Below are 144179 nucleotides of genomic sequence, written 5' to 3' on the forward strand. Positions count from 1 at the left end.
TCCTGAGTGGTGAGGACAAACGGCCAAATTGTATCTTGCTAAAAACCCCTCCTACACCCAAGGCCTGGCAGGAAGATAAAGCCATGATGGGGTGCCTCGCGCCCACACGTCACAGCCACAGCACTGAACACAGCATGGGAAGCAGCTGGGCAAGCTCTAGATCTGCTCATTCTGCTTTCCTGCACATGACTGACCAGCTGATAGCAGGCAATACACGGGTTAGCTGTGCTCTGGTATGAAAGGATGAGATGAGCTGGGCCAGTGAGACGGCCTGTCTCAGAAATTTGATATGAATATAAGCAAAGAAACGGCCGGTTAGTTGCAGATACGTAGTGTGTACATAGAAGATTAGGAAGGCCAAACTGGCCGTATGTAAGCTTCAGTTACAAACTATAAATAAGCAGAGGAAGACGCTAGCTGGTACCCAGAGAGAAGCCAAGAGGAGGCTTTATAAGGCTAGGGATCAAGGACGGCCTCTTGGACAAGGGAAACAAAAGCACAAATAAACAAATGGGACTACATCAAACTAAAAAGCTTTTGCACAGCAAAGGAAACTATTAACAAAACAAAAAGGCAGCCTATAAATGGGAGAGGATATTTGTAAACCATATATATGATAAGGGGTTAATATCCCAAATATATAAATAACTCATACAAGTCAACATCAAACAAAAATGACCCAATTACAAAATGGGCAGAGGACCTGAATAGAGTTGACATTTTCCAAAGGCATATAGATGGCCAACGTACACATGAAAAGATGCTCAACATCACTAATCATCAGGGAAATGCAAATCAAAACCACAATGAGATATCACCTCAACGCCTGTCAGAATGGCTATTATAAAGACCACAAATAAGTTTTGGCAAGGATGTGGAGAAAAGGGAACCTGTCATGCACTATTGGTGGGAATGTAAATTGGTGTAGCAGTCACTATGTAAAAGAGTATGAAGTTTCCTCAAAAAAATTAAAAATAGAACTACCATCCAAACCAGCAATTCCACTTCTGGTATTTTTCCAAAGAAAAGGAAAACACTAATCTGAAAACATATACGCATCCCTATGTTCACTGCAGCATTATTCACAATAGCCACAATATGGAAACAATTGAAATGTCCATCCATAGACGGACAGATAAAGAAGATGTGGTGTATACACATACACACACACACACACACATGAATATTACTCAGCCATAAAAAAGAATGAAATCTTGCCATTTGCAACAATATAGATTATATTAAGTGAAATAATTCAGACAAAGACAAATGCTGTATAATTTCACTTATATGTGGAATCTAAAAAACAAACAAAACAGAAACAGACTACAGAGAACAAACAGGTGGTTGCCAGAAAGGAGGGGGAGGGGGGATAGTGGGAAAAAAAAGGTAACTATGTGAGGTGATGAATGCTGATTAGCTTAACTGTAGTGATGATTTCAAAATGTATATTTATATGAAACCATCACATTGTACACCTTAAATATATACAACTTTTGTCAATTACACCTCAATAAAGCTGCAAAAAGAGTTTAAAAATTAAATATTAAAAGGACAGTCTCTTGGGAGAGACGACATGCGTGGTGGTTTCTGCAGGCGAGGGGTTACCTAGATGGATGGGAAGTGGGGGTATGGTGCAGCATTGACCGGAAGGGAGATTACGTGTGAAGGCACAAAAGGGATGTGTGTCTAAGAACCACTGGCTTCGTGAGTGAGTAGAGAGCAAGGGAGGGGAAGAAGTTGCGTGTGAGGGGGACAGCAGGGCCAGATGGTGGAGGGAACTGTGTGCTACGGTGGCAAGTCTGGCCCCTGCAGGGAACGTTGAATACGCTCCGGGAAGGCCTCACCGTGTCGCCCTCCCAAACCCACGGCTCCACCATCTCCCAGGACTAGGCCACCTCTAGACCCAACGCCAGATCACACTCTACCCACAAACCACTGACCCCTTTCATCTCACATCTATGCTGCAACCTCTTAGACACAAGGCTCCAGGCCTTCAATATTCTGGTCTAACTACCTTGCCCAGCTGGAGCTCACAGCTGACCATCTGAACTACATCTCACCAACACCCTAAACTCTCTTGCACTGCTGTCCTCACACCTGTCCAGAAAACCCACAATCCTCCATCAACCCCCCAGTCAGGCTTCTCTCCTGTGGCGGGCTTCTAGCTGGGCCCCAGATCTATTCTCCTCTTCTTCCACAACACTAGAGTTTTAGTTGGTGACATGGCTGCCCAGCTAGACCCATTTCCCAGACTTCTTTGCAGCTGGGTGCCTAAGTTCCCACCAATGGAATGTGAGCAGAAGTGATGTGTACAACTTCCCTCTCTCTTACCTAAGAGGAAATTATTTGCTTTCCACTTCTGCTCCTACCCCCTTTCAGGAGCTGGAACACTGATGTGTAGAGCCCAGCTCTGGCCATGCAGCCACAGTCTGTGGATGGTGGAACAAGATGGAAGGGCCCGAGGACCCTGAGCGGTCCTGAAGAAAGAGGCACTCCACCCTCCTCCCTTTGCACTGTAACATGAGAGAGAAATAAACATTTATCATATTTAACCCACTCCTTGTTACAGCAGATTCTACTACTGTCAAATGTGTGGAGAAAAATGCCGTAACCCATCAGGGCAGTCCCGTCTCCAGGCCTCAGCTGAGGTCTACCTGCACTTGATCCTGACCAGCTCCTTGCAAACTTCCCCTAGTCAAAGCTTCCAACTCTCATGTTTATCAGGCCCCCATCCAACCTCTCACTCTCAACAGTCCTGTCTTATGGCACAACAAAGGTGGAGACCACCAAGCAGGGTCTCCCACCATGTTCTACACACCACTGCGGTCCTCTCCCCTTATCTTGATGGTTGGTGTCCTTTTCTCTGTACTCTGATTAGACTCTCTGGATTAAATTCACAGCTCTACTACATACTACCTGGGCAACCCACCTCAGCTTTCCTTTCCTCAACTGCAAAATGGAGGTGACAATACTACTCAACAGGATTGTGAGGACTAAGTGAGGTAATGCATGAAAAGCAACTAGCACAATGCCTGACACATAGTCAGCAATGGGCACCGGCCACTAACATCACTGAAACAAATGTGACCACATCAGTACCTGATGGAGGCCTTCCACTGAATCTCCGTCACCTACAGAACATAGTCTAAACCTCTCAGTATGTTAGGCCCTTCGTGACACATCTGCCGTTTACCCCTGGCATGTTCTCTCTTGCTACTCTGCCTTGAACACTATGTTCTAATACCAAACTGCCCACAGATCTAAAAAACAAAACGAAAACCCATTCACTGATTAGACAGATAGATATTAAAGTGCCCACTTTTGGAGCATTAGTGACTACTCCAATAAATTAATTCCCCTTCCTGGAAGAAACCACCCACCTCCCTAAAAATCATCATAAGAAAAAGCCTATTTTTCATCCTGTGTCTGGGAAGTGATACGGAATTCAGTTTCCTAAAGCAAAAGTTAGGTTACCCTTCTTTCAGCTTTAAAATGCGATGCTATGCCAAGATGGTTATGGGGAAAAAAGCAATCTTTATATCTACTTTTAAATCTTATTGTTTAATGCATGTGAAATGTTGTATCCCATGGAAAGGGAAGGAGGTTCCTTTCAGAGGGACATTTGACACATGAGCCAGATGGTGAGGCTGGCAACAGGATGGTGAAGAGTAGGAAGACGGCCAAGGTGGCCAGCAAGGACAGTGGAGATGGGGGCAGGCCCTCAGGGCAGAGCCAGTCCCAGATTTTCACAAAGCGCATAGCACCTGGCTGCAGTCTCCTGTCTCTTCCTCTTCCTGCCTTCCCAGAACAGGCAAGAAGGACCCTAGGGAGTACTTTCCACGAGACAAGAGTCTGCTTAGCTGACCAAGAATGCCTGTCAGGTCAAATAAAGCTGCCCTCCTTTCAGTCAGGTCACGTGTGTGTCTTTCTAAGGGGAAAAAAAGAGCAAAGGCCAGAGGGACACTGCCTAGAGATCCCAATACAAAACTTAAACACAGGTTTATCAGGACATTGCACTTCCTGACGAAGAGATTACGGTCAAGTCAAACCCATTCTGGCCTGAGCGAGTCAGAGTTAGAGGAACTTCACTCAGAATATGAACTCTAGTACTTTTCTGGGGCCAGGGCCTATGACCAATTCCTCCTCAAGTCTACCAGAGTGTCCAGAATGTCCTGTTCTCTGAGTTATGGAGACAACATCTAAGGTGTTCTTTAGATATATAGTAAGTAATGCTATCACCAAATAGTTCCAATTCAAAATTAACAAACCTTATATGAATACAAATAGTCTTTAAAAAGGCATATAAAATATAGTCCAATAGATTCATGTGATATTTCATTAAATGAATAAACAAATGTTTAAGATCTTTTAATAAGAATTTTTATGGAGACAGATAGCTAATCTCTAGCTTACTTCCAAAGGCCCTAGGTAGTCAGACCATGAAGCTAGAGGAAAGGCACCTGGTGGGAGATACCGCAGGCTAAACACTGAGGAGAACAAAAATATCCCTGCAAGGCCAAATCTATAAAGTGGTGGCAGAATTATGGACTCGTGGAAAATAGTAGGGCTGAGGCCAAAGTAACAGCGATCAGGATGGAATAGTAGAGTTTTCTGGACATAGAGGCTAAAATGTTACCTAGTAATCCCTACCAGGATTTCTCCTCAAATAATGGCAGTACTTACCAACCTGAAAACTACCTGACTGGGCACTCTACATTGGCAAAGACTTCATAACCACTGCACTTCCTCTCATACTGACAATACTCTGAAGCAGTGATATACTGCTAAAGGAGGCCAGATACCAGTCCCTTACCCCATTTCTGCACAGGGGCAGACATTGCTAGTTGCCCACCAACAGCCATCCCTATTTTCCTACCAATGGAAGCCAAATTTTGTTCAAGGTAAGAATGTGCTCAACTAGGTTCCTCAAATGTGCACAAACTGATGAATGAATAGTATATATCCATTACAAAGGAAAATTTGGCAATAAAAGGGAATGAAACCCTGATACATGCTACAATATGAATGAACCTCAAAAATGTTACACTAAGTGAAAGCAGCTAGACATAAAAAGTCACATATTGTATGACACCATTTACATGAAAGGTCTAGGATAGGCAAATCTAGAGAGACAGAAAATGGATGTGTGGCTGCCGAGGGCAGGGGTGGGGATGGAATTAGGAGTGACTGCTAATGGGCATGGGGTTGCTTTCTTTTTGTGTTGGTAAAAATGAATTCAATCGTGGTGATGACTGCACAACTCTACGAATATACTGAAAATCAGAGCTGTACACTTTAAATGGGTGACACGTGAATCAAATCTCAATAAAGCTGTCGAAAAAAATCCAACAAAACCAATTTCCCAAGATGCTGGACTGCTTGGGGTACCCATGTGCTACAGTTCTGTCCAGTAAGGTGTTGGTGGAAGTATACGATGGGAAAGTTGTCTCCTCAAAAAAGACTCAAGTAACTCGTGTCTTTTGCCTTTCATCTTTTTCTCATCTTCTTGCCTACTAAAAGTTTAGGCCCTGGGGGTCCCCTTAGAACAAAAACATGTTAAAGATGACAGGGCAGCAAAAATGGAGGTAGCAGGTAATGGATGATATCCTGGGATCACAGCACGAGCCCTGGTTTGTCTCTCTCTGGAATTGTTATGCGAGAGAAATGAGAGAGAAACCTGTATTTCATTAAGTGATTATAGTGGTATTTCTATCGCTTGCAGCCAAAGGCTATCCCTAATGATGCACGCCTATCTAACATCAGCCTGGGCTGATTCTTGGAGCCAAGAAGGAAAAGGAAAAAAAAAGTAGACTCAGAAAGACACAAAAAGTTGATTCCAAATGTAACATTCAGACACTATGGAGTCAGCGTCAATTTTTTTGTTTAAAGGGTAAATAGTTTTTATTTTCAAACTATACATGTTTTTCCCAATTTTTGTATACCCCCAAGGGAGTGCATACCCCTCTCTAAAAACAAGTCGCTAAAAAATGCTTTAGTTTTAAAATACTGATGAACCAAATACGAGCAAATGCATATTATTATTATTATTATTGGAGGGCCTGGTTCTTTATTTCAAAAAGACATTTATCAATGTTCAGTATCAAAACAGTTACACTATTGGTTTTTCTTTCTCCCAGTCGGCCCCCAAACAGACGACACCAAAGGAGAGTACATTTTAAGCCAATTTTGCTGAAGGATGCACACCTAACTGACCTCACCGAAACCTCACCAAAAAGGGGGGCTCGGGTAGGGAAAGAAACTTTAAAAGACCAGCACACTGCCAGCCCAGACTGTAGAGCGCTCTCATAGCCAGATGGGGTGACCAGTGTGCCCCCCAACCCCAAAGAAGCAAAGTTTCAAAATAATATAAAATTTAAAAACACTTTTGTACATAAGCTATTCAAGATTTCTCCAGCACTGACACAACGTACAATGAGATGGCACTTCAGACCCAGCAGCAGCTTCAGACCCAGAAAAGGGTGATGAGTTTCATATGGCTAAATCAGTGGTAAAACATAATTTTCTTTCCTTTCTTTCAAAGAGGTGGGAGAGCAAATAAGTGGTCACCACAAAATAAGGGACACATGATCCATTCTGTGGGTGGTGGGGAAAGGGGTAGAGCTGGGACAAGGATTTCGTCTCAGAGGTCTCACCATCTTAATTTCGTTTGGTCACTTCTGATGGAAAAAAAAAAAAGTTGCCCCAAAATACTGTAAAGCTGAAAATCTGAACAGTGAGTTTTTTTGTTTTTGTTTTGCTTTGGCTAACTCCTTCTGGAATCATCTTTCTGGTTTGGCGGGGACTTTTTGCAGAGCAATGAGGCTTCCCAAAATGGAGTCCTTCTCTGGGCTGTTTGGCTCTCAGGAAGGCAGGCCCATACCTTTTTCCCTCCTCTATGGAGAGGGCGATATGCATTAAGCTGAAAAGTTACCTTCCAAAAGTGAGAAAGGGATTAGACTGCTGCTTCAGAACTATGGAAGTATCTGGAACGTTTTACAAATGGCTGCTACATCAACAACAAAAAAAGTAATTACAAAATGCATACATCACAGCATGCTTTTGAAGACACTTAGCATTGTGCTCTGTTCCCTTAAACGTTGTTCCCAAAGGTGCTCAGCCTCTAGCCCAAATGGAATCTCTGGGGAGAGGCAGAGACAGTTTGGCGAAAAGAACACAGGGGTGCGGGTGGGAGACGTGGCAAAAGGAGAAAGCAGCCTTCCAGTTAAAGCTCAGCCCTCAGCTTAAAGGTCAGCTTCAGGCAGGCTGGCCTCAGCGGTCGGGGTCAGAGGGAGGGGCAGTGCAGGGCGGGACTGGGGTGCTCTGCATCTCAACCAGGTCAAGCAGAGTCTGGTCCAGCATCCTTTGTGTACAGAGGTGCTCCTCTTTGGTGCATATCAGTTCATCTTCCAAATCACCGTCTTTTCCAGCTTGGCTACCGATCTCTCAGCAAACTCAGCACGGGTCTCTGCCTCCTTGAGTTTATCAGTAAGAATCTTTCTCTCTTTCTCATATGTCTTCTTCTTGAGAGTACTTTTCTTCAGCAGCACTCAGACACTTCAGCTTCTGGTCCATCAGTCTGACCTGCTCATCCGTCTCTCGGCAACTGGACTCTGCCAGCTCAGCTCGCTCCTCTGGGCCTTCCAAGTCTCCCTCAATAATCACCAACCTAAGAGCCACCTCTTCATACTCTTCTGCAATGTGCTTAGCTTCTTTGAGTTGGATTTCCTGGAGCTCCATTTTTTCTTCCTCTTTTAAGCCTCGGTTTTCAGTAACCTTCATGTCTCTCTCGCTGTCACAAGCAGCTTTCTCGGCTTCCTCCAGCATTTTCAGGGCAGCGGCGAGGCGCTCTTGAGCGCAGTCCAGCTCTTCAACCAGCTGGACCCTATGGTTCAAGGAGGCCGCCTCAGCCTGTTCCCGGGTCGCCTTTCTCCTCCACTTCTGCAGGGGGCGCTCGGCCCTCTCCCCCGCGTCCCTGGCCTGCTGCTGCAGAAGCGGGGTCTTGCTCTTCACCGCCTCGGTGGTGGTGATCCCGGCCATGGTGCCGCCCGGGCCCTGCTCGCCTTCGGGCTCCTGCCTCCTCTGCCCGGAGCTGCGGTCGCTTCTCCGCCAATGGCATATTATTATTTGCTCAAAGAGGAATTCTTTAAACTATAATCGATTCCCCATTTTTTTTAAAAATACGTTTCTAACATCTGTTCTTTGAAGGGTTAGAAGACATCTCCCATTAAACCCTTTAGGCCTGGTCAGCCTTAATCCTTAAAGAACAGCACTCTGAGAGAGAAAAAGGCCCAGAGTTTCAGTTTACTTATATATAAAATGTATGTTCTCAGTACATTTACGCATGATGTTCATGTGTCCCAGAGGATTAAGTTCAATGTTATTCTGAACTATTAAGGGCAAAAATGAACGTAGAAACAAAAATTATTAACAAGCAACTGTTTATGTTTTTCTTTTCTAGCCCCATAAATTATATCACCACCTTTTTATCGTATGGGTGGGGGTGCAGGGCATGGGAGAGTAACACCTGGAAAAGAATCTTCCACTCAAGTCCATGAATTACTTCATTTGAGATGATTATTTCATGTACAACTCCAAATAAAGTTGACCTTATAGAAGTATGAAACAGAATTTGCAATCAGGCTAATTGTTTCTGCGACCAAAGAAAAGGAAGGGAAAATGAAGTATCAATGAAAAGGTGGCTGGGGGTGGGGCTGGGGGTTGCTTAAGCCAGCAATGGGGTGGGATATGGTCTTCCCTACCATTCTGTCTCCTTTTATTTCATGCTTTATTGGTTTATATTACATAAAACTTAAACCCTTTAAATTTGAATATAAATATCACATTATAATAGAACACAGTACTTTAAATGAGATGTTTTACAGAGTTACCATTTTTTTAAAAGCCTAACTGCTCTCATGTGCAAATTTAGGTGTTTTTACTTACCAATTCACTAAATATTCAACCCTAAAATGTGTCAAGCACTAAGTAGGCAGTGGAGATTCAACCTGAGTGAAACACAAGTTCCTATCCTCAAGAAATATAAACAGCCAAGTGGTAAAAATAAGCCCCCATCTTAGCTTTGTCAGAATGTAAACCCAGGGAACAAGGCTGAAAAGCAACTATGGCAGAGCCTGGAGGAGCGGGGTGAGGTGTCAGGGGAGTCTCTTGGGCACTGGGCAGTCTGGAGTAGAGTGTGGCACAGGCATAGGAAAGGACACATGAAAGAGCACCACGCTCAGGCAGGAAAGTGGTAAGCTGGTGAAGCAGGAGGGGACACAGCAGAGATGAGTGGAGGCTGTGTACACCTAGGTGCTCTGAACTCCACTCTGCAGGCTCTGGGAAGGGGCTGAACAGTTCTGAGCAGGGACAGCTCAGTTTTAGGAAGCATTACTCTGGCGGAGGCTGGTTGGGTGGGATACAGACCAAGGCCAGTCCAGCAGTTTCAGGGCAAGAGGCCAAAAGATGATGATGGTAAGCAAGACCATGGCAGGTCTCAGGTCCTAAGGAAGCAACCTCAACAAAGGCAGGTTTTCATATAATGGAAACATTTAAAGTTCTGTGCACCACCTCCCTTCATCCTTGCATTTTCCCCCAATAAAAACATAACCTTTACCACAACGAGAGGCTGGTGGCTAGAGTGGAGAGGCTTTCATGCTTGCAGATCAAATGACAAGAACGAAGAGTATTCCACACCCAAAGGGATTTTTCTCCCTCTGCTTGCTCATTCCCATCACCAGTGAAACATTTCCTGGAAAACAAACATGTCCCGTGCCTGCCCCCGCAAACCCCCACCCCAATAGTTCTTTGATCTCCTCTAGTTCTGTTCCATTTCCCTTCACAGCAAAACTTTCAAGTAGGGTCTCCACTGTCCCACCTAGTATTTACACTTCCACTTGCTCCAATCCCTACTGCTTCTGTCAATAATTGCATAATGCCAAATCCCATACAGGCTTCTTCTTCCACTTTGAAATACTTTCTTTCCTTTTTTCCTGTTTTTTTGTTGTTGCTTTTTCCAACTGTAGTGGTTTCTTCTCTTTTTCTGTTATTTATTCTTCCTTCACTAGATCATTAAAAGTTGGAGTTACCGGGACCCTGTCCCAAGACCTCCTCTCCATCTACCCTGGCTCCCGAAGCAAGTTCATCCAATATCATGGCTTTAAATATGGTCTGTATTTTACACTCCTACATTTATATGTTCAATGAGACCTCCTCCCTGAGCTGCAGGTTCTCATCTATCTACTCAAAATCTCCACTTAGATGACCAACTGGCATCTCGAACATGGCTTACAACAAATTACTAATTCCCCCTGCTAAAGCAAAATCCTGTTCCTCTTAGTTTTTTTTTTTTCCATCTCAGTATATAGTTTGGCCATACAGCCAGACTATATGTTCAAGCTCCAAACCAACTAGTTATTCCTGATCACTCTCTTTCCTTCTCCACCCCACCCTCCAACATCCAATAGATCCAGGTCCAATCTGCCCCTCCCAATCTCCTGCACTACTCTAATTAGTCCAAAACCACTATCTTTTCTCTCCTAAACTATGCAACAATTTCTTATAGTCTCATTGCCTCCACCCTTGCCTCCCTACAGTCTAATCTTCACAAAAATGTTGGCAAAATCTGTAAACTGCAAATCAGATCACGTCACTCCCTTATTTAAAAACTCCTTGACAGCCGCATAGCACAAGGAGATCAGCTCGGTGCTTTGTGTCCACCTAGAGGGGTGGGATAGGGAGGGTGGGAGGGAGACGCAAGAGGGAGGAGATATGGGGATATACGTATATGTATAACTGATTCTAACACACCATTGTAACTAAGGAACTAACCATTGTAACTAAGAAACTAACACACCATTGTAAAGCAATTATACTCCAATAAAGATGTTAAAAAATAAAATTAAATAAAAAAAATTGTTTAAACTCCTTGAATGAAATCCCACTGTACTTAGAATATAAATGTGTCCCATGGCTTACAACCACCCCCAACCCTGCTCCAATGTCTGTTCCTACATCTCCCAGACCTCTTCCCTAACTACATTCTAGCCACATTGGCCTCTGTTCTCTTCTTCCAGTGGCAGCAGCTGGAGGATGAACAGGAAGGGCTGACACTGGAGGCCAGCTCATTCCTGCTTTAATGCTTCTGCAATTATGTCCCTTCTGCCTGGATCTTCTCATAGGTGGCTTTTTGTTACTCAGATCTCAGCTCAAATGCCACCTGCTCAGAGAAGCCTGACTAAAGACATGTAAAGTTATTCTCTGATACCACTCTGTATTTTTTTTTTATAGCACTTACCAAAATCTTACTTATGTGCATTATCTGCTTCTTTTAACCAGAATGTGAGACCTAGAAAGGGAGGAACATCATGTCTTGTTCCCTGCATACCTTGAAGGCCAGATATACAGTTGGCGCTCAATAAATACATAATGAATGAATAAACCAATCCTCCTTATTTCTATAAATAAAATTTTCTTACAATGGGGGTGTTACGAGAAAGGAGAGAATATAATAGAGCTCTTGGTCACTAGGGCCAGCTTATACCACATCAGTGCTTTGCTAATTTGCTTCTTTACTATAAAAATTGCATTTTCTACAAAATCTATTCAGTAATATTCACAAACCACTGGAAAAAGCCCAGCCATGAAAATCTCGTAACTGCTCTTTTCACTGAAGTCAGTGACTCCAAGTAGTTCTGCAAGAAAAATCTATTTAAAGTCTTAAACCACCTTTAAAACAAATATACATACAAAAAATAAAACAGCTTACAAACAGAGATATGGTTAAAGGCACCACACATCCAAGCAAACTGAGAGCACCTCTTACTACATGGTAATTTGGGACAGAAGTCAATGACAGCACTTTTTTCTTTGAACCGATCTTGTGCACAGAACTGTGATATATAAAAAATGCACTAACCTGAACACATTAAAAAAATGCACTGAATGTTGGAAGGGATGCTAGAGCGGAACCACTCACTTCATGTGCATAATAATACATAATAAACGCTATAAATAAATATTTGTTGACTGAATGCCTTCTAAGATTGCAGGTTGTCAACCAAAACTTCTGTAACTTACAAAGTTCAAAGAGCTTTGAAAAAGCTGGCCCCTTAGGGGGCTGAGTAGTTCATAAAACCAAAGAACCAGTGTTAATAAATGGCATACAGAAAGATCATGCTCTTGGCCTGCTTATGACAGAGCACGTATCATGTGAGCTATTTTCCCAGATGTGCTGCTGATTCATAAAGCTCCTTTAAGAACAGCAAAAGCCTCCAACTGCTACGCATTCTCTCCTATGTACCTGTGAGAATGGGAGCAGAGGCAGGCACATGCACGCCTAGCTATTTAAGAGGTCCATTCAACTCTGCCTTAGGCCAACTCTAGCCAAGTATAAATATATACATACCCTGAATTTAACGGCTCTGGAGAAAAGTTTCAGTGCTGTAATACTTCCTTGTAATAATAATCTCAACTTTTTATTAGAACCTGGAGGCTGAGCAGAGTCAGCTGCACTTGTGTTAGGGCTTGGGAGTCTGAGTGAGACACCCATGAAATGAAACAGGGCTATCTAGCTGTCGTGTGTTCAAAGACTTACCAGACACAACCAATCATTCATTATGAACAATATTTTCAATACTGTCATAATATAAAACAAATCCTTTAATTTCTCAGGTGTTTTTAAAAAACCATTTTATACTTAAGCCAGCCTTGAAGATAGGTACAAAATCTACCTGTTTACATTTTTTTTACTCAAAACATCTCAAGCACCCATTCTGTGCATGGCACTATTCTAGGTGCAATAAGAGGAATTCCTAACCTTAGAAACAAGATTTCACTTTCTGGAATTGTGTTATCTCCTTTTCCAGAGAGTAAAAATAAATAAGATCGCCACTGTTCACTACTGACCTGCCCCAAACCCACTTCTGGCTCACAGAAATGCTAGGTTCTGCCAAAATTAAGATGTTTCAATGAACTCAGCTCCTACTTCCCCAAAAATAAGAAAGGAGAACTCCTTTTCATTAAAAAAATAAAGAACAATTCTCCATGGAAGGGCAGTTTCTGTTTCTAATAAGTATTTTTCTCTTTTTTTCCCCTCTAGCTTCTCTTTCAGTGTTCCTCCTCCAATATTGCCTTTTCCTGTACAAGGCAAACCAACATCTTTTTCTGTTTTTCTTTTCCTAAGAAAAAGTACTGCATCTTGAAGACAAACCATTCCCAAGACTAGTGATAAATATTAAAACAAACAAACAAAAAACTTTAAAGGTGAATCACCTACATTACCTTGATGAAGTAAAAAAAAATAAAAAGCAGTTGCACTAAGGTAGCTATTCCAAATACCTGTGTTTAAACAATTTTAAAAACTGTTTATTTATTTTGTAAGAATGTACCCCTAGTCCAAAGTTAACTATGTTTAAAAAAATTTTTGGCCAAAAAATTTACAAAAACATTTTCAGTTCAACCTAATGACAGTGATATCTAGAAAATATTTGACATCATTAAGTCTGCCTTAGATAGTTCCGATTCTAAAGCATTCCTAAGGCACGGTGCTCTGGAAGACAAATGTGCTTCTGCGGCGCTGCGTGGCGTATGCAGCATCCGTGACCGGCTGCAAGTGAGCCCTGGCAGGCTCCTTCCTCCTGACGCTGAAGGACTGTGAGAGGAGTCAGACGTAGGCCCCCAGGGCTGCATGGAACTCTGTGAGACACTGGACCAGCTGCTGGAACTTGGGTCTCTCCTCCGGATCTAAGGCCCAGCAACAAGCCATCACAGCAAATCTGCAGAGTGACAAGACCAGAAAATTTGGCTAGTGATGATATGGTACTCCTAACCTTTTGGTCAATATGATACCAGTTATGTTGTCTATCTAAATGTGGGCGTGGAGAGGACGATATATTAAAAAAATCAATCAATATTACTATCTGTTGGCAGATATTATCTGGATGAATAATCCAGATAAATCTGGCAGAATTATCTGGATGATATCTGTGGATTTCAATTCTGAAACATGTCAAAATATATCAGCAAATAGAGATTGTATATAACTACCTAAAACATAGTCAAAATAATAACCTGTGTTAACTTGTACAGTTGACTCTTAAGCAACACAGGGGTGAGGGGCACCGACTCTCTGCATAAAAATCTGCGCATAACTTATAGTTTAGCCCTCCGTATCCCCAGTTCCCCCTCATCCGCATATTCAACCAACCATGGACCATGTAGTACTGTAGTATTTATCACTGAAAAAAATCCACACGTAAGTGGACCCACATAGTTCAAACCCACATTGTTCAAGGGTCAACTGTATTTGAGTTCTGAAAGAAAGAACTTGGAAGAAGAGGAACCTTTAACTAAACTGTAAGAATCCTTGATCTACAGTAAAATCTGTGCAAAAGCTGCCACCTTGCCACAGTATAAAAACCTTCAGGGGGGCTTCCCTGGTGGCGCAGTGGTTGAGAGTCCACCTGCCGATGCAGAGGACACGGGTTTGTGCCCCAGTCCGGGAAGATCCCACATGCCGCGGAGCAGCTGGGCCCGTGAGCCATGGCCGCTGAGCCTGTGCGTCCGGAGCCTGTGCTCCGCAACTGGAGAGGCCCCAACAGTGAGAGGCCCGCATACCGCAAAAAAAAAAAAAAAAAAACCTTCAGGGCATACTGGAACTGAGACTCAATCACCCCTGAACAGCCTCCTGCCCACTCCGATCCCATTATATGGAAAGACTAGCTATGTGATAAAAGCAGGAAACAGGAACTATCCCACTCACCAGACCAGAACATCTTCCTTATACGTATATCAGTTCACACCAGCTGGCAAGGCACAACAGCAATGAGAAAGGCTCTTTATAACTAAGGATGTCCTTAAGGCTGTGTAGGTCCTCACTCTACATAGGAAAACTGACAGTGTTCAGTGTTTTCTCACTATGTACGTAAGTCTCTTGGATTAGATTAATCACTACAAATATGAGATGCAAAAAGTCCTAATGTCAAATGCCTTAAAAAGAATGAATGAGTCTGGCTGACTTTGTAGTTTCTCTACAGGAGTATAATTCAAGTCCAAAGAGGCATTATTCTCAAAAGGGAAGTCTCTGTACAAGTATGGACACCTGTTCTTTTTCTTTTATCCAAACGTCGTAAATGGAGTGAAATCCATGTCTTCGAGCTCAGAAAAAACTTACAGTTCATCAGGACAGTTGATCGGCTGGGCTATTCGGTAACCGTCTTTCAGGTACGCGGCCATCTCAAACGGGTCGATGTCCACATAGGGTGTTTGGCCCAGAGTCATGAGCTCCCACAGCGTCACTCCAAAGGCCCACTGAGAAGAAGAACGGCAACACCATGAGGGGATATTTAAAACAGCTGTCAGAGTGCTGCTGCCCGTGGCCAGGTAGGGACCAAAAATAGCAGATTGATCAACTTTTTTTGTGTGTGTGGCATGTAGGATCTTAGGCGTGGCATGTGGGATCTTAGTTCCCTGACCAGGGATCGAACCCGCACCCCCTGCATTGGAAGCGTGGAGTCCTAACCACTGGACCACCAGGGAAGTCCCAGCAGATCTATTAACTCTTAATGAAAGCAAAATGTTATTTATAAAAAGACGTCTACCATACCCAGTTAGATTCTCTTGTTGGACAGAAAGGAACATTTTAATGAATGCATCCTTTAATGTGAATATCATTATTGTATATTCTAAGGTAATTAGAGCCATTGGAAAGAATTATTTTTACTGTTGATTACAAGCCCCACCACCCAAAACCGTTAATTATGTCTAAAATTTTCCTAATATGTAAATGTGTTAAATACCATAGCTAGTCTGCAACAGCTGGAAAGTGGAAAATGCAAATCATGTAAAATATAATGTCATGGATTTTTACTATATTCAGATAATTTAAATTAACAGATGAAAGTATACTGAAAGAATATCTTCCAACCTTGCTTGGGTAAAATATGAGATTTATTTAAAATCAACATGTAAACTATTGGTAGGAGCAGAAATCATAAGCAGTGGCAACAGTGCTCAGTCATGGTCCAGCCAGGGCTCCTCTGTTTGCCTGTGGCTTCTGGACAGTGTGTGGATGGCAGGAATATGTCTCCACAAAGCTGCTGCCATGAGGCAGGACAGGACTCAGACTGGGGGCTCCCACTGATCTGCTGCCATGCGTGGGCCTTGAGGTCAGGAGAGCTGAAGGTGGATGAGGAAGATACCTGTGTACCATGCTATCATGTTTATGAATACCTTCAAGTTCTAGACATTTTGTTTTCATTTTTCTTTCTTTTTCTCTTTTAACTTTCACAACGAACCTATGAGAATCACTGGTAGCCCAATTTTACAGATGAGGAAACAGAGAAATAACCTGCCCCCAAAAACACTTTTTATAAGTGAAGGGGGGGGGAAAGGAAAGGGAAAAAGAGGAAAAAAACACAAGAACAGGTCTGTTTATAAAATCTAAGCACAGTGCATCAAATTTTAAGTTATTTTGTTCAATAATAATGAAATACTATTCTAAACTATACAGATTTTTTAAAGCCTTATATTTGTGAACAATAGTTTTATTTCTTATTATAATTTAGGCAAATAAGGAAACAGTGGAATGATATCTTAGAATATTTTTTAAAACTGTCAATGGAGAATTCTATACTAAGCCAAAATGTACTTGAAAAATGAAGACAAAATACAGTTTTTCAAACAAAAGCTGAGAGAATATGTCACTGGCAGACCTACACTTCAAGACACGTTAGAGCAGTTCTTCATGTGGAAAGAAAAAACACCAATGGGAATTTGGATCTATACAAAAAATGAAGAGTGCTAAAAATATATGAACAACAACTAGGTATTTTTTCCTCATTTAAAAATTTCCTTAATAGATTGTTTAAAGCAAAATCCCATGCACTGTGGGGTTTATAATATAAATGGAAGTAAAATGTATGCCCATAATAGCATAAAGGATGGAAGGGGATGAGTGGAAATACTGTATTGTAAGCTGCTTATATTAAACATGAAGTGGCATAATATTCAAAAGTAGAAGGTGTACACTGTAAGCCCTAGAACAGGTTTCCCAACTTCAGCACTAGTGACACTGTGGACTGGATGAGTCTCTGTTGTGAGAGGCTGTCTTGTGCATGGCAGGATGTTTAGTTCAGCAGCATCCCTGGCCTCCATCCACTGGATGCCCCAAGTTGTAATAACTGAAAATGTCTCCAGATATTGCCAAATGCCCCACACCCCCAGGAGGGAGGGTGCAAAACTGCCCCCAGTTGAGAAACCCTAAGCCAGACTGATGAAAGAAAATAAAAAGACACAAATAACCAATATGAGGAAGAAAAGAGGAAACATCATTACAGATCCTACAGACATCAAAAAATATTATAAGCAACTCAACTTTATGCCAATAAATTCCAAAACTTAGATGAAATGAACAAATTCCTTGATATATGTTACCAAAATAGATACAAGAACAAACAGAAAATCTATACAGCCCAATATTTCTTAGAGAAATCGAATTCATAATTTAAAATCTTTCCACAAAGAAAACTCTGCATCCAATTTCACTGGATGAATTCTATCAAACTTGAAAGAAAAAAATACAATATTAGTTTCCTAATACAATGTTAGTTTCCTAGGGCTGCCATAACAAAGTACCACAAACTAGGTGACTGTTTAAACAACAGAATTTGCCTCACAGCTCTGGAGGCTAGAAGTCCAAAATCAGGGTGTTGGCAGGGCTACACTCACTCTGAAACCCAGAGGGGAGAATCCTTCCTTGCCTAATCCTACCTTCTGGGCTTTGCCAGCAATCCTTGGTGTTCCTTGGTTTGCAGCTGTAGTACTTCAATCTCTGCCTCTGTTTTCACACAACATTCTCCCCTTGCATGCTAGTGTCTCTTCTTATAACGATATTAGTCATATTGGATTAAGGTCTACCTTAATTATGACTTCATCTTAACATTATATCTCTAATGACCCTGTTTCCAAAGAAGGTCACATTCTGAGGTATAGGGGTTAGAACTTCAACCTATCTTTTGGGGGAACACAATTCAAACCACAGTACAATCCTACACAAACTCTTTCAGAAAACAGGGGAGGATGGAACACTTGTCGACTCATTTTTAGGCCAGCATTATCCTAAATACCAAAACCAAAGCATTTAGCTTTTTGGTACTTAATATCTTTTTTATTAATTGTTACCATTAAGGTAGAACAACGGCCATCCTTGAGGTCTGTACTTTGGGAGGAGGGAAGAGACAGGGCTCAGATGCAGATGGATGTATATTTTTTAAATCTTCATAGAGACAGAGTCTACAGGAATTTCCCTAAACCTATTGGTTTAAGGGGAATCTTCTGTTCTGCTTAAAAATGGAAAAACGATTTCAAATTAATAAAAGTTAAAGGAAGGTACCTGCTAACATACAGGTGTTTGTTTTTAAACTTTATATGAACTTTTAATAATGACAGTAATTAGTCATTGTAATGCTTAATTTTAAAAATAGTGTCCAGGGCTTCCCCGGTGGTGCAGAGGTTAAGAATCCGCCTGCCAATGCAGGGGACACGGGTTCGAGCCCTGGTCCAGGAAGATCCCACATGACGTGGAGCAACTAAGCCCGTGCGCCACAACTACTGAGCCTGCGCTCTAGAGCCTGCGAGCCACAACTACTGAAGCCCACCTGCCTAGAGCCCGTTCTCTGCAACAAGAGAAGCCACTGCAATGAGAAGCCCGCGCACCTCAATAAAGAGTAGCCCCGCTGGCCGCAACTAGAGAAAGCCCGCGTGCAGCAACGAGGAATAAATAAAATCTTTATTTATTTATAAAGCACCAAAAAAATAAATTAATTAAAATTTTTAAAAAATAAATAAATAAAATAGTGTCCAACTGCCACAGGGAAGGTAGTTCACTACACAGATGGAACAGAGCCCAAAGAAGTGAAGCTAGTTGGAAGGGTGTTCCTACCCCTTATTTACAAGATGGTATGGGTCTGTTCTTATTCACTGATTGCGGTAGCAGCTTCGGGGAAGGAATAATCAATCCAAACTAGATTTTGGAGGAAGAAACAATAAGAACTGGTAAGAAGTGGATACTGCCACTTGGTGAGTAACCCCATCCACTGACAAGGGATGTTCTAACAACTTCTGACTGTAAGACTTTCATAGTAATGCTGGTGGTATCTGAGACGTGGAGTGTACACAGGTACCATAACAGTACAAAATATATAAAATGACTTAAAAAATACTTCTTTCACATTGTTGTATCCACATTATCACTAAGCACCCATCTAAGTTTCTTATGTTACATATTGCAGCACTAAGAAACACCAAAAAAAGAACAATAAAGCCAAAGGGAAAGTTGCAGTTTCATTTCCTTACAAGCCAACAACCAAAAAAAGTGATTAATTACATGTTGGCTCACCAACCCTCTAAAAAAAATCAAGACCAAACAGCACAAGGATAATTTGTGGAAAACTTGCTCTCTAAAGTCTTCTGATAACTGAACCATTTAAAATTTAGACAGACTTATTCTATAATTTCCTCTTGTTTGACGTCTTTGGAAAGGGGGCAATGAGAAGGTCAGCCTATTTTTTCCAGAGTTTTATACAACTTTTATAAAAGGCTCTTGCTACATCCATTTAAAGAACATGTAGAGAATAACAGTGTTCTTCTATTCATCTTATTTCTCTTCTCCCAACTTGTGTTATTTTATAGCTTCTTAATATATAGGATACAAAATTTTTTCTTCACTAACAACATATACAGATGTGACTTGTCAAAAAGTATATAATACTCGGGACTACCCTGGTGGTGCAGTGGTTAACAATCCGCCTGCCAATGCAGGGGACACAGGTTCGATCCCTGGTCCGGGAAGATCCCACATGCTGTGGAGCAGCTAAGCCTGTGTACCACAACTACTGAGCCTGTGCTCTAGAGCCTGCACGCCACAACTACTGAGCCTGTGCACCTAGAGCCCCCCTGCTCTGCAGCAAGAGAACACCACAATGAGAAGCCCACGCACCGCAACCAAGAGTAGCCCCCCACTCGCCGCAACTAGAGAAAGCCTGTGCACAGCAATGAAAGACTCAACGCAGCTAAAAATAAATGAATGAAAATTTTAAAATATATTTATTTAAAAAAAAGTATATAATAATTCTTTTTTACTCTTTGATGTAATATTCACTAATGTTGGGACTATTCAGAGATTTCCATTCTGTTACTTCAGGCTGACCTCAATATATTACATATGATGAGAAAAAAATTTTGTTCAATTCTAAATGATCTCATCTGACCATAGCAAAAGCATAATCAAGTGTTTTATGGCTAGGCCTTTCTGTTAACACTGGAAACCTAACATCCCTTTCTCATATATGGAAGTCTCATATATGACCAAAGTGGAATTAACTTAATGTGGGACAAGTGCTTTCCAAGTTTGAGTAATAAGAAAAATCACCTGGAGTGTTTGTTAAAATTACAGATTCCTTAGCCCCATCCTAGTAATTCTGAGGCCTGGAACTCAATATTTTTGAGTCCTAGCTGGGTCCTAAGATCCTGCAAACTTAGGAACTAGTCTTAGATGTGCTAGCAGTGGTGGTCAGACAGCAAAGACAGAAGACAGTTTTTATGTATTTTTATTGTAGTATGGCCAACATACAATAAACTGTTCGACTTGATATATTCTCACATATGTACACACCTCTGAAACAACTGCCACAATCAAGATAATGAACATATCACATATCCATCACTTCCCAAAGACTCTTACAGCTCTAATCCCTTCCTCCCAGTCCCCACTATCTCCAAATAACCATTAATCTGCTCTCTGCCACTAACATTAGTTTGCATTTTCTAGAATTTCACATAAATGGAATTATTAAAACTGTACATTTTGTCTAGCTTCTTTCACTCAGAATAATGATTCTGAGATTCATCCATGATATATTGACAGTTCATCCCTTTTCACTGCTGAACAGTAGTTCATTGTATGAATACAGCAGTTTACCCACTTACCTGTTGATGGACATTGAATTATTTCCAGGTTTAGCTACTAAAAATAAGGCTGCTATGAACATCTATGCCCAAGTATTGGTAAGCACATATGCTTTCATTTACCTAGGAACAAAATGACTGGATATGGTATGTACATGTTTAACGTTTTAAGAAACTGCCACACTGGGAATTGTCCCTGGTGGTCCAGTGGTTAGGAATATGCTTTCCAATGCAGGGATGCAGGTTCGATCCCTGGTCAGGGAACACAGGCCATGGGGGAACTAAGCCCACGTGCCCCAACTGCTGAGCCCACAGGCCTCAACTAGACAGCCCACACACCACAACTTCAGAGCCCACGTGCTACAATGAAGAGCCCTCGTGCCACAACTAGAGAGAAGCCCATGGGCCACAATGAAGATCCTGCGTGCCACAACTAAGACCCAATACAGCCAAAAATAAATAAATTTAAAAAAATTTATTAAGGATAAAATATCTCATACTTAAAAGAAAGAAACTGCAAAACTGTTTTCCGAAGTGTATGTACCATATTACATTACCATCAGCAGTATAAGAGAGCTACCGTTCTTCCATATCCTTGCAAAGACTTCAGTCTTCAATTTTAGCCATAGTAATGGGTGGGGAATGGTATTTTGTTGTGGTTTTAGTTTGCGTTTTCCTAATGATTAATGATGTTAATCATATTTTCATGTGCTTATTTTCCATTTACATATCTTCACTGGTGAAGTGTCTGTTGAAATATTTTGCCCATTTTTATATTGGGTTGCTTTTTTATTAAAGGTTTCCCCTGCTATCTGAAAGTAGAGCATTCCTATGAAACCTTTTGTAAACAGAAATGCCATAAAGTGAGGCAGCAATTACTTTAGAACACATCTTACTAACACATGCACAATATAAATCGAGATAAATCACAGATGCTCACAAGCACAGTTCAAAGCCATGGTGGCTTGATGCTGAGATGCTGAGTGTAGTGTCTGGGGAAGGAGCTTGGTGGGGCCACTCTCACTGCCTGGGGTGCAAGATGCCTCTATAATGGCTGCTACAAAACAAACACTTGAATGCTATTTTTGCTTTTCACCTTCTTTTTTTGTAAAACCAAAAAGCTTCTTTCGATTTCTCTTGGTTTGTGAAAACAGGTACTAACATAGGTCTTTTGTAAAAGCGAAGTGGCATAAAGCAAACTTTTGAAAAGTGGGGAATACCTGTACTGAATTTTTAGAGTTCTTTATATATTCTGCAAATATATCCTTTACCAGATATATGACTTGCAAATATATCCTCTGAGTGTGACTTGTCTTCTCATTCTCTTAACACTACTTCAAAAAGTACAAGCTTCAAATTTTGATAAAGTCTAATTTGTTCTTTTACAGATCTTGAGTTGGTGTCTTGTCTAAGAAATCTTTGCTTAAGGCAAAGCTCCAAAAATTTTCTTCTATTATTGTCTTCTAGAAGTTTTATAGTTTTAGGTCGTGCACTTAGGTCTGTGACTTATTTTGAGTTAATTTTTGTACATGGAGCAAGGTATAAATTGAAGTTCATTTGTTTTGTAGCTGGATATCCAGTTGCTCCAGGACCATTTGTTTAAAAGAGAATCCTTTCTCCATTGACTTGCCTTTGCACTTTTGTTGCAAATTAGTTGTCCATACATATGTGGGCCAAATTTTACATACTCTATTCTGTTCCACTGATCTACCTATCTACCTTAATCCCAATACCACAACTGTCTTGATTACTGTAATTTGAAATCAGACCCGTAACTTTCTTTTTTCAAAGCTGTTTTGGCTATGGTTCTTTGCCTTTCCATATCAATTTTATCAATCTGTCAACTTCTACAAAAAAAAAAAAAAAAAAATTAAAAGCCTGCAAAGGGCACAAAAACAGAAAGATAGATCAGTGGAACAGGATAGAAAGCCCAGAGATAAACCTACGCACATATGGACATCTTATCTTTGATAAAGGAGGCAGGAATGTACAGTGGAGAAAGGACAGCCTCTTCAATAAATGGTGCTGGGAAAACTGGACAGGTACATGTAAAAGTATGAGATTAGATCACTCCCTAACACCATACACAAAAATAAGCTCAAGATGGATTAAAGACCTAAATGTAAGGCCAGAAACTATCAAACTCTTAGAGGAAAACATAGGCAGAACACTCTATGACATAAATCACAGCAAGATCCTTTCTGACTCACCTCCTAGAGTAATGGAAATAAAAACAAAAATAAACAAATGGGACCTAATGAAACTTCAAAGCTTTTGCACAGCAAAGGAAACCATAATCAAGACCAAAAGACAACCCTCAGAATGGGAGAAAACATTTGCAAATGAAGCAACTGACAAAGGATTAATCTCCAAAATTTACAAGCAGCTCATGCAGCTCAATAACAAAAAAACAAACAACCCCATCCAAAAATGGGCAGAAGACCTAAATAGACATTTCTCCAAAGAAGATATAAAGAATGCCAACAAACACATGAAAGAATGCTCAACATCATTAATCATTAGAGAAATGCAAATCAAAACTACAATGAGATATCATCTCACACCAGTCAGAATGGCCATCATCAAAAAATCTAGAAACAATAAATGCTGGAGAGGGTGTGGAGAAAAGGGGACACTCTTGCACTGCTGGTGGGAATGTGAATTGGTTCAGCCACTATGGAGAACAGTATGGAGGTTCCTTAAAAAACTACAAATAGAATTACCATATGACCCAGCAATCCCACTACTGGGCATATACCCTGAGAAAACCAAAATTCAAAAAGAGTCATGTACCAAAATGTTCATTGCAGCTCTATTTACAATAGCCCGGAGATGGAAAGAACCTAAGCGCCCATCATCGGACGAATGGATAAAGAAGATGTGGCACATATACACAATGGAATATTACTCAGCCTTAAAAAGAAATGAAATTGAGTTATTTGTAATGAGATGGATAGACCTAGAGTCTGTCATACAGAGTGAAGTAAGTCAGAAAGAAAAAGACAGATACCGTATGCTAACACATATATATGGAATTTAAGGGAAAAAAATGTCATGAAGAACCTAGGGATAAGACAGGAATAGAGGCGCAGACCTACTGGAGAACGGACTTGAGGATATGGGGAGGGGGAAGGGTGAGTTTTGACAGGGCAAGAGAGAGTCATGGACATATACACACTAACAAACGTAGTAAGGTAGATAGCTAGGGGGAAGCAGCCGCAAGGCACAGGGATATTAGCTCGGGGCTTTGGGACAGCCTGGAGGGGTGGGATGGGGAGAGTGGGAGGGAGGGAGACGCAAGAGGGAAGACACATGGGAGCATATGTATATGTATAGCTGATTCACTTTGTTATAAAGCAGAAACTAACACACCATTGTAAAGCAATTATACCCCAATAAAGATGTTAAAAAAAAAAAAAAGCCTGCAAAGATTTTCTTCGGAAATGTGTTGAATCTATAGGTCAACTTGGAGAGAACTAACATCTCGATATTGAGTTTTCTGGCCAACAAACAAGATACACCACTCCACTTATGTAGGACTTTAATTTCTCTCAACAGTGTTTCATAGCGTTTTCATCATATAGGTCTTTCATATTTATTCCTAAGAATTTCATATTTTATGATGCTTTTATGTTTTTAAAAAACTTTAATTTCTGATTTTTATTAGTATGTAGAAATACAACTTACTTTTGTAAATTGATCTTATATCCTGTAATCTTTCTAAACTCATTAGTTCTAGTAGCTATTTTGTATATCACATTGGATTTTCTTCATAGACGATCAAGTTGCCCACAAATAAAGAGTTACTTTTTCCTATGCAATATTTTCTTACCTTTTATTTCCTTTTCTTGCCTTAGTGCACTGGCTAGAACCTTGAGAACAATACTGATGAGAGTGGGTGCCCTTGTCTTGTTACTGTTATTAGGTAAAAAGAATTCAGCCTTTTAGCATTAAGTATGATAACAGCTATAGGGTTTTGTTTTTGTAGATGCCCTTTATCAGACTGCTAGGAATTTTTACTAGAAATGAATTTTGGATTTTTTTCTAATACTTTTTCTGCATCTACCGAGATGATCATATGGTTTTTCTTTTTTAATATGTTAATACAGTAAACTGCACTGCTTGATTTTTCAAATGATTGAAAAAGCTTGTATTCTTGGGATAAAGCCTATGCGGTCATAATATTATTTTTAAATACATTCATGTGTTCTAAACTTCTGTTTAATTTTTGCATCTGTGATCATGAGTGACAATGATCTGTAGATCAGTTTCAAGGTAATGTTGACTTCACAGAATGAGTTAGAAAGTATTCTCTCCTCAACTTTCTGAAATTGTATAGAATTTTTATTATTTCTTCCTTAAAAGTTTGAAGGCATTCGGCAGTGCCCTAGAGTTTAATCTAGACCTAAAATTTTCTTTTGGGACAGGTTTTTAACTAAATATTAAATTTTGGGGGAATTACCTGGCAGTCCAGTGGTTAGGACTCCACACTCTCACTGCTGAGGGCCTGGCTTTAATCCCTGGTTGGGGAACTAAGATCCCACAAGCCACGCAGCAAGGCCAAAAAAACCAAAAATTCAATTTTTATATGGCTATTCAGATTATCTACTCCTTGAGCTCTGAAAATTCTTATCTTCCAAAGAATTTGTTCATTTCATCTGTGTTTAAATTTACTGGGAAAAAGTTCATAATATTCTCTTACTATTAATACCTGTGAGAATCTTTAATGATATCATCTCTCTCATTCATTATATCGTTAATTTGCAACTTCTTTTTTTCCTGATTAGTCTGGCAAAAGAGTCATCATTAATGATATTCTCAGAGTTAAACATTGGTTTCACTTGATTTTTGTCTACTGTTTTTCTGTTTCATATTTCACTGACTTCCATCTAATCTTTATTATTTCCTTTCACCTACTTACTTGGGAGTTAAACTGCTCTTCTAGTTTCTTAAGGTGAAAACTAAGGTCACTAATTTGAGACTTTTCTTCTTTTCTAATATTGATGTTTAATAGTATACATGTCGCCCTTGAGCAGCATCCCCCAAATTTTGAAATGTGTCTTTACTTTCATTCAAATCTAAGTACTTTAAAATTTCCCTTTTGGTTACTTCCTTGACACATGGGTTACTTGAATGTGTATTATTTAGTTTCTAAATATTTGAGGATTTTCTAGATTCCTTTTTGTTGCTGTTGTTTTATTTTTATTTTTGAGTGCATTGGGTCTTTGTTGCTGCTCGCGGGCTTTCTCTAGTTGTGGTGAGTGGGGGCTACTCTTCATTGCGGTGCGCGGACTTCTCGCTGTGGTGGCTTCTCTTGTTGCAGAGCACGGGCTTCAGTAGTTGTGGCTCATGGGCTCTAGAGCACAGGCTCAGTAGTTGTGGCACACAGGCTTAGTTGCTCCGTGGCATGTGGGATCTTTCCGGACCAGGGATTGAACCTGTGTCCCCTGCATTGGCAGGCGGATTCTTAACCACTATGCCAGCAGGGAAGTCCTAGATTCCTATTTTTGATTTCTAATTTAATTCCATTGTGTTCACAAAACCCTACTTTGTGTGAATTAAATCCTTTTAAATTTATTGACTTGATCATGATCCAGAATGTGGTCTACCTTAGTAAATATTCCATGTGAACCTGCAGATATGCGTTCTGCTGTTGTTGAATGGTGTGTTCTATAACTGTTAACTAGATCAAGTTGGTTGGTACTGTCATTGAAATCTATATCCTTACTGATTTTCTGTCTATTTTACCAATTACTACACAAGGCGCATAAAAATATGTTCAATTATCTTTTTAAAGGATTTAAGTAATGAGAAAAAAAAAAACTGTATACATTTACCCATGCAGTTACCATTTCTGGTATTCTCTGTTCCTTCGCCAGACCCGTATTTCCATCTGGTTGGTTCCTAAAGGACTTCCTTTAACATTTCTTATAGTGTGCATCTGCTAGTTATGAATTCTTTCAGCTTTTCTATTTCTGGAAAAGTCTTTATTTCCCCTTCAGTTTTTGAAAGATATTTTATCTGGATATAAAATTCTACATACGTTTTTTCTTACAGTAGATGTTAAAGATGTTTAAAGATGTTGCTTCACTGTCTTCTCCCTTGCATGGCTTCCAGTGAGAAATTTTCCTGGTTCCTCTGTATATTAACATTCTTTTTTTTATGGCTGCTTTTAAGATTTTCTCTTTATCGCTAGTTTTGCGCAATTTGATTATAATGTGTAACGCATTAGTTTCTTCGTGCTTATTTTGTTTGGGGTTTGTTGAGCTCTTAGATCTGTGGATTTATAGTTTTAATCAAATTTGGAAACATTTCAGTTATTTCTTCATTATTCTTTTAGTCCCCCACTGCCCCACATCTCCAATGCATGCTTTTGTGGACCCCGATTACAACTATATTCAGCAACTGAGGTTGTCCCACAGGTCAATGAGAGATCCTTCTTCAAGAATTTTCTGTACCTTCTCTCTCCCATCTCTTGCTTTATTCCCATCTCAGACAAGAGGTATACCTCCTCCTATGCCAAACTATACCTTTACGTGGGCTTCTGAGCCCGTTCACCTATCATCTCTTGGACCTCCCCTCCAATAATCACAAGTCCATCTCTTTCTCCCCATTGCTTCCCTGCCTAAAAGTCACACCAAACAAACCCAGTAAAATAAAACACAACATTAACACAATAAAACCTCTCTTGATCCTGCCAACCCATCAAGCTACAATCCTTCCACTCCTTTTCATAGCTAAACTTCTTCAAAGTGTAATCTATTTATTGTCTCCACTTTCTCACCTCCCACAGAGCCCTTAACAATCATATCCATCTTTAATGATTTACTAAACCTGCCTGTTCAAAAGCCCTCAAAGATTTCCTCATTCTTTCTGACTACTGCAGATATGTTTAGAGACTAGACTCTCCTTGAAACTATTTCCTTCCTTGGTTTCTAAGACACAGCATTCTCTGGATTCTCTTCTTACCTTTCTGTTTTATTCATTGTTCATCTTTCCTTTCTCACTAACTAAAGTAAATATTCCCTACATTTTCTCTTGGCTTTCTTCTCTCTTTATATGCGCCACCTCTGAGATCAACAAACTCTCTTGTTTATTCTATCACACACTTTTACGAAGCTGATGTACAATTTCTAATATCCTGCTTCTATGTCTGTCCAGAATTCCAGACCTACATTCCACTCATCAGTATCCTGAACTTAACATGCCCCATAGCAAATCAATCATGTTTTCCCCTCAAACCAGACAGTCTACCTGTTGTCCTCAATTGTGTTGCATCTTTACAGTGCAAAGATTGCACTTACGTTTTCAGAAACATGGGCCCTGGGCACAAAAGCAGAGTAGGTATCTATGCAATATATCTAATACTTAAGAGGGACACCTTAGGCCACAAAGGTCAATTAATAAATCATTTACTCATAAATAACAACTGTAGTCAAAAGAACACATGGGATCTCTGAATTGAAGTCTGTAAGAGTGAGACAAGGAGAAAAATGAGGATTCAACATGGAAACAGAGGGGAGAAGAGGACAGTGTGAGGCCCTCCAAGATTCTTTTACACAGTCAAGTACACAGCTCTCTAAGGATAAGATTAACACTGCTATGCACACACACACACACACACACACACAAACACACACACGACTTTAATTCTGTAAATATGGAAAACCTTCTAAAGGAAAATAATTAAGTCAGAGTTCTCCACTGCCTGTTCTGGGAAAAATGACTTGTGCCAGAAAATATAAGGCAGTGTGTGATAGGTGCCATTATTAGGTAGATAAAGAATTCTTTATGGGTGTCATTAAGTAGATACAATTCTCTGGGATCCAAAGATGATCAAATTAAATGGCACAGAAGCACCTGGTGAGTTTGGACTCAGCAGGAATTTCGGATTGGCTTAAATGCAGAATATAAGGAAACGTACAGTAGAAAATATAAAACTGAAACAAGAAGACAAGGAACAGAAGTTCTGAAAACCAAGGCGAAGGAGTTTGGATTTCTCTTTACCAATTCCTTTAATTAAGAGTTCACTATGAAGATCAAAATATCATGGAGTAACATTCCAAGCAGTGGAAGCTTGAGTTTAATCGACTTTCATTAACTAAACAATTTTCACAAGTTTCCAAAACTAACACTATGCCGTACTCGAGGTACAGGCTCTATTAGTATATACCCCTTTCTGAATATCCAATTTTTGAAGCTATACTATTCTACGAATTTTAATTTTTCAGATACATATTTTCCAGGCCTTTCCAATAACCACAGTGGAAATATGTATCTATAGAATTATGCTACTTTAAAAAAGCTTTACTGGATGCACAGTGGTGGGCCAGGTCTCTGGCACACTGAGTGGAGGCAAGGGCCAGGGGCCAGGATGCAATTAATAAATTCACACAACTGACCTTTAAAGAGTTCTTTTTAACAATTCTTCAGTGTAAACTATCACCTAAAAATCTTAATAATCCTTTATACTTATCACTGTGGCTAATACTTTTCTATTCCAGCTAAACAAATGTACCCAAGTGTACAATGACTATATAGAAAGTGCATTTTGACTGCATCAGGTATCAAATTTAGTACATGTCTGCTAACTCAACTTCAAAAATCCGCAAACTTTAGGCACAGAGTGTCCTACGTGACCGAAAAGAGACCAAATCTGTCCTAGGATCTAATATTGGACGCCTACCAAGCCATCACACATATCTGCTATATATGGTACTTTCCTCCACTGTATCAGATGCTTAGACATTGCTCTATCAGAACACTGGGGCTATTTGAAGGGGATATTAAATAGAATGATAAGGACGAGGCAGGAAAGGAAAGGAAGGGTACGTTCACAAGATCTCTTAAGGAAAATATCTATTCTCAAGGAGAGCCAAATACAGAAAATAAATTGAGTGCAACTACTTGATCACAAGACAGGAACTGTTCACTCTGAAAATATATTAACTGTTCCTAAAGTAAATCCATTTATTCCGCATTCCCAGGAAATATTAGGACTATTTCATAAAACTAAACAATATTTTCTTAATGTTAATAAAATTAAACTTTAAATCTTTATTTCCTAAAGTAACGTCTGAATGATTTTTTCACCTCTCCAGCTTTTTTCTAATGTCTTTTAATCAATTCATCTTAACATGAATATTTAAATAGTAAGTCTAAGACTGTTGATGTGTAAAATGTGCAACCATAGTGGAAACAAATTAAATAATGGGACTCTAAGTATTATTCTAAAATTAATAATGAAGAAATGGAATAAAATAGAAAGTTTTCTATTCTTTTAAAAATAATAAGCATTCTCTGAAAACTATAGCTCTCTCTGATACCACAGTAGTTCAGAAGACCACTCTTCATGGGCATATTATGAATGTGAGTTTCTCCTGCACAAGTCTTTTCAGGGTTGTGGCAGTGACTTTCCATGGCACTGGGCAAAAAGGAGCAAGAAGAAGCACTCTGCAGCAAACAGAGTATCTGCATAACTACAGATTTCTCTCCTTCTTCTGGAGATAATCTCTAATGTTCACAAAAGAAATGTCAAGGAACACACTTTCATATTCCATGCACCCTAAAAACTGTTTGAATACCTTAAAGGATCTCCTCATTGCCATAAACCACACTGATAAGACTAACATGGAAGTCATTTCCTTGACTTGTTTTTGTCCCAAGAAAATGCTTTGTAAATACAATGTAATAACATAAAGGCAAGAAATCCACCAAGAAAAAACTCCTAATTGTGTATTCCTGATTGCATTCAGTCTCTTAATAGAAGGTAGCCTCTTACAGAATTATGTTAGCTACTATAACTAGCTAAATAATTCAAAGAAGACATAAATCAAGAAATCTATTTTCAAATAAAGGAAAAGAAAGTCACCAAAAAAGATCTATGGCAGTACCATATCTGATGAAAGCAGAATAAAAACAATATCCAGAAATTCTTAATAATGGCTATGATGATGTCATATCTTAGAATAATATTAGAGATTTATAACTAGTCAAATCTGGTTGTGCATATTTCCTAAGTTCAACAGTTAAAAGCTGATATTAACATTATAACAATCTTGACATAGTAAAATATTGAATCCTTCCAGTAAAAACTGTTAAAACACAACCCAGAAATGCAATGTATTATTTTTAAGACAGAAAACATTAATGTATTTCCAAATAAATCAGGGAGAATTTTTAACTATAAAGGAATGCAAAAATGTTAAGGGTCTTTTAAGGGCAGAGAAAATTTCCCTCCAAGGCAGTAATATCATTTGTTAGATGCTACATTAATAGCTAAAATATGTATTTTACATGTGTAGATATTCTGGGGGGAATGGGGTTACATTACTTATTTTGCATTTGACTCTGAATGAAGTTTACAGCCCGAAAGTACAATATTAAATGTAGCTTTTTACAACCCCAATTTAATCCATAAAGGAAAAGTGGAAGCACAGCATAACGATTATGTATACACAATTCAATACAAATGTTAAAAAGCAATTTAACATGTGTGCTTCAACATAAGAATTCAAAAAATACTCAATTCCACAAAACAGAAAGGCAGGATTTTTACACTAAATAGCCCCATCACAGTCATAGGAAACAGAACAGTATTCCCATTCCTTTCAATCTCAATTATCCAAGGCAAAAGATATTTAGGGGAAAAATACATTTTAAAGAAAATGAATTTATAAGAATCTAAAGAAGAAAAATCTGAACATTTTAGGAGGTGACCATGTTAAACGTAAATCAATGTGGGTATTCTCACGATCACATTCTAAGTACAGCTCAGAAGAACTTGGGTCACACAGACATTTCAAGTAAGTTTATGCCAAGACATGCTAAAAGTCGTGATGATTTTAAAGTAATTCTCCTGTTAAGGCAAGTTCTTACACAAAATATGTGAACTGTTGCAAAATTTGTAAAATATCATAATTGTAAGAATAACTAATTCTAAGTATGATTTTGAAATATTTGCTTAACCAAGCCATATATCCTCTATATGGAATTTACCAGCTAATACAGCACAGTGTACCCAGCTGAAGAGATGCAGATCACATTGCTTAGAAAAGTATTATTAACTATAGTCTCATTAGTTGAAGTGTATCATCTAATTTTCACTCTGGAGTTCCTGTGAAATATGCGATCATACGTGTTATAAAAAATAATTCCTAAAAAAATTTCCTATTACTGCTTAAATATACAATGGAATACTTACATAGAAATAAGCAAATACATTAAATTAAGCATGCATATTTTGGGGGCTTCCACTGTGCAAGCTAACAGTACTACTGGCCATCTTGCATACCCCTCTGAAATATTACTTATCAATTCCTTTTTCTAAGAAAATAATCAAACAGTTCCCAATCTCCTTGAATTTACATGACATCTTTGTATTATAGACTGCCATCTAAGAAACATCTTCTATTTCCTACCCGTTAGACTAGTTTTGGGTTCACCACAACTGCCACCTCATTTCTGTTAAGGCAACTATGCTATATTTCCATGAGTAATAAAACCATAAAATTTTAAAATCAACCATTAAAAAGAATATTAACATCCCAAAGAGATGAGTGAATTAAACTTTTAAATCAAATATGGAATGATATTTTCAAAGAAGATGTGAGGAAAGTTTCTTTTACTTTTCTGCATTCAAATATGTCAGATGCAGGCTTTTCTACTAAAGGGGTGGATTTGAAAACCATGTAGCTCTAATTCAACTGATATTATGTTTTTGAACTATGTTCTAAAACCAAAGTTAAACTCAATTTTTTTCCCCATGAAAACAGCTTTGCTTAATGTAGAAACTGGTAAAGAATCCCACCTACAATTCAGAACTTCTGAATAAAGATTTGGCAACCTGAAAAACAAGCACCTGAGTATAACTGGTCCTTACTGTCATTCAATACAGCAGCTGTTTGCTAGCCTAAATCAAGCTCTGCTTTCCTTTTTTTTAAACATCATTTGAGAAAAATAAAAATCAAAAACAAAAAAAGCAACCCCTCCTTCCCCCAAAAAGAAGTCCAGGTTCTCTTTAGATAACTATGAGAACTATGTAAGTTGCTTGGCGTATTTGTATTGCTTTACTTGGAATTTTAACTTCTTGACATTAATGTTAGAGAAGTTTTATTTTATTATCACAGCTCTGGAAGAACAGACTAGGCCTAGTTTCCCACTGCTATACAAGCTGAACCCTCAGGGCTCTGTGTCTAAGAATCAGGATTTATTCCTCCCACCTCCACCCATTCTCCAAAAGGCCCCATGACTCTGGCTGGGAAAGACTGTGGCAACAAAGTTTCCACCCACTATTAACTTTTGCAGCTGCTCCATGAAACAGAAAACATCCTTCGCATCATCACTCATATCTATTCTGCCCATCTCACAAGTGTCAGATAAGCTTTTTTTTTTCTTTTCAGAGAGTAGTTGATTTTAAATTAAGTTAAAACGAAGTATTTTGAAGATATGCATAACAAAAGACCTTCATTTACAGGAAAAAAGGTTAAAAACTATATATGTAACTTGCTCATTCACATCAAGTGAGCACATTTCATCAAAACACGTGGTATGCAGAAAGGCACAATATATCAAATAGCTAACCTAGCTCCTGAAAAAGAAAGAAAAAATTAAATTAAAAGACTATAGGGCTTCCCTGGTGGCGCAGTGGTTGAGAGTCCGCCTGCCGATGCAGGGGACACAGGTTCCTGCCCCAGTCCGGGAGGATCCCACATGCCGCGGAGCGGCTGCACCCGTGGGCCATGGCCGCTGAGCCTGCACGTCCAGAGACTGTTGCTCCACAACGGGAGAGGCCACAACAGTGAGAGGCCCGCGTACCGCAAAAAAAAAAAAAAAAAAAAAGACTATAATAACAAGAGAGGGTTCCTCCCTTAACAAATCATTTCAAGGATTTTAAATTGGAAGATTCGTTTTTCAATAAGGAAATCTTAGGTAATTTCAATTACTGAGTATAGTGGATTGAATGGTGGCCCCAAACATATGTCCACATTCTAATCCCCGAAACCTATAGATATTACCTTATATGACAAAAGATGTGATTAAGTTAAGGACCTTGAGAGTAGAAACATACCCTGGATTATGAGATAAATCCTAAATGCAATCATATGTATCACTGTAAGAGAGAGGAAGAGGGAGTTTCGAGAGACAGACACATGGAGGATAAGGTGGTATGAACATGGAGCAGAGATGCAGCCACAAGCCAAGGAGTGCCAAGAGCCACCAGAAGCTGGGAGAGGCAAGGATGGTTTCTCCCTTAAGGTCTCTGGAGGGAGCACGGCCCTGCCTACACCCTGATTTCAAACACGCGGCTTCCAGAATTCAACTGTGAGAGAATAAGCCTCTGCTGTTTTACCACCAAGGTTGCTGCAATCTGTTACAGCAGCCACAGGACACTAATATACTGAGGGAAATTGTGTATTAAAAGAGTAGTCCTTAACCCACACAAACTTAGTAAAAAGGAAACCCTATATTATAAATAAAATATATCACTGAGACACAAGATATAATGATATGGTAAGCCCAATTTTTATAGCTGAAACTTTGAAGCAAATTACTCTATAAAATTTTACATGTAACACTAACAGATATTGAGTGATACAGGGGGACCTTATAAGCAGAAGTTTTACCTAATCTCTAAATATTCAGCTATAATAATAAAGTGCATTAAGCAAGAGATAGGGAAATAAATTAATTTTCTAAATCAAACTAAACAGTGGCAGAAATTAAAAACAATTAAAATGCCTACAAAATACACGCAAGTAACTGTGGCTTCTGAAACTATACATCACTAAGTTGAAAGGATCCCACTATATGATCTGCTTGAATAGACAGAACCACCCAGAAACTGACAAAAAGGAAGAGAGTGACATCTGGGGAACTGTAAGTTACACAGGCCATAAAACTTGGAAGAGGTCGTTTGAAAAAAAGAAAACAATAAATCTCTACTATCTGACAGCCACCTGGTCATTCTGAGACTTGAAAAAACCTAACTTCAGGGCTTCCCTGGCGGCGCAGTGGTTGAGAGTCCGCCTGCCTATGCACGGGACACGGGTTCGTGCCCCGGTCCGGGAAGATCCCACATGCTGCAGAGCGGCTGGGCCCGTGACCCATGGCCACTGAGCCTGCGCATCTGGAGCCTGTGCTCCGCAACGGGAGAGGCCACAACAGTGAGAGGCCCGTGTACTGCAAAAAAAACAAAAACAAAAACCTAACTTCAATATCATCACCTTTAAAACTGGGATAGTGTCTACCTATCTCATAGTGTTAATAGCCCCTTCACAGGTTATCATGAGGATGAAATGAGATTACACACAGTGATGGGCCATGGTTTGGGTCACAAACTAGCTGACAGAAAACTAACTATACTTGCTTTCTGAATAAAAAACTTCGGGGAACAGTTATCAGATTAAAAAAATTGAAAAACGTTTTAAAAGCATTTGGAGCCTCCTCCATTCCGCTGATATCTGGGGGTCCCAGTACTTACCACATCACTAGCACTGGAGAATTCATTATTAACCAGACTTTCAAGAGCCATCCACCGAACCGGCCTGTTTTCGTTGTCTCCTAGACAATGATAGTCCATAGGGAACAAGTCTCTGGAGAGGGCATTGTCTGTGATCTTAACTTGAAGTGTGTCATCAATGCTGAAAAGTAGATATGAACATCAAATACAATGGAATACTGAAAAAATATGGACCACAATCACTCATAAATACAACACAGTTCCCACTGTGACTCCTGGAGAGAACCCAAATTCAGGGAACACTAAATATCAAATGACAGTGACAAGCTCATGGCACCTACACACAGTTCCTAGCAGCCAGGTCTTTGTGGATGACTTCCCTTCTGGCCAGATAGCTCATTCCACAGGCAATCTGAATAGCCATGTGGACCAGGTCTTGTTGAGAAATTGCCTGTGGTAACAGAAAATGACAATGTCTGCAGTTAGCACAAAAACTTTGATGGTAGTTATTTTATTCCACAATCTTACTCCATCCCAAAATACACCTACACACTAAGTTTTAAAAAGCTACTTCTTGACCAAGAACATGTTCCCATAGCTTCCTATACTTATACCTACTACAGTCCTTATCATTCTGTACCGTAATTTACCATTTACTTCACTCTCATCTGTTAGGTGTATCTCCCCAACATCCAGCATATACAGTAGCAGCTAAATAAACATCTGTTCAATGAATGCTGAATTCTAAGGGTAATATTTCAAATGTTTATTATTCAATAACTTGTTCTTTTCTTTTACAATATTAAGCTTTTATTAGGAGGTTATCCCCCGGGGACCATTTTCAAACTAATGCTAGTTTATAGCTCTCTCTGATGTGCTCCTCTAGAGCTAATGTGCCAGGACTGTAGGTTGAGGAATGAAATTCTTCTCCAGGTGATGCTGGTGGGCTATGGCTGCCAACCACTTGCTGGAAACCCTGGCTACCAAATTATCACCGACAATCTACACCTCCAGCTACCACCAGCTTTTTTTTTTTTTTGTACAACATGGACCAAATGGCTCTGTAAGGTCTATTTCCATTCCTAGAAGGGAGAACTAGTACAAGTACCTTCAAAGAGTTATGAGGAAAATGACTGAGATGGTGTCACAGAGGGTTTGAGGTGATTATGAATAATACACAATGGTTATACACGGAAAACCTTCAGCATCAGCAGAGTGTAAGCCTCAAGACAGGAATCACAAACCATCTCTCTCTAAATCAACAGGTTAGCAATATCTTCTGGTTCAACCTTGAGTTTCTTTTTACAGACTTCTAAACAGTTTATATATAGGAATGTTAACATCTACCTTCAAAGATATTAGAAGCTACTGGTAAATAATTGCTATGTGGGCAAATATTTCTCACCTGTGGATTATTGGCCTCTACTAATTTGCACTGCCGTAAAAACAATTTAAGATTCCCCCAATTCATGTAAGGCAATATCACCATAGGCTTTTCTCCTTCTTCTATACAGACATGGGTAATAGGAAGAAGATTTCTATAAAATAATAAAAAATCAGGAGAAACACAAGTGAAATCTGAAACATCAGGGGGTTATTTTTAACAAAAAGTAATAAAATAAAGATAACCTAAAACAAAACAAGAAAATCTCAAACTTACTTAAAAACATATAACCATTAAAAACGTAAAATTATAAATGCTCTTTTAGACTGGACTTTAATGTTTTCCACATACCCACTTTCTTGATAGGGAAAAATTATAAACTCGGAAATTGTTTCCTGTGGACTAGATTCTCTTAAGACACACTCTAGCCACACTAAATCTCTACTCTAAAGGGTAATCAAAGGGACCTAAATAATGAGTTGATCATGAGCATATGATAACAGCCCATTTGGTTCAATATCACACTTAAAAAAGAAAAAAAAAGGGCCCCAACGCAAGTCTGCAGAAAAGAATATGATAATCAAGAGCATGAAACTGTCACAAAAAGCCAAGAAGTTCTTAGCAGGTCACATGGGATTTCTAAATCCTAAATTTACCATTTACGGTCTGTGTGACCATCTCTCTTGGCCTTAGTTTCCATACCTCTAACATGGGGATCCCACCAGCCATACAATGTTGCTGTGATATACAAATAAGGCCAAGCATGCAGTAAAAAAAAAATCTTGTGACTTTTAAAATCTCCATGGCACACATACTTTCATCCTATTGCCTAATGACACCTCTTCCATCGGTACCTGGAAATAACTGTTAATTTTTCCCAAGGCTATGTAACTTTTTACATAATTACCTCATTTCCCCCACTAAGCTGAAAATTCCTAGATGGCAAAAACTAAAGTGAACTCCTTTTTTACACCCAATGCTTTGTATTCTGTGCCACAGAAATAAGCATTTAATAAATATTTGGTAAGTAACACCAAAAAACAAGCTGAAAAACATTCCTCCTCCTTAACTTGGAAAATTCTGCCTCTAAGGATATTAATAAGGAAATATTATTAAACATATGAAAGCTATATGAACAAGGATAGTTAATGCAGTATTAATAGTAAAAGCTGCAAACAACAAGACTGTCCAAAAGTAAGGAAGTACAGCCAAATAATAGGATAGTATATAACAATTAAATAGTCACAAAGGGATGTTACAAGAATATGAGTAAAAACTTACTTATTGGAAAGCAAGATACAAAATTCACATATGCTTGCAGGATAATTACAAGGAAGGGGGCAAATACAACTCTGCACAGAAGTATGCCAAGAGTTGTTGTTTTTGAGTTGCGAGACTTTAGATCATTTCTACCTTGCTTTTCTGTATTTCCTAAATTGTCTCAATTGAGTATGTATCTCTTTTAAAATCACAGTCACACGATTCTGGCCTAACAGTGCAGAAGTGAAAGCTGTGGGGCCCCCCTCCTGCTGTGCAGGAGTTACTAACAGGGAAAGCACTGACCCTGAGGAGCTGGGAAAATGAGGACTCAGAGATCAGTAAACCTGTATGCGGCAACTTCTCTATAAGGCTTCTGCTTGCCTTACAGCCCAAGAGTGGCAGTGATGATTAGTCCCACTTTACAGGCGAGGGAATCCATGAAGGTGGTAAGGGGTGAGGTAATTTGCCAAGGACAAACAGCCAGCACATAGTGGAAAAAATTCAAATCTTCATCTGATTATAAAAACCTTGTGTTTTCCACTGGATCACTGGACATTCCCTCCCAGGGGAGCAAGACAGAGCCTCTTTTCACACCAAGACCCACACATACTAAAATGATTACAGCAGGAGGATGGAGGGAGGGGGAACTGGAGGAAGGCAGTCAAAGGTACAAAATTCCAATTATAAATAAGTACTAGGGATGTACTGTACAACCTGACGACTATAGCTAACACTGCTGTGTGATATACAGGACAGTGGGTAGGAGAGTAAATAAATCCTAAGAGCTCTCATCACAAGGAGAAAATTTTCTTTCTTCTTTCTTTCCCTTTTATTGTATCTATATGAGAACATGGACGTTAGCTGAACCTACTATGGTAATCATTTCACAATATATGTAAATCAAACCATCATGCTGTATGTTTTAAACTTATACAGTGAGGTATATCAATTATTTCTCAATAAAAGTGGGAAAAAATGACTACAGCAGGTGTGCACTCAGGTTTAACTGAACCTACCATGATTTCAGGAGTAATATGAAGAGCTGCCCAATCTCTTTAACCCTCCCAAAATTATTTCTCTGCACCTTTCCTCATGACTAAAATTCACTGAGCAAAGTTAAAGGAATCTGACCCAAACACAGGAAGTTTGCTGGATGAGATCAAATCACGTATTCTATCACCAGAGGATTAAAAGCCCTCCGGGAGAAGTAACAAGCTGCATGAAAATGTTTCAAGGAATAAATGGCTGCTCTTCATTCTGCCCAGTTTATAAAGGAAAGGAAGATAAAGAGGAAGATATGGGATCCATAAGAAGAGTGGATGAGGCAGAAGCAGGTGCTATAGAGGAAAGGCAGGTTTTGCAGGGACTTGAGGCAAGAACTGGTCCAGTTCTCAGTCTTGCCAAGCGTGCCTGCAGAGTGAGAGCCATGAGGCATTCAGCAAAGTGCCCATCATCAGGCACCCTTGGGCCAGTGGAGAGTCAAACTACAAGCAGAAATAGCTTGAGTACTTTTTATAAAGCATGTCTGATGGAATTTAAAAAGATCAACAGCTATCTTTTATTTATACAGCTATTTTAACTTATAATAAAAATTATTCTCAAAAATTCCAGTGGAAAAAGGAATGAAAAGAAAGAATTTCAAGATGCTTTAAAATATTTCAACACTTTAAAACTCTTAATCATGGAATGTTAAAACATGAAGTAAACATGATGAATTACATACCAAAACTAGTTTTTTAAAAAAGGTAAAATCAGAAACTAGATGTCATTTCTTGCTGAGTGTATTGAGTTTGCTTGATAAATTCTATAATATGATCACTGAAGATCATTATTTCTTTTTTAATTTTTTTTGAGGTACGCGCGCCTCTCACTGTTGTGGCCTCTCCCGTTGCGGAGCACAGGCTCCAGACGCTCAGGCTCAACAGCCATGGGTCACAGGACCAGCCGCTCCGCGGCATGTGGGATCTTTCCGGACCGGGGCACAAATCCGTGTCCCCTGCATCAGCAGGCGGACTCCCAACCACTGCGCCACCAGGTAAGCCCATTATTTCATTTTTAACCCTCATGCCTAGCAGTGTTACAAGTGCAAAATGGGCACTTAATGAATGAGAACGTATGCATACACAGAGCCATGAACAGTCTAGACATCAGGGGTCAAAAGAAATGTGTCATAGGCCCTAGTCCCCTTAAAAATGAAATAAATTGCTACAGTGAGTAGAAAGAACCATATACTTTCTACATATTGACAATGTGTTTTGCTCATTAAAAACCAGGAGTCCTGGTATCACTTTATGATGAGGAAGAACAATTAACCAGGATCAAACCATAACTTGCCTTTAGAAGACATTCCCTAATCACTGAACGTACAGTAACAACCCTAATTCAGTATAAGTCATCCCATTCCACCACCTAAGTGTATCCTGGGGCTACTAATTCATCCTAGTTGGATGCTGGAAAATCCTATAGCTTAAAGCTGCCTGAGAAAATGCTGCAAATGCTTGCTCTGAACATTTTTCAGCCAAAGCACCTTTGGGCTACTGTGGATATAAAACTGCTTCTTGAGAAAATCCTGGCTTTGTCTATATCCCTGCCACCCACTTCTGTGCTGATGTGGTACAGACCTTTCATCAAGGTAAGAATACTAGCTAAGTACCTAAGTACTAGGTTAACATTACATACTAGTATTAAACACTCTGGTTCTTCCCGCTAGGGTCAGCATAATAAATCAAGTACTCCGAACACTGTCAAAAAGGACATTCCCAACTGATCATTACCCAGTTCTTGCTTTGTTACTCAGAGGAAACAAATGTGTGTGGTTTTTTTTTTTAGAAAATATAGTCTAAAGGGTCAGTTATCTATCCATTCCTCTGCAAATGACTTCTATTCTTGGAATGAATCAGTGAATCAGGTCAATGGAAGGTAACATTCTTAAATCACATGACTTTAACCCTTCAAAAGGACATCTTTAGTCCCTCATTACTGTGTGGTCAATTTTTTTCAGAGGTCTCTGGCTTTTTTATTTTCAATGAAACTAAAAAGTACATCTGTTCATTATTTTAATCAATGTCCCAAGTATATGATAAAGCTAATGACATCTGTCCCAGAATGTGAAACCAGAAAAAGTTTTCTCCCTAAGAAACATGTACATTTCCTTCCATTCTAATACTGAGATGTATCAAACTTTGTTTCCTTCAGCCTTGCTTGCCCAGAAGCTAAGAGTTGTTTTATGTTCAATCACAGTAAAAATAATTGTCTCCTTAATGTTGGCTTATTTGTCTTCTTTTCCACCATCACAATGCCAAAAAACTCAATTTCATTTTCATTACCATTTTATTGATCTTACTATAGCTGCCTTCTTTTTAGGTTCTCAAATTCTTTTGACTATGAACCAAAGTATAAATAAAATTCAAAAATAAAACTCTGCATAGTCATCTTATTTTTTGGCAGAACTCAAGTAACTGCTCAAAGTACACAGAAATTACAATGCATAATGTCTTTTGCACACATCACTTTCTATCTTTTTTTTCCAGAAGTCCATAAATATCTTCCAACAATGATGGTCACCATTCCATTTTTTAAACATATGTGATCAAATTTTCAGTAGGCACACAAATTAAGCTGACTCTGTATAGTGCTTTAAAACAACAACAACAAAAACCTTGCCCAAATATTAATACTGCACATTGTGATACTATAATTACGCCCTTTTTGGCTCAGAAGATAGAATCTCTTATTATAGCTCTGTGAAAAGGACTGATATAAGGCTTTTTAAAAAAGTTCTTCATATACAGAACTGTAAGTAATTTTTAAAAATCATACTGCAAACTAATGATAAGAGACTGGTTAAATAAAATGTGGTGCATCCATTCAATGAACTACTATGCAGTCTTTTTAAATGTGGATGTGAATTTATAGTTACTTACATGAAAAGTTAGATACATTGTTTTGCCATATATCAAGAAGTGTGTTAACCTTGTTAAAGATAATGGTATTGTGATTATATAGAAAAATGTCCTCAACTTTTTGGAAAATGCATGCTGGAAATGCATTGAAAGTGCTAAGATATCCAATTTAGTTTAAAATATTTCCACACTTGCAAATATCTATCTATATCTACCTAAATAGATGATAGATACATAAACAATGCATAGCAAAAATGGCAAATGTTAACCACCAATGTATTCAGGAGGTGGGCTTACTGGTGTTTATTATTCTTTTCTTTGGTACTCTACATGTTCAACATTTCATAACAAATATTTCTTAGCATATGTATATCATTATCCTACTTTTTAAAGGGAAAGATGCACATAAATATAAACTCTTTCCTGAAAGCTCAGCTATAATTATCCAGATGTGGGCTTACATACTCTTCTTTATATTTTACTGTGTTTTAAAATTTTGTGCAATGAGCATGCATTTCACTTTTATATTCAGGAAAAAAACAAATTAAGCTATTCCAGAAATGCTTTCTATTAACAGCACATTACAACATTCTTAAAAATGTAGCATACAATGCTACCATGCTTAACACAATGCTGGGTGGTTTCTCTTCTCACCTGTGATGAAGACCTCGTAGCTTACAACTTTCAGTGAGCATCATTGTCACCTGAATTTCAGAAGCTTGATCTACATAAAGAAAAAGACACTGTCATATATAGTATGATAATATTATACATATGACATCAATATTTTCTGGTATTAGTAAGTAACTATCTCAAACTGTATGGTAAATTTCATCAAAAGTTACAGGCAAATCTAAAAATTCTATTGTAGTAGATAGTCTCATTGACAAGGTCAACATTTACAGATGCCATTAAGGATAAGTTTGACTACATAAAAATCAGAAACTAAAAAAAAAAAAAAAAAAAATCAGAAACTAAGTAAGGTTCCAGAAACAAAGCAGACAAAGTAATAACACTGGAAAAATATCTGTAACACATAAGGCATATAAAGGGCTGATTTCGTCTTTTCCCCCCTTCTTTAAAGAACTCATATGATAAGAAAAAAATCTGAAAAAGAGGCAAAGGATATTAACATATAGTTTACTAAAAAAACAACACAAATGACCAGGAAAATTAAAAAAACGACTTTCTGCTTCATTCCTCAGTAAAGAAATGCAAATTAAACGAGGAGATGCCATTTTCCTCATCAGATTGGAAGAGACAAAAAAGTCAGCTACCTGTCAGTTTGGGCAAGAGTGTGAGGAAACAGGCTCATCCACAGTATCTTGGGTAGGTGGGGGAAACAACATCTAACAAAATTTTTAATACCTTTTACCATCATCAATCCCACTGCTAAGAGTCTACTCATAAAAGCTCACCTATATATAACATAACAAGAATACTGTTCAATTATAACAACAAAACAACTCAAAACAACCAAAGACCAAAGTGCCCATCACAGAGAACTAGTTAAATTAGCACGTAAGAATAATATGCAGCTACCTTAAGAAAAAAAAGTCAGATTTACATGTACTGACAGAGGAAAATCTGCAAGACATATTAAATTTTAAAAGCAAGATGAAAAACTGTGTTTGTGTGATCAGTTATATTTCAAAATCAAATTTATTTGGAAAATTAGATATATTTGGCTGTGTTTTTCTTCTTACTCACACAGGGAATCATAAGAAATTGTTTACGGTGGTTACTTTTAGAGATGCGAGAATTTACATTTTGCACCTTTCTGTCCTGTTTAAACTTTCTAACCTTACAAACACAGAATTAGAAAAAAATGACCACAGGAGTTCTGACTGGAGATTGTGGTGCATTTTATTGTTTTCTTCTTCTTACCTCTATGTAGTTAAACAAACAAAAAGAACTACTATTATATTGGTAGAAAAAGATTTAATTTTCATATAATAGCCCAAATTAGCATGATTATTCCATTTTATTTTTAGCTTCTGAACTCATGGTTTTTGGTCCAGGTAACAAACAGAACTAAAATTGGCTTTTAGTTCAATGTTTTTGAAATAAAACATGATAATGCAATTTACCAATATCTTTAGTCTGCACCTTCAAAAGAATTTGAAGCCATTAAATATTTGCACAAATCTACAAGGGTGCCTTCTCTTATAGGGACCACTATTTTAATAAGTATAGAAGATTTTCTCCCCTGTCTGAAAAGAACATTTCCATTAAGTGAATAGTATATTTTCATTATAAAATTGAATATGAGTTTTAATTTTTTAAAATGGTTTTTAAATATCAAAAACAAAATTAACAGTATACCCTTAAAAATACTTTCAAAGAAGCCAATAATAGATTTGTATGTCAACAATTTAAAAAATCGTAATAATAATTTATAGATCTTCTGATCAATGCAGTACGAGGCGGAAGAAGATAGAAAGATGGGCAAAGCCAAGATCCACCTCCCAGCCCTACCTAGTAAAATGCTAAACCAACAGGAAAATCCAGACCTCTAAACTCAGGCACCATGATTATACACTCATTCCTTAAAAGTGGAGCTGTCAAAGCTGAGAAATAGTAAATTTCATTTACTTCCAAGACTAACCCGTGGAATCACTCCCTCTCTCATTACGTGACATTAGTGTTCCCTTTCCAGACAGCTTCACTTAGTTAAAACTTTTGTAGGAATACAAAATGGGTAGACAAAAAGCCAAGGACTTGGAATACTTGCTACTTCTTTGAAAAAGCACTTTACCTCAATGTCTGCTGAAATAAACTCTAGTTGTTTAAAAACTGCTTAAAATTTAGGAACATTTAGTAAATGGCAGAATATGCCTTTTTACTCTTTCTGTAATCTAAATAAGTGTTAATAAAATTATGGCCAGAACTATTTGGGGACTGGAAGGATCTTTTTTTTTTTTTTGCGGTACACAGGCCTCTCACTGCTGTGGCCTCTCCCGTTGCAGAGCACAGGCTCCGGACGCGCAGGCTCAGCAGCCATGGCTCACGGGCCCAGCTGCTCCACGGCACATGGGATCTTCCCAGACTGGGGCACGAACCCGCGTCCCCTGCATCGGCAGGCGGACTCTCAACCACTGCGCCACCAGGGAAGCCCTGGAAGGATCTTTTTAGAACTGAAAACTAGTAATAGTTGGAGGTCTGTACCCATTTGGTAAGAGTTTACCTTCTTGTCAACTGGTGCAGAGATCCAAGTAAAATGAAAGGTAATTTCAGGATGTGTCATTTTTTGCATAATTTTTTAAGTTTTTAACTTTGATAAGCATGTTCTATTAAGCCAGGGACACTAGAGCTGGATAATGAGCTAAGGAAACTTTGGAGAAAAAATAATTTTATACATTTAGTAAGAAAAAATCATTTTCCTGGATACCTTACCCAGTCTGGTCCTGGTCTTATAATTTTAAATACTGAAAGGTCTATCTTCAAGATGTATATATTTGAAAAGAATACTATACAATAATTTACATTCTAAAAGTTACAAGAACAAAATGATTTTTACAAAACCCTACTTATTTCTAATTTGTAAAAAATTAGAAGCTATAAAAAAAAGAAGAACTTAATACGAATAACCTCAAATTAATTCATTTATTTCATGGAATTCAATTTCACAATATTCACTGTGTGAAATTCAGATTCCTAATTTCAATCTCTGGAAATTTATATTGGGATATCCATTAAGTCTCTGTGAAAAATGATAACTTTTAAGAAGCCAAACTCCAATTTCCTGCTTATGCCTAAAGGCAAAGGTAGGGACTTCCCTAGTGGTGCAGTGGTTAAGACTCCATGCTCCCAATGCAGGGGGCCCGGGTTCGATTCCCATCAGGGAACTAGATCCCACATGCATGCCACAACTAAGAGTTCACATGCTGTAACTTAGAGTTCGCATGCCGCAACTGAGGAGTTGGCGAGCTGCAACTAAGGAGCAGGTGAGCCGCAACTAAGGAGCCCATCTGCTGCAACTAAGACCTGGTGCAACCAAATAAATAAATAAAATAAATATAAAAATAAATAAGTTAAAAAATAAAGGTAAAGTAACTGATCTTTTAAAAAATTATTTTTGCATTTTTAGCTGTACTTCTAATTGTATAGCATGTAACAAAGCATACATATTTGTGAAAGAACTTTGTCAACTCTACGTAGCTTCAATTAAAAAATAACATTCCAAAAGAATAAATCGCAGAGACACTCAATCATGTGGAGTTATCTAACAATTTTAAAGCAAATACCGTGGTCAGTACACTTCCTCTGTGTTTCCCACGCAAATCATGACCACATCTTGGCTAAGGACTCACTATGCTTTCTCTTGTTTCCGTCTTGCTCAGAGAGAACATTATAATTACAGTGGTAAGACAGAGAAACAAGCAAGTGACTACAATTCAAAGGTACACGGAAAGAGAAATCTTATCTTGTGAAACAGCCCCAGTATCTGCATTGTGTTTTCTTATCACTATTATTTCCTTTCCCCCCATTTCCAATCCTAAATCAACCCAATTCTATACAGAAACCTCTTTTGTTAATTCAACATTCCTTCAGAACAAATTAATAATATCCCAGTTCTAAATTATCCATAGAATATTTACAAACCCCAGAAGAAATATTAGAATTAAGGGGGAATGTTTCCTTTAAAAAATGAAGAAACTGTAACAAAAGGCAGACATTATTAAACTTAGGGCTCAAATTTTACATCTACAAAGAGTAATATGTAAAGTATCCTTCAAAACTAGTCAGAAAACCTAGTGGGACCAAACCTAAAATTCAATCTTTAGAAGTGTTTTGGGGTTAGGAGAAGTGAATGAATAAATTCATTTTATTAACTGTTAACTTACTTAACAGTAAGTTAAACCATCTGTTTAGAAAGAAGAAAGTGTTTGTAGCATCCTTAAACAAGCAATTTTGCTAAATTAAAAGAAAATTCCGAAGTTTTTTTGTTAGATTAGTACAACCCAACTTTTTAGAAACAATAAACACAAACCTTTCATGCTTCCTAAGAATTCCTTTAACTAAATTTAGAAACATAAGTTCTTATAAATTAACTTTGTGAACTTCACAAAATTGTCACCTCCTACTCATAAAACTGAATTTAATTTTGCCCTCAATTTCTGCATTTGGAATGCTAAATTTGTTTTTCCAAAATTAATAACTAGTTATTTCAACTTACATCAGATACTGTCAGACATTAAGCACTCTTTAAATTACATTTTCTCTCTTAAAATGAGCAAATAGACTTACCTAAGAATTATTGAAGCTTTTACAAAGCTTAAATATACTAATCAATTATAAATCATTAAAATTCTAATATTATAAAAGGACTTGCTAATTTACCAGTATTAGGCAATAAGCCATATAAAAACATATTCTAGTATATGTTGATAGGGAATCTCTAACTGAAAATTTTATATAAATCAGTAAGTGAAATCAGTAAGTGAAAAATTAAGCATCACATTTCTCCAAAAGGAGAATATGTGAAAATAGGTATTCTGTTCATGAAAATATAAACTATCACTACCTTTTAGAAAACAATCTGGCAACAACTATCAATATTTTAAATGTAAACACCTCGTGGGGCAGCAATTCCAACTACAGCTATACCCGCAAAACTCTACCAAGAAATAATACACACACACACACACACACACACACACACACACACACACACAGAGCAAAAAAAAAGGGAGGAGAGGGAGTGAGAGAAAGGCAAATAGCACCTATTCACATAAGGTTCAGTGAGTCTGGGGGTCATTTTTTTTCTTTATAAGTCCTCAGTATTGGGGGTGGAGGGGTGCTGAGATGGAGGGAAAACTACTATCAATGTTTTTTAAGAAGGAAAAACCAAAGAATTTTAACATAGGAAAAACATAATATTAGATATAGCAAAAATGAAGTCAAGTGGATGCAGTTTAATTAGAAGCCTGAGTAATATCTAATAAATATATAATGTCTTAATTTATTAGCTTCTATGTTCTATACCTTAACGAAAACAACACAAATCTCCTAAAAGGTTAGACTGTATGAGCTAAATTAACATGGACTGATTAATGATTAAGGTCTGGCATGCACTGAAAATCTGAAACAATTTTGCTGACATAAGCCACCTTAGACAGAAAAGCAGCATGGAAACAGAATGGGAAATAAAATCCTACCTTTAACTGTTTTTACAAATGCTTGTTTTTCCTTATTTGGATCTTTTTCATCTACTAAAATCCCATGGAAAATACGCCCAAAAGTACCTAAAAGGAAAAATAATAATTATTGAGATCATATGATAACGTTCATAAAACTATAAGTACAAAACTTTCTGGCACAATACAACTTAAACATAACAAGGGAAAATGTGATCAACATTACTCCAGCCCTAGCATAAAAAGACTCAAATCTTTGTTTTTTAATGACTGTTAAAGGCTCTTTTTAACTACAAAATATCTTAACTTGCCTTTTGAAATACCAAATTTAAACTATATATGAGAATTCATTCTGAAATATCCTAAATAAACTAATGATATAGACAGGAGCACTGGAGCTCAGTAATGGGGTATCCGTAGAGACATTTATGAGTTTCTAGGCTTAGCCTCAGAGCAACGACAAAGGAGAAAAATGGACTCTCCTCATACATTCAAAAACACCAAAAAAATGTGCTTCCATTAATTACTATTTGCCACTGGAGACAGTTCAAGCCCCTCCCTTGGCTGTGACTGACCTACAAGCATCTCAACCAAGCAGATGAATTCAGAATGACTCACATGCATCCAAAACATTCCAAACTGAGTTATGGAAGGGGGGAAAGTAATTCTCTATTTAACAACTTGAAGAGCTCAATAAAGTATTTTATTATTAGTTTCTGTCTTCTTCTTTCAGCATTCTCCCCAGTCAACACCTTGAAACTCAAAAAAGAAAGCAAGGACCAGCAAGAGGGGGAAGGGCAGGGTCCTATCTCTCAAACACCTATCATATGTTAGTTCATTCAATGAACATCAGTTCATCTAATCTTCATAACTGTCTAAGAGTAGACAACTGAGTCCAAATTTAGAGAAGAGGAAACTGGACATGGAAAACAGGAAATGATTTCCCCAAGGTCACATAGGTAATAAATTGTGGGACTGGGATTGGAAGTTGGGCACAACTCCAATCCCCATGCATGCGCCTTCTGCTAGAACCCATACACTTTCCATCACAGACAGAATTACTTAGAATGCTTCAGAGGCCTGCTAGGTAGTGATCACCTTCAGACAAGAACTAAACAGAAAATAAAGGTGACAAACACTAATAATCATGCCTTAATATACTTGAAAATCAACAATTGCACCAAAGCTGTCCATATTAAGGCAAATTGAAAATCTAAAGAAAGGGAAAATAAAAATCAGTGTTATAGAGGAAACAAATTGTGCACTGCTTTCTGTCCTTAAACTCAAAATGAGATGAAATTCTTAAATTCTGAAACAAAAAAATTTTTATACTACTAACATTTCTTCCTTGAAAACCTGATTTTGAGATAATAGATACCTTCTTGGAGTACATCTTTTAGAGTTATCCTCTCCCTGGATATTGCGATATCCTTCACCTTAGCTTTGGCCTCCAAAAGAGTGACACTTCTCAGGTCATTCTTCTCTATCCGCAAGGTAGGATAACCTGAGGAGCCAACAAAGCCAAACCAAGAAATATAAATACCCTTATTATGGCATCAGGGTCAACTAGTTCAGTTAGAACCTCAGGACTCAAGTCACAGGAATGAATGAATGTAAGAATCATAAATGGAAAAAGGCACACACACGAACAGGGAGAATTACTTATGAAGGCCATACTAAATTTTAAAGAAACACTTTCCCACCTATCCCAAAATCTTAAAATGCAGAATTAAAACAAGAAACACTAAAAATAATATTATATTACCACCACTTCAACTGCTTTTCAGCCAAATGAAACAAGCTTTGATTCATGGAATTTAATGTAATCCCTCATATGGACTGCTTTTCTCTCCAAAGATTTTCTAATTCAGTCTCCTAACAAAAAAAAAACCTTTTCAAATGAAGACATGTTTGTAAAAATATCTTTTCTAAAAAAACATATAATTGATTTAATCATTCTGGCATCCATACAGCCTAGTCATACCACTGTGAGATTCATATATGTTTTTCGGTTCCCTAATTCCCATTCATTCTTAATATGATGACGGCAAAACAAAATTCCTGGCCATCAATTAAAATTCTCATTGCACACAAAAAAAGTCAGAATAAAAGTTAGTGTTAGCAAGCAGAAATTGGAATGGTATCCCCATTGGAATAGTATTTTGGGGAAGAAAAATCCATAAAGAATGGGTGGACTTGGACAACGGTCATCAGTGGCTGCTAGAAGAACTACATGAAAGGCTTTGGAAACCTTTATAATGGATGGATTAGGCTGACAAAACCTGATTCCACTGATCAGCACCTTGACCATGATATGTCTAGGTGTGTGTGCATATGTGAACATTTATGAGTGCATTTATGAGTGTTTAATCGTTCCTGAAGTTCTCTGAGTTTCTTGCATCTGTGGACTGTTGTGTTTTGTTATTTTGGAAAACTCTTGGCTATTTTGTCTTCAAGTATTTTTTCCGCTCCTTTCTTCTTTTATTTATAGACAAATATATTTCCATTGGGTTTTCTTAAAAGCACTATTTGTTTTTATCATACATAAGAAATGAAGTATCTATCTCCTTAAGGTAATGTCTACAAAACAAATAAACTTCTTATTGGTGGTAAATAAAAAAATTTGTCAACAAATAAATGTATTTCCACTGACTTTTTAAAATGCATTTGCTTTTAGCACATATAATAAATTACTATCTACCTCTTTAAGGTTATATCCACCATCAAGAATTGACTCTAATGAGCAAATCTTGACAGCTAGACATTAAAAGCAATGATGTGTTTCTTATAAATAGTTTGGACTACTCTCACATCTATCATTATATTTCCTGAGGAGCTTATGTCTTTCTTTCCTTGGTGGAGATGTTAACTGCTGTTATGATTTCTCTTAGATTTCTTTTAAGCTAGAGTGCCCCCTCCTTCCCTTTCGTTTTTCTTGCCACATCTTATTAAAGAAACTGCGTCAATTATCCTGGAGAATGTCCAGCAACTGCCTCTTCTAGTGTCATCTAACTTGTTTCCCTATCCCTGTATTTCTTGTAAACTGCAAGTCAGTTTTACAGCCTTGATTAGATCCAGGTTAACTCTTGGAGGGGGAGGGGAGACAAGAATACTCCATCTGGGAGCACAAAATACTTAGCTGTCCTACTTTTAATGATGCTAAGTTTCAGTAGTGGATTCAGGCGGTGAAACTCTGATCCCTCAAATGGTAAAGTGCCCTACTTCCCTTTGTTCATATAGTTTAAAACACTAACGAACTTTTCCTGAATCAAATATTTTATTAGGGGATGCAAGTATGATTTTCTAATTCTACCGTTCCTTCCACATTTATTAGCTGGGATTCTTCTATAAAAAAACATTTTCCTTCATAAACCAGCACTATCTGGTTACTGTGAAATAGTTCAGGTAGCCAGTTGCCAGAGTAAGGCATAATAATGTCTTAGTTAACTTGGTGCCTTGGTTAACTCCCATAATGACTGATTTTTCTAAAAAGTATCATTACGAACTTGTGGATTTTTACACATTTTTACATTTCACATTTACATCACTTCATCAATCCACTGCAGTCATTATTCTTTCTGATGTTCAATGGTCCCATTGTGGGGAGCTCTTGTCTTTAGTAGCTTCCTGGATTTTTGGCTCAGCAAATGTCCCAGGTTTATCTTACACATTCCCGACCCAGTCCTGGAATCATCCGTTTCTCCAAAGAATCCTGGTACTTCTTAATGAGAAACAGTACTGAAAGACCACAAGAGGGCACTGGGTGAAGAACAGATACTCCTTAATTTTAGTTTACTAGAGAGTAAATGTCAGCCCAGGGGAGATAATAGTTAATTGCCTACAAGAACCTCATTAATCAATGGCACCATTGAGTTGAGCCCTGACTTGTAGTCCACTGTCTATCCTGATGATTGTGTAGTTTCTTATTTGTATGGTGAGTGAGTCCTCATTATGTCTAAATTATACTCTAAGAATGATTATTTTCCCCCAAACATCTACATGTTACAGTATAAAAACTTTCATCAAAATCCTGTTCAAAAAAAGGAAATCAGACCCCATTCTCAACTCTAATGGCAACTAGTTTCCCATCATGATCAGAAGACAATGTAACGTCCTAACCACAGCCCATGAGACCATCAAATAATTCATTAAAATCCAAGTCTCTGCCTTCATAGAAATCAGTGGCTGATTCTATCTAACTACCTGAAAATCCTCCTTCTGAATTTGTATAGAGATGGTTCAGCAGCCCTCTTAATATAATCTATAGAAACCTCCCCAAAACTAATTCTAGCCATTAAACCTAAAATTTTAATACTCCAATTTTGGAATGTTTCATTCAATGCTCTAGAAAGCAAAAGTTAAAGCCTAATTCTGTACATGTTAGATTCTATGTACACAGCATGGCACACGTAACTAACCACACAGGACCAAGGAAAGACAGAACATAGACAATTTTAGTAAACCATCTTTAGAATTAAATTAACTCTTACTGGTGATAGGAGTTGCATTGTTGGGTGTGTCGGCTCTCAGATACTGAGTCGTCTGGGTAGATGGCTGAGACAGCCCTTGGGAACTACTGCTGGCACTGATGCTGCAAACAATTTTTAAGAGAGAAATACTTGGCAAGTCAGCTTCAATGAGAAATTTCCTTTTTCCATACATACAAAATGCATGTAGCTATTATAACCAGCTTAAAACCCTAACGGAGATCACAATAATGCATGGATCTCTATCACAAATGTTCCATATTGAAATTTTAATCTGCCTCATAATGTAGAGCTCTATTTTTTCCTTCCTTTCTATCTCCACAACCACCAGGCAGGTTCATCATATCATAGTCATTCACAAATGTGGTATTCCTCAGACACCATAGATAGCAGTCCTGAACCTCACAAAATGTTATGCTAGGGAACCATCTCTTAGGAAAAGAGCTCATGCCACTCAATTAGATTGCTTTTAAGAAAAGGAGCATAAGGACAGGCCTCTTTTAATGATGGTCCAAAATCAAATGGCCTACAGATGATGGAGTATGAAAGCAAATCAAACATGCCAACGTGCTCAAAGCTTGGGAAGGGACTTCCTACCTGGTTCAAATCTGTTTAATCATATACGTTTTGCTTCTTCTACTTCCCCAATCCCACCTTTTTAGAATTTACAGAACTTATTAGAAATCTCTAGCACGTGAAGCATTCTATTACGCCATATTCTTTAAGTAATGAGGAGACCCAGAAAATGGTAGGCTCAACTAAATGTGAACCCCATACTCAAGATTACTACAGATTAATGTCCTTTTGTCTTGTCAGTGGACGACGACCTTATCCCAGGGTCACCCTTACACACATTCCAATTTCACTGCCTCAGCCCTTGTAGTTTTGCAGCAGTGGAGAAGTGAAGCATAGAAATTCAGCATGAAGAGTGAAATCACAGGCAGGATGTCATCCCCTCAGGAGCAAGGTCTACTTTCCATGCCTCCCTTAGCTATAGAATCGGCAAAGTCCCATAAGAGGCTCCCAAATTTCCTAAATTGTTTAAATCACCACACCCCACAAAATAGTTCTGTATTTTCATAACCTAATGATTAAAAAAACACATAATGATAAAAAGCTGCTACTCAAAAATTGATCTATATAGGTCTACACATATAGTGGGTATGGGACAGTACAGTGAAGAGATGTAGATCATAACCTTGAAATCAAAACTGCCAGCACCACCATTTATTAACTAGCTGTATGACCTTAGGCAAAATGCTTCTGGAGCCTCAAATTCCTCGTGGATAAAATAACCATAATACTACCTCCTGAAAAGGTTGCTAAAAGGATTACATGAAAAATATAATCCTTTTAGGGCAATGCCCTGCCCTCAAACATACACTTACAAGTTATTATTACTAATTATGCATATTATTACCAATATTATGCATCCTTAATTCCTGGAACCACCAGGCACCTGTTTTTGGAGTTCTGAGTACATACTACTCAAAGACCACGTCGGAAATCAAATCTGTTAAAAGTCCAGGATTCAATAATGGGAAGAGGAGAGAAGCATTATCATCCCCAAAGAGGGGGGAAATAATAGAATACAATTTACTTACCCATAAAATGGGACTAAGAAAACCTACCTCCCAAGATTTTTGTGAGGCTCAAGTTGTATAATATATGTGAAAGTATAATTCAAATATTACCTGCAACCAATGTACAGGTTGAAGAAATATGCACAGACCCCAAATTATTTACTAGTTATTGTGTTTCTCTTCAGCAGCTCAACAGTAGGTGGCACTCTTGTACCACCTCAGAATTCCTGAAAAGCCTGGGCATACAAAGATGTTATGCACTCATCCATATTTAGTGGTCCCTACAATGAGCACAGCACTAATGTTAAGTGATCAGAACAAACCTTTGAAAGCCCAGACTTACTGTTATGAGAGAAGCACGGAGCAGTTGGGGATCGACCCCTGATACCTATTAAATTCAATATCTACATAGCTACATCACATGAGGTAAAAAATGAAATAAAAATGTACACTTGCTAGCACTTAATAGTTTTAACACCAGTCTAAATAATCTCATTTGACTTTCATAAGCAAGTAAGATTAGTTATGAAGACATTAACCTTGCTTTAGCGTTGAAGTTAGAACTTAGGGCAAAGATCATCATTTTCCTTCAGAGCGCTTATTATGATTTTTATTTCTCTATTTTTCTGTGTAATTCATTTATTTAATTATTCATTCAAAAACTATTTACTAAGTGTATACTAGATGCTAGATACTGTGCCAGGTGCTGGGGATACAGCAGTGAACATAAGAAACAAAGATCCCTACCCTCATGAAACCTACATTCTAGCAGGGATTTTTGGTTTAATATCTATCTTGCCCAAGCAGACTGTAAACTCCACGAGGGCAGGAAAGGTACCTATTTGTTCACTCCTCCCTTCCCAGCACTTAAGCCAGGGCCTGGCACAAGAGGCCTCAAGTGGGCCCAACTCTTAGTGAGAGCTCAATTAACACTTACTGAATCAATCAATCAATAAACAGAGAAAAACACCCTTCCTTGGAATAGAAAGCTATAAACCACACAGAAGAGTTGCTGCTGACATGAGCTATTGATATATACTGAAAGAGGGAAAGAATTATTGCTCTAACAGAATGGTTTCCTGTCTCTCTCTACTCATTCCTCATTCAACAAATTCTTCATGCAACATTCATTCAGTGATACCTGTTAGACACTGAATAAGGGGAATACAGAAATGAATAAGGGGAAATAAAAGGGACCCTGTCACCAGTAATGGCAAGGGTGATGGGGCAATGCAGATAATGGAAAATGAAGATATTGCCAAATAACAAGTTCATGTATCCCACAAAGGAGTGAACTCTCCTATAGTTGCAAGCTAACAGGGAAAGACTACAGTATAGACAGGGGGCAGATCAATCCCTCTGTGGAAGGACTTTACAAAAGCTCTGCATCTCCAGAATACACTCATCTGGCACAACACAGAGACTGAGAAGATGAGCTTATAGTGTCAGGAGAGGGAAAGTCACACACTTGGGCTCCAACTGCCCCTGGCATGAGCACACCTCAGGCAGTTTTATTCTCTGCCTCTAAATAAGCTCTGTGTATAAGAGGACTCTGGTTCCTGAGTGTCAGGAATGGAAGAACTCTGTACCATCCCTGTGCAATTCCATGGAGCCATGGGTCCCATCAAACCTCACAGGGCTGCTGTGAGGATTAAGAGGATTAATGGATGTAAAAGCACATGGAACAGTGCCTGGCATATAACAAGTGCTTTATACAATTACAGTACTGAGGTATTACAATACAGCTATTACAACAATAATGAGTCCCTCCTGTTGCTCGGCCCTGGTCCTAGAAGTGCAACCCTGAAAAAGTTATTTAATCTCTTCAAGCCTGTTTCTTTATCTTTAAAACAAGGACAGTACCATACCCATAAGTGGCTGTGAGTGTCAAATAAGATAATACATGTAAAGTGCTTGGTACAGTACTGGTAAATAGCACTCAATGAAATGGTAGCCATTGTTAACTCAGTGACCCCAGCACAGAGGGAAGAAGCAGTGTCTCTTAAATGCTATTAGATTACTGGAGGGGAACTTTCTAGTCACCACTATTAGCTTGCCTGGCATGTAATAAATAACAGCTAGTAGAACAGGAAAGAGATGAAGAAGAAATTAGTCCATCACTACCAACACACTGCAACTTTATGAAAAGAAAAATCATAATAATGGCACTTACTATATGCCAGGCTTGTTCTAAGAGTTTACACTTTTATTTCACTAAAACTTCGCAACACGCCTACAAAGTATGTGCCATGATCATCTCTGCTTTAGAGATGAGGAAAACTGAGACATAAAGCAGCTACAAAACTTCCTCTATCTGGGCCTGTAGCACAGACAGAATTCAGAGATGTGCTGGCTCCAGTCCATGCTCTTAACCACTAGGCTGTACTCTGAAAACAAGTGATGATGAAAGCTGCTTCTATTCAGGCAATGTCTGGAAACATCTGCCTGAAAACTAGAGAATTGGAACACCAATTCATGGGTGGTAACAAATTATTTCAGCAGCAAAGGTATAAGCCCCATGGATTCTGAAGTTCTTGCACAACACTGATCTCTGTGGGTTCAGAGCCCCCCACCCACCCACAAGCAAGCATTCAAGGAGAATGTGTTTATCAAGACAGACTACTAAATGCCATGCCTTCCAGTGACCTCTAACTCTGCCATATCCTCTCTCAGAGTCCCATCAAAATGTTCCTGTTACTTCACTTCCCCCTCAGTACTTTCTCTACAAAACCCGATTGTAAGTAACACAACCATATATACAAAACATACTCTGAAACACCCCACCCGTGAATTTCCCTTCTCACTCTGACCTCCTCCCTCTTCTTTCTCTACTCAGATAAAGAAAGGGTAACAGAGGGGACAGAGAGTAGTTAGGGGCAGGAATTAATCCAACCAAGATCCCCATCCCCTTGTGCTTTTGTTACTGCCACACATATGCTTACCCACTGTATGTATGGCACCACGTAGGACTGGGAAGTCAGCAGTAAGATGCACTGTTCCCTAAATGGGAAAAGCTTACATTCCAGCAGGAGAGACAAATACACAAAAACTGATTTTAGAAGGAAAAAGTAAAATAATTGCTACCAGAGAGAGAGACAGAGAAACGGAGAGGGAAGGAGAGAGAGACAAAGAGAGGAGGGAGAAATTGATGGTTGGGAGGCTTAAAAAAGAGTTCATAGAAGAGACGGCAATGGAGTTGAAATGTGAAGAACGGTTTGAACCAGTGGAAAATGCAGGGAGCCCTGTGGGCAAAGGAAAGCATGAACAAAAGTCCTGGAGGGCAAAGTGTAGGGCAAAAGTGAGGAACAAATAATCATTTAACTGGAGCGTGAAGTAAGGATGAGAAACAAGGCAGGCTCATCTCCAGACTGTAAAGGAGGGTGCCTTGAAAGCCAAGTCACGAAGCTGAGAATGTCTTCAGTCAGCAACTGGGAATCACTGAGGAGGGAAACGAGAACTATGCACTAGGAAAATAAACCTGTCTATGATTCCATCTTTACCTCTCACCCTATCCTGGCTATAACGTCCTCCTGGTCATCTTGACTCACCCAGGCTGGGACGGGCACTTGTTTTATTCCCACACTATAATACACATACCACAATCATCAAATTTACAAACTTTTATAATATGGGTTAATGTCAAAGATTAAATACTTGAAGCCATGAAGTATATCATTATTTTTTTTTTATTCCTAGCGCTTAGCATAACATCTAATCCAGTGTATCTCAAAGCCTACACATTAGACTCATCCAGAAAGCTCTAAGAAAAATACTGACGCTCAAACACCACCCTAGACCAATGACATCAGAATTTCTGGAAGGGGGTACCTAAGTTCTGATTTATTTTAAAAGCTTACCCATGGCTCTAATGTGTGACCAGGTTGAGAACTAATGATTTAAATCATAGCAGGTTCTCAATAAATGTTAATAAATTGGATGGATGGATGGATGGATAGAAGGATGGATAGTGATGGAGGAGGGACAAACTAGGAGGAAGAAACAGGGCTATTTCAAAAAGGTACTAAGAGTCTAGAAGAGAGTCATGTCAAAGGCGATAGGGAAAAAACTGATATCTACTACTTCTCCACCAACTAATAAACTAAGTTCTGACTTCACAGATTTTTAAAAATAAAATTAGAGAAACACAAAGACAGTATTTTTTCAAGTATTTTTTCCCTTGGCTAGGGAAAGCCTCCCACCCTTCTTCCCCTGCACCACTGTGCACCAGTGGGCATGGGTGTGTGTGGGCTCCCATGTAAATGCAAACAACTGCTTTTATTTTTTTCCTTTCCCAAAATATATACGATACCTGTCATCCAGTTCAATCCTTTTCATACTATGAAGGTGCAAAACAGCTAATATTATTGCTACAAGAAATATTACTGCACAGCAAACCCCTACGCTGATATAAAATACACGTGTAGAAGTGGTTGGAGCTGCATGTACAGGATCATCTGAAATAAAAATGAACAGCACATTAAGCTTTTTAAACAAATATCATCAATTGCTTTATGACCTAATATACACAATGAGTACCCTGTTCTTTGTAAAACATTTTCATTTCATGTGTCCATTCTTTGATAAGATGTTACCAGTAGCATGATGATATAAATTCACACAATTTAAAAAGTGTTTTTGTTGAAGTAAAAGAGGGATTTTAAATAGAACTTTTGGTTAATGAGTAAAATTTACAAGTGGTATACATATAATAAAACATCTATAGCAGTGCTGTCCAATAGGGGAATGCTCTATAGGGTGCATTCCAATACAGCAGCCACTGGCCACCTGTGGCTATTAAGCACTTGAAATGTTGCTAGTACAATGGAGGAACTGAAGTTTTAATGTTATTTCATTTCAATTAACTTAATGTTAAATAGCCACACGTGGCTAGTAATTACCATACTGGACAGCAAGCTCTACAGACCCTTCCTCAACAGTGACACGGAGAGATCAGACATCTTTGTTGCCGATGACCACTAACTCACAGGGGGAGGGATATACAGTAGAGCGACCCACAGCTAAAACAAACAAACCTTTCATCTTTTTCACTTTTGAGAGTAACAGAAATTATTTTGCTTATCTGTTTTTAAAGATAAAAGCAGGAAAACAAGACTATACTCATGAAATAAAATAACAGTCACCTTAATACTATTCAAAAAGAAAGAAAGCCTCAGCAATAGGGGAAATAATTCAAAGACACAGAGACACATGTATATACATACACACAGAAACAACTGAGAAAGAGACACAGAAACAAAGATCCACATGATAAGAGCAAGCAGAATGGAAGACAGAGAAATAGAAACAGAACTGGTGTAACTGGAGATTCATGTAAGTTTTGATGAGTACTCACATCAGAATTCTAGTGAAGAATTTGGATTTTATCCTAAATGATATGGGAAGTCACTGCAAGGCTTCAACCAAAGGAATGATACACATGATCATACGTGAAAATAAAAGAAACAAAGATGACTCTGCATGCTGTATAAAGAATACTGTGGGGAGGAGCAAAAGCAGAAGCAGGAACAAATCAGGTTACTACAGCAGTCCAAGAAAGAGAGAGCAGTGGCTTGGACAGGAGTGTTATGGTGAAGGTGAGAAGTTCACGGATTGGGAAGCAGAGTCAACAGAGTTTGCTAATGGATTGAACCGGGGTAGAAAGAAAAAGAGGAAGCAAAGCTTTGGCTTAAAGAATTAGGTGGATAAGGTACCTTTACAAGCAGAAAAAAGAAGCAGGTTGGGGAAACAGAGAATCAAGAGTTTTGTTTTGTCCAAGAGTACCTAGTACACATCTACATGGAGATGTCAAATTGACAGAAATACAAATGTGGAGTTATGGGGATAGGTCAGGACAAAAGATAAAAGTCATAGCTTTCAAAAACTTAAAAATAAGATTGCTTTCTAAAAGTTAAACTTTGAATCAACAAATAATAAACCAGAACAGATCAATGCAGAGAGACCGAATGGCTTCTAGGGCGGCTAGACTTGACAGCAGCCTGAATGAAGGTATGACTTTCCTTAAGAATGGCACAGGCCGTTCAACCTTGAAGGGGTGGGAAAGGAAGGTCCCAAAGGCTGATGTTGGCAGTATCCATCTCAGCACACTCCAAGGCAGAGGAGAGGGTACCGCTCTGCTGGGCAGGTCCCCAAATGCGCCCCGCCTGACTACCTCCAAATTCCAAGGCTTGTGTATGCACTGTTCCCATTCCCTCACTTTGACATTTCACCTGCCACCACCTAGTCACCCTTCAGGTCTCAGACGAGATGCCACCCTCCTCAGGAAGCTCATCCTCATTCCCAGAGGAGGTTACTTGCCCCCTCCTCAGGATTTCCAAAGCCCCTTGTGCTGGCCTCATCACAGCCTGCCACAAGATACTGTTGTCACTGGTACTGCAACTCCATTTCCTCTGCTACATTAGAAACCCATGGGGGCTTACAGAGTCTGCTTTGTTCAGTTTAATCCTCTGCCTCAATCATACCACCTGGCACATCATAGCCTCTCAGTAAAAGTTAGATGGATGAATACACAGAAAGGGAGGGAAGGAGAGAGGGAGCAACGAAGAGGCAGACAGAGACCAAGGATAAGCAATACTGTATTCTGCTTGTCAGAAATAATAACCCTACTAGCATAAAAGAGACAGATAAAATCACCAGAATTTTACAAGTAAAGTTGGAGAGCAGCAATATTTTAAAAAATAGTTTTATTTTCTTCTCAAAGACAAATCCAAATGAAATATTTCTAAAAGGCAGACAAATCTCATATTATTTTACCTTCAAAAATGGTCTACTTTGAGACAACCAGATGCTTTGTGCCTCTTGAGGCGATAAAAAAGATAAAATAGGAAGCACATACTACCATCTATGAACTATTCTAGCCAAGAGTTAGTTCTCAACCTAACGAAGTACAAAATCTAACTACCAGTTTAGAAGAGAAAAAAACATGTTAAATGATACCACAAAAATGCAGATGTGGAAAATTCTGTGAGACAAATGACTCAATTTCTTCAACAAATAAATGACATTGAAGGGAAGGGGGTGGTTTCTGATTAATATAAAATACATGTCAACCAAATACAGTGTGTGTAGGCTTCATTTGGATCCTGATTCAGGGAAGAAACTATACAAAGACAATTTTGAGACAATCAGGTTAATTTGAACATGGACTAGCTATCAGAAGATATTAAGGAGTTAATTTTGTTACATGTGATAAATCAAATACAAGTGAATAGGTGTTGGGTGATTGTGGCTTGTTTTTTTAATGGCCTTTTAAAAAATTACCTACCCTGAAACATTTATGGGGTGAAATGATATGATGCCTAAGATGTGCTTTAAATTACTACTCTATCCTTCCCCACCCACGCACCCAACTGAAAAAGGAGGAAGGAATCAACGGTACAGGACTGGCAAATGTTGATCATTACTGAAGCAGGGTGATGGTCACATGGGGGTTCATCAAAACATTCTCTTGACTTCTGCATACTTGAAATTCCCTCCCCCGATTTTGTTTTAGTTTACTTCCATAAAAAGAATCTAGTAACATTTTAAGATACTGCTATTAAATTCAGGAAGAGTAGGAGTTAATAATGTATCCATGTCAGAAAAGGAAGAAGAAGTCTAAGTTATACTACCTTACACAACCATTATCAAAAAATAAAAATCTCCTTCAAGTTTCTGCTCTGTAGGTTTAAACAATGTGGATATTTAAGCCTGTATTTTCACCTGGATGAAACTAGCTGAGGGTTACCCAGGCCATGAATTAGATTTTCTATCCTTCTGTTAAACAGATGAAGATCTTACACATATTTCACGTTCATACTTTAATTATGATCATTTGAAATGATGATATAAATTCTTGCTTAAAGAAGTTTTTTAGATCACATGAAATATGTATGAATTTTGCTTTACAAAATTTTCAATATTCTAATAGTTTCATCTGAACATACCTATCTACAAAACATCAGTGAAATAAGCAGCATGGCGTCATTTAATCTTCTGACAAACTGGCAACCACAAAACATCCAAGCTACACAAAACCATGTTCATTTGCAATCCATCATTTTTCATCCCTAATGATGGAAAAAGATAATACAGTAACACTTACAAATAGTTCTGCTAGTGTTTTTGTCCAAGGATGAAGTTTTTACTTCTTCAAGTTCTAAATTAAAAAGGAGATAAAAGATGCTTTAGAAATTCTTTCTTTTCCATGAAAATCCTTAAATACCAAATTATATTTTCTGAATTTTTTCTCACATAGCTTTATGTTCTAACAGAAAAGTCCCTGAACTAAGTAACAAGGTATTTGTTGCAAGATAATAAACATATAGATAGCTAGTGGGAAGAAGCTGCATAGCGCAGGGAGATCAGATCAGTGCTTTGTGACCACCTAGAGAGGTAGGATAGGGAGGGTGGGAGAGAGATGCAAGAGGGAGGGGATATGGGGATATATGCATACATACAGCTGATTCAGTTTGTTATACATCAGAAACCAACACAACATTGTAAAGCAATTATACTCCAATAAAGATGTTAAAATATATATATATATATATATAATAAATGCTATATTACTATTCTGGTAATCATCACTATATTCATCAATCAATAGTCTACGCCTATATTAGCCAATGGGTATTACTTACAGATAGATGCTCAACGAAAAAGGGTTTCTGTGGTCAAGAAGTCTGGGGAAAGCTACATATTATAACCTCTGTGGAGGTTCACAGTGCACATTAGCAGAGTGCAAAGGCTCTGAGGAGTTTCAGAGTAACAAAACCTGTCTGATCCAATAATTTACACCCTCATAAAGGAACATTTTCTTCCCAGTAACACCCATTAACATATACAGTACATGTATGTTTTCTGTGGCAGACAGTTTTCAAAATGTAGTAAGCTGGAAAATCATATAAATGTATTAGGATCACATATTAAAGAGTCACGAATGTAAACCGGATGATTAGGGTGGCCAGAAGTATGACCACCAAATAAAAAGGGTGGTACTATATTAAACTTAAGTCTAAAACAGAATAGAAAATTACATCAACTGTTAATTTTCATGTATATATTAAAGAAAATGGAGAAGGTATGGGATTATTCTGAATATCGGCTAATCATTAACCTTAGTGGGCTCCACAGACCCCGTCACACTTGACCAACATTCTGCCTTTAAGCACTAACAGATGAAGTGCCGTGGTACAGGCAGCGCCACCTCCCTAGGGGCCAGGAACCACCTATTCTGCATTCCTCACTGACTGCCTATGCACGCTTAGGTGACCACTCCAGGTCCCAGTCTCCTCATATTATATAATGACTAGGTTGAACTAGTGTCTCTGAAGTCTTCTTTGGCTTTAAAATTACATGAAGGTATAACTGGATATGTAAGAACTGACAAATGTATCAAAACACCAAAGCTAACAAGGGACTAACTTTTCATTTTAAAAATGTCCATTCTGACGAGATCGCGCATTCAGGGTGGTGTGGCCATAGACTAAAAATGTCCATTCTGCATAAAGAAGTGCTGAAAACACATGTGCGTGCACACACACACACACACACACACACCCCACACACATAATGGAACACCATTTAGCCATAAAAAATAAGGAAATCCTGCCATTTGCAACAACATGGATAGACTTTGAGGGTCTTATACTAAGTGAAATAAGACAGAGAAAGACTATGAGATATTCTATGATCTCACTTATATGTATATAGAATCTAAAGAATCAATTTTTTTTTTTTAATCGTAAGAAAAGAGATCAGATTTGTTATTATCAGAGGCAGGAGGGAGGAGGAACTGGAGGAGGTAGTCAAAAGGTACAAACTTCCAGTTATAAGATAAACACTAGGGATATAACGTACAGCACGGTGTACTTTATATGTTATTTAACACAATATGTTAACTGTATGATATATGTGAGAGTTGTTAAGAAAGTAAATCCTAAGAGGTCTCATCACAAGGAAAAAATTTTTTTATTTTTTTGCTCTCTCTTTCTATTGTATCCATATGAAATGATGGATGCTAAGTAAATTTATTGTGATAATCATTTCACAATGTATGTAAATCAAACCATTATGCTGTACACCTTAAACTTATACAGTGATGTATGTCAATTATATCTCAATAAAACTGGGAAAAATATACATGGAGAGTAACTGTTTACTTTATATTTACTCTAATTAAAAGATTAAATTAGAGCTTAAAAAATGCCCATTCTAATGCAGTACAGCTTTTTTACTGGCATGTTATCTGGACATTAGCCATTATAACTCATGTGCTAGCCTCAGGCGTTCTCATAACACTCAGCACTAACTTTGACTAGGAAATGTGTTAAGAGACAGTTTGACAAAGAAGCCAAAGAAGCAAGAGCACGGGTTTGCAACCCAGCTCCACCACTTAGCTGTCCGGCCTTGGCAAGTTGGTTGGATTCTCTGAGCCTCAGCTTGCTCCTCAGAAAATGGAGATAATGAGAGAACCTACTGCCTAGGGCTGCTATAAGCATTAAATGGGTTTAATGTGTGTAAAGCACTTGGAACACAGTAAGCACTCAGCAAGTTTAGAGGGGTTTTCTTTAGCTTTTTTTTTTTCCTATCTTAGATACTAACCGGCTCTACCAATGTGACTTTGTAAATTCAGGTCACTTTAATCTCTCTGGAACTTAAAGTGAGTGGGTTGGACTAGATAATCTTTAAGGAGAATTCTAAAATTCTTTGATCTACGACCTAGCATGCTGAAGCTCTTTCATATCCACTGTAATTTCTTGAGCAACAGATTATTCAAAAACTACCAACATGTATTAAGTACCCACATGTGGTATTCTAAGTTTCAGGTTATTAGCTTCAATTAATCTAAAATCAACCAACCAACCAACCTCTTGAAACAGGTTATTATGCCATTTTACAGATGAAAAAAACTGAGACTTAGGTTAAGACACCTGTTCCAATTATCCTGTCAAGAGCAGAGCTGTAATTCTAACGCAGGTCTTTCTGGCCCCAGGGCAATTCTTCTACATAATGGTAATTCATAAAGGAAACATAGTTAACACCCCATTACTCAGGGGTCCCTATCAAAATTACCTGATTTCTTTACCTCTTCAGCCACTAGTGCTATTTCACATTCCTAAAGGAAAACATCCTTAGCAATTCTGATGAAAATTTTGAGAAAGCAGGAAGCCTGAATGAGATTCCTGGCTACAAGCTATCTAGGTGATTATTTTGGAATTTCATCAGTTAGTGCTCTCTTTTCTCACTTGCAACTATAATCAAGATTTGATCACAAATCTGTAAAAAGATGACAAAATCTATTTTTGACCTTCTCACATCTATATAAAACTCATGCTTTGGTAAATAAATTCCTTACTTTTGTAGCACATTTTCCTTCGTTTAAAATTTAAGACTGTAAAGTTTTTTGAAGAATTTACTGTCAAGTTGAGCTGCATTAGTATCATAACCTCAGAATCTACTTTGCCAGTACAGGAAAGCTCGACCCGAAACACTGTTTAAAAAAGAAAAAATATTTTAATTTTCTAAAAATCAACATTAATGCCCATTGAATAATTTAGAAGTTATTTTTGTTTCAATAAAACTACAAATAATACATTTACATAACATACTAAGCAGAAACTTTCAGAGAACTTATCTTTAGACTACACAGCTTTGGACATTAAGTACTTCATTCATTACAGATATAAAAGTTAGCATTAAAGAACAAACCAAGACATAAAGGAAGAGAATTGTTTTCAAATTTGCTCATGATTTTTAATATATCAATTTGTCTCATAAGTTCTCTTATTACAATAAAGCTACAGAATCATAAGGCAAACCCTACTACCTCATCAGTCACAATCAACAGTAATAACAAAAATTACTTGATAAAAAAGGAAAGACAATTCACCACCAAAATGCAATTATGTATTATTCTTAATGAAGAGATTAAAAATAAACCTGTAAATGAAACTGATAAATTCTCAACTATGAATTAAAAAGAAAAAGAAAACCTTTCTAAACAGAAACTGGCTTTTAATCAATTAATGTAAGCAAGGGGATAACAGACTTTGGTGCACTTTTTTTTTTTTTCAATCTTTCAGTTTAAGACTCTTTTTCTACAAATTTAGAATACATCATTCTACCATCTACATCAGCGTATGAATAATATGGGCATTTTTAAATTTCTTTACTGGCCCATAAAATTTAACCAGCCTTCCCATGTTTTCTTAAAGCTTGGATTAATGAATGTCACAAATAACAGTGAGTAAGACTGTCAAAAAAGTTCCATAACACTGGGGCTTATACTGTCAAGTTTAAAAATTTTTCGTTTTCTTTAAATCTCACATCTTCAGAAGCCTCTCTCAAAAGGCTGGCTCAAAAGTAGTTAAATTGGTGTAAATATGACACTTAAATGATTTACTCAGACATGTCCTGAGTGCCTATCCTGTTCTAGATGTTATGCTAGGCACCCAGGGTAGATAGCTGAAAAAGACAGCTCCTACCCTCAGGGTGGCACAGGCTAGAGGGAGAAAGAAAGAATTACAAGATAATGTGATCAGTTCAAAACAGTTAAATACAGAAGAGTTAACAAATGGAGGGAGAGGAGGCAGGAAAAGGAGAGTACAGATTTTGAGTCTTGCAGAATATTTAATATGAATAGAAATTCACAAGCAGGAAAGATGAAAAAATGGTTCCAAATACAGAGACCAGCTTGTGCAAAGGCATGGCTCTGAGAACTACATGTAGCATGGCACTGCTGGAACACTGGGGCAAATGCAGCAATAAGGTTTAGACAGGCAGGCAGGGGCAGATGTAAACACAGCACACTGGCTGGGGAGTGTGCAATGTACTCAGCTGACTGGGGTGGGGGCACTGAGGGGCTTGATATCACATGGTCGGAAGTGAGTGTTCGGCGGTTATCAGGGCTGCAGTGTGGGAACTAACAGAAGAGAAACAAGACCAGACAAAGGGACCCCGCTGGGGGCCAAGGAGACAGAGAAGAGCTGAGTGCAGACAGTCCTGGAAGGGTTGGAAAAGAGGAAATGGTTTAAACAGTCCAAATAACCCCTATTTAAAAAAATTACTTTTCAAAGTACTTATGCGTCTGATACCTACGTGTGTGCGTAGAATACATTATCAGTAGTTTAACTGTTCTTTGAGAGTACATGGGACACAGTTAAAAACAGTATGTTAAACTCTGTCACTGAGACTCACCTGATAAAGTGCGTGGAACTTCCCCCTGAGCAGAAATGTTGACCTGGGGCATGTCCATAGCCACAAAATTGTCTACTTGGAATCCCAGCTTATATTCAACCTGTAAAATGGAGAAATAAACAAACTGGATCCATCATAACAGAAAAGGCACCAACAGCTTGACCTCACTGATTTAGGTCATTAACTAATGAATGCATGAGCCTTTCATAAGAACAAATAATCTAGCTATTTTTTAAAAAGTCCAAATTGTCAGAAACAGTGCTAGGAATGTTCCTTTTGTTTTAAACAGTTGGAAGAAACCAAGCCAGGGAAGTTGAATATATGCAAAGTAGCTAGAGTGGGAATCCAGCTCAGCTGCGTCTGATTCTAAGACTTTTCCCCACCAGACTGCATTGCCTCTTACATGACCCATTAGATTACTGTCTTGGGGGTGTGTTTATTTTTTTCTTCCAGTTTTATTGAGATATAATTGATATATATCACTATATAAGTTTAAAACGGTTACAGCATAATGATTTGACTTACATACATGATGAAATGCTTATCACCATAAGTTTAGGGAACATCTATCATCTCATATAGATACAAAATTAAAGAAATAGAAAAAAAATTTTTCCTTGTGATAAGAACTCTTTAGAATTTACTCCTTTAACAATGTTCATATATAACATACAGCATTGTTAATTCTATTTATAAGGTTGTACATTATATCCCTAGCACTTATTTATCTTATAACTGGAAGTTTGTAGTACCTTTTCATTGCCTTCATCCAATTCCCCCTGCCCACCTCCTCTGGTAACCACAAATCTGATCTCTTTTTCTATGTGTTTGTATGTTTGTTTGTTTTTGAAGTATAAGTGACCTACAACACTATATTAGTTCCATTTATGCAACAGTAATCTTTTTTCTATACATTTCAAAATGATCACCAAAATAAGTCTAGTTACAATACGTCACCACAGATATTGTTTAGTTATTGACTATACTCCCCACACTGTAAATTTCGTATCCTTGACTCTTTTATTTTGCAACTGGAAGTCTGCACCTCTTAATCTCCCTCACCTATCTCTTTCGTCCCCCTCTACCCTAACTCCTCTGGTAACCATCTGCTTGTTCTCTGTAGTTATGACTCGGTTTCTATCTTGTTATGTTTGTGCATTTGTTCCTAGGAATTTTCAATTGGATAAAAATTCAATCCAGTAAGCCACCCTCTATTTCATGCTCAGAACAGTACCCCCACTCTCCTGTACAATCTGCCATCTAGGATTCAGAAATTCTGCTGAGGACCACAGCCACTGACAGAGAAGCCCTGGAGAGGCAGATAGATATGAAGAGCCAAGGGGCTGAGATGTATAATTTACAGACCATGACTAGTCACCAATGTCTTCTCTATTTTATAAAAGCCAAGCTCTGAGGGCCTGCATGTGACTGGAATGAAGGTCTATTCTACAGACCCACTCACCTCACAAGCAGATTCCAAGGTACAAATTTCTCATAGAATATCTAAGCCACATTCTCTAGTCCAGCTTTCACCACTGAGAAAGTTTATGTTTGGATGCCCATCTAACCTCTGGATCTATTTCTCAAGTGACTCAGAATCAGGAAAGGAAGAGGGATGACTAGGAAGATGTCCTGGGAACACCAATATTCTCTATCAATGCCTGGCCTACACAGGTGTCTCAATAGAACCAATCAGCATCAATCAATAAATATATCCTGTTGCTAGAGAGATGTTTATGAAAGAAAGAGTTCAAAGTGCAAAGCAACAGGTGAAATTCAGAATGGCTGCCACCTTCAAGACCTTCAGTGAGGCCTTATATTTCACACTACTCTTTGTCCTGCCCTTGGGGACTCAATAAGAATGGTACCCCTCTCCCATTCAGTGGTCACAAGGGCTTTTTGGTGGAGGCTGGGACTGGCAGAAGCCAAAGGGCAGTGGGTTAGGAAAACAGTAGTAGAAAAGAGGTCCAAGAAACCGTTCTTCAAGAAACTTAACTAGGAAGAATGTAATCAGGTAATGGTGGGGAGCAGGGCTGGGGGTGGGTGGTGGGGTAGATTTCAAAGCCCTTCTTTCTTCTTTTTTCAATGGAAGATACTCAAACATGTTTATATGCTAATGAAAAAAACCAACAAAAAAAGGACTTAACAAAGAGGAAACAGGGAAAGAGTAATCTTCCAGATTATAAAAGAAAGGATGGACACCTGAGTATTAACTGGGTCAGGAGGTGTTTAAACCATGGATAAGAAGGGCTCAATCCAATGACTAACTCCCCCTCTGGATTTCTCTTTTCACACGCTACTTGAAAGTCCCAGAACGCTGTAGGGAGTATGCAAATATTAAAGTATTGCTTTACAGTTAAGATAGGTATACAAACAATTGTTGAAGGCTGTATTCGGTAAGTGCCACGTTCACAACAAAGGGAATGTTCTTGCTGCTGCACATCAATGACTTAGTGGCACCCTGGCTAGAAGTGTTCCCTCTCATCTTAGCAGGCTGAAATACCATCACTGCCACCAGGGGGTGAGAGAGAGCTGCAGCCCAGAAAGTCTGGGCCCAGGATGGACAGGCTTTCCCAGCAACACTCATTGACTAACATTAAGAGAATGCATTGGCTATATCCCTATATCCATGCTACCTCTAAACAGGGCAATACATGAAGGGCAAGTGCATGAAAAAAAAAATTAAGCACAGTCAGCAAGAACTGGATTAGAACCATGAGACTGTGTGACCATTAGGTAAATTACTAACTTTTCCGAGTTTCAGTTTTTATAAAATGAAGCTAGTATAACCATGTTATGAGGATCAAATAAAATAACTAAGATGACACACCTGTCAGTCTGGCACAGGTCCCCTTTAATAAACACAGACCCCAGTGGCATCAGCAATCATTCCAGAGTAGCTACCCTAGGCCCTGCTACACTTCCCCGTAAGCACCAGCCTACTGACCCCAGAGATTCTGACACAAGCTTTCCTATGCCCTGCCAAGAACAATACTGCTGCCCTTCTGTTTTGTCCCCCATCTTGGGAACGCCACTATTCTAAACAGCCTCCCATACTCTCAGCCTCTTCACAAGTGTCTTCCCCACCTTCTCCCCCAGACTGGCTTTCCTAACCCTCAACCCTCAGGGCCTAGACAGTAGGGTCAGCATTCTTTCAGAATCATTAGGTCCTACACACCCCTTCCTTATGTAAAACCCCCTATACTCTGAAGCTCCCAACTTCTACTCATAACGGCTATTTCTCACGCCAACATCATCAGTGACACACAGGGACTCTGCAGAGGCCTGGGCGCTTGGCTCACTCTGTCTCCTGCCATCTTCCTGATGGCTTCAATATTAACATTCAGTATTCTTATGTACTGAAGAATTGCCCCATAACCAAAACAAATGCAAAAATCCCACTCTATCAAAGATCCCATCATAACATCTGATTCCTATAAAACCGGTTCTTTGTCTCCAACACTCTGATTCAACCAACATTTATGAAGCACATTTGTAAGCCAAGGGCTATACTCATAGTTGGGATGCAATAGCCAGTAAAGCTATTTCCATCCTCTCCAGTCTAGCTAGTGACCTGGTTTCACTTTCCCCCAGATTGTGCCCCAAAGAAGACTAGTTACCGACACAGTCGTACTGCCATCAGGACTCTGACCACCTCTCACACTACTTCTGCTGCCCAGCACTGCTGGGGGAAATCACACCTGGAAGAGAAAGTTGCTACGACACAAAGATGATCCCCAATTTCAGCGTAGGCCGTTAATCCTGCTCAGCAATCCCTTCCCCACTCACCCCTCTCTCCCTAGTCTTCTCACTCCAAATCTCACAGGATCCACGGCTTCACCACCTGCTGCCCTCCCCACTTCCCTTCTCTCGGACAATGCTCTTGTCCCCTGTGGCTGGCACACAGGAACCCCCTTTCTGCCTTTCTTTTCAGCTCCAGGCAGATCTGTTTAGAACACTCAACCTTTGCGCACCAGTCCCAAGGAGAGATCTGTTCTCCTCTCCAAATGATAAACCCTTCTCTCCTAGTATACTAGTTCTAGCCCACTTCACCACTGATGGGATTTTGTATCATCAACTCATCTCTCTCACTCTCCTATATCTTCATTTTCTCCCATATGCCCAATTACCTACTAGACATATCTACCCAATAATCTTACAGCTCTCAAATGTGGCAGATTCAAAACCAAACTTATTATGCTTCCCCACACTTGCTGTCTCCTTTATTCTAGGTCTCAGTTATTGCAAGCAGAGGCACAGCTAGCCAGGGACCAGAACCCCTGGGGCAGCAGATAAAGCCAGCGGCAAACAGGGTCAAAGGCCTTATCTGCAGTGCTGAGGGCGGGAACAAGACTAGCTCTGGAGAGTCTCAGTGCAGCCAGGGGGTGGGGGTGGAGAAGGGCAGGAGGGAGAGAAGTAAGCTTGTGAGTGGAGCTGGGTAGAGTCAGGGGCATGGAGAGAGGTGGTGAACGGGCTGAGTAAGATTTCTGAAAAGCCCAAACCTTTGGCCAAGAGCAGCCTGGAACACTAAGAAGTGTGAAAGCACCATGCCTGTCCTTTGCTTCCTCCCTTTTTGATGCTCTCTGCCTAAACATGAAAGGCATTCCAAAGCAGTTCTCTTCTCCCTCTGGAACCTTCAGAATATAAAATTTTAAATTGCAGTTTCTGGGGTTAGAAACTGCCAATTATTAAAGGCCAGTTTTTTCCTATTTTGGCATGTATCGCTCTATATCGAATCTCACTTGCCAATGATCCTTTGAAGAAACAGATCTGCTCTAAAGCTAACATTTATAATCTACTGGAACAAAGGAAATCTGAACAGCAGTTGTTTATCAGAAAAAAGAATGAGCCAAAATACTTCAGAAAAGAAACTAGAGAAAATATAAATATTTGAATAAGCTAAGAAATAAACATTTTTGGTAATCTTCCCTTACTTGGAAACAAATGGCAATTGCAAAGAGGCAGCTGCTGAGTAAAGCCACTTCCTTTTGGAACACAGTACAGATTTAAAGTGAATACACTTGCCTACAGCCAAATAGGCTTTTAATTCCTCTGAAATTACCAGAAGTGCTGCATTTCTCACAGAAACCCCACTCTGCAGGCGATACAGCAGGCTGAGCCCCAGGGCTGCTGTAGGAACTCTGGACAAGTTCCCTGCAGACCCTCCTGACATTGATGAATTCCTGAAACCAGATATCAGCTATGGGATGGGAGTGAGTGGGGATTGTATTCTGCTACATTTTGGTACATTTTTGCCTTTCAGCTATCTAAAATATCTACTGACACTTAACAGATGCAGTTGCATGTTTTTTTCTGGATATTGGAGAATGTACTGGAATACAGAAGAAACTAATTATTTCTTAAAGCCACCAGTAGTCTCTTTTTTTTTTTCTTTTTGAGTGTGTGGCCTTGTGAAAGACAAGCAACACCAGAGTTCTCATCCTATCTGGAAATGCAATTAACCCATCATATTTACCAACCACTCACTAAGGCAGTATGACACAATGTCATGAATAAGACACAGCTCCAGCCTCTGAGAAGACCACAACCTGTTTGGCAAGATAAAACAGAATCACGTATACACTGGAGAACACTATTATCAAAAGCTCTGATGTGTTAAAACTAATGTTAAAATATCTACAATGTGAAGTGAAATACCAAGAAGCCTGGAGATCTCTGGAAGCAAATACCTCATCTTCCGGCAATTCTTAAAAAGCAAGAACTACAAAGTGCTGGAGCCTGGGAGCCATGGCCCTCCTTCTGAAAGTTCCTGATTGCATCCCAGAGCCAACATGATCAGGTGAAGAACTCTCCAACATGTCTCTCCAAGCCCCTTGCATGATTTTCCCATTTCAAAAAAATACACACACACACACCCAGGTGCTTATCTATGCACAGACTATCTTTAGAAGGGGAGAGTAGAATCAGGTAACAGTGGTTGCCAATGGAAGGGGAACTAGGTGGCTAGATTGCTTGGGGATGGTACTAGGAAGGTGTAGGGGATTTATTTTTCACTGTATACCCCTATGCCTTTTGCATTTCGTACCATATGCATAAATGAAATACTCAAAAGATTAACTTTTAGGGCTTCCCTGGTGGCGCAGTGGTTGAGTCCGCCTGCCGATGCAGGGGACATGGGTTCGTGCCCCGGTCCGGGAAGATCCCACATGCCGTGGAGTGGCTGCGCCCGTGAGCCATGGCCGCTGAGACTGCACATCCAGAGCCTGTGCTCCACAACGGGAGAGGCCACAACAGTGAGAGGCCCGTGGACGGCAAAAACAAAAACAAAAAAACAAAAAAAAGATTAACTTTTAAAATAGACAAACTTCAATTAAACAACTGTGCTAAAATCACCGAAGAGATTATGACCTAAAACTGGAATTAGGAGCTGCAATGGAAGCTGAACCTGAAATTAGATTTAAAGTACACACGTTCCTTAGTTTTTTACTATAAAACATTTTAAGATATAACATGATTAGCACTTTCCTCTAAATTCTTACACCTGCTACAGATGAACTGTGAGATAAGTTTAGCTATATATTCAAACTATGAATTCCATTCATTTTTCCAAATTTACAACTTTATTCAGAGTGAAATATCTGGAAAATCCCAGGTGTGCAACTAGTTTGTCAACTAGCTTGTCAAGTGTACCCAACCTACGTTTTCACATTTCTAGATACAGGAATCCACCACTCCTAAAGCAGCACATTCTAACGTTGAAAAGCTCTAACTGTTCAGAAGTTCCCCATTTGTTGAGCTGTGCCCTGTGGCTTCTACCTGTGCATCTCTTCCATAGTTGGTTAAGGAATACCTGTAACTAACTACCAGGTGCTACACCAGGCACAAGGGACACAGAAAAGGACAAAAAGAGGTTCCTAGCCTTAACATGCTCAGCACCTTGGAAGGAGACAGACAAGAAAATCAACTACTAAAATATTCTTAGAGTATGATAAGGGCTATGAAGGAGGAAAGAGAAGGTCACTGTGGGTACAGAAAAGGGCACCTGACATAGATGAAATAGAGGTGACACCAAGTGTAAGTTTTGAGATAAAAAGAGTTAATGAGGTAAAGAATGAGGAATGGGCATTTCTAGCAGAGCAAACAGCAGCAATGTAACAGGGTACAGGACATTCCAGAAATTGCCAGGACCCCCCCTCAAAAAAAATGGCAGTAAACAATTAGCAGGAGGGCAGGCAGAAAAAGAAAAGGCAGGGATGAGATCATGAAGGCTCCCTAAGAAATAGAACTTTATTCTGATGGCAACCGAGAGCTCTAGGATTGCTTTGCGGGGAGTACAGCAAGAGGTCAGTCCAGAGGCAAGACCAGTTAGAAGACTATTTCTGTATCTAGTTAAGAAACAATGAAAGCCCAAACTAAGGATGAGGCATTAGTCTCGAGAGAGATAGGAAACGAATTTAAGGTGTAATTATGAGCGAGAATAATCTGGACTGGGAAGGTGAAGGAGGAGTCGAGGATCCCTTCTAGGCTTCTGGCCTCGACGTGTAAATAAATGTGATGGCCTCCAACAAGTCAGGGAGCTTCTGCCTTACGAGGACTATCATACCAGCAAGAGCAGTCCAAATGTGCATTAATGGTGGTATTTAATACCCGCCACAGAAGTAGTTTAGAAATGATGCTCTACAAGATAATGTGAAGAACATGAAAGAACAAAAGAGCTATACCAAGGCTCCTCCTAATCCAACATGTACCCACGCCAACACTGCTTCCCGTTCAAACATATATATTCATCTGAGCCCCTTCTTCTATCTGCTCTCCTCCACTCCAATTTCCTCCTTGTGACAGGCTCCTAAAACTCCTCAGGCACCCACTATCAGCAGTCAGACCCCTGAAACTCACTCCAAATGAAAAAAAAAAAAATTAGTGTATATTTTTAAAAATGAATGAAAATAGAATGTTTAATTCTGTTCAATTCTAACTGCCACATCCCACACTGCCTTTTTATTCATAAGTCACTACTCATACACTTGCCCAGAAAATATTCTCATGGTATATCAGCATTTTTTTTCCCAAGTGGGCCCAGAAACAATCACATCCTATTCAAAGTCAGCAGCTTACCCAGAATAGAATCTCTACTATTTCATTAGATTTTTCACTATTTTAAAATATATGTATTTTTTGTTTTCGTATTCATCAACATTAAAGATAGGAAAAGTAACAAAGGACTAACCATCAATTTTTTGAAGAATATAAAAAGCTTCTCTTCCTGAAAGATTCACAGAAACGATGGATCTCAGAGTTGCAAGGGAACTTAAAATTTAAGACTGCCACTCCACAATGTTTAAATTCCTTCTACAGCACTACCACCAAATGGCTACCCAGTGCAGATCACCTCTTCCAGTGAGAGGAAACAATCACACTGTCTAAAAGTGAAACCTAGTTCTAAACACAGGTGCAAAAATTAGTGGTTGAAAGGGTGTTGCGTTATGGGATTTTAATATATAATTTCAAATTATTTCCCCACGATTACCTGTTCATTATAAAGGAGAGAACTTTACAGTGGAGAAACCTGGTGAACTGTGTGATCACAGTTAACATCAACAGTAAGGGGACAAATTGACATCGTGTGCACTGTGGAGGACAGCAATGCTGTAGTGTTACCACCAAGGAGACATTCCGGAATCTAACCATAAGGAAACCTCAGGCAACTCAAAATGAGGGACAGTCCACTGGCCTGTATGTTCCTAAATGTCAAAGTCAAGAAACACAAAGGCCACAGGAGAAAAAAGGGCTATAAAGAACATGATTGGGATAACTGATGAAATATGAGTTCTGTAGCTTAGATAATAGTATTGTTTTAATATTAAGTTCCTAACCCTGTTCTTAGAAAATATACACTGATATATTTAGGAGTAAAGGGACACAATGCATGCAATTCACTTGCACACAGTTCAACGGAAAAAAGTATGTGTGCGTGAGTGTGGGGAGAATGAGCGAATGAATGATAAAGTAAGTAAATGGAGCAAACCAGTAACAATTAGTGAACCTGGGTAAAGGATACTCTTTGAGAATTCTTTGTACTGTTCTTATAATTTTCTCTATGTTTGAAATTATATCAAAATTAAAAGTTACCCGCCCCAAATAATAATGTCACACAATGTTATATAAGAATACTGAAAAATGTGTTAGCTGTTTCATTGAAGAGTCCAGGTGACTACCCATTCAAACTAACAGACCTTAGATTAAAATGTCTCAGGTGAACCTTTTCTGAATTACCTATATCATTTATGCTGGCACTTCAGTATATCCAAGTTACCATCTACCATATGTTCTTAGCTCACATGAAATTTCTCCCTCTGTTTTTGCAGATTTCACCCTAAAGAGATCTATCCACTCCTAAAAGAACACCCCCCTATTTGGATACCCCAAGGCAATAATGTTGGACAGTTGAGGTGCTCTAGACAGCAAGGCACATATGCTTTACCCAGGATCCAAGCTAATTCAACTTTAATCACAGCATTCCTGCAGCTACGTTTTAATGCATTTGTGTGTATGTGTGTACGTTTCTCTAATGTACATGTGAGTATATATAATAATGTGGATATATGCATAATCATTTTTACTTATCTGACTGGCAAACAAATATACTTAAATATTTAGTATTAAATGGTGAACTGAAAGAAGCACTCTTATTCACTTTGTATGGAATGTTGGCTTATTGGTACCATCTTGAGAGAGGGAAGGGAGAACGAATTTGGCGATATCAATCAAAATTTTAATCATGCACAGTCTCTGACCCAGTCATTTCACTTCCGGGTCACAACGTACTACTCAGAAATAATGCCAAAAGTACACAAAAATTTCTTAACAAATTAAGATGTTCTTAATGTATGTATACATACATACTCATAAACATTCACACACATACATATTTTTTGTTTCTATATTCATCAATAATAAAGTTAGAAACAGCAACAAAAGATGAACTACCAATTGTTTTTACCATGGATTTTGCCTGCCAAATGAAGTGAAGAAACTATTTGTAATAGTGAAAGGAAACATTGTTTGAAACAGTAAAATGCTATTAAAAATCCACGCATCAGGCTTCCCTGGTGGCGCAGTGATTGAGAGTCTGCCTGCCGATGCAGGGGACACGGGTTCGTGCCCCGGTCCGGGAAGATCCTACATGCCGCGGAGCAGCTGGGCCTGTGAGCCATGGCCGCTGAGCCTGTGCATCCGGAGCCTGTGCTCCGCAACGGGAGAGACCACAACAGTGAGAGGCCCACGTACCGCAAAAAAAAAAAAAAAAAAAAAAAAAAAAATCCATGCATCAATGAGGCACTTAACAAATAACAATACATCGTACATCCATATGATATCATATTATAGAGCCATTAAAGAGACTGAGTTAAATCGGAAAGTAGAGAAATGGAAAGATGCCAAGACATAGTATCAGGTAGGGGGGAAACTGTACAACACATGTGTTAGAAAATCCCCTTTTTGTTTAAAAAGGAAAAAGAAATGAGCTTTGAAGTATACCAAATTATAAACAATGATTACTTCTTGGTACAGAGGTACAAAGTCTTAACAGTTCTTAAAACAATTCTATAATATTTGAATTTTCCCAATAACTATTATTGTTTTCTAAGTAGGCAAAAAAAGATCTATATTAAAGTGATCAAACTTAAATGACCTGCAACAAATATAAGGACAAATACCACTTTATAATAATTTTAAAATAAACTGTACAGTAGGTATTCTTATTTGTTTTTAGTAGCAAAAGCTATTTTTATTTCCCAAATAAAACCCTACTCAGTAGCTTATATATAATGCTGCCAAAAGAAACTGAAGTTGATCGGGGGGGGGGCTCTACATTCAGCCTCTCACTCTCTGACCTAAGAGAAAACTTATCATGTTAGAGGAGCCCAGACAGTCAGAAGAAATGTGAAGAATTCAGGAACAAGCAAACCAGGCAAGAGGTTCGTCATAGTTACACACAGGTGCTTACGTCTGCTGTATGTGACTTTTACCACTTCTCCATAAATGGGAGAACTATATCCAATACCTCAAACATGTCTGAAACACCTAACTTACAAATTCCCCCACCCCTCACTCATATCACTTCATCATAACAGTAACAGCATAGTCATTAACAGGTCCAGCTGTCCCCTCTTCAAGCTAGAGCTACATCCCTATTTGAAAAGCTTGAAAAGATGTAAGTGTTCTGCCATAAGTTAGTCACATAAATGATGACTACCTTCATTTTCAAGGATTTGAGAAAGTCTAGAGGACTAGGCTCAAGATTTAAAATAGAAATCTGAAAAGATCCAGTACTGTTACAGCCCACCACCCACTGACCCCCTTGTGTGGTTGGCAGCCCATTCCTCAGATACAGTCCTTGCCTCAGCCTCTGGGCCTGGGTGGTCCTGTCTTGGCATCTTTGGTTGACCGCTCTCTTACCTTGGACTTTGCATGCCAAGTGAAGTGCAGGAAATTTGTCTCGCTGGGTACTAACAGGTTAAAGGATAGGGCGTAGTGACTAATTAGATCATTTCTCACATAATAAAGTTCTGCATCAAGACCTAGAAAAAAAATAGGGAAAAAAATTAAACGCCCATAATACCCTCAAAAGCATTAACCATCAGTATTTCAAATACTGATTATTATAAAAATAACACTGATGTACAAATGCACATCACAAACATATCCCACATGTGCTGCCTTACAAAGTAGGAAGAACACGGGATTTCATCATCGCCAACAAGGATTAAGAAACTGAGACTCAGGACAATTAAGTGGTCCTCCAGCTAAGCACAGGGGTGCTGGAGCCACAACTCTGGGAGCCACGCTGTCTTCCGAGAACCACCAATGTGATACACTTCCTTTTGGAAACAGACCTTCTCAGAGAAATGCCTACAAACAAAAGTCCCTTAACCCCACATAACTGATGAGGATTTAGGAAGAGAGATGGGCACCTGGGTGAAAATATTAGTGTGAACCAAGGCCTCAAGACCCCAGCCAGAGATGACCTCAGCTTCTGTCAGTACGACGCACTGGCTGCTTGGACGGCATGTTACCAAGGTACACTCACACCACTGCCACACAGACACACGTCCTCTTCCCAATCTGAACTACAAGGTGGAGAACACCATACTTCTCGTATTCTTGGGACAGTCCTCTGCACAAAACAGATGCTCAGTAAACACTTGTTAGACAAGTTAGAACTGCAGATAAAAAGAGAAATAATCGAGATGCCTGAGAAATGTTGGAGATTTCAAATCTCACTCATTGCCATATCACTTTCTTGCCCAAGGTCACATCCAACCTCAAATACACATCACATTTCTCAATTTTGTGATACCCCTTCTTAAAATAAAAATTTTAAAGGCAAAATTTAATCACCATCTTGAGTGGAAAACCAGTAATTATTGTGACAAAATACAAGGTAACCAAAAAAAAAAATAAATAAATCAATTAAAAGGAAAACAAAACATTACTAAATGCTAAATACTGTGGCCTACACCAAGGCAGTGAGCCTGAGCCCAGCTCATTGTTTACAAAAAGGGAGGAAGGGGATAATAGCAAGTGTTTGAGAGAGGTAAAGAATCAGAAGTTTTCTCTATGATAACCCAAAAGAACTTTAAGAATGAAAGCAGGGGTAAGTTCTCTCAATTGATTTACTGTTATTAAAAGTTGTGACCAGGTGTCCCTCTAGTAATGCATGACACATATTCCACACATAGGAGGGAAAAAGGTACAGGGGAGGCCAATTGAAATGTAAATTTCATACTTACTGAGCCTTATACCATGAGTCTAAAACACCTTGTGAGGTGAGGCTCTCACACCTCCTAAGATACAGATATAGAAATGAATAACTCTGTTATAGGCATTTCTCCTGTAAAATTAGTTTTCTCATTTCTGAACTGAATCTAATACAATCATTAATTCAGAAATGAGATTTGAGGCTTACATAGGGGAAAGTTGCTGCACTGGTTGAGCAGCGCTGCTTTATTGATCCTATAGAGGAAACCAAATGCAATGAGAGAAAGTTAGAGGTCTTCTGCAAAAGGCTCTCCCTGCCAGCAGAACAGGAAGTGCTAGCAAACAATTGGGGAGGGAGGACTGGTGGGGCTGGAGAAAGGAGGGTAGGGGAAAGAAAGTAAAAAGGTGGGAGAGAGGTAGGAGGGAAATGCAACAAGAAAGCTGGGTACAAAGAAGGCCATCAGCAAACACAATAACTGTAAATAGCTTAAATTTTGCTTGTTTTTAAAAATGTTTTTTTACTCTAGTCTAGATTGATGCTGTTCATGAGATACACAATACCTAGAACAAAATTTTAAAATATATGCCAGGTTAAAAGGGGGAGAAAAACAAAGAAGTAAATATGGCAGTACTGACATGAGACAAATTAGAACTTAAGGTAGAAAGACTTTATATTAATAAATTCATTAATTAATATGAATTTATTAGTAAAAAAAGTTCATATTCATAAAAACATAAGATACAGTAGTACAACTAACAAACGAGCTTCCAATATAGAAAGCCAAAAAAAAAAAAAAATCAAGAAGAAATAAATCCACAATCATAGTTGGAAACTAACATCCTTCAGAAAACAAAAGATCAAAACAGATAAAAATTTAGTGTGGACATATAATTTGAACAATGTATTTATGGGACATGAAACAAGGGAGGTTAATCATGAATTAGACCCATTACACATTTTTTTTTTTTTTTTTTGCGGTATGCAGGCCTCTCACTGTTGTGGCCTCTCCCGTTGCGGAGCACAGGCTCCGGACGCGCAGGTCCAGCTGCCATGGCTCACGGGTCCAGCCGCTCCGCGGCATGTGGGATCCTCCCGGACCGGGGCACGAACCCATGTCCCCTGCATCGGCAGGCGGACTCTCAACCACTGCACCACCAGAGAAGCCCCCATTACACATTTTACAAAATGGATTCTAACTTGAAATAATGCAGGCTACCTTCTCTGATCAAATACCACAATATAGAAATTAACCATAAGGATAAAGTCAAAAGATGATTACTTGAAAAGATTAGTAGGGACTTCCCTGGTGGTCCAGTGGTTAAGAGTACGACGCGGACTTCCAATGCAGGAGACTCGGGTTTGATCCCTGGCTGGAGAACTAAGATCCCACACGCTGCACGGTAACTAAGCCTGCGCCCCACAACTACAGAGCCCGTGTTCCCCAACTGCAGAGCCCACGTGCTCTGGAGCCCATGAGTCACAACTAGAGAGAAGCCGGCACACCGCAACGAAGAGGCTGCGCACCACAACAAAGGATCCCGCATACCACAACTGAGACCTGACGCAGCCATAAATAAATAAATAGATAGATAGATAGATAAATAAATAAGAAAAAAAGGAGACACAGACTAACAATATTTAGGAAGAGGCAACGTTACTACAAGTCCTATAGATGTTAAAAAAAGAATATTATGAACAACCTAATGACAATTCAGTAATTTAGATAAGGTAAAAAAAATCCTTGAAAAAAAAAAAAAAAAAAAAAAAATCCTTGAATTTACCAAAACTGACAAGAAGAAATTAAAAATCCAAATAATTAAAAATCTTCCCTCAAAGCTCCAGGTCCAGATGAATTCTACCAAAACATTTAAGGAAGATATAATACCAATCTTGCACAAACTCTTTCAGAAAACAGTCAAAGAAAGAACTTCCTAACTCATTTTATGTTACACTGATATTAAAACCTGACTAAAACATCGTAAGAAAATTAGACTGACTTCCCTCGTGAACATAGACACATTCTCTATCAAACATTAGCAAACTGAGTCCAGCAATATAGAAAAAGGTTAATACATCATGACCAAGTGTTTATAAAAGGTAAACCTTTAAAAATCAATATAATTAAACACATTAATGAATAAAAGGCAAAAACCCAGATCATCTCAATAGATGCAGGAAATGCATTTGGTAAAATTCAAAGCCTAATAATGATTTTAAAAAACTGGGCAAACTAGGAAGAGAAGTAAATCTTCTCAGTCTGGTAAAGAGTATCTACAAAAACACTATAGCTAACATCATACTCAATGGTGAATTTAAATTCTTATTTCTAAGATCAGAAACAAGACAAGGATGTCCACTTCCAACACTTCTATTCAACCTTGCGCTGGAGGTCATAGCCAATTTATAAGACAACAAGTATAAAAGTTAGAGAGGATGAACTATAGCTCATTATTCACAGATGATAGGATTACATGTGCAGAGAAAACACTATGAAATCTATTATTAATAAAATACTACTAAAACCAATTCATGAATTTAGCAACGCCTCAGGATACAAGGCCAATATTCAAAAAATTACTTGTATCTCTATATACTAGCAACAATTGGAAAATAAAATTTAAAAATCAATACCATAACATAAAAGAAAACAGTATCTAGAAATAATTCTAACTAAAGATAAGACCTCTTTACTTGGAAACTACAGAACATGACAGAAAAATTAGAGATGACCTAAGTAAGTGGAGAGATACCATTCTCTTAGATAAGCCTCAACACTGTTAAGATGTCAAGTTTCTTAAATTGATCTATAGCTTTAAAGTAACCCTAATCAAAATCCTAACAGATTTTCTGAAGAAACAAACTAACTCTAAAATGAAATTTACATGCCAAAATAATCTTGAAGAAAAGAAAAGAAAAAGACAACGTTGGAAGACTCACACTACCTCATAGATAATGTAAGGATTCCAGTTATCATCCTATTTCACAACAGGATGAAGAACTAGAGTAATCAAGACAGTGTGGTATTGGTATAAGGATAGATATATCAATGGAACAAAACAGAATCCAAAACTAAACCCACAAGGGTCAATGGAATTTCAACAAAGGCACAATGGCAATTCAATTTAAGTGATGCTAAACCAAATGGATAAAGGTATGGGGGGGAAAATCTTGAGCCCTATCTTACATATCACACAAAACCTGATCTGAAATTGATTACAGACCTAAATGTAAAGGCTGAAACTATAAAGCTTCTAGAAGAAAATGATTATCTTCACAACCTGGGTTAAGCAAAGATTTCTTGGACTGGCCACATAAACCACGAACCCAAAGAGAAAATACTGATGAATTGGTCATCATTAAAATTAAAAACTTCTGCTCCTTAAAAGATATTAAGAAAATGAAATTCAAGTCACAAACTGGGAGAAAATATTCACAACTCATACACCTAAAAGGACTTGTTTCTAGAATAAAGATCTCTTATGAACCAAAAATAAAAAGACAACCCAATTAAATAAAATAGGTAAAAGATGTGAATGTACATTTTGTAAGAAAAGATATGTAAATAGACAATGAGCATATGAAAAGGTGCTAAACATTATTAGTCATCAGCAAAATACAAATTAAAACCACAATGAGATACCATTTCCACTCACAAGAATGACTAAATGTTGGCAAGGATGTGGAGCAACTGCAACTCTCATACATTGCTGGGAAAGTAAAAATGTTCAACTACTTTGGAAAACAGGCAGTTTCTTACAAAGTTAAGCATATGCCTACTCAGACCCAGTAATTCCACTCCTAGGTAATTATCCAAAAGAAATAAAAACATATGATTCCACAAAAAAACTCGTATGTGAACTTTCATTCAGAATAGCCAAAACTGGAAACAACACAAATGTCCATCAGCAGATGAATGAATAACCAATTGAGTATATTCATACAATGGAATACTACTCAGCAATGAAAATAAACTGTTGAGACTCTGTAACAAAAGGGATGAATCTCACAGACAATATGAGTCAAAGAAGCTGTACACAGAGTACATCCTATATGATTCCATTTATATAACGTTCTAGAGCAGGCAAAATTAATCTGTGGTGACAGAAATCAGATTAGTGTGGTTGCTTGGGAGGGGGTTGGGAGGGAGATTGGTGAACTGATTACAAAGGGAACCTCCCGGGGTGATGGAAATGTTCTGCATCTAATGGGGGGGATGGTTACATAGGTGTATGCATTTTTCAAAACTCGACCAACTGTATCTGCACGTTTCATTGTATGTAAAGTTTATTTAAATTTTTTTAAAGAGTCAACAAGTTTTTACCTCTCTTTTCCAGTCTTAAAAAGCTTGCATACCACAGAATGTTACTATCACCAACATAAAAAGTTTCAGAAAAAAAGAATTAATCTTAAGTGATCAACAACTTCCAAATTTAAATTTCAAACATCATTCACAGGGAAATGAATTCTGTTCCTAATAAATAACAGTTATAAGGTTATTACTGTTAATAACAACGATGTGTAAATATTTAAATTTTCCAGACACAGTTCAAAGTGTCAAGAACATCTAGGAGTTCTGTAAATTCAACTCCACATAAAGCTCCTTCCCAGTATCTTAGCTACCTCATTCACTGAGGATTCTGGAACCAGTTTATGAAATTTCTACACACCCTTATCCTGTGACTTATGGCAGACTCCCAATGTACCTGAGACCAACCCACTCTCAACCCAACCTTCAGTGATCCTTTTATTCCTCAACTCCAACAACCTTCATCCATACCAAAGCAACCCATTTCTATGGACAGTGACAATATATAAATTGCTCTACCTCCAAAATCTTACACTGTAATTATCTCAATAGTTAGTAGCTCCTCAGCTCCTTCCCTTTGTTACAACAGCTGTTCTGTGGGCCCATAATATCACCAGTGTCCATAATCCTCTTGTTTCTCCCATTTGATTATAGCAATTATTTCCTTATTTTCTTCTTACTGGCCTCAACGCCAATTACTGCAATTACTTTCTTACCAGTACCCTCAACTTTCTCCCACAGCCTTCAAGACATGCATACCCTACCCTGAAAACAGCCAATCTTGAACTTGACTTGACACCCCTACTCCTTGCCTTCTCTGGTGCTATAACTGAATGCTGCATAATCCTGAATGAAGTCATTCCCACAAATGAGTCACTAAAAAACCATGACTTCTATGCTCAACAAATAAAGTAATATACATAAGCTGTTGAAAGTTTGGAGCCCTGTGATACATATCTTAATGACCACCAAAATAAACTGAAAATTTTAAATTCACTACCCTAGATTAAGGTATTGAAACAGTAATACAACTGTTAAACAGAGTTGCTGTTTCCTGACTAGATTTTGAAAGCAATTTATTTTGAAATAGCCATTCTTTTTTTTTTTTTTTTTTTTCTTGCGGTACGCGGGCCTCTCACCGTTGTGGACTCTCCTGTTGCGGAGCACAGGCTCCGGACGCGCAGGCCCAGCAGCCATGGCTCACGGGCCCAGCCGCTCCGCGGCATGCGGGATCTTCCCGGACCGGGGCACAAACCCGTGTCCCCTGCATCGGCAGGCGGACTCTCAATCACTGCGCCACCATGGAAGCCCTGAAATAGCCATTCTTTATTAACTCAGGTAGTTATTCCTAGTTTGGAAGGGTTTGAATTTCTTCAAAGAAGCCATTTTAATGGTTCAAATTAGGTTCAAATTTTCACCTATCAAATTAGCAAATACAGTCTGTTCTGTCATAAGACAGGTTCCTGAACACCAATTAGCTTATAAGTGGTTAGTAAATAAAATAACAATACCAGTACAACACAGAAATTGTGTCAGTTTACATTTGAATTTTCCCAGGCAAGGGGAACTGGAATAGCAGGTAAAGAATTATAACTTTCAGTGGAAAAGGAAAAGACCCTCACTCAACTCAGCTACCACCAGGCAGGAGCCCTCTCAGCCCTATTTTAAGAAAACTAAAAATAAGCACCTGCACGCAGGGCTCTCTCCTCAGAGGAGCACCACCAGTCTCTGCATGGCTCCTGGACCTAGGAAGATGCATTTTTTCTTGTGTCCAACTCTATGGCAGCCCCAATGGCTTAGAAAGCTGCTCTCATCTGCACTATCTCAAAAACATGCAAGCCAGTGATTTCCACCCTATTATGTTTTAACATCTTTAATTCTCCTCTGAAGCAGCCTCAGCCACCCTAAGTGGTTTGACCAGGCTGTCCAAGTTATCTCATAAGGTACCAATTATGCTTTTGTTAGTAATTGGTTTGAAAACTGCAGAGGTCTTGAATGGTTTGCCCTTAACCTTATTCTTCCCATAAGTCCTGTTATTTTCAGTGACTTGGAAACCTTAAAGGTTTTTTTTTTTAATGTATTTGATGTTGTAACAGAAATGCTTATGTTCTTTAAATACAATACTGAATGTTAGGCAGTGTGCGGCAAGCAATTTGTGAACATATATCAATATTTTATAAATATTTATACTCGGACCCACTAAGTCCAATTTGAAAAATTCATCCTAAGGAAACCAAATATAGATCCAAATGTTTATGTATAAAGATATTAATCAAAATAAAATTTAAAATTGAAGAAAAGTAACAATATAAACTACCAGCAACAGAGCAGTAATCAATAAACTATAATATATCCATAACAGAGAACAAGAGTTTTCAACAATTTCTCTTTCTTTGGAGAAGAAGAGAGGTGGTACTCTAAGCCATTATACCCCTTCAGTCAAATCTCTCCTGTTCATCCACGTGACATATTGAGCTTCCCCTTTGAAGACAGGTTTTAATGACTAAAAAAACACTGAAAAAGACTATGAAGCCATGAACAGGGCTGTTACAAATAAATTTTAATGAATTGAGTTTTGCTTAGAATGTTACATTAAATAAGAACAGGCAAGATACAAACTATATACAGCAAAATTTTAATAATGTCTGGCATCTATAATAGTTCCCTTGCATAAAATAGGTGTTCAATAAATATTTGTCTGGTGAATTAAATGTACATGTATATGCACCCTCAGTGTTCACAGCAGCACTATTTACAACAGCCAAGACATGGAAGCAACCTAAATGTTCATCAACAGATGAATGGATAAAGAAGATGTGGTATATATATACAATGGAATATTACCCAGCCGTTAAAAAAGAATGAAATAATGCCATTTGCAGCAACATGGATAGACCCAGAGATTATCATATTAAATGATGTAAGCCAAAGACAAATATCATATGATATCACTCATATGTGATACAAATGAACTTATTTACAAAACAAATAGACTCAGACATAGAAAACGAACTTATGGTTACCAAAGGGGATGGGGGGTGGAGATAAATTAAGAATTTGGGATTAACATATACACACTACTATATATAAGATAAATAAACAACAAGGACCTATTGTATAGCATAGCAAACTACATTCAATATCTTGTAATAACCTATAATGGAAAAAGAATCTAAAAAAGAATACATATACATTCAGAATATATATTCAGTTATATATATAACTGAATCACTTTGCTATACACCTGAAACCAACACAACATTGTAAATTAACTATACTTCAATTTATAAAAAGGTTAAAAAAAAAGAGGACCTGCATTAAAAAAAAAAACCTGTACATGTGTATGTACAATGTGTGTGTTCCATTTCTCAAAAAAGAAAGGAAATACCAAAATATATGAAGTGATTGACTATAAATGGTGGCTCATGGGTTATGCTTTTATTCTTTTTCTTAAATTTCCTATGAAAGTTAAGTTAAACTGGGAAAAATAAAAATTAGTTTTCAAAAACATGTTTAAAGAAATATGCATACAGCTACAGCAATGCACTGAACAAAAACCCAATTACTGCCTAGAGTAATCCATGAAGGCCAGTAAAAGCTAGAGAGAAAGCCCTCAAACAACAAAATTCAATTTTAAAAAATCACATTGGTAAAGATATCTTTGATATATCAAGATTAACACTAGTAATAATAATTTACTAATGACTAAAACACCTTCCTTCAACTTTCCCTTAAAATACCCAACCAAAAGGTAAAATCTGGCAAAGCACTATGAACTGCAAAGCTCATAGTGAAAAGTTCAAAGCTCAGAAAGAACTTCACCATGCAACAGTGACAATGGGGCTGAAAGGAGAAGAAAATCCCTGGACTACGCATGCTCACTGTCTGAATAAGGATAACATGGGAAATCCTGAAGACGACAGAGAAGACAATAAAGCTATAGGTTTCAGGGAAATCAGAAGCGGGCCAAGAATTACATTCCCAGACAAATTCTCATCATATGTGAAGACAACAGATTCTCAAAAAATACACCGATTATGTATCTTTCCCCAAAAAAGCTACTCCAAAACATACTGAAAGGTTAATAACACTTTTATTTCTAACGTGAGGTAATCATTTTACACTGAGGTTTACATAATACATAATAATTCAAGTATAATCATCATGAATATAACTCTAAATGAAATGTAATGAGTCCAAAAAATTCCCCAAATATTAGAAATGCAAAGAGAACCCAATGTAAATACAATCTTCCCAAAATAACAGAAATATGAAGAGAACCCAATGTAAGTATAATCATGGTACAAAACTATCAGTCTATGACTGATCTTAGCATGTTGATACGTGTATCTCCATCCATAATTAATATGGCTGAGTGGACATGCAGACACACCAAGACCGTACTCTAAAGGAAATTCAATTCTTTCAAAGCATCAATAAGAGATTTAGAAAAAGTGATCAGCTATAATGAAAAGCACAGTCAATTTCATAAAGTAGAAAACGTACAGGCCACAATCTGACCACAGGTAAGAAGACAGAGAGTGAGGGAAAACATAACATAATAGATTGTGAAGTACCATCTATATCAAAGAGTTACCCATGTTCTAAGATTTCAACTACATAAAGAAAAATGAGAACATAGAAAAAATACTGGAAAGATATTTACCAAAGACTGCCAATGCACGGTTAAATAACATATACTTTTCTTCTTCTTTATGGTCCTGTACACTTTCCAAATGGCCTATCAGTATGTTTTTACTCTGATAATCAGGAAATAAAATTAATAAAATAAAAAGAATTTTAAACAAATTGATTTTTAGAAAAAGATGATATCTGTAGAGACTATCATACATTTATTTCTGAATGTAATCTTTTTCCTTCCCCATCACGCTCAAAACAATTTTTAAGTAAAAGTGAAAGACAATGAAGACAGAATCTAGATAATCTACTTCTTTCTAATTGCTTCTAATTATTAGTGTTTCAAATATGACAATAACAATTAAATGCAATCTCAAAGCAGGGGTAGTAGACAGCAAGGATTATCATTGTCTGAGAGTGGTGTGGTAGCCTCCACAGAGGAGAAGTGGGCAGCGAGGAATGGTTAGAGAGGCAATGAGGGAAACAGTTTATTCAGTGATGTTTTATTGAGCCAGCTGGGCACAAGACAGGAAAAGGGTAACTCTTTAAAAGACCAGGAAACAGAGCCTGGTAGAGGGGAGTGACTGAGAAAGTAGGTTGGGGTGTCCTGATCAGAACAAGGAAGTTCCAAGGGCTGAGAAAAGGACCAAGTCCAAAGTGGCCATTTCAATGAGTGCCTTATTTAGAAAAGAGACCTGAGAACCAGGACACCAGCATGGTCAAAGGAGTAACAGCTGAGAAAAAAAAAAAAAAAAAAAAAATCACAGTAGATTTTAATATCCTTTGGGATAAAGGGAGGGAAATAATGAAAGCAAGTCAGGGTATAGTCACTGAGGGTCATCTTGCAACTGAGTGGCTGCAACAACCCTAATGGGTCAAAGGTCATGCAAGTATCAATAAACCTCAATGATATCAAAACAGACGAGGATGCTGAATCAGTGTCCTGGGGCAAAACAATCAAAAATCAAAGAAAGAAAGAAAGGATATAATGCATGATAAAAGCTGGTCCCTTAATAAACAATCCAAGAAGGAAATTAAGAAAACAACTCCATTTATAATAGCACCCAAAAGAATAAAATACCTAACAATAACTTTAAACAAGGAGATAAAAGGTTTATCCGCTGAAAACTACAAAACATTGCTAAAATTAAGGAAGATCTAAATAAATGGAAAGACATCCCATCTTCATGGATTGGAAGACTCACTATTACTAAAGTTAAGGTCAAAATACTACCCAAAGGGATACATCAGTGCAATCCCTATCAAAATTCTAACTCCTTTTTTTGCAGAAATGGAAAGGCAGATTCTCAAATTAATATGGAATTGCAAGTGGCCTCCAACAGCCTAAACAGTCTTGAAAAAGAACATAGTTGAGTCACACTTTCCAATTTCGAAACTTACCACAAAGCCACAGAAACCAAAACAGTGTGGTACCGGCATAGTGACAGACAGCTAAATTGATGAAATAGAACTGAGAGTGCACAAATAAGCCTATATATTCCTAGCCAATTGATTTTTTAAAAATAATAATTTATTTGGCTGCACTGGGTTTTAGTTGTGGCACACAGGATCTTCATTGCCATGTGCGGGATCTTTAGTTGCAGCATCTTTAGTTGAGCCGTGTGGGATCTTTTTTTTCTTTTTTTTTTTTAGTTGCAGCATGAAGGATTTAGTCCCCTGACCAGGGATTGAACCCCTGCATTGGGAGCGTGGAGTCTTAACCACTGGACCACCAGGCAAGTCCCTAGCCAACTGATTTCTGACAAGAGCGCCAAGACCACTTAATGGGGAAAGAACAGCCACTTCAACAAATGGTGCTGGGACAACATGCAAAAAGAATGAAAATTAGACCCCTACCTCACACCATATACAAAAACTAATTCAAAATATATCAACAACATAAATATAAGACCTAAAACTATAAAACTCTTAGAAGAAAACAGGAGTAAATTTTCATGACCTTGGATTTAGCAATGGATCCTTAGATATGTCACTAAAAGCAAGAGCAACAGAAGAAAACTAGATAAACTGGACTTCATAAAATTAGAACACTCCCTAACACCATACACAAAAATAAACTCAAAATGGATTAAAGACCTAAATGTAAGACCAGACACTGTAAAACTCTTAAAGGAAAGCATAGGAAGAACACTCTGTGACACAAATCACAGCAAGATCCTTTTTGACCCACCTCCTAGAGAAATGGAAATGAAAACAAAAGTAAACAAATGGGACCTAATGAAACTTAAAAGCTTTTGCACAGCAAAGGAAAACATAAACAAGACGAAAAGACAACCTTCAGAATGAGAGAAAATATTTGCAAACAAAGCAACTGACAAAGGATTAATCTCCAAAATTTACAAGCAGCTCATGCAGCTCAATATCAAAAAAACAAACAACCCAATCCAAAAATGGGCAGAAAAACTAAACAGACATTTCTCCAAAGAAGATATACAGATTGCCAACAAACACATGAAAGGATGCTCAACATCACTAATCATTAGAGAAATGCAAATCCACAATGAGGTATCACCTCACATCAGTCAGAATGGCCATCATCAAAAAAATCTACAAACAGTAAATGCTGAAGAGGGTATGGAGAAAAGGGAACCCTCTTGCACTGTTGGTGGGAATGTAAATTGATACAGCCACTATGGAGAACAGTACAGAGGTTCCTTAAAAAACTAAAAATAGAACTACCATATGCCCCAGCAATCCCACTACTGGGCATATACCCTGAGAAAACCATAATTCAAAGAGTCATGTACAACAATGTTCATTGCAGCTCTATTTACAATAGCCAGGACATGGAATCAACCTCAGTATCCATCGACAGATGAATGGATAAAGAACATGTGGCACATATATACAATGGAATATTACTCAGCCATAAAAAGAAATGAAATTGAGTTATTTGTAGTGAGGTGGATGGACCTAGAGTCTGTCATACAGAGTGAAGTAAGTCAGAAAGAAAAAAACAAATACCACATGCTAACACACATATATGGAATCTAAAAAAAAAAAAAAAAAGAAAATGGTTATGAAGAACCTAGGGACTGCACAGGAATAAAGACGCAGACCTACTAGAGAATGGATTTGAGGACATGGGGAGGGGGAAGGGTAAGCTGGGACAAAGTGAGAGCGTGGCATGGACATATATACACTACCAAATGTAAAACCGATAGCTACTGGGAAGTAGCCACATAGCACAGGGAGATCAGCTTGGTGCTTTGTGACCACCTAGAGGGGTGGGATAGGGAGGGTGGGAGGGAGGGAGACGCAAGAGGGAAGAGAGATGGGGGTATATGTATATGTATAGATGATTCACTTTGTTATAAAGCAGAAACTAACACAGCATTGTAAAGCAATTATACTCCAATAAAGATGTTAAAAAAATTTTTATAACCCTGCATATTGAAAGTCATTATCAAGGTGAAGACAACCTAGAAAATGGAGGAAAATATTGCAAGTTATGCATTTGATAAGGGTCTAGTATCCACAATATATAAAGAACTCTTACAACTCAACAACAGAAAGACAATTTAAAAATGGGCAAGGGACTTGAAAATACATTTCTCCAAAGAAGACACACAAATAGCCAACAAACACATGAACACCAGCAGTCATTAGGGAAATACAAATCAAAACCACAATGAGGTAAAACTTTATACTTACTAGGATAGCATTAATTAAAAAACAAACAAACAAACAGAAAACAGCAAGTGTTAGCAAGGACATGGAAAAACTGGAACTTCTGTACATTGCTGGTGGGACTGCAAAACGGCTCAGCCACTGTAAAAAAGTTTGGTGGTTCCTCAAAAAGTTAAACATGGAATTACCACATGACCCACAATTCCACTCCTAGGTATATATCCAAAACTGAAAACAGGTACTCAAGTACTTAACACACATGTTCATAGAAGCATTATTCACAATAGTAAAGATGTGAAAACAGCCCAAATGTCCATCAACAGATGAATGAAGAAACAAACTGTGGTATATATATAGAAATGGAATACTATTCAGTCACAGAAAGGAGTGAAGTATTGATACATGCTACAATGTGAATGAACCCCCAAAACATTATGCTAAATAAAAGAAGCCAGATAGAAAAGGTCTCATATTGTATTAGTCCATTTATATAAAATATCCAGGATAGATAAATCCACAGAAATAGAAAACAAATTCGTGGTTGCCAGAGGCTGGGGGAAGAGGGAGGTGAGGAAAAACTGCTTAACGGGTGAGGAGTTTTATTCTGGAGCAATGGAAATGTTATGGAACTAGACAGGGTTGGTGGTCGCACAACATGGTATATGTACTAAATGTCACTGAATAATTTGTTCACTTTACAATGGTTAATTTTATGTCATGTGAATTTCACCCAATACGTTATTATTTTTAAAGAAGAAAAGAAAAAAAGCTGACCCCTGCCCAATAAATGGGGAAGGAGTGTACTAAAACTGACTTCCAGTGACTAGAAAGTATTATGAGGAAAATATCACTCACAAGAAGAAAGCAGGTTTCAGTTAAGCCGAAGAGATAAAGCAGCAGTATGAAAGAGTCAGAGGAGACCTCAAAACAAAACTGGAGCTCTACAAGATAAAACTGAAAGGCCCAGCAGAACAGAGGACAGAGCTGGCGAACTAGAGTGGGTGGAAGGTAGAAAGGGGCTCTGCGGGAAAGCAGGCAGGAACAAGGGCGAACAGCCCTGGATTGAAGAGGTAGCATTTTGTTATTAGAATGTATAGAGTTTTTCTCTTCGAACCTAAGATGAAAAACATTTCAGTTCTTCGCCTATAATAATCAGACTTAAATTTCTCACTGCCAATTCCAGCAAAGTAGGAATGTTACTCTATTGTTAGAAAATATGACATTTATTCATAAGTTATTTTTAAACAACCCAAATTCCAAGCTGAAAATCCAAAGTTATTTCTGCAAAACTCTCAACAGCCATCAAGGAATATTCATTTTCCTCTAAACAATATTTAAAAAAAGCTCAAGCTTAATTCAAGGCCTGTGTTCTACATGACCTGGCCTGTGTAGCTCAAGTTCAAATAACACAATAGTTTAAAAATTATTCTAAACGATTTTAAAAGTTAACTATTGGATTCCTAAGGCCACAACAATGGTCAATTAGTGTCAATGACCAAACCACCTCCCTTTAAAAAAGAGCCACCTTACAGCACAAAACAAAATACATTCCAGGAGCTGTTCACACATCTGTCTTCCCCACTACCTTGCACCTCACAAGCAAGGCTGGGGTCTTAGGTTATTTGTAGGTACTCAAATGTTAGATGCATGAATGGCTGGCTGTAGATAAAAATCAACTACATCAAAGATAGATTTTTAAGGGAAATGATGTTTTAAAGAAAACATGAGGAATCAGTTAAGGTAGAAAAACAAAAGTGATGTAGAAACAGAACTATAGCAGAGTTTTTGCTAATGAGCAGCTGAGTGACCTTTGTCAATCAATTATTTAACCACCTTCTCCAGGCATCAATTTTCTCAACTATAAAACAAGGGAGTTAAACCAGATAAAGTTAAAGTCCCTCCTCAGCCCCAAAATTCTATTATTCTATGATATCATCCATGGTTTCCAAATGTCAGCCAAAACTCTATTATTCTATGATATCATCAATGGTTTCCAAATGCTAGTCAAAGCTTAAGTTAAAAATTTACTTAGTCAAAATAATCTTCTAGGTTCTGAGGACAGTGTGGTATACAAGCCAGAGGAAAAAAGCCAAAATCACTTACTACGTATGAAACCAGTAAATACTCTGTATTTTAATCAATGCTGAAATTAAATAAATACAGAGCTCTTACTTCAAATTTTCCTGGTTTATGGAAACTAACAAACTGAAATAAATACAATAAAGTAACAATTTGTCCATCAAAATCTCATAAACCTAGCTATAGTCAAATTATACCTAGAAAATTAGCTGAGACCTAATATTTAACTACATCATAAGAAGGGAATTTACAAATGTTAGACTATAGGAAAGGGGCATCCTATCTTCATAATTAAAAATGAAAAAGCACATAAATCTTCAATCCCCATAGCTGTTTAAACGATATTCTTGTAGATTAAATGAGATGTTTCATGTGATCTCTGCCCATTCAGATTTTCCTCCTACATTTCTGCTGCAACCATAAATGTCTGGATAGAAGTGGGCTGAGAGTACACATGTACACACAGAGAGTATAAAAAGAATTAAAGTGAGCTTTTAAGAGAAAGAAGACATCAACAATGGAAGACAAAGTAAACATACCCCTTCCCTCCACCCCCTTCCTACAGGCTGCCTCCTCATCCCATGCCTAAAACTGGCCTCTTCAAAGGAAAGGCAAGAGGTCCATCCTTTGGTCCCTAAGAAGTGGCGAGGGGGTCAGCATCGAGAAAGGGAACCTCCTGATCCTCTCAAAGAAAAGCCAGCATCTGCAATCATTGAGCACCTTTCCTCACTCTGCCACTTTAGGAAGAGTACATGATATGTGATCAAAATCAACAGCTCACTTAAAACAATCCACTGGAATGGCTATTAGTTGCCACTGCTTTAACAGATCAGGCTCCAGGATACAACTATTCCAGTACCAAGCATCTCCCCTCCCGTGTCTTCCATTTCAGTACATAACTTTGACTGTAATTCAGTGATCCCTGAAAATGGAAACCCAAAGCTCTCCATCACAAATGCTGTGCTCAGGTTTGCCTCTCTAGTACCTGTGATGATATGACCTTTGAGAGAAGTTGTGTGGAATCAAAGGGAGAGTGTGGTCACTTTTTTTTCTCTTCACGAGTATTGTCACTTTTGATTTCAAATGGATGACTCAAATAATACCGTCACCTTCCCCATCTGAAAATACTACAGCAGATGGATAAGAAATTATAAAGAGGGCTGACACTAAAACACAGGATCAGGGAACAAGATTTCACATCCAATTAATATAGCTGTCATCTTAAAAAAAAATCCATAAAAGAATTCCCCCAAAGATGTGATTTGTACCACAACTGCAGAGATGTTAAAGGTGCTCCCCAATTCCTATGTAAGAATAGTAAGTAACAAAAACATAACCCATGATCTCTAGCACTATAACATAAAATATGAAGCATGCCCTGCCATAGCATGAGAATGTTCTAGTATCTGGTAAAATGATACTCTGGAAACTAATTTATCATTGGTTCCTGCACTATTTAAAGAAGAAAATGATCTCACCAAGCTCATGCATGCATTGCAAGTACAGCTCTAGAGTAGACATGGAGTAATTTACTCACAGTTTGACATAACCACCATTCAATTTCTTTCATAGTCAACTCCTAATAAGGAGCACACACTCTCAGTCAGCTGTGGAGGCCATTAGTAACTTAGAGTTGGCTATTATGGCCAGGGGCTCAAAGCACAATGGAGAACTCACAAACATCGTTCCTCCCTCCCAGCAACTCCAAGTGCTAACTTGGAGTCCAGTTCCAAAGCTACCTGAATTCTTTTCTAAGGCAAGTCACTTAGCTCTCCGCTAGAAGTTAGTGCCATGACACCAGGGATCTATATCTACTTTATTCACCAAAACACGTCAAGCCCCTAAAATAAGGCCTATTGTACATTCAATAAGTAATTGCTCAGCGAGTGATAAATGTTGCTACCCAAGGCAATCAACCAGGTGATGTCTAAGTGACCTCTCTTTCTAACATTCTATGATTTGAGTTTTTATCCAAAAACATACAAATCCCCCACCAATAACTAAAATAAATTATTGAGGATTATGTAGCATTTTCATATACATTATGGCAATATGATAACAGACATCCTGCTATACATCTCATATATGAGGAAACCAACACTCAAACATTAATTACTTGCCTACCCACATATAACAGAAGGAGGAGATGGACTTAAAACTCAAATATGCAGATTCCAAATCCAATATTTTCTCACACCATGTTAGCTAGTATAAACCCACATTTGTGCACATGTGCACGCATGCGTAGGTATACAACCTTAGTGCTTTTTCTTGAAATTAGACTAAATTCTCTCCTTTAACAAATAATCTAAGGAGTTAAACAACTTTAGAAAAGATGCAAACAATCAAAAAGATAATCCTTGGCCACTTCCACTTCTGGACAAGATAGAATAACAGGACAAGATTAACCCTCTCGTCTGAAATTATCAAAAAACAGACAAAATATATGAGAGTTCAGAAAGACAAAGACAGCTAGAGTACATAGGACAAAGTACCAGAGAACAGAGAGCTACACAGAGAGAATTTCCAAGATCTGCAGAGGGTTGCCCCTCGAGCCTTCAGCTGAGTACTGATCATGCATAAGGAAGCTACACAAGGGCAGAGAAAAAATAAAAGGTTAACCGTGCATAGCACTTCATACATTTTGGAATATCACCTATTCCCACCAGCCAGACTGGAAAACCTCATGAGTCACAGGTCAATGGAGAAAGTACACGGAAGGGTCTTAACTCAGTAGTGGGGAATAATTGGACCTACAATGAGCACTGCTCCTGTCTTATCTAACAAGTCTTAAAAGCAAGACCAGAAAAGATCAAACTGCTTCCAAGTAACTTAACTGGTCCCAGAACAAAATGTAAGAATAATTACAGGAATACAAAAATATCCAGCACCCAACAGGGTAAAATTCATAATGTCTGCCGTCTAGTCAAAAACTACCAGGCATGTAAAAAAGCAAAATAAGTAGATAGACAGACAGATGACAGATCAACTGAAACCAACCCAGAACTGGCAGATGTTAGAATCAGCAGACATTAAAACAGCTATTGTAACTGTACCCCACAAAAGTTAAGTAGAGACATGGAAGATATAAAAAGACCCAAATCAAATTTCTAGAGATGAAAACTACAATGTACGAGATGAAAAAATACACTGGCTAGGATTAACAGCAGGTTAGCATTTCAGAAGAAAAGATTAGAAATTGTTTTCCGGCTTTTAATTATTTTTCCGGAATCTCTCTTGAATATTCTACATCCTTCAACTGTAGTGTGGACCAGCAGTCTGCTGAGAGACCACTATGTGCCAAGCCATGAGGTAGCCTTAATGCAGTAGGGAAACTATAGAACATGATGGGTACAGCGATACAGATGTGTTTGTACATGGTATAGAGCTATGGAAGCCAAGATGGGGGGCACCTTACCCAGAGTGGGGGTTCAGGGGACAGAGACTTGGGAAAATTAGGCAACTTCAAAGGAAATAAGCTATTAAAACTAATTGATTTAAACTTACATTCATAAGTTCAGGCCAATCCCCTTTTGGATAATAACTTAGCGGGCAATGGGAAATGATCAAGAGAATGATGACCCCAGTAAGGCACAAGATAGTGAATCCAAAAAAACAAAAAGAAAATATGATTCAATCATTTATTCATTCACTGAACTTTTACTGAATATCCTACTCTATGCCAGGCACTGATTTAGGTGCTGGGCATACAGAGTGGAACAATATAAAAGGTCTCTACTCAAACAGAATTAGCCTTCCTACAGAGGGAGATGGAAACAACAAAAGTATCAGGTACTTAAAAGAAAACAGGGTGGGGGCTTCCCTGATGGCACAGTGGTTAAGAACCCGCCCGCCAGTGCAGGGGACATGGGTTCAAGGCCTGGTCCGGGAAGATCTCACATGCCGCGGAGCAACTAAGCCCGTGCGCCACAACTACTGAGCCTGCACTCTAGAGCCCGTGAGCCATAACTACTGAGCCTGTGTGCCACAACTACTGAAGCCCGTGTGCCTAGAGCCCGTGCTCTGAAACAAGAGAAGCCACCTCAATGATAAGCCTGCTCACCGCAACTAGAGAAAGGCCGCACGCAACAACGAAGACCAATGTAGCCACAAATTAATTAATTAAAAAAAAAAAAAGGAAAAGAAAACAGGGTGACAGAACAGAGTAGCACTGAGGGTCAACCCTAGGAAGGCAAGGCTCTCTGAGGAAGTAACATTAAGCTAAGATCTAGAAGGCTCTAGCCATGTAAAGATCTAGGAAAAGTACATAAGGCAGAGCAACCATCGAATGCAGACCCTAGGGTGAAAAAAGCTTGGCACCAAAGGAACTAAACGGTGGTATGGTGGGGAGCAGGGACAAGGGAAGAAACAGGTGGCAGGCAAGAGTCTCTACATAAACATTCATTTAGAAATCAGGAAGATCTAAGCCTAGATATTTGGTATTTATGAATTACTGTTAATTTCTTAGGTGTGATAATAGTTATTACAAAATTTTAAAGAATTCCTATCTTTTAGAGATACATACCAAAAAATTTTATGTCTGAGTTTGCTTCAAAATAATCCAAGCAGAAGATGAGGGGGAGTAGGACAAGGGAGCAGATTGGGGAGTGGAGAAGTATAGACCAAACAGAACTGGCCATGAGCTGATAGTTGTTGAAGCAGGATGATGGATACACAGAGGTTCATTATACTATTCTGTCTACTTTTGAATGTTTGAAATTTTACATAATAAATACATTTTTAAAAGCAAACATTTAAAATATAAGGAAAGGTATTAATAAATATAAATGCCCCCCTTCACAGGGGACTTATTAAGGCTGCAAAATTATTCTATATGATACTATACTGGATGCATTTGTCAAAACCCATATAACTACAACAGAATAAACCTTAATGTATGCAAAATTTTTTTTTTAATTCAGGCGTCAGGGGGAGTGGATGAAGGTAATCAAAGAGTACAAACTTTCAGTTATAAGATAAATAAGTACTAGGGATATAATGTACATGATAAAGATAATTAACACTGCTGTATGTTATATATGAACACTGTTAAGAGAGGAAATCTAAGAGTTCTCATCACAAGGAATGAAATTTTTTTTCTCTTTAATATTTTATCTATATGAGATGATGGTGTTCACTAAACCTACTGTGGTTAATTATTTCATGATGTATGTAAGTCAAATCATTATGCTGGACACCTTAAACTTACACAGTGCTTTATGTCAATTAAATCTTAATAAAACTAGAAGGAAAGAAAATCACGTAGGAGGTCAAAGAATCCTAGGATGAAATATAGAATGTTAATAGATGCCCCCTTCCAGAACCAGCTTTTGAGGGATTCAGATGTACCCATAAGCTTTCATCAGGGGGCCCTGTAAGGTCCTCAAAGTCTAAGAACCCCCATCACAGTGTGCAAAACTTAGTATGTGTGGGATCCACACCCTTGTCTAGGAAAAGGCCCTAAGGCTTTCACAAAATAAGGTTGAGAACCACTGATATTTCTCTTGCCAGCAACTTCCTAGCTGAAAAGTGAGTTGCCATTGCTCTTAAACCTAATGGTAATATCTCACTGCCATCATTTGTCTACCCTGCAAGGACATTACTACACAGCCATTACCACAAGTAAATAATTTACCACCAGTGAATTTTACAACTCTGAAAGAAAGTCGTGACAGGTACCCAAAAAAAAGGAAAGGTGGCAAATTATGTCTGTCTCCTTCACAGTATCACCTTATTGGGACTTCCCTAGTGGCGCAGTGGTTAAGAATCCTCCTGCCAATGCAGGGAACATGGGTTTGAGCCCTGGGCCGGGAAGATCCCACATGCCACGGAGCAACTAAGCCCGTGCGCCAAACTACTCAGCCTGCTCTCTAGAGCACGCGAGCCACAACTACTGAGCCCACGTGCCACAACTACTGAAGCCTGCGCACCTAAAGCCCATGCTCTGCAACAAGAGAAGCCACCGCAATGAGAAGCCTGCACACCATAATGAAGAGTAGCCCCCGCTCGCCACAACTAGAGAAAGCCCGCGTTCAGCAACAAAGATCCAACATGGCCAAAAATAAATAAATAAATTTATTATTTTTTTTAAATCACCTTGTTAAAATACTATATTTCATTTAATCTAAAATGCACCATTATTTTTTGTGCCACTAAGAAAGAAAAAGAGCTGTCAATTAACTGATGATTCATCATTGATTGTGAAATGGTTCCAATTTCAGAGATGTTCAAATGTGAAAAAGCCGTACATCATACAATTCATGCAACATGCCATTCAAAAATCTCACTGGCTGGGCCCCATTTCAGATCTCCTAAACAAACTGCTCAGAGTAGGTATAGGAATCTGTACTTTGTTTAAGCCCCTCAGATGATCTGGTTAGATAAAGACTGAACTGTTAACTTTCAGAGGCAGCAGAGTAGAGAAGGCATGCACTTTAGAGTCATATAGCCCTAGACATCTCTGTGACCTCCAGCAAATTCTGTAATTTCCCAGAGCCTCAGCTTTATCTATAGAAAAATGCCAATGCCATCTACTTCCAGTGGTTGATAAAATAAAAGAAAATATGTGAAATAGTTGACACAGAGCAAGACATTTATATAAGAACATGTTCATTATTTATGAACAAGACACAACGTATCTGTCTTATGAACAAGAATGGGACCTATTAAATTACTTTTCAGAAATATTCTACCATTCAGCACTGTCACTTGCTGGGCATAGTTAAGTAGAATCAATTAATAAGTGTTTATTACTTAATTCAGCAATACACACTTTTGTTCTGGCACACCACATTTTTAGAGGTCCTACATAAATGAAAGCTGTTTAATAACATCTTGATTAGAAAACATTGTACTTGATGTACATCAACAATAACACAAAAAAGCACACTTTTAAGCATAATATAATTTCAGAGTAGCTAGTGGCTCTACTTCATGTCAAGTTTTTGTTTTTGTTTTGTTTTAGTATGTATAGCTGGTAAGTTTTTTCAGAACGCTGGCATAACTGTGTTAAAACCCCAAAAGTAATGCTGTGGAACTTCTCAATTTGTGATGCTCAAAAAAATACCTACATGTTTCATTTGTTTCTAAAATGATCCTTAAAATCCAAACAGTGTTCCAGGCAGCACCTTCAGAACTGACTAGTCAACTCAGGATATGACTCATAGGGGACAGGTTAGCCATAACTGGACAGAGTTCTCCCACATGTGTAGCACGAAGAAGGAAAAAAAAAACCTCAAAACCCACAATTGCACAATGTCTCAGTCTTGTTCTCCCAGTGAAGAACACATGGATTCAAATTAATGCTGCATCAATGCCACCAACCCTACCCAAAGGCCCAGGATTAAGAGTGTGCTGCAAGGTGCTAACCCACCTCCACCAGCACCCACCTCCTCACAGTCTGGGCAGTGGCAGGATATGCCAGACACCAGCAGAGAGGACACCCTCACTGCCCTCCCCCAAACACTTGGCCTGAGGTTGAAGAGGAAGAGAGGTGCTGAGAGGAGAGGAACACGTGGCTCATCTCATCTTTCTTTTTCCTCAACCATTTCTCAAAAAGAGTCCTTCAGTTCAGCTGCCCAAATGTGAAACTCAGATTCCTCTGTGACTCCTCCCTCTTCTTTAGCCCTGAGGTGTCCTCCACTAAGTCTTCTCCAAACTCCCAGAAAATTCCTCACAAATCCATCCCACGCCCCCCTCAACAGTCCTAGTTGATTCCTCTTACCAGCACAAGGCTGACTCTGTCCCATTTCCCAGATCCAGCTTTTCAGTCTTCAGGCCACCCTTTTCACTGGGGCCGAAGCTGTCTTTTCTAGAACCCAGTCCTATCTGTATACTCTCCTTTCCTAAGTTCAACAGTTCCTCATTACCTATAAAATAAACTTCAAATTCCTAACCTAACTGCAACCTACCTCCCAGCTTTATATTCTGCCACTGCCTGGTTTTGCCAAATTTTCTCACCTTAGCCTACTCCTTGAATTCACACACATCTGCTTCCATACAGCTATGGCTTTGTTCGTGCTATTTTCTCTGCCTGACATGAAATGCTCCTCTTTTCTGTCTTTCAAGTTCATCCTTCAAGATGAGGCTCAAATGTCTCCTTTCCTGGAACACATTCCTGAAAGCCCCTAAGCCTCTCCACTCCCCCTCCTTCTACAGTCAAAAGTAATCATTCCCACAAAAACTTATATCAATCAGCAGTATAACTCTTATCTCAGTGTTATAGTTGGAGATACAACTGTTAGTCTCCCCTACGAAATTTGAGTTCTTCAAGAAAAGGAATTCAGTAATTTTGAATTGCCATTTTCTACCACAATATATGGTACTTGGTTGGGCTTCAAAATTTTTTACTGGACTGATTTGGGGAGCAATGATCTCAACTAGTATTGAACTGATTTTAAAAAGGATGTGAACAACGCTTAACTCTTTCAGAGGATATTTATTTTAATGGAGAGGCAAGTTATCCAAAGTGAATTTCTAATTGGTGTGAGGCAGAGTCTATTCTCAGAAGTCCCCCTGACTCCTACAGATTCCCTATCACCACCATCACCGCTGCCATGACCAGTTTATATCATACCCCCCACCCATCAGCATCTTATTCCCACACGCCCTGGTACTGCCCCAGCCACAGACTGATTTCACCAGCTCTGGACTTCCAGGGAACTCAGCTATTAGAATTATCAAGTAGATAGAGAACAGGAGAGAATGCAGATAATAATCAAGACCACAGATGAGCACATGTGGCAGCAGGCTTGCCGATTCTACTCCTTAAGCATTTTGGTTAATCACAGCTCCTCCAGAGCTGACGAAGAGGCAATATGGATTCCAGACTGAGTCAAGACCTGGCCCTCTATTCACTGCCCAAAGGGCCCCAGATCAGTCTTCATCAGTAAAATGGAGAAATGGATGCCTACACTGCAGCCTAAGCAGGGCCTGGGGACACAGGGATGCCACATAAAACGTCTGAGGCTTTTGGAGTCTCTATACCGATGGACTTCTATCAAGACTGCATGCCCTACTACCAAGGAATGAGCTAGTTACATACTTCCTGCACATCTGTTTCCTCATCTATATTATGGAAGTAACAATACACACCCAAAACAGGGATTACCTTTGTACCTGACACAGGCAAGGTTGCCACACGTCAGCAGCACTCTAAATTCAAGTGTCAACCATTTCTGTGACCACCACCACTACTCTTCCTAATACTGTTAGTACCAAAAAACTACACATCACCAGCTCTTCAATAGTCAAAGCCCAACAATTTACACACTGTAGAATGACCACTTGCCTTTACCCCCATCCTCCTAGGACTCCTCTAAAATGACAGTAATGAAATCACAAAGACATTAAACCACAAACACAGAAAGGGAAAGAAGACAACGCAACATATATTTCAACAAACTTTTGCAAGATGGGAAGCAGTTGAAGGAGTGGTCACTGCCTCTCAGAACCTCTAGAGGGACTCAGCCCTGGATGCAACAAGGGCCACCAAAGGCTGGCTTGAGGCTCTGGCCTGTCAAAGGGGGAGCCTCTGATGAGGGGCATTCAAAGCAGTTGGGCCCCCAGGTCCAGCAGGAGACCCAAAGTTTTTCTGAAAAAACTGAACCACAGAGGCTGGTGTACCATCAAGCACACCAGAGGCAGCAGACTGCAGGTGTCTTCTCTGCAGACACTGACCAGTCCCAAAGAAACTGTGAAGGTACTGATATGTGTGTGTGTGTGGGGGGGGGGGGGTTCCCAATGAAACATTCACCCACATTCCAAGGGAGGCCAATGGACCACCCACCTACCCACCCACAAGCTTGCCCTCCCCTAATCAATTTTTCAGCATCTCACTCTTAATTACAGACAGCCAAGGATCAACAGATACTATCTAAATGAACAGAAAAAGAACTATGAAATGAACAGGCACATTGGAGGAAGCAGAAGAAATATTTTAAAAATGTTAAACATACAGAAAAAATTAAAAACAACAAACACATGCCTCAAAGATAAGTGAAGATAATACATCCATAAAATTAGAATAAAATGAAATGGAAATGGAAACAGAAAACAAAGAGTTCTAAAATTTAAAATCATCATTAAAATTTTAAAAATAAAAGAGCTTGGAAGACAAAATTGAGAAAACTTCCCCCTCTTCCCACCTCCAAACATAGAGATATAAATAAGAGGCAACATACGTTGAGTATCTGAAGATCAATTCCAGAAGATTCAATAACCAAACCAATAGATATCTCAGAAACAAAACAAGTGATGGGTAGGAAATTATCAGAAGTAACAGACATTTTTGAAAACTGAAGGATATGAGTCTCTAGATTGAAAGGGCTCACTAAGACTAGAGGGACCACAAACAGAAGGAAGGACCCACACAGAAGCTGATAAAATTACAGAATTTTTTTAAAGACAAAGACCCTAAGCTCAAAAAACAGAAAACAAACAAACAACAACAACCAAAAGAAAAAAAAAAAAGAAAAAAACACACAAGGAAAAAAAGGAATCAGAATGATTTTGGATTTTTCATCAGAAACCCTTAAAGCCAGAAAACTGTGTAAAAATGCCACCAAAAATCGGGAAAATATATTTTTTTTTCTGTCTAATATTCTAAATTCAGCCAAATCACCTATAAAGCATGAGGATAGGATAGACACCTTCAGACATATAAGGCTTCAAATTATTTACCTCCCATGCAACCCTTCTCAGTAAGCTACTGAGGATACACTTTAGCAAAATGAAGCAAACAAAGAAAAAGGAAGACAGAAGATCCAGGAAACAGAGGCTCCAAGACAGGAAAGAAGGGTACAGTATGTGCAGGAAAAATAATCCTACTGTCCAGATTGGAAGAAGAGGATGGAAGGCTCCAAAGCAGGGAGTCTCTAAGAGGAAACCAAGTGAAAGTGATAGATGATTTGATGTGTTACCTGGAAAAAAAATATCAAAAGGCATTTAACATATTTCTCGGAGTGTATGAGAGATTGTAGCCATAGATACAGAAAAGACTCAAAAAGTTTATAGTTTATTTGCTCCAGGAAAAACAATAACATACAGGAGAAGAAAACATAACCATGGGTCACTATTTAACTCACAAGTGAGTTTATATATGTGTGTGTGTGTACGTATACATACATGTATACATATAATAACGTATAATAAAAATTTACAATATAAATATATTGTAAATATAAATATACAATAATCTAAATACAGACTGCTGGTTTTACTAAAAATGATGTAACTATATTGGGGGGTTTGGGCAAGAGAAGAAGACAACTGCTCAGTTATGATACTAGGAAGTGAAATGCTTATTCTACATTGATTTCAAAATATGAAAAGTAAAAAAAAACAGGGAAAAAAAAAAAAAGAGCTAGCTTGGGATAGTAGCTTCCACTAGAAAGTAGGGTCCGGAGGATAAAAAGGCCAAAGGCAGAAGACTGCTGTTTTTTCATTTGAGGTCTTTTAGCACTATTTGATTTCTTTTTTTAACTATGTGCATATATGAATTGGATTAAAACAACTTATTCTCATGTCAAGAACAATCAGTTCAATTTATAAAGATGTCACTACCAACTTTATTTATAAGTTTCATACTTGGAATTGCAAATTCATTGTCTTACAAATATTATAAAGCGATGGTTAGTTTCCCAAGTCAGCTTTCAGAAGGCATTTAACCCATAATGATACAAAAACATGGTACAAAGTATTTCAAGTAGTCTTAAACACCATAAGCATAAGAGTTCCTGTGGGAAACTGCATTCTGAGAAATCAGTATGCCTGGTATACATCTCAGCCCCACCCAATTGTTCTTCCCCAGCCAGGGGCAGCCAAAAAATAAAGTCAGAATAGATGAGGAAGATGGAAGGAAGGAGAGGACCTGGATCTGGCAGGATGGAGAGTCAAGAGACCCACTGTAACAGGTCAACTCTGTTTGCATTAGAGAAAATACTACTGAAGGTTCCCCTTGTCCCAGAGGTGGACCAAGGTTGATCAGTGAGGAAATCCTCCCTCCCCTCTTCCCAACAGCTCATTCCTGGGCACAAACTGGATGCTCATCAATCAGGTAACAAATACATCATTTCAAGTATTAATTAGCAATGACTTCTTTTCCACCATGCCATAATCAAACTTCTATATAAATATCTTTATTTCATTCAATGAAATTTGAAACTTGTTGTAGCCTATGTCAACACTATGTTTGATTATTTTTTAAAAAAGATTATTAATGTGTGACCTTGAGCAAGTTAAAGTCTCACTTTCCTCATCTCTAAAAGAGAAATAATGATATCCACCTCACTGGGTCACAAGAAAATTAGAGGAAATAATGTGTATAAAACATGTAGGAGGAAGTATATGGCAGGCACTCAATCAATGTCAGCCTCTGGTTGTGCCATGTCCCCTACCTCAATTGGTTTCTTACATGTAAACAAAGTCACAAATTATATACACACTTTTAACCAAAAAACCTTTACAAAACCATGCATAATACATTAATATTTTTTAAATTAATGTTGAGTCAATTTATAAGCATTCATTATTTTTCCTAAACCTTAGTCTTGTTTCAAGTACTAATCCAATTTGCTGTTTTAACTTAGCTAAATTAAATTCAGCTAATTCCACCAGACTAAAAAGAGGATTATAGACCAGCAGGACATTACAAAAACACAGCATTCTTTGGTTAAAGGGGACAAACCCGTATATGTAACAATGTCTAAACAGCCTGCTTAAAAGCAGTTCCATTTTAACACTGAGTGGACTTCAGTAGACCTCAAGAAAGTCTTATAACAAAAAAAATTGAATAAAATGACAGCTAATGGATGCTTAAAAGAATAATTTTTCCCCTCAAACCCTTAGATGCACCACAAATCTGAGATGAAATAAAAATGAAAAAAAATGTGGTTTTATGGCCCATAATACACAAAAGAAAGTGAATGTATAGCTATCTGCAACTACCAAAGACTTCCCATTTGGGGCCATTTCTATCAGACCTTCCTCTAAGGGGTCATTTCCAGAATCCACAAAGTCACATTTTTCAAATTAATTCCCCAATGACAAAGCTAATTAGGTAGCACAGAACCACCAACTGACCCAAAGCCAAGTTCTCCTTTTCTTACAAGGTATTCTAAGTAGAAGAGTGGCCCAGAAATTCAGAATCAGTCCAAACTCCAACACAAGAACCAAAAAGGTACTGAAAAAGCTAAAAGGTCGGCTACCTGGAGATTCATTCACTGTTGTAAAATATGCTTATCGGTCCCAAGATTTGGAGACTGTCACGAACATGCAGTGCCCTTATAACCAATCTCTGTCTCTCATTTAAAAACAAAAAACAAAAAACTACGATAACCAGAAAGTATGAGCACCGTAGTGTAGCCTCTACTGGGGCATCAAAAACCACAGCAGATTTAACCTAAATAAAACGTGGATTTCGAGTATCCAAAATCCAGGGCCCTAGAGTGACACGTTGAGGAAAGGTCGAAGAAACTTGGAGCGGCAGGGAAGAAGAGTCTGCCTCTAGGGAACAGGCGAAAGGCTAAATAGGCTGTAAGCAGGCTGGAATGGGGTAGATCGCCGGGGGCCGAGGGGTCCCCGGGTCTTTCCGCGACGTGCGGGGGAGGCCGGAAGGCTGGCCAAGGGCGGGGGCCGGGCAGGGACCACACCTCCCGGCCAGCAAGGCAGGCAAAGGCCGGGGCCCAGAGGCGACCCGGGGCGCTGGGGCCTGCCCGCCCGCGGTCCAGGTCGCGCGGACTGGGCCGCCGGCGGCCGGAAGCACCGGGGCCCGACCCTACCTGCCCACCCCGGCGCAGGCGGCCCCACTCACCGATTAGCCGGCGCACCTCATCCTCGCTCAGGTAGAGGCTCACGCTGGGCCCGGCAGACGCGGGAGGCAGCGCCGGCGGCCTCGGGGCAGGGGCGGCGGCGGCGCCTGGTGCGAGCAGCAGCGGCAGCAGCGCGAGCAGGAGCAGCAGCGGCGGCGGCGGGGCCCTCGGGCCCCGGGTCCACGGGAGGCGGCCCCGGCCCGGCGGCCCCGGCCGCGCCGTCCTGCGCATGGCCACCGCCGCCGCCGCCGAAAAGAAGCGTGGGCCGCCCGCCGCGCCGCCGCCGCCCACCCCCGGCCCCGAGCCCCTCACAGCCCCGAGCCGGGGGCGGCCGCCCAGCTCATCGCGCCGCCGGCCCGTGGCAGCCTGCCGCCGCTTCAGACCGCCGGAGCGCGCCGCCGCCGCCGCCGCCTCCTCGGCCGCATCTTCCGCTGCGGAAGGCGGGCCGCGGTGGCGCGCGTGCGCGCGCCGCCGCCGCCTCGAGAGCGCGCACGCACGCACCGCCTCCTCCGTGCGGGCCCGAGCCCGGCGAGTAGCGCTTTGGGTTTCCAGGTTCTCAGAAGGCGAGGGGCTCCCCGGTCACCCTGTAAAGGAGCCCGTCCCCGCCCCACGTTGTCACCAACCTGATGTTTGCTTGTCTATTGTCTGTACCACACATACCCCCGCCCGGGATGGAGGGTCCAGGCAGGCAGGCCCGGGCAGCGCCTGCAACCGAGTAGGCTTCCAGATTCAGGGAAATGCCTGGATGCGGCCGCTCTGATGGCAAAAGAGAAACAAGCTTTTTATTTGGAGAGAAAAAGAGAAAATACCTTTTATCCTACCAACGGAGGTCAACATTAACATTTCTGTGTCTGTTTTGATGGATATATACTATATACTTTTACTTTCCAAGAAGATCTTGTTGAGCAAACTGCAAACTTTAACCTTATTCCTCCTACACATTACAAATTTTTATTTTTTATAATCGTTTTGCGTCTCTATAATCAACCTGAATTTGGGGCTGTCAACCCGTGGTCCATGCTGGACTTTGACAGCTCCCCCCCGCATATGAAGTTGTGTGCAAAAGTGTGTGTCTGCCTCTCAGTGTGTGCTGTGTGTGGGCTTGAGCACACACAGAGAAGTGATATGTACATCTCCTCATTTGTTCTAGGGAGTCCATGTCCCTGAAAAACGTTAAGAATCACGGATACACCTCATCTCTTTTAAAGGCCGACCAGCGAGCTGGTGCACCTTGTGACGTATTTATTGATGTGTCGCGGTCAAACCTGCTCCAGGTGCCGCCTCTCTTCGTGAGGTTTCCAAGCATCCCGGCCAGGCCTGGCTCACCTAGCCCCTGTGGGCAGCCTAGCCCCTGCCCTGACCCTATGCCTCCCACCAGGCCTGTGCCTCTGGGAACAGCTGCTCCCGGGGCAGGCCCAGCTTCAGTGCACAGTTGCTGCAAGAGTAGTGAGGCCCTGGGAGGATGCTATTTTTATCCTCTGGGGTGGGTGGTGAAAGAGCCGGGCTGATGAGGCGGGAAGTCCTGGAACTTGATTTTCTCCTTCTCTACTGAGAGGGATGGATTGAGTTTAGAGATAAACCAGCCTTGATTTCTCAAGCCTCAACTCCCCAGCACAGAATACTGTGCCCATCATTCTACAGGAGGAGGCTGAGAAGAGGGTGAGGGCTGAGGAAAAGTGCTCCACCTGAGAACGATAAAGTCACAAAGGTCAGCAAAAATACTTCTCTTGGGGCAGCCACTGCTACTTATTAGGGGACCAGGGCTCTATCAAGAAGGGCTTGGGGGCTTCCCTGGTGGTGCAGTGGTTGAGAGTCCTCCTGCCGATGCAGGGGACGCGGGTTCGTGCCCCGGTCTGGGAGGATCCCACATGCCGCGGAGCGGCTGGGCCCGTGAGCCATGGCCGCTGAGCCTGCGCGTCCGGAGCCTGTGCTCCGCAACGGGAGAGGCCACAACAGTGAGAGGCCCGCGTACCGCAAAAAAAAAAAAAGGGGCTTGGGGCTGGTAATGTGCTGTGTGAACAGGCTCTCAATTCAGACAGTAGGAGTTTTTTTAAAGGATGGCATCTTCCCGGCATTTTTTAAAATGACTCACAGTCCCCCTGTAAGGAAGCCCTGTCTTCAAGGCAATCTCCTCTTATCAGTGACTTCTTGAGGGAGAGTGTGGTGTCAGCAGAGCACGGAACTGTCTGGCAGTCAGGCCTGGCTGGGCTCTGGTACTTGTTAGTGGTGTGACCTTGGGAAAATTACTTAAACTCTCTGAGCCTCTGGTTTCCTCATTTATAAAATAAGGGGGATAATGCCAGATTCACAGGGCTTTTACAGGATTTAATTGGAGAAGATGTCAGTAAAACACCTAGGCAGACACAGGAATGGGTGGGTGTCACATCCATTGTTGTTGTTATTATAATTAACCTCTTCCCTCTAATAACCACTTCCTGGAAATTTCATCACCAGTTATCTCCAACCATTCAGACCAGGGATCCTCAAGACCTTCATTCCAGGTAGCACCATGCCTGGTCCAGAGCCAAGCTCAAGACATTAATGCCAGGCATCATGGTTGGCCCTGGGATGCAGGGGTGACTAAAGAGCTTCCTTGAGGAGGTATGATAAACATCAAATGCACATTTTCATCAGTGCTAGGAAGAAAAAGCTAGTGGTTGTCAATGTTCCCAGACCAGCAGTAGTATCACCTGGGAACATGCAAAAGTGCTAATTCCTAGGCCCCGCCCCAGACTAACAACAGTAACAACTTCAAGGGGTAGCAGCACACAGAGAAGTGGTATGCACATTGCATCCCTTGTTCTAAGGAGTCCCTGTCCCCCAAAGAGTATCACAGGCCCTCCAAGTGATGCCGGCCACTCTGTCAAGAAAATCTCAGCTCTACCATCTCTCTTTTGGACTCAGGTGCTGCTTCCCTGACCCCCTGCTTTCCCCTTATTCCTTTAGTCTGTTCTCAACACAGCAGCCAGAGCCATCCTGTTAAACCTTAGCTGGATCAAGTCACTCCCTGCCTCTTAGGCTGCCAATGGCTCCCTAATTCACCTAGAATAAAAGGCAAATTCCTTACAAGATGTCAAGGTAGTTCTCATTCTTCACCTTCCTCCCTTCGTGTCCAATCTAGTCTTCTTCTACTCTCCCCCTACTCACTTAGCTCCAGCCACAGTGGCTTCCTTGCTGTACTTCCAACGCATCAGACATGATCCTACCTCAGGGCCTTTGCACTGCTGTTCCCTGTACCTGGAATGCTCTTCCTTCTGACATCCACATGGCTTCATCCTTCACCTGTTCAAATCTACACTCAAATGTTAACTTCTGAAGAAGATTAAAATTTTGACTTCCCAACACTTTAACTCCCCAGAGGGGGAACCAGTTCCCAGTCTCTCCTATCTCTGCAGGGTACTTGGTCTCACACAACACCCAACCAATCTCTAAAGAAGGAGTCCCCTCTCCCTCCTGGGTCAGGGTGTGGGTGGCAACTTTTGAAATTTCCCAATAAGCCTCAGTGTGAAAATGCTGGAAAGCCCTGACTTCAGCCTTCTGAGGTTTCTTTGCCTGGAGGAAATGAAGGCCACAGTCGTCATCCTGCTCCACCCACTGCCCCCGCTCTTGGTTTTGCTTGTCACTGTGGTTGACCTTACTCTCCTCCAGGAGACAAATTTCAGGCCCAGACATCCTCAGGACTTGTTTCACTGCTCCTAAAAAAGGCCAGCCTTGGGCTTCCCTGGTGGAGCAGTGGTTGAGAGTCCGCCTGCTGATGCAGGGGACATGGGTTCGTGCCCCAGTCTGGGAGGATCCCACATGCCGCGGAGCGCGTGGGCCCGTGAGCCATGGCCACTGAGCCTGCGCGTCCGGAGCCTGTGCTCCGCAACAGGAGAGGCCACAACAGTGAGAGGCCCACATACCGCAAAAAAATAAAAAGGCCAGCCTTGGGATTAAGATGCAGCAGGGTGGGTGGGTGGAAGCTCTGGGCCGTCGGGGTCCAGTGGGGAAGGGGTGAGACATCCTGGTTAAGGGAAATGACTGGGGTGTTCATGCGTGGAGTCTTATGCCCACTCAGAGCCTGGCTCACTCGTGTCCACAAGGATAGACGCCCAGTTCACAGAGCCCTGAGAACAACTCCCAACCCAGACTGCACTCACTCAGCTAGGGGAGGGATCTAGAAAAGGGTGGCTCTAGGTTCTGAAAACACCCCCTTCCTTTGCAAGTGGCAGTTGGGAACACTGCTCTGTGTACTATGGAACAGTTTACTTTTTAAACCTTCTCCCTCCACTTGCAGTGTGAATGAGTCAAGCAGCACCAAGTCCTGGAAGAAAATATGAACATCCTCTTTGACACAAGTCATCATCTCTCTCCACCACCTCCCAGTTTCACGTACGTTCTTATAGCCCTTTCTCTAGACATTTACCTACACGTATCATATACATTCAACTGTATGTGTGTGGTTTCTTTCAGTTTTACAGAAATGGGTAATTTTTGACACGATTTGTTTTTTCCCTGATCAAAATGAATTGAGGTCTTGAGGATGCTTGCATGACAGGACACACAGAGGCATTTTGATTGGGATGGACAGTGCTAGATTTCACAGTTCTGGTGATGGACCACACATCCTTTTATGTGCATCTCCGTGCACGTACGTAGATATTCAGAAGGGCAGATTCTCAGAAGTGAAGTGCTGAGTTAAAGGGAGTTAACTTTTAATGTTGATGGATTCCACTGAATCGCCCTCCGGAAGACTTTACCAATGTACCCTTCCACCAGTGACATAAATGAAAGAGACAAGGTAATATATCAGGGTTTTTTCATTTTGCTTTTGACAGTCTGGTGAAAGAAAAACTAACTCTTTAATCTGAGTTTCCCTCATTGCCAGTGAGGTTGAGCAACTTCTTGTAGGTCATTACCAGTGAGGTTGAGCAACTTCTTGTAGGTATTTATTGCCCATTCAATGTACAGCTTTTGCCTGTTTTTCTAGTGAATGGTTCGCCTTTTTTCTTGATTTGTAGATATTTTCTTTTACTGTATCCCTTGTCATTTAACTTTGCTTATGATGTCCTTTACTTAATTTAAATTTTGGATTTTCATTTTAGATAAATCTCACAAACTATTCCTTTACGGCTTCTGCATTTTGTGTCTTGCTTAAGAAAAACTCCACAATTAATATTTTTTGTGTTTTTATAATGCTTTTGTACCTTTAAAACAATTAGCCCCTTCATCCATCTGGAATTTATGTTTATATATGGCATATGACACAATTTTATTTTTCCATATGGGGAGCCATTTTTCCCAAATGCTATTTTTTGTATTTATTGAATATTCCACTCCTAGTTGTTGTAAGTAACTGTATTAGGGTTCTCCAGAAAAACAGAACCAATGGGATATAAATATAAATAAATGAATATATGTGGGTGTATATATATATATATATATACACATATATATGTATATATATATATATATATATATATAGAGAGAGAGAGAGAGAGAGAGAGAGAGAGAGAGAGAGAGAGAGAGGAGAGATAAGAGGAGATTTATTATGGGAATTGGCTGTTATGATTACGGAGCCTGAGAAGTCCCAGGATCTGCCATCTGCAAGCTGGAGACAGACCCAGGAAAGCCTGCAGTATAATTCAGTCTGAATCCAAAGGCCTGAGAAGGGGGTGGGGACAATGGTGTAATTTAAATCCCAGTCTGAGGTCTGAGAACCAGGAGTAAGTCAGAGGGCAGCAGAGGGGGAGTTAGCCCTTCCTCCACCTTTTTGTTCTTTACAAGCTCTCATTGGACTGGATGATGGCACCCTCATTGGTGAGGGTGATCTTCCTTACTCAGTCTACAGATTCGAATGCTAATCTCCTCCAGAGACACCCTCACAGACTTATCCGAAATAATATGTTGACAGCTATCTGAGCATCCCTTCTCCCAGTCAAGTTGACACATAAAATTGACCATCATAAGTCCACCCCTTGTGAACTTGGCACCCATCTACATCTCCTTAAACTATATTTAATCTCTAAATAAAAACAATAATGAGATCATAACTCTGCCGACATGATACAACTCCCCTATGTACAACTGAAAACATGCTTATTTCTTCCCCAGAAGTGGAGGTAAAATACTTGAGTGATGTTTATTCTTCTCTTGATATCCTACAACTCAAATACTATGATGTGAAATTAATAATACCGATATAAAGTCAATACATCTTATGTTTCATGATAAAAGGAAATAAGAGTGGAAAGAAGACAAAGATATTTGTGTAATGTATGTGTGTATACACACAAATGTATCCATAACAAAATTAGTTTTTTTCATAATAAAATAAGCTTTGGGGACAAATGGTTCCCATATGGAAAAAATGAATGTAACAAAATTCATGATAATTACAGGCATCATTTCTGTAGCTGGTCCCATGACTGTAGCTGGTATTTACTTTTTTTTTTTTTTTTTGCTGTATGCGGACCTCTCACTGTCGTCGCCTCTCCCGTTGCAGAGCACAAGCTCCGGACGCGCAGGCTCAGCGGCCACGGCGCACAGGCCTAGCCACTCCGCGGCATGTGGGATCTTCCCGGACCGGGGCACGAACCCGTGTCCCCTGCATCAGCAGGCGGACTCTCAACCACTACACCACCAGGGAAGGGAAGCTCGTGTAGCTGGTATTTTTAATTACCTTCTTCTACTACTCATTCTGTGTATTCCTTTTGCCTTCGGCAAGCACCTCAGCTGGTCATGGTTCTTTATGTGGTAGGGTGACCCAAGACTTCATTCCTAAAGGGTCTGGCCATTACTAAGCCTGCCTGGATTGGGTTGTCATAGTTTTCCATTGAACCTATTCAGAGGGCAAGGTAAACTAAGGACATCCTCAGGGGTCTCCTGTATTCCTAACATACTCTTCCTTACTTATCTCTGGTATCCATTATTGCTTTTGAAAAGTCAGTTGTAACTCTAACTGCCAGTTTGACACATTATTTGTCTTTTCTTTACGGTTGTTTAAGAGATCTTTTTTAGCGGTGTTCCAGTAGGTTATATGTAAATGTGTATATCTTTCCATTTACCTTGCTTGAAATTTATTGAGATTCCTGGATCTGGTGTCTTTAAAAAAAATTCCAGGAAATTCTCAGCTCCATTTCCTTCGTCACTCCTAGATGGATAGATTGAAATGCTTTTTTTTTCTGAACCGTTTGAGAATGGGTGGGAGACATCATGAGTACTTCATTGTACATTTCCCAACAAACACATTCTCTTTCACAACCATAGTACAATTTTCAAAATATAGACACTTAACATTGATACAATACTATTTTCTAATCCACAGTCCATATTCAAATTTTGTCAATTGTCTCAACAAAATCTTTATAACTGTTTTTTCCTGATCCAGGATCCAACCAGAATCACACATTGAGTTCACTTGTCATGTCTTTTTAGTCTCCTTAATCTGAAAGGTTCCTCAACCTTTCTTTTGCCTGAATTTCTTATATTTTGTAGAACATTCTTCAATTGGTGTTGCCTGACATTTCCTCATCACTAGATTCAGGTTACATGTTTTTGGCAGGAATATCACTGAAATGATGTATTCTTCTCAGTGCATGGTATCAGAAGACACAGGATGTTGGTTTATTGAATATTCCATTCTTTTTTAAATATTTGTTTCTTTATTTGGTTGTTCTGGGTCTTAGTTGCGGCAGGCAGGCTCCTTAGACGTGGCTCGCCAGCTCCTTAGTCGGGACACATGGGCTCCTTAGTTGTGGCATGTGAACTCCTAGTTGTGGCATGCATGTGGGATCTAGTTCCTTGACCAGGGATCAAACCCCAGCCCCCTGCATTGGGAGTGTGGAATATTAACCACTGCGCCACCAGGGAAGACCCCTGAATATTCCATTCTTAAGGGTTGTAACCAATTATATTAGTCAGGGTTCTCCAGAGAAACAGAACAAATAGGAAATAAATATAAATAAATAAGTAAATATATATGTTAACTTTGATCACTTGGTTAATATGTTTTCTGATACATTTCCTTTTAGTAAAGTTACTCTTTTTCCCTTTGTAATTAATAAAAAATTAGGGGTGGTGGGGGAGATACTTTGAGATTCTTTAAATCTCTGGCTCTTCATCAAACTTTTATGCACTAAATTGATCATCCATTGATGATTTTTTAACTTTATTATTCCTTCCATATTTAGTTGGCATTCAACCATAAGGGAGACCTTTTCCTTTTCTCCTATTTATATTTAAAATTTATTTATATCAGTGTGGATTTGTGAATTCTTGTTTTATTCAGTGAATTATAGTCTATTACTATCATTATATATTTTTCAGTCTCAAGACATATTTGATGATATTTGAGATTTTGCCACTTCAGTTGGTTCCTATGTCCTTTGGTATGTCTTTGGCATTGGTTGAACATTTTCTTACTTTATGGAACAACGAAATATTCTTGTCTCCTCTTGTACTTTTCTGTCCCAACCCTGGAATCAACCCATTTTTCTTAGGAGCCCCAGTTCCTTTTAGTGGAGAATAGTATTCAGAAACCAAGATTGAGGAGCTAGGTATGCTTACTGCTACTGGGGTATAATTGGTTCTAGGCCCTCTGAGGAGACAGAGCAAGGAAATAAATGCATTTATGTATGTATATGCTTGTGTGTGTATATGCATGCATACACACATGGATCTGTAAAATCAATGAGTTTGCATCAACACCTCTGATTCCATTCTCACACTGTTCCTTCCTTATCCCCTATTTGTAAATCCCTTCTATGACAATAAGAAACCTGGCTCCATTATCCTCGCTGTATCTGCTTATTTGTTCAGTCCTTCCATAGTTAAGTAAACTCTTGGCCTTGCTTTCTAAAAGCTTAGCCCCAGAAACACCAATCTCCACCCCCACTCCCCACTTCAGGTATGCCAGCCAAAGCTCTGCCGCCATGAAGGGGAAGGAAGGGAGGCCAGTTAAAGACTGGGCCCTTGACATGCCATCCCTTACATCTTGGGTACACTGGCCAGAATGTCAGTCACTGATTCCCTTTTTATCTGTGTCCATTGTATTTTTCAGTTCATCTTTTTCATTTAAAAAATTGCCGTAAATTGAGCTTCCCTGGTGGTGCAGTGGTTGAGAGTCCGCCTGCTGATGCAGGGGATGCGGGTTCGTGCCCCGGTCCGGGTAGATCCCATGTGCCGTGGAGCAGCTGGGCCCGTGAGCCATGGCCGATGAGCCTGCACATCCGGAGTCTGTGCTCTGCAACGGGAGAGGCCACAACAGTGAGAGGCCCACGTACCGCAGGAAAAAAAAAAAAAATTGCCATAAATCTGATTTTAATTCACAAATTCTCAAATGGTTGCTTTTCTACCACAGCTGATTCTTGTTTTTTTTCTAAATAATAATAAAAGAATATCTAATATTTATTGAGCACTTATTATTACCTGCTGAACCGAGTGTTTTTACATGGATTATCTCATTTAATTTTCACAATAATCCTATGATATTGGTATTATTTAAATCCCCATTTTATAGTTTAGGAAATCGAGGCACAAATTAATTACCTTGCCCAATGCCATCCACACATCTAGAAAGTGGTAGATCTAGGAATTGATTTCAGGTAGTTTGATTCCTGAGCCCATGTGCTTAGCCATTCGGGAGCAATTACTCATATGCATTTAAACTCTTCTCTTTGTGCTCACTTTTTCCCCAGACATCAGTCTTTCTTGTTGTTGAGTTTGCTACTCTCTTTTAGGGTACTGGTTTTCCTCAGGTACCTCCTGACTCTTGACTGCCTTCTCCTCCTCGGGCTTGTGAACCATGTTGGTCTTTGAGGTGCAGGTTCTGGGAATGAGAGTGTGCCCCTGCCTCTCCCCACGCCCAGAGTATTGTGGGGGGGCCTCTGCATGCATATCTTTTGCTATGAGGTCTTCATGTCTGTCCTGGTGTCACTTGCTGCCTAGACATCAATCTGCCCCTGCGGCCCCAGTGCCCAGGCACTGCTTTATCCTGGGGACAATGCCACTGGTAACCCCTGCTCAGCACAAGAGGAGCTGAGGGAGGATTCCACCAGCCCTGTTGCTTCAAATTAAATATCCTCATGGTTGACCCAAGGGCCACCCCGCCATTCCTCAGGTCCATTGACTCTGAGCTTGGATCCGTTGAAGAACCATTCCCACCTCCAAAGCAGGACTTTTCTGGTTTTTCACTGTGGTTTCCTCTAATCTTGTTTGATACCATCCAGTTTCTGTTTTCCAGGGGATTTCTCGATTTTTCTGATCCATGCAAAAGAAATCAGTATTTCTGCATGACAAAACGACCATAAGCAAAATTAAAAAGCAAAAGATAAGTTGAGGAAAAATCTTTACAATTTTTATCCCAGTCAAAAAAGTGTGCTGTATGAAGAACTTTTGCCAGCTGATGTAAACACACACACACGTATCTACAATTCAACAACAACAAAAGCAGGTAAAGAAATGGACAATTCGCAGAAAAATACAAATAGTTTGGAAATATATTAAAATGCTTAAGCTCAGTCATAAATAAGAAAAATGCGAGTTAAAACTACACTGAGATACTGTATTTTAACCTGTTAGATTGACCAGTCTCTAACAGTTTGATAACATGTCATAGCTGACGGGAATGAAAATTACAAGTCTCCAAGGAAGGCATTTTGACAATTGTCTATCAAGTCTGCAAATGCAGATATTCTCTGACCAGCAGTTTCACTTCTAGTACTTTATCCTAAGGATATATTTGCATACTTAGGAAGTGATATGTGGACAAAGTTATTCCCTGCATTATTTCATAATAGCGAACAATGGGAAACGTGCTCATGGATAGTGCAATGGTTCAGTAACTTATGATGGGTCCCCATGGTTATGTGGGTATAAAGAAAAATGAGAAGGCTCTTTATGTGTGTGTATGAGTAAGACCAGGTGCAAAGCAGTATGTGGAGCATGCTAGTATTTGTACAAAAAAGGGGCAATGGAATATAAGTTATATCTTGTACGTGCCTAATATAGATATGGGAGGTTACACACACACCGCCATCACCATCCACCACCACACGCTGATATTGATTGCCTGGGGCAGCGATGGGAGGAAAACTTATTGTACATCCTTTGATACTTTTTAGAATTTTGAACTAGGTGAACATGCTCTCCTTTCCCTCAACAATTTGTTTTATAATTCTTCTCAAAAAACAATGTGGTTCAATGATTAGTCTTATTCTCTGGTGCTATCGTGGATTCTCTTCCTCCTCCTCCCTTCCTCCCCTCCTCCCCTCCTTCCCCCTCCTCCCTTCCTCCCCTCCTCCCCTCCTTCCCCCTCCTCCCCTCCTCCCCCCTCCTCCCCCCCTTCCTCCTCCCCTCCTCCTCCCCTCCTCCCCTCCTCCTCCCCCTCCTTCTCCTCTTCCTCCTCTTCCTCTTCTTCTTGCTCCATGACTTTATGAGATTTGGGAATGTGGGGAGGGACCGCAGACATGTGCACCTAGTTTGCTACCTGTTTCCATTCTCATCCCTCATTATTAATCTCTAATGTATAGTATCAAGTTCAAAATAGCATAAGCTAGTGTGTTATGATTGAGAGAGAGAGAGAAAAAAAAAGGCCTGATTTTAAGGAATTGGTCCTGTGATCGTGGGAGCTGGCAAGTCCAAAGTTTGTAGGGCAGACCCACAGGCTGGAAATTCAGGGAAGAGTTGATATTGGAATCCTGAGCCCAAAATGTGCAGGCTAGAAACTCAGGCAGAAGTTCTATGTTGCCTTCTGGAGGCCAAATTCCTTCCTCATGGAAGCCTGGGTCTTAAGGCCTTCAACTGATTAGATTGAGGTCCATCCACATGATGGAAGGTCATCTGCTTTTATACAAATCTATGGAGTCAAATGTTAATCACATCTAAAAAGTACTTTCACAGCAGCATCTAGACTGGAGTCTGACCAAATATCCGGGCACCACTGCTGAGCCAAGTTAGCACATAAAATTAGCTACTGCAGCCAGTCTTCCTGTTTTTGTCCTCTTCACTGCCCACGGCTCTCTGATCACTTGTTGTTGTTGAGGTCGAGCAATGTGTTCACAGCATGTTGACTCCTGTGCTCAGCCACGCGGTGCTCTCCAGGCACCCATGCTGCCACAGAGGTCATAGGGTGTCATTTTCACTCAAGTGTCAGAATCACTCCATGGTTCTCCCAGCCTCACACAGAGGGAAGCTCCACCAGGACTACGATTTCTCTGGACCACATTTCCCTTCCATGGCTTCATTGACTTACTGAAGCTGTCTCTAATCTTTTCCTCTATTTTACTACAAATATAATCATGACAAATAGACATTATATTTGTGACACAATGCACTCTTGAAAAATTTCTTCTCCTTCTCCTTCTTTTAATGATGCTGTTAGGGGTACCTGCTATGGATTCATCAGCCAAAGAAAGAAAAGGCACTTTTTCTTCCCTGTTCAACAGGATCTTAGGTCATGGTAGCTTTAAATGCTTAAGGTCAGCCTGGCTCTCCTGAACCCCAAAGAGTTACCAGACCTGTGTTCTCAGGAGCTTGGTGAAAGAAACTAAATTGGATGAATTGGAAGTGGACGTGAGGGCTAGGTTAGAACTTCCAGGGAAGGAGGGATCAGTTGCCAAGTAAACCTTACTGGGGCTGGGGAGGGGGAGTGTCTCAGGTTTTGTGAGGAGGCTGGAAGTCTGTGGACACTGAGTGGTGACCCCGGTTGCCACAGGGACCCCTGTAACTGAGCCCTTCTGTGAGGAAGGCCCTGGGAGGGCCATTTCCGAGTCCTGCCTGGAGAGGCAGTGCTGGTCCAAAAAGCTGAAGTCCGAATCTACACAGCAGGAGAGGCTCCTCTTTCCCCACTGTTCTGGACTAGACAAGCCTAGGCTTCTGATGTGACTTGAGGGGAGGGGAAAGATTCACTGAAAATGACTGGTACTTTTTGCTGACCATTATGAGTGGGCCAGGTTTGACTGAGAAAAATAAAGGTATATGTCATCCTTGCAGTTTGAGTACTGAGGAGTAGTCTTTACCTGACAGGTATGTGATTTTTAGATCCAGCCTCATTCTACTCAGATTCTTTCTGCTAGATTCTGTCCTTTCTCTCAAAGCAAAGTTCCTTCCCTTACTCAGAATAACCCTTCTCTTTGGCATCTGTCTCCATCCAATTATATCAAGAAATATATGAGATCCTGCAGGATTCTGGGGGTTCCCCATTCTTTCTGTAGAAAATATTATCTTTATGGGTAATCCGTTTGCACTACCTAAAACCCCTGCTTAATGCAATGCCTGCATTTCCTCCAAGTCAATGCTTTTCTGCAAGGAAAGCCAGAGTTCCCAAACTCTGTCCTATGATATACCGGCTTGGTAAGTGGTTTATAGTTCCACCAAACCTTATCCAGTAAGTTTGAGAAACGTTGCATATCAATGCCTGCTTTTGGAGAATCAAATGCACATTAATGGGGGTGGGGGAGAGATGGAGTGGGAGTTTGGGGTTAGCAGATGCAAACTATTACATATAGAATGGATAAACAACAAGGTCCTACTGTATAGCACAGGGAACTATATTCAATATCCTGTGATAAACCATAATGAAAAAGAATATTTAAAAAATTGTATATATATATACATATATATATAAATGTATGTATGTAGATATATATATATGTATAACTGAGTCACTTTGCTGTACAGCAGAAATTAACACAACATTGTAAATCAACTATACTTCAATAAAAAAATAAAATTTTTAAATGTACATTAATATAATAAAGATTGTGAGAAGTCCTGGTAAGCTTTACTTAACTCAATGATTTCTAGACATATTAAATCGCCACTTTCTCATGGTACACTTATTGGCATCATCAGTTCTGCAGACCGTGTTTGGGAAAATGGAGCAGTGGAAGGACCACTAGGCTTGGAATGAAAGGAACTTTGTCCTAATCCATGGGACCCCCTCGACGGGGTCACCATGCTTCCTTGGAACAACCTCTTCCAATTTGCAAAGTGAGGTGGATAGACTTGATTTTTTATTCAGACCTGAAATTGAACCTACCTTTTTATCTGACCACTATTAGAAAATTGGGGCATACAGAAGGAGCTGAGAGTTTATCCAAGAAAAAGGAGAGAGCACTGAATGATGGTGAGGCAGATCGGGGCTCTGGCCCCCACCAGCTCTGTGACCCCAGGCAAGTTGTAGGTCCTTGGTTGTAAATGGAGTCAATAATAGCAATTCTGCAGCAGGGATGAGGAGAGGAGGGCGTGAGGCTGTGCATGCAAAGCACCCAATCAATGGCCTGGCCCATAGGAAGCATAGCTGTGAAATCACTGTCCTAGTGATGATACCACAGAAGTAGAGCTGCGGCACTCTCTGAGATTTAAGTATAATTGATTTGAAACCCCACCTTTGCTTCTACTTAGGTTCATGCACCTCCGCCAAAAAATGCCCTTGTGTTCCTAGGATCCACAGGCTCCAATTTCACCCCCCACCCCTGCTCTCAGTTCTCTGTTCTGAGCAGATCCAGACAGCACCAACCTCTTTCCCCCATTTGCAGGATCGTGCGGGACAGTGTTACTGTAATAAACTTTGTTACAGATGTGGAGTAAAGGGAAGTGGGGTTGCGAGTAGAATGGGAAGGGTTCTAGACCAGCACAGCATGGTCCAAATCTTGAGACACTGCTGATCTTTACATGACAGTCACTCCCACCGAGGCCCAATTCTCTCCAGCCACCCACTGAGTTGGTGAGATATCTCCCCGCCCCACCTCCCCCCGCTCCCCAAGGCTGTCCTCAATTCCCTTCCCACTCGAGATGCCTTTAACTCCCCAATTCAGGCTTATTTCCTCTGCAGAGGAGTTTAACTATCTCTCTGTTTTCTATTCTCAACTGTTCACCTTCTGTCTCCACCCAGGTGTTTTGTCAAACAAAGATCCCTGTGCACAACAGGAATGCACGCCTGGGGGAAGACACAGCCGCAGTGTGTTATGATTTTAAATATTAGCTTTCCGCCCTCTCTGCTACGATTATAATTATTACTGAACTATGCCTAGGAGAGACGGGACAGTCAGACTAGCATGTAGATGGATCATTTTGGTGAAATTTAGAGGATAGAAGTGAAATGTAAGATCAGAGGTCGGGGAACCAGGCAGCAGGGCCTTCCTGATAGAGTAGGTGAGAGAGGATTGGGCCTAAACAGGGCAGGGCAGTGAGGATAGGAACAGGGGACCTGATGTGAGAGATATTTACGGGATATGGTCAGTAGGCTTGATGATAGAGTGAGTTAGGTTGTGGGGAGGAAGCAGAGGCCAAGGACAAATCCTACGTGTTTGGACTGGGAACAAGTGATGATGGTGCCATTATGATGGAGAAAGGATAACAGCAGTATTAATGCTCTCCTTCCTCACCATCCTTTCCTCCTTCTGCTACTACTAATGATCAGGGCCATTTATTGAGCATCGACAGGGGGTCAGACACTCTGACGAGTGCTTAACACGCATGATATATGAGACCATTTGATCCTCTAAGGAATGCAGTATCATCCAGTTTTCCAGGTGAGAATACAGTAACTTTCCCAAAGTTTCACAGATAACAAAGTGCACTTTGAACACGTTTAGGTTCTGAAATAGCGATTTTGGTTCGGGACATGCTGAGTTTGAGGTTCCTGTGGAATATCCTGGCAGAAATGTCCCACCAGAAGATGGAAATGTAGGTCTGAGCTCAGCAGAAAAACTGAGCAAGAGACACAGCCATCCATACAGAGGTGGCAGGAAAGGCCAGGGTGATTAGCATGGGATGAGTCAGGGAAGCCTATGTAGAGAGAGGGGGGAAGAGAGATGAGATGAACGCTGGGCATTTCAATGCAAGGGACAGGAGAGGAAGAGAAACTACAGGAGAGGAGCCACCAGAGAGTGAGGAGAGCCGGCAGAGTAGCAGTGCAGTCCAGTAAAAGTTGTGTGTTCCGTCTGCTGAATGCTGCCAGGGAAGCCAAGAATGAAGCATGCCCAACGCATCTATCAACCAAGGGGGCAAGAGGGGGTGAGACAGAAGGATCTGGGAGCAAAGTCTGCAAGAAAAGGACATTGACTTAGAGGTAAGTACATAGAAAACTAAGCAAAGGGGAAAAAGGGCAATTATTAAATCCAAGGAAAACAAAAATTGTTCAAGAAAGGAAAGGCAATTAGAGTATACTATAGGAAGTTAGTGTGTGTGGGAGTCTTCATAAAAGCTAAATCTTTTATCTCCCATGCTTGGAAATCAGTAAATAATGTCCAAAAGTCAAGAGGTAGCGATATAACTTCACTCTTTAGCAATATGGAGGAAAATATTTTAAAAAATGAGTTAAAGGTGTAAAGTGAGAATGGGAGTAGAGGACAGGAGAGAGGACCAGAAGACTACTGTTTTTCTAATGTTTTAGAGAATTACTTGACTTTTAAAATTATATGTAAGCAGAACTTTGATAAAAAATTAAAATAAAAGATTGAAATGGGATAAAGAAGGGTCGATTGGAGCATGATGAAGGGGTTCTTCCCAGCCCGTGAACTGAGCTGTCTGTTAGACCTCATTCCAACTACGTAGTAAAAACCCATGTAACTCACGAGACAGGATGAAACATGAAATCTTAATCTGTGGCGGACTAATAGCTGAGACATCAACTAGCAGGTTCACTCCCCTCAGCCACCACAAGAAGCCCTCTAGCAACAAGAATAGCAGATGCCTTAGCTTATCACTTCAAAGAGGTTCTGTTCTCCGGTGGACACGAGACAAAACAGTCTGGAAAGTCTGCATAAACTCGGAGAACTGGTTTCCACTGTGTCTGTGGTGTGTGTATGTGTTTATAAAGAGAGATTTGTGCTGGAGGAGGACAGAGACGGGAGACAGGGCAACAGAGGGAGAACAAGGGTGATAAGAGGTAGAACAGTTCTCCCGCTAACATGACTCTGACGTGAGGAGAAAGCAGGAGAGGAGCATTGCCCTGGAGGTGCAGGGGCACCTCCGAGAAGGGGAGGCTTGTGGGCTTAGTGTCCAAGTTGCAGTTGCTCAGATGGGTCTTCTACCTTCTGATAAGGGGAAGCGAGTAGGATGACAGCATAGAGATGTGAGTGGGCCCCCCGGGTTTGCAGGTCCTCGAGTGGCTTAGAGGCTTCTAGGAGCTTGTAGTGAGTCACAGGTTAGTTGGGAGGGTGAGACGCGCTGGCCTGGCTGGGAAGAGACACCTACCCACGGGGGCCTGTGCCAGGAGGAAAGAGAGGGACAGGCCTGATCCTTAGCAGTGAAGGAAGGGTGAGGTTGGGCTCCATGGGATGGAACAGGATGTGCCACTGACCAGAGCTGCCCCACTGTCATCTCTGAGAGAGCACCACAGACCAGAGGACATCAGGAACTGACAACAGCCTGGGTCCCAGAGCCTAGGAGGCCAAAAAAGGGATCCATTTCTCCCTTTGCATGGTGACTGTGCTGATAAGCAAAGTTCTCAGCTTATGTTGGACCAGGCAGCAGTGCAGAGGAAGAAAAGAGGATGTGCTGAGCTCCAACTGGATACTAATCCCAAATGTGGCTGTGAAGTCATGGGCTAGGACTGCATGTACCAGGATCAGCTCATCCTTCAAAGGCCAGGACAGAGTCACAGGATCAGAAAATAAGGCCAGTGCGAGAAATGAATAAGTTTCTATTTTACACACTTGAATTTTGTGAATGGCCATAACTGGCTATTATTTTCATTACACTGTTAATATCCTTTGACTCTAGCGGCCACAGGGGCCTGAAAACCTACTTATCCTAACAGTTTAAGAGCTACTGTATACTGAGTGCATACTAAAGGCCAAGTGCTTTACACCCAGAACCTCATTTAATCCTCATACACCCAGTGGTGTAGCCCCATTACAATCCCCATTTTACAGGTAAAGGAGCTGGGAGTTACACAGGTGGTATAACTTGACCAAAGTCGGTAGTGAATGGCAGAGCCCTTTACTGAATTCAGACCCAGTCTGCCCTGATTCCAAAACCTGAGCTGACGCTGAAGAATGACGTGTGCAAATTGTGCTTATAGCCACAGAGCCTGGTTTCTAGAAAGCAGCTGGTGTCTGGACATTAGTGAGTGAGTGCACACATCTACTTCTGGGGGCCGGTCGGCACAGAAAGATGTTGTCAGTGGTGTGGAAGGGCTGCCAGGTGAAAGCCCTGACGTGCGGTTTGGTGCTCTAACCTGTTAACAGTAGCAGAGGCAAGCATAGAACAAGAAGCCTGAAAGTCTTCAAGCTCGAGGCATCCTTTGTCCTAGTGATTTTGAAACAATTGAGGAATTTCTTAACTTTGGAAGACGTTCAATAAATTTCTATTAAGTGAGGTATTTAGTTCATGTTCTTTCAACTCGTGCCAAAGAGCTGTCAACTTAGATCATGAAAGATCATAACATAAAAACCTCTCTGTTCTGGCAAGATTCATCAAGCCCCGTGCCTTTCCCTGTTAAATTCTTCCACATCTGTCCTCTCTCTTTCTCGGCTCCCCGCAGTGGCTGACACCTTCATCACGTCCAGCCTAGGCCATGGCAACAGCTTCACCATTCAGCAGGCATGGACCAAACACACTCCTCCGGGTCAGGCAGCAGGCTCAGTGCCAGGGTCCAGAGACGAGGAGAATTTAGTGGATTAAAATAACAATATATTTTTATTGCTCACAGTTCTGGGGGTTGACTGGGCTCAACAGGTTGGTTCTCACTTAGGGCCTTGCACACTATTATGTTCAGATAGCAACTGGGGCTGGAGTCAGCTGAAGGCTTGTCTGGGCATGTTGTTCAGGACGGCTCACTCATGTAGCTAGAAACTGATGCTGCTGTTGGCTGGGAGCTCAGCATGTCCTAGTAAACAGAGAGCCTACATTTGGCCTCTCTGTGTGACTTGGGCTCTCACATAATTATAGCTGGATTCCAAGGATCAATGCCCAAGAGGATCGTGCAAAAGCTTTGTGACTTAGCCTCAAAAGGCCCAGCATATCACTTCCCCCACATTCTATCGGTCGAGCAAGTCGCTATGGCCAGCCCAGGCAGGGGAATTAGACTCTACATCTTGATGTGCATCAGGGAGATGAGGAATTAATGACAGCCATCTTTGGTGACTATCTCACACCATGTAATTGCGGGATATGGAGTGATGGTTACTGCCAAATCAAAACAAGTGACCATCCTGTATTTCCTCACCTACAAATCAGAGCCCCAGGGTGACGATGCTTCCCCTCCTCCCCGAGTCAATGACAAGAATTCGACGTGATTCTGGCGTTAACCTGGGGATGGGAGAGCCATTCAAATGCCGAACTGTCCACCAAAATCTGGATGGCTCAGTGCTGTGAGCCAAGGAGGTGCCAGGAGAGGATAGAAGAAACCGTAGAAAGCAAATGTCTCTGGGGCATTGGGGATAAAGTGTCTGTTCATCTGTGTTTCTTCTGAAAGTCACTGACCACCCACCCTTGTCCACCTAACATGGGGGTTAAGGACAAGGATGGAGCAGAGCTGAAACGGGGAGGGGTTGCAGGAGGCTAAACTTGGAGGAAGGCTTGAGCTTATCCTGAGTGGCTCAGCCTCTTAGCGCCCATTTGAGTTGAGTTTAGGCCTTTGGCTAAAGGAGGAGGGGACTGTTCCCCACCATCTACCCCCAGCCACTTCGGCCTTTGAACTCTGGTAGACTGAATGATGTCCCCCGCGAAGTGTCCATGCCCTAATCCCTAGAAACAGTGACGATGTTATGCTACATGGCAAAGGGGAATTCAGTTTGCAGATGGCATTAATGTTGCTAATAGGCTGACTTTAAGATAGGGAGAATACCCTGGGTTATCGGGCAGGCCCAGCGTAATCAAAAGGGCCCATACATGTGGAAGATGGAGGCAGAATCAGATAAGGAGATAGGTGATGAAAGCAGAGGTCGATATAATGTGATTGCTGGCTTTGAAGAGGGCAGGCAGGGGGCCACGGAACAGGGAATGTGGCAGCCTCCAGAAGCTAGAAAAGGCAAAAAACAGATTCCCCTCCAGAAAGCGGCACAGCCCAGATGACACCTTGATTTTAGCCCACTGAGACCCATTTTCAACTTCTGAACTAGAGAACAGTAAGATAGTAAATCTGCGTTGTTTAAAGCCACTAAGCCTGCAGCGAGTTGCTACAGCAGCAATAGGAAACAAACTCAAAGGACCTCAGTGATTAAAATGGGAGTCCCATCACTGGGGACAATGGGTCTGCACACCTGTTTGACCAAAAACATACAAGAGCAGGAAATATCTTGTCAGGACCGGTCAGGACTGCTGGGGTGAGGGCTGGAGAGGAAAGTGACAGAAGCTCAGGCCAGACTCTCTGGCTGAGAAAGCGGTGGGGGGCAGGGAAATGAGGAGCGAGGGGCCAGTGGACTGGGTAGAGGGCATTTTATGAAAGAGATGACTTGCCCTCTTCCCAAGAGGAAGGACCAGGATCATGCCGTGGTGGGTGGCATGATCCCCCCTCATTGCCCCTTTTGGAAAAACATTCAGTAAAAGCTGTCTCATTCTACAGGCTTTTGGAGGTGGATTTGTGTGTGCTCTGGATACACCTCTGGGTGAAGTGTGGCCACAGAGCAGCCAAAGTTGCTGATTAAATGAATGTCTCTTTTCCTTGTCTAAAGGCAGAAACTTAGGCCTGTCTGAGCAGTTCTTGCCCAAGTGCAAGGAGGAAATTTTAAAAGCCATAGGAGCAGAACAAGCAGGGCTCTGAGAAGGGGGCCTGTTTACAGGTCAGTTTGCTTGAAACGAGGAGCAGGGTTATCTAGAATCCTTCAAACCAATGAATATCAAGGAACGTCATGCTTGGTGCCTTGGGTTTAGGATTCAAAACCCAAAGTATGTTTCCTTACCTCTCAGAGCAGCAGTTTCCCCCTTGAAGACTAGTTCAAAATACCTGGAGAAGAAAGATGAGGTTGGTGGCTTTTCAAATGGATGTTTATTGTTTCCTCCTCTCTCTCCTGTCTCTACTGGAGAACAGGGGGAATGGGGGTGGGGAGGGAAGAGATGCCATCTCTGCTGCTTCTCAGTTTCCATCTGTTGGTGATGGAAGGAGCACCTCAACCCCCATGGGTGCTTGGAGTGTCAGGGACAGTCCTGGCTTTGCTCTTGTGGGAAGGTGAGGGGACAACAGGGCACTGCTCACAAAATTATAAGGTGGAGAGTATTCCCGAGGCTGCTTATCTCAGGGCAGCCTGCTCCAAGGGTTTGGCCACTCAGCTAGGGCACTCACACGTGGGTGCTGCTAGGCAGACCCCCAGTATCCGCTGTCAGACCTCTGCCTAGGGATGGGGCTCCATACCCCTCACCTCTCACTTGCCTACACTCTCGGTCCCCTGCCTTAAGAGATGATTCTTGCTTTAAAAATACTCACGCCCTGATTTAGACTTAACATTTTTGGCTAATGTCTTCTGCTGCCACTGTCATAGCTGGTTAAAAGATAACATATTAAAAACATATGCAGGGGACTTCCCTGGGAGTCCAGTGGTTAAGACTCCATGCTTCCACTGCAGGGGGCACAGGTTTGATCCCTGGTCGGGGAACTAAGATCCTGAATGCTGCACGGTGTGGCCAAAAAAAAAAAGAAGAAGAAGTATGCAAAATGTAAAACAATTTACATTTATTTTCCTTCCTCTTTGTAATCTTCACACAAAGTAAAGAAACCATGAAACCTCCACAGCTTCCTGAACCAGGGTTGTACTCAATACAAAACGCTGCAGGTAGATAGTAGAGGTGCGGGCTGTGGATTATGCCCCAACTTGATTCTTCCCAGCCATCTCTTATTCTTCATCCCTGAAGGATTTCTCAAATGCATTGTCAAATTCACTGCCTTCATTCCTTGCCAATTCATTCCAATCCAGCTTCCATCCCCCCACTCAAGGGAAACTGCCCGTGCCTTGGTCACCAGAAACTGCCAATGGCTAGTTGTCTTTTTTCCACTTACGTTACTTCTCAGTGGCATTTCACACAGTTCTTCCTCGCGAAAGGCTTTCCTTGTTTTCCTCCTGCCTGACTGATGGCCACTTCTCAGCCTCCTTCCTCCTCCTTACCCGACCTTTAAGTGTAGAGGCCCAGAGCTCAGACCTGTGCGCTCCCCATTTCTCTATTTATATACTCTCCACAAGTGATCTCATCCAAGTTTCTATCTATCTCTGGCTCAACTCTTTCCACTCGGGTTCCAGAATTGCCTTTATCAATGCCTTTTCCAACTCTACTTCTGTCTTTAATAAGCAGCTCACATTTACCATGGTTCAAAGTCAAACTCGGTTTCCCTTAAGTTCTGTTCCTCCGCAGTATCATTCACCTCTGTAAAGGTACCCCAGGTTGCCATTCCTGAAGCTGAATCCCATCTCTTATCTTTCACTCCCCTCCTTTTGCTAAGCCATTGGCAAATCTCATCTTTTCCATCCTGAAAATATATCCTGAATTCCCTCTACTTCTCTCCAATTCCATCATCTCCTTGGAAATCTGGACCCTGACTCCCCCCTCTGCCCCCACCACCCAACATTATCCACACATACACACACCCACCCACACACACTCGCTCTCAGTCTCTCTGGCTCCCACTCCCTAATGATTGTCCAAAAAGTTGCCTTTATAGCATTCATCACATTCCGCAGTTGCATTATTTATGTCCTGACTGCCTTGTTTACATTCAGTCTCCTCAGGACAAGGACTAGAGTAAGCTGAGTGAGGCAATTGCCTTGAGCACGTAAGGACATGCCAGGAAAGCTCAGTAATCAAGGTAAGTAATACTTTATGCAATATTTTTAAAAATCAAAATGCAAAAAAGTTCACGATGAGCAGAGTCAATTCCAGCATCACATAATTTAATTTTTTCATAAATAGTTCAGTAGACATCTCTATAGATAAGGACAATAACAACAACAAAAACCACAATTCCATTATCACACCTGACAAAATCAATAATAATTCCTTAATGTTATTGCATATCTTGTTCATGTTCCATTTTCCTTGTTGTCTCACAATGTCTTTTTTTTTTTTTTTTTTTTTTGTGGTACACGGGCCTCTCACTGTCGTGGCCTCTCCCGTTGCGGAGCACAGGCTCCGGACGCGCAGGCTCAGTGGCCACGGCTCACGGGCCCAGCCGCTCCATGACATGTGGGATCTTCCCAGACCGGGGCACGAACCCATGTCCCCTGCATCGGCAGGCGGACTCTCAAGCCCTCTCACAATGTCTTTTACAGATGGTTTGTTTGAATTGATTTCCAAATAGGGTACATGTGATGGTTAATTTTATGTGTCGACTCAACTGGACTAAGGGGTGCCCAGATAGTTGGTAAAACATTATTTCTGGGTGTGTCTATGAGGGTGTCTCTGGAAGAGATTAGCAGTTAATTCAAGAGATTGAGTAAAGATCACTCTTACCAGTTCAGGGCAGACATCATCCAATCCATTGTGGGCCTGAATAGAACAAAGAGATGGAGGAAGGGCAAATTTGCACTCTCTGCTTGGGCTGAGATGCCTTCAAACATGCTGCTCCTGGCTTTAGGGCATTCAGATACAGGTCAGGACTTAACACCGCTGCCCCCCACTTACCCCCTACCCCCACCCCCAGTTCTCAGGCCTTCAGACTCGAACTGAATTACGTCATCAGCTTTCCTGTGTCTCCAGCTTGCAGACACAAATGATGGGACTTGTCAGCCTCCATAACTGTCTGAACCAAAGCCTATAATAAATTTCCTCCTGTATATATCCTATTGGTTCTGTTTCTCTGGAGAACGCTGAGTCCACCCATTTCTGGGTTATCTCGATTCTCTTTTTTCACTCTTTTAGGCAATTTGTTTTTTGAAGAAATCGAGTCACTTATATGTAGAGTCTTCTACATGTCCTCTGTATTTCCTATAAACTTGCAGTTGGGACTTAATTAAATTCAGGTTCAATTTTTTTTTTAGCAATAATATTTTACACATAGTGTTCGGTACTTCTAATTGCATCACATCAGGAGGCTTATAATGTCTATTTGGCTCTATTTTTGTGATGTTAAGATTGACCAGTGAGTGAAATGATATGATGTCTGGGATTTACTTTAAAGTACCCAGTTGTTTTAAAAAATTAATTACTAAGTTCAGATATTGTCAGCCTGCGGATCCATCTATTATAAAGTTCCCCCTTAGCCTTGCACCTATGATTTTAGTAGTTATTGATGATCATTAGTCAGTACAAATCTATGGTATTCTAACTCTATCATTCCTTGTATTGGTGATCTACTGCTGCACAACAAATTAGCCCAAAATTTAGTAGCTTGAAACAACAAACATGTATTATCTCATAGCTTCTGTGGGCAGCAATCTGAAAGTGGCTTAGCTGGGTCTCTCGTGTCATTGCAACCAATCTGCTGACTGGGGCTGCAGTCATTTGGGGTTGGATGATCTCCTTCAAACTCACTAACATGGTTGTTGGCAGGGCTAAGTTCCTACTGGCTCTGAATAACTCAGTTCCTCACCTAGTGAGCTTCTTTCTTCATAGACTATTTGAATGTCTCACAATATGGCAGCTGCCTCAGAGTGAGTAAGGAGAGAGAGAGAGAGAGAGAGAGAGAGAGAGAGAGAGAGAGAGAAAGAGAGAGAGAGAGAGAGAGGGAGAAAGAGAGAGCGAGAGAGAAAGGGAGACTGAGAGAACAAGATGGAAACCAAAGTCTTTTCTGATATATCTCAGAAGTGACATGCCATCATTTCTACTATGTGCTGTTGGCCAAACAGACCAACCCTGATACAGTGTGGGAGGGGACTGCACAGGGTGTGAATACTGGGAGACCCAATTGTTGGGGGCCATTGTGGAGGCTGGTTACCACATTCCTTTGCATGTATTAGCTGGAAATCTATGATGGAAAATTCTCCTTCATCAACTACTCAGTTACTCTAAAAGATAGTTTGTATGAAAGAGGCAAAATAAATTCTCTATTCTTTCCTTTTCTTTACCACTTTTCAAAATAATGAGTTGGTTCCCTAGCATCCACTTATCTGCCTAATAAATTATTTTTAATAGCATAATGAACTGATAACTTTAATATGCTTATTGTGTTTCAATCAAGTACACACATCGTTATTTTCTCAGTTTTTATATTTTGTTTATTTTTCGTTTTCAGATTGTTCCATATTTGGTTAGTGGGAATTCCTTCTTGTTAGCTGTTGTGTCCTTTTGGCACAAATCCAGTAGTCTCTGATAACTTCCTTTTTTTCTGGTACCACAAGACATTTCAGGCTTATATTGTACATTTCCTGCCTTAGCAGTTTCTCCAAAGAGCCCAGGTTCCCTTTACTTTTTTGGTCTATTCTTCCATTTTTTCCTTTTTAAAAAAATATCATATAATCAAATATGCATGTACACACATGGCCATATTTCTCCTGCCTCTTTCTTAAAATAAATATGGCATACCATTCCTTTACACACTGTTCTATATGTTGCCTTTTTCACTTAACAATATATCACAGAGATCATTTTGTAGCAGAATATAATGATATTTCTGAATACATTTTACATATGCATTGTATTCCTTTGTGTGGATATACCCAGTCCTCTACTGAGGGACATTTGTGTTATTTCAGCAATAGCATTTTCAAAGGAACAGTTGTGTGAAAAATATGATCAGAGGTTTAATTAATTTAACAAAGGTTAAGTATTCAAATGAATGTACATAATTCCAGGGTTTTATGTGATGTAATCTTTTCCATTTATTCTTGAAATGTAGGGGCAATAGGATCCCAAGTTCATCCTATTTTTCAGCTAGGGAAATTCAGGTGCAAAGGGAGTAAGTTCCTTTAAATATCCTGGAATTTATTTACCCCTATATCTCATAACTACTTTTACAATAAAATTTGTATTGGTGACTAGAGAAATATATTAGCATTCTCTATTATATTAGCAGTAAGCCATTTCTCCACCTTCAATTAAAACAAAAAAAGCAAAGTGAGTTTTTGTTCTTTGTAATGAACTCCTTGCCCCAACATACACTTCTTGGGCTCATCCCTACCCCATCTCCACTTTAAAAGATTTTGCTGGGGGCTGCAACTAAACAGCCTTCTCAATACAGAGACCTGAACATACCTGATGACATAAATCACAGTGTTGGTCTGTGGCACAAACCCCCAAACCATTACCTGATATAGACAACTTGAGAAAAAAAGTCACACAAGTCCTAAAATAAAAACATCTACCCTAACCCTCCATTCCCTCCACCAGCTCTCAACCCTGTAGATGTTACACTCAAAAAAAAAAAAAAAAAAAAAAAACAAGAAGGATTTTAACAATTGGAGTTTATTCTATTCTTCTGGAGGGACTCTGAAAGAAAAGACGTTGAACAGATGGGCCATTCCCAACCCTTGTTCACTCATCAGAAACACAAGGGAATGGAAGGAGAGGCTAAAGAAAACTCCTATTCCCAGGCCCATCCCCAGGCCTCACATTGCCCGAGATACTTTTGGTCAACTTCTTATTTATTTATTTATTTATTTATTTATTTGGCTTAAGGGATAGTAGAAAGACTTACAACTCCTACTTGTTAGAAAAAGAAATGGTATAGCTCTAAAGTAAGTTTCATTTGGATGAAAGATTTAAATATTTTCTCAATAATCATTTCATTGACTTTTCAAAACTGGATGTTGAACTTGTCAAAATGCTTTTTCAGCCCCTATTGAGATTATCATATGACTTTTATTCTTCATTCTGTTAATGTGGTGTATCACATGATTGATTTGTGGATGTTGAATCATCCTTGCATCCCTGGAATAAATCCCACTTGATCACGGTGTATGATATTTCTAGTGGGTTGTTGAAATTGATTTGCTAATAGTTTGTTGATGATTTTTGCATCTATGTTCATCAGGGATATTGCTCTGTAATTTTCTTTTTTTGTGGCATCTTTGTCTGTTTTTTTGTTTTGTTTTGTTTTTAACATCTATATTGGGGTATAATTGCTTTACAATGGTGTGTTAGTTTCTGCTTTATAACAAAGTGAATCAGTTATACATATACATATGTTCCCATATCTCTTCTCTCTTGCATCTTCCTCCCTCCCACCCTCCCTATCCCACCCCTCCAGGAGGTCACAAAGCACGGAGCTGATATCCCTGTGCTATGCAGCTGCTTCCCACTAGCTATCTACCTTACGTTTGGTAGTATATATATGTCCATGCCTCTCTCTCGCTTTGTCACAGCTCACTCTTCCCCCTCCCCATATCCTCAAGTCCGTTCTCCAGTACGTCTGTGTCTTTATTCCTGTCTTACCCCTAGGTTCCTCATGACATTTTTTTTTCTTAAATTCCATATATATGTGTTAGCATACGGTATTTGTCTTTCTCTTTCTGACTTACTTCACTCTGTATGACAGACTCTAGGTCTATCCACCTCATTACAAATAGCTCAATTTCATTTCTTTTTATGGCTGAGTAATATTCCATTGTATATATGTGCCACGTCTTCTTTATCCATTCATCTGATTATGGGCACTTAGGTTGCTTCCATCTCTGGGCTATTGTAAACAGAGCTGCAATGAACATTTTGGTACATGACTCTTTTTGAATTATGGTTTTCTCAGGGTATATGCCCAAGTAGTGGGATTGCTGGGTCATATGGTAGTTCTATTTGTAGTTTTTTAAGGAACTTCTATACTGTTCTCCATAGTGGCTGTACCAATTCACATTCCCACCAGCAGTGCAGGAGTGTTCCCTTTTCTCCACACCCTCTCCAGCTTTTATTGTTTCTAGGTTTTTTGATGATGGCCATTCTGACTGGTGTGAGATATGATATCTCATTGTAGTTTTGATTTGCATTTCTCTAATGATTAATGATGTTGAGCATTCTTTCATGTGTTTGTTGGCAGTCTGTATATCTTCTTTGGAGAAATGTCTATTTAGGTCTTCTGCCCATTTTTGGATTGAGTTGTTTGTTTTTTTGATATTGAGCTGCATGAGCTGCTTGTAAATTTTGGAAATTAATCCTTTGTCAGTTGCTTCATTTGCAAATATTTTCTCCCATTCTGAGGGTTGTCTTTTGGTCTTGTTTATGGTTTCCATTACTGTGCAAAAGCTTTGAAGTTTCATTAGGTCCCATTTGTTTATTGTTGTTTATTTTCCATTTCTCTAGGAGGTGGGTCAAAAAGGATCTTGCTGTGGTTTATGTCATAGAGTGTTCTGCCTGTTTTCCTCTAAGAGTTTGATAGTTTCTGGCCTTACATTTAGGTCTTTAATCCATTTTGAGCTTATTTTTGTGTATGGTGTTAGGGAGTGATCTAATCTCATACTTCTACATGTACCTGTTCAGTTTTCCCAGCACCACTTATTGAAGAGGCTGTCCTTTCTCCACTGTACATTCCTGCCTCCTTTATCAAGATAAGGTGACCATATGTGTGTGGGTTTATCTCTGGGCTTTCTATCCTGTTCCATTGATCTATCTTTCTGTTTTTGTGCCAGTACCATACTGTCTTGATTACTGTAGCTTTGTAGTATAGTCTGAAGTCAGGGTGCCTGATTCCTCCAGCTCCATTTTTCGTTCTCAAGATTGCTTTGGCTATTCAGGGTCCTTTGTGTTTCCATACAAATTGTGAAATTTTTTGTTCTAGTTCTGTGAAAAATGCCTGTGGTAGTTTGATAGGGATTGCACTGAATCTGTAGATTGCTCTGGGTAGTAGATTCATTTTCACAATGTTGATTCTTCCAGTCCAAGAACATGGTATATATCTCCATCTATTTGTGTCATCTTTAATTTCTTTCATCAGTGTCTTATAATTTTCTGCATACAAGTGTTTTGCTTCCTTAGGTAGGTTTATTCCTAGATATTTTATTCTTTTTGTTGCAATGGTAAATGGGAGTGTTTTCTTGATTTCTCTTTCAGATTTTTCATCATTAGTGTATAGGAATGCCAGAGATTTCTGTGCATTAATTTTGTATCCTGCAACTTTACCAAATTCATTGACTAGCTCTAGTAGTTTTCTGGTAGCATCTTTAGGATTCTCTATGTATAGTATCATGTCATCTGCAAACAGTGACAGCTTTACTTCTTCTTTTCCGATTTGGATTCCTTTTATTTCCTTTTCTTCTCTGATTGCTGTGGCTAAAACTTCCAAAACTATGTTGAATTAGAGTGGTGAGAGTGGGCAACTTTGTCTTGTTCCTGATCTTAGTGGAAATGCTTTCAGTTTTTCACCATTGAGGATGATGTTTGCTGTGGGTTTGTCATATATGGCCTTTATTATGTTGAGGAAAGTTCCCTCTATGCTTACTTTCTGCAGGGTTTTTATCATAAATGGGTGTTGAATTTTGTCAAAAGCTTTCTCTGCATCTATTGAGATGATCATATGGTTTTTCTCCTTCAATTTGTTAATATGGTGTATCACATTGATTGATTTGCATATATTGAAGAATCCTTGCATTCCTGGAATAAACTCCACTTGATCATGGTGTATGATCCTTTTAATGTGCTGCTGGATTCTGTTTGCTAGTATTTTGTTGACGATTTTTGCATCTATGTTCATCAGTGATATTGGCCTGTAGTTTTCTTTCTTTGTCACATCCTTGTCTGGTTTTGGTATCAAGGTGATGGTGGCCTCGTAGAATGAATTTGGGAGTGTTCCTCCCTCTGCTATATTTTGGAAGAGTTTGAGAATGATAGGTGTTAGCTCTTCTCTAAATGTTTGATAGAATTCACCTGTGAAGCCATCTGGTCCTGGGCTTTTGTTTGTTGGAAGATTTTAAATCACAGTTTCAATTTCAGTGCTTGTGATTGGTCTGCTCATATTTTCTATTTCTTCCTGATTCAGTCTTGGCAGGTTGTCTGGTTTTTATAATGGGTAATGCTGGCCTCGTAAAATGTGTTTGGAAGACATTCTATTTGGGGGGAGAGTTTGAGAAGGATTGGTGTTAATTCTTCTTTGAATGTTTGGTAGAATTCACTAGTGAAGTCGTATGGTCCAGACTTATGTTTGTTGGGAAATTTTTGATTACTGATTCAACTCCTTGCTAGTAACTGATCTGTTCAAACTTTCTATTTCCTCATGATTCAGTCTTGATAGCTTGTATGTGCTTAGGAATTTATCCATTTCTTCTAGGTTATTCAATTTGTCAGCATATAATTGTTCATTGTAGTCTCTTACGATCCTTTGTATTTCTGTGGTACAGTTGTAACAGCTCATCTTTCATTTCTGATTTTATTTATTTGAATCCTCTCTTATTTTTTTTTTTTGGTGAATCTTGTTAAAGATTTGTCAATTTTGTTTATCTTTTCAAAAAACCAGCTATTAATTTCACTGATATTTTTCCATTGTCTTTTTAGTCTCTATTTCAATTATATCTGCTCTAATCTTTATTTTCTTCCTTTTACTAACTTTGGGCTTCATTTGTTCTTCTTCTTCTGTTTCCTTATGGTATAAAGTTTAGTTGTTTATTTGAGACTTTTCTTGTAAGCCGGGTTTAGTGGTGATGAACTCCTTTAACTTTTGCTTGTCTGGAAAACTCTATCTCTCCTTCAATTGTGAATGAAAACTTTGGTGGGTAAAGTATTCTTGGCTAGAAGTTTTCTTCTTTCAGCACTTTGAATATATCGTGTTTCTGTCCTGCAAAATTTGTGCTGAAAAATCTGCTGATAGTCTTATGGGAGTTCCCTGTATAGAGCTAGTTGTTTTTCTTTTGCTTCTTTTAAGATTCTCTCCTTGTCTTTAACTTTTGACATTTTAATTATGTGTCTTGGTGTGGGTCTCCTTGGTAGCAGCTTTTTTGGAACTCTCAGGGCTTCCTGGATCTGAATGTCTGCTTCCTTCCCCAAGTTAGGGAAGCTTCCAGCCATTACATTTTCTTTTCTTTTCTTTTTTTTTTTTTAAAGATTTATTTATTATTTATTTATTTAATTTATTTTGGCTGTGAAGGGTCTTAGTTGTAGCACGCAGGATCTTCTTTGAGGCATGCGGGATCTTTCGTGGTGGCGCACAGGCTTCTATCTAGTTGTGGCATGCGGATTTTCTCTTCTCTAGTTGTGGCACATGGGTTTCAGAGCGCGTGGGCTCAGTAGTTTGTGGCATGCAGGCTCTCAAGTTGAGGCACGCAAGCTCAGTGGTTGTGGTGCGTGGGCTTTGTTGCTCCACAGCATGTGGGATCTTAGTTCCCTGACCAGGGATCGAACCCATGTCCCCTGCATTGTAAGGTGGATTCTTTACCACTGGACCACCAGGGAAGTCCCCAGCCATTACATTTTCAAATAAGATTTCTGTCCCTTTCTCTCTTCTCCTTCTGGGAGCCCTATAAATTAATGTTAGTCTGTTTGATGTTGTTCCATAAATTCCTTAAACCATCTTCACATTTTTTCATTCTTTTTTCTTTCTGCTCCTCTGATTGGGTAAATTCCATTGCCTGGTCCCTGAGTTGACTGATCTTTTCTTCTGCTTCATCTAGTCTGCTGTTGAACCCCTCTATTGTATTTTTCAGTTCAGTTATTGCATTCTTCAGCTCTGTGACTTCTATTTGGTACTTTCTTATATTTTTTTTCATCTCTTTGTTGAAGTTCTCCCTGTGTTCATCCATTCTTCTCCCCAGTTCAGTGAGCATCTTTATGACCATTACTTTGAACATTTTATCAGGTAAATTACTGATCTCCATTTCGTTAAGATGTTTTCTGAGGTTTATCTTGTTCTTTCATTTGGAACATATTCCTCTGTTTCTTCAGTGTGCTTGACTCTCTGTTGGTTTCTGTACAGTACATGAAACAACCACTTCTTCCAGTCTTGAAGGAGTGGCCTTGTGTAGGAGATGAACCTTGTTATTACAAGGTTATACCTTGTTATAACCCTGCCTCAGCTCCTGGTTGTCTCTCAAACCCCTGTGCTTGTCCAGGCAGCCTATTATATTTTTAGTAGCTCCCAGTAGTTGAGGATGTGCCAAGACCTGCTACTGTCCCAGAGTGGAGGATCTCAGCACCTAGATTCAGGCTGACTGGAATCTGGACCCTCAGACAGCAGCTTTTATGCAAATATATATAGTTCTGAGGGGCTGCAAGGGTAAGCCCCACTGGCTACCAGAGCCAAGTGATCCAGAGATGTCCACCGTGTGGGCTCCAGATGAGTGTATAAGCTCTGGTATCTGGGAGATACCAGAAAGCTGGAACAAGGCAGAGGGAGAACGCCAAGATGGCATCCACAGCTTATCTTCCTTGAGAGCAGCTCCATAGGCCACTAAATGTGAGCCAAACCTGGAGCGGCCTCCTCAGTTTGAAGCTCCAGGACAAGCAGAGTGGCCTCCTTCACAGAAAAAATTGTGGGTGTGCCTCAGTCCGCTGTTTGTGCTGTGCCCTGGGCATGGTGGTTTGTTCTTCCAATTCCCGCATTCCCATGGGACCCAGAAACACAAGCTCCTCCAGCCACCAGAGTCAGGTGATCAAGGGGTGCCCTCTGGGCATCAGCTGCATAAACCAGACACCAGACACGTGTAAAGCTTCCCTCCAGGAGACATAATAAAGGCTCTATAGGACAAGCTCACAGCTATTATCATACTCGACAGTAAAAATTGAAAATTTTTCCTCAAAGGTCAAGAACAAGAAAAGGATGTCCACTCTTGCCACTTTTATTCAAGACAGTGTTGGCAGTCCTAGACAGAACAATTAGGCAAGAAAAAGAAATAAAAGTCATCCAAATTGGAAAGGAAGAAGTAAAACTCCCTATTTGCAGATTACATTATATTATACATAGAAAACCCTACTCTATCAAAAAACTTTTAGAAATAATAAACAAATTCAGTAATGTTGCAGAATACAAAATCAACACACAAAAATTTGTCACGCTTCTTAACACTAACAGCAAACTATCAGAAAGCAAAATTAAGAAAACAATCCCATTTAAAACTGCATTGAAAAGAATAAAATACCTGTCAATAAATTTAACCAATTTAGAGCTTCCATCTCTAAGTCATCCCATGGGAGCTGAGAGATCCCTATATTGAAAACCACAAGACATTAATGAAAGAAGTTGAAGAAAACACAAATAAATGGAAAGACATTCCATACTTATGGATTGGAAGAATTGATATTTTTATAGTTCAGTTTGCTTAAAACTTGGGACAGAGTTATCTCTAATCCTTCAAACCAATGAAAATTTAATGCCTGATGCCTTGGGTTTAGAATTAAACACCCCAAATAAGTTTCCTTACCTTTCAGAGAAGGTTTTTATCCCCTCTAAGGCTAGTTAAAAATAAATGGAGAAGAAAATAAAAACAATAATTCAAATATATATATGCACCCCCAAATTCATTGCAGCTTTATTTACAATAGTCAAGATATGGAAACAACCTAAGTGAATGGATAAAGAAGCTGTGGAATATATTTGTATATTATATATAGATATATATAATGGAATATATTATATATATAATGGAATATTATTCAGCCATAAAAAGAATGAAATTTTGCCATATGCAGCAACAGGAATGGCCCTGAGGGAATTATGCTAAGTGAAATAAGTCAGAGAAAGACAAATATACATATGATCTCTCTTATATGTGGAATCTAAAACAAAACAAAACAAAAACCAAGCCCATAGAACAGATTGGTGGTTGCAAGATGCGAGGGATAGGGGTGTGGAGGGGTAGGAGAAATGAGGGAACTGTTTTTTTTAAGTTTAAATAAATTGAATAAACATTAAAGAAAAAAATTAAGAAGCAATCCATGTTCAAACAATTGAGTTTTCTTTAAGTGCATGCCCGGGGGGGAAAAAAGAGATTTAAATATTAAAAAGCCAAATCATAGAAGACAAACTAGAAGAAAATAAAATCACATAATTATCAAGTTTCTGGATAGGAAATACTTTTGTAAGCTTTCTTTTTTTTCACAACTCACACACACACACAAACACTGTATTTTATTTTTACAAGAGATAAATAAACTGACACCAAGTATTGTAAATGGATGACCACAACAAAAGCAACAATGATTGCAATTACCAAGCATGAAACACACTCATACTATGTCATAATATTGACATCAGTCCAGTAATCCTCCACTGTAACAGCTCCTTTACTTTGCAGTGAAAATTGATTTGTATATTTTTTGCCTCTAAGTCCTTGTGGGATTTTTCTTTTTATTCAAACAGAAAGTCACAAAAATTATAATCATCCTCATCAGTTCACTCAGTCCCATGTAATTAATTTTTTTTCATCTTGATCTTTTGTTAGCACTTTTATGAATTCATCAGTTTTCCATTAGAGTTCTGAAAATGCTTATTCATTCAGTTCAGCAGTATAGTCAGTTACCAGAAACCTGTACGTGTCAGAGTCTTTTTCATGAATTCCTTGAAGATGAAACCCTTTTATAGGAACATTTTTGCAAAAGCATCAGAATACACCCAGGACTGTCTGTAAATGACAAAAGACTTAAAAATGACCACGGTTAAAGGTTTGATGAAAGTTCATAATAATGCAATTGACAAGGAAATTTAGTTATTTCTGAGACACACATTTTAAAGTAATAACTAGAATTGTGACTTATAACATTATACCAGAACACATAAGATTTTTAGAAATTTCATGTAATATCTGAAATATTTATATTAACATATTTCCATACAAATAACCCAAAGAAAGTTTAGTATTAGTTGGGTTTTTTTTTGTTTGTTTGTTTTATACTGCAGGTTCTTATTAGTCATCAATTTTAACTTTTGTAAGCTTTGAAGTGAAAACAAAAAAGAAGCCACAAAGGAAAAGACTGACACATTTGAATGAATTAAAATTTAAAACTTCTGCACTACAATGAAAACAATAAAATAACCAAATAAAAAAGCAAAGAGACCAGAACAGGGGCAGTGGGGTGAGGCTCTAAGATATAATTACCACAGCTAGAAGACTAACATCTTTGTTATACAAAGAACTCATAAAAATTGGTTTAAGAAATTAAGGCTTGAATAAATAAAACAACACCTGCAGTGACAAATCACACAAGTATAAACACTGCTATAAATAAAGATGGCAAAAAATTAAAATCTGTGGTATTCACAGAAATACAAATTAAAGCAAAGGAAAAGTATGGCTTTTTTCCACCACAGTGACAATATTTATAACAATGATAATTCCTAATCCTGGTGACAGTGCAAGAAACTGGTATTATCGTAGATAGCGCTTATCACCACACAAGTCTCAGAAAACAATTTGTCAACTTGAATCAAGAGCCACAAAAAATATTTTAATACTTTGACCCAGCTATCACACATCTGGGAATTTATCCTAGGGAAATAATCTAACGAAGAAAGAAGCTCTTCTTGGTGATGTCCTTTGAGTGTTAGTGGCTTCTCAGTGGCTTCTGGATGACCTGAGCCTGAGTCTACAGTGGTCCTGGTGGGTGGCATTAGGGGACACCCCTTTCCACAAATGTGTGTTTTCATCAGTTGATGTACATGGCAGCTTTGGGATTTTGGTTGAAGAATGAGTAAGAGGTTCCTAGGGATGATAAAGATGAGGACCATGGGGGACAAGAAGGTTTGAGTCTCTGCCACCCTAGAATTGGCTGCCTCACTGGTTTTGATGCTTTGTGGGAGAAACAGAAGGAAAAGAATGAACAAAGGACTATGTGAGACCCTAACGTCCAAACAGTGTAGTTTCAGGGCCTTACATGGTCAAGTGCCATACGGAACAG

General features: G+C 39.6%; 2 protein-coding genes across 3 annotated transcripts; both read right to left on the reverse strand.

Annotated features, from left to right (window-relative positions):
* Positions 1–7397: 7397 nt before the first annotated feature.
* LOC136122761 (tropomyosin alpha-3 chain-like) lies at positions 7398–8040 on the reverse strand. The gene is made up of 2 exons (XM_065876861.1): positions 7535–8040; positions 7398–7500 (listed from the first exon to the last, which is right to left on the reverse strand). Exons 1-2 carry the CDS (start codon positions 8038–8040, stop codon positions 7398–7400), a joined length of 609 nt encoding a protein of 202 aa, XP_065732933.1.
* Positions 8041–13663: 5623 nt separating this feature from the next.
* On the reverse strand, positions 13664–108812 carry RYK (receptor like tyrosine kinase). 2 transcript variants are annotated; one of them, XM_065876343.1, is made up of 16 exons: positions 108584–108812; positions 78797–78918; positions 67379–67478; positions 65538–65672; positions 62283–62336; positions 58491–58635; positions 52602–52702; positions 51485–51493; positions 49490–49615; positions 48133–48219; positions 42626–42695; positions 36831–36963; positions 35767–35876; positions 35447–35606; positions 15173–15309; positions 13664–13775 (listed from the first exon to the last, which is right to left on the reverse strand). In XM_065876343.1, the coding sequence occupies exons 1-16, from the start codon at positions 108810–108812 to the stop codon at positions 13664–13666; spliced, it is 1830 nt and encodes a 609-aa protein (XP_065732415.1). The 2 variants fall into 2 exon arrangements, with proteins under 2 accessions (XP_065732415.1, XP_065732416.1); XM_065876344.1 differs by lacking the exon at positions 51485–51493.
* Between the last annotated feature and the right edge of the window lie 35367 nt (positions 108813–144179).

The sequence above is a fragment of the Phocoena phocoena genome, chromosome 4 (genome assembly GCF_963924675.1).
Source record: "Phocoena phocoena chromosome 4, mPhoPho1.1, whole genome shotgun sequence".
Lineage (NCBI taxonomy): Eukaryota > Metazoa > Chordata > Mammalia > Artiodactyla > Phocoenidae > Phocoena > Phocoena phocoena.

What these genes read in the sequence shown, in the direction of transcription:
- RYK (XM_065876343.1), bottom strand. Translation starts at nt 108,812, where the DNA reads ATGCGCAGGACGGCGCGGCCGGGGCCGCCGGGCCGGGGCCGCCTCCCG. An exon ending in TGAGGTGCGCCGGCTAATCG is followed by an intron (nt 78,919 to 108,583) that starts GTGAGTGGGGCC and finishes TTTTTTTTCTAG; the next exon opens with GTCTTGATGCAGAACTTTAT. An exon ending in CTACGAGGTCTTCATCACAG is followed by an intron (nt 36,964 to 42,625) that starts GTGAGAAGAGAA and finishes ATTATTTTATAG; the next exon opens with AAATCTTCTTCCTATTACCC.
- LOC136122761 (XM_065876861.1), bottom strand. Translation starts at nt 8,040, where the DNA reads ATGGCCGGGATCACCACCACCGAGGCGGTGAAGAGCAAGACCCCGCTT. An exon ending in CTGAGTGCTGCTGAAGAAAA is followed by an intron (nt 7,501 to 7,534) that starts GTACTCTCAAGA and finishes TGAGAAAGAGAG; the next exon opens with AAAGATTCTTACTGATAAAC.